General features: G+C 46.6%; 17 protein-coding genes across 17 annotated transcripts; 8 read left to right on the top strand and 9 right to left on the bottom strand.

Moving 5' to 3' along the window:
- Positions 1-25,663: 25,663 nt before the first annotated feature.
- Positions 25,664-27,569, top strand: PtA15_10A381 (uncharacterized protein; the record flags this gene model as incomplete). Its single annotated transcript, XM_053160550.1, has 7 exons — positions 25,664-25,787; positions 25,873-26,595; positions 26,674-26,719; positions 26,806-26,824; positions 26,886-27,084; positions 27,160-27,346; positions 27,542-27,569. The coding sequence occupies 7 exons, from the start codon at positions 25,664-25,666 to the stop codon at positions 27,567-27,569; spliced, it is 1,326 nt and encodes a 441-aa protein (XP_053024513.1).
- A 565-nt stretch (positions 27,570-28,134) lies between these two features.
- Positions 28,135-29,029, bottom strand: PtA15_10A380 (uncharacterized protein; the record flags this gene model as incomplete). Its single annotated transcript, XM_053160549.1, has 3 exons — positions 28,135-28,677; positions 28,764-28,802; positions 28,871-29,029. The coding sequence occupies 3 exons, from the start codon at positions 29,027-29,029 to the stop codon at positions 28,135-28,137; spliced, it is 741 nt and encodes a 246-aa protein (XP_053024512.1).
- A 5,635-nt stretch (positions 29,030-34,664) lies between these two features.
- PtA15_10A379 (uncharacterized protein) lies at positions 34,665-35,571 on the bottom strand (the record flags this gene model as incomplete). Its single annotated transcript, XM_053160547.1, has 3 exons — positions 34,665-34,752; positions 34,838-34,957; positions 35,087-35,571. 3 exons carry the CDS (start codon positions 35,569-35,571, stop codon positions 34,665-34,667), a joined length of 693 nt encoding a protein of 230 aa, XP_053024511.1.
- A 1,095-nt stretch (positions 35,572-36,666) lies between these two features.
- On the top strand, positions 36,667-40,197 carry PtA15_10A378 (uncharacterized protein; the record flags this gene model as incomplete). The annotated part of the gene is made up of 11 exons (XM_053160546.1): positions 36,667-36,954; positions 37,022-37,056; positions 37,162-37,248; positions 37,330-37,398; positions 37,671-37,817; positions 39,141-39,183; positions 39,278-39,595; positions 39,664-39,698; positions 39,805-39,891; positions 39,967-40,035; positions 40,122-40,197. 11 exons carry the CDS (start codon positions 36,667-36,669, stop codon positions 40,195-40,197), a joined length of 1,254 nt encoding a protein of 417 aa, XP_053024510.1.
- Positions 40,198-40,919: 722 nt separating this feature from the next.
- Positions 40,920-41,463, bottom strand: PtA15_10A377 (uncharacterized protein; the record flags this gene model as incomplete). Its single annotated transcript, XM_053160545.1, has 4 exons — positions 40,920-40,933; positions 41,016-41,221; positions 41,292-41,325; positions 41,421-41,463. The coding sequence occupies 4 exons, from the start codon at positions 41,461-41,463 to the stop codon at positions 40,920-40,922; spliced, it is 297 nt and encodes a 98-aa protein (XP_053024509.1).
- An 8,762-nt stretch (positions 41,464-50,225) lies between these two features.
- PtA15_10A376 (uncharacterized protein) lies at positions 50,226-53,658 on the top strand (the record flags this gene model as incomplete). The annotated part of the gene is made up of 3 exons (XM_053160544.1): positions 50,226-50,387; positions 50,465-50,745; positions 53,652-53,658. 3 exons carry the CDS (start codon positions 50,226-50,228, stop codon positions 53,656-53,658), a joined length of 450 nt encoding a protein of 149 aa, XP_053024508.1.
- Positions 53,659-63,933: 10,275 nt separating this feature from the next.
- PtA15_10A375 (uncharacterized protein) lies at positions 63,934-64,592 on the bottom strand (the record flags this gene model as incomplete). Its single annotated transcript, XM_053160543.1, has 2 exons — positions 63,934-63,999; positions 64,476-64,592. 2 exons carry the CDS (start codon positions 64,590-64,592, stop codon positions 63,934-63,936), a joined length of 183 nt encoding a protein of 60 aa, XP_053024507.1.
- Positions 64,593-64,616: 24 nt separating this feature from the next.
- On the top strand, positions 64,617-66,060 carry PtA15_10A374 (uncharacterized protein; the record flags this gene model as incomplete). Its single annotated transcript, XM_053160542.1, has 3 exons — positions 64,617-64,989; positions 65,192-65,386; positions 65,936-66,060. The coding sequence occupies 3 exons, from the start codon at positions 64,617-64,619 to the stop codon at positions 66,058-66,060; spliced, it is 693 nt and encodes a 230-aa protein (XP_053024506.1).
- A 5,772-nt stretch (positions 66,061-71,832) lies between these two features.
- Positions 71,833-74,592, top strand: PtA15_10A373 (uncharacterized protein; the record flags this gene model as incomplete). Its single annotated transcript, XM_053160541.1, has 6 exons — positions 71,833-72,533; positions 72,599-72,853; positions 72,928-73,291; positions 73,361-73,810; positions 73,888-74,378; positions 74,457-74,592. 6 exons carry the CDS (start codon positions 71,833-71,835, stop codon positions 74,590-74,592), a joined length of 2,397 nt encoding a protein of 798 aa, XP_053024505.1.
- Positions 74,593-75,531: 939 nt separating this feature from the next.
- Positions 75,532-76,343, bottom strand: PtA15_10A372 (uncharacterized protein; the record flags this gene model as incomplete). Its single annotated transcript, XM_053160540.1, has 4 exons — positions 75,532-75,612; positions 75,732-75,824; positions 75,898-76,154; positions 76,247-76,343. 4 exons carry the CDS (start codon positions 76,341-76,343, stop codon positions 75,532-75,534), a joined length of 528 nt encoding a protein of 175 aa, XP_053024504.1.
- A 3,126-nt stretch (positions 76,344-79,469) lies between these two features.
- Positions 79,470-87,019, top strand: PtA15_10A371 (uncharacterized protein; the record flags this gene model as incomplete). Its single annotated transcript, XM_053160539.1, has 9 exons — positions 79,470-79,482; positions 79,549-79,589; positions 79,678-79,723; positions 81,944-82,033; positions 82,126-82,227; positions 82,309-82,509; positions 85,869-85,997; positions 86,079-86,234; positions 86,337-87,019. 9 exons carry the CDS (start codon positions 79,470-79,472, stop codon positions 87,017-87,019), a joined length of 1,461 nt encoding a protein of 486 aa, XP_053024503.1.
- A 1,619-nt stretch (positions 87,020-88,638) lies between these two features.
- Positions 88,639-89,929, bottom strand: PtA15_10A370 (uncharacterized protein; the record flags this gene model as incomplete). The annotated part of the gene is made up of 4 exons (XM_053160538.1): positions 88,639-89,063; positions 89,133-89,409; positions 89,558-89,775; positions 89,839-89,929. 4 exons carry the CDS (start codon positions 89,927-89,929, stop codon positions 88,639-88,641), a joined length of 1,011 nt encoding a protein of 336 aa, XP_053024502.1.
- Positions 89,930-90,387: 458 nt separating this feature from the next.
- On the bottom strand, positions 90,388-90,741 carry PtA15_10A369 (uncharacterized protein; the record flags this gene model as incomplete). Its single annotated transcript, XM_053160536.1, has 1 exon — positions 90,388-90,741. One exon carries the CDS (start codon positions 90,739-90,741, stop codon positions 90,388-90,390), a length of 354 nt encoding a protein of 117 aa, XP_053024501.1.
- A 1,616-nt stretch (positions 90,742-92,357) lies between these two features.
- Positions 92,358-95,046, bottom strand: PtA15_10A368 (uncharacterized protein; the record flags this gene model as incomplete). The annotated part of the gene is made up of 14 exons (XM_053160535.1): positions 92,358-92,388; positions 92,490-92,553; positions 92,630-92,646; positions 92,795-92,817; positions 92,927-93,007; positions 93,098-93,282; positions 93,400-93,586; positions 93,658-94,071; positions 94,137-94,204; positions 94,289-94,418; positions 94,502-94,637; positions 94,705-94,802; positions 94,882-94,915; positions 94,985-95,046. The coding sequence occupies 14 exons, from the start codon at positions 95,044-95,046 to the stop codon at positions 92,358-92,360; spliced, it is 1,530 nt and encodes a 509-aa protein (XP_053024500.1).
- A 699-nt stretch (positions 95,047-95,745) lies between these two features.
- PtA15_10A367 (uncharacterized protein) lies at positions 95,746-96,306 on the bottom strand (the record flags this gene model as incomplete). The annotated part of the gene is made up of 1 exon (XM_053160534.1): positions 95,746-96,306. The coding sequence occupies one exon, from the start codon at positions 96,304-96,306 to the stop codon at positions 95,746-95,748; it is 561 nt and encodes a 186-aa protein (XP_053024499.1).
- A 279-nt stretch (positions 96,307-96,585) lies between these two features.
- Positions 96,586-97,272, top strand: PtA15_10A366 (uncharacterized protein; the record flags this gene model as incomplete). Its single annotated transcript, XM_053160533.1, has 2 exons — positions 96,586-96,622; positions 96,728-97,272. 2 exons carry the CDS (start codon positions 96,586-96,588, stop codon positions 97,270-97,272), a joined length of 582 nt encoding a protein of 193 aa, XP_053024498.1.
- A 2,541-nt stretch (positions 97,273-99,813) lies between these two features.
- Positions 99,814-100,947, top strand: PtA15_10A365 (uncharacterized protein; the record flags this gene model as incomplete). Its single annotated transcript, XM_053160532.1, has 7 exons — positions 99,814-99,941; positions 100,050-100,134; positions 100,224-100,255; positions 100,322-100,379; positions 100,467-100,630; positions 100,714-100,810; positions 100,906-100,947. The coding sequence occupies 7 exons, from the start codon at positions 99,814-99,816 to the stop codon at positions 100,945-100,947; spliced, it is 606 nt and encodes a 201-aa protein (XP_053024497.1).
- Positions 100,948-105,038: the final 4,091 nt, after the last annotated feature.

Here is a 105,038-nt window from a genome sequence, read left to right as displayed (position 1 = left end):
GGATCGTAAACCAGGAAGAGAATTGGTAGTTTCGTTGAGTGGCGCCGGAGCCTCCGGAACGCTGGTCGAGCTGCCTTCTTCCCCAAATCCTGGCAACTACGGTTTAGACTACGATCATGACAACCTCCGTGGACTGATATTCAAGTGCTACACCCATGCTGTGTTGGGAGATGGGGGAAGGTTCCAAGTCCGTAGACTTTGCGAATTAGGAGGTCCGCGGGGCGGCCAGAGCCTTGAGGTCACGTTTCCCGCGGCCGAGTGTCGAGTCTTCCGAGCTTACGAAGAAGTGGACCTGACTACCGAGGTGCTCTGGCAGTCGGCCCTTTCATCACTCGATTTGTTGCGTGGACCGGCGACTTTTTTCCAAGTGTCTGTTTCGCAAACCCGTCCAATCAAGCATCATAGCCTCAGCGTGATGGTCTGGAGTAAATGCATGAGCAGGGGTGAGCCAAGCGTGTTAAAAACATCCTTTGGCGCGTGTTAAATCAAATCAGGATCCTCGCTTGCATCAGACGCATGCTTATGAGGCGATCAAAAAGAAGCACACCTCATCCTTAAAAAAAGGGTTTTCCCGGACAAGTTCGATGAGTGTTGCTATGACGCTCGCCGAGGGCAACCAAGGGCGTGTTGCTTGGGGTTGAGACGTTAGGCTTGCGGTGGGTTGCTGGGCAAGTAGCATGGCTTATGGCGAGACTGGATCCAGAGTAGGGTGGTTGCTGTATGAGGGGCGGCGGTAGGTACGGGTCGTAATTGGATTTGGTCTGGTTTTGCGTATGGCTTGCAAGGCAAAGTCACTCGAGACTGCCTATATAAGGACTGCCTGCATGGACGTGTTTCCCTCAGGCAATCTTGTGGGCTTGGCTTCCAGCCCGGGGGATTGTCTCACCCCCGCCCGCTGTAGCACTTGCGCAGTTCGGCGGGGGACTATTCGGTGACCCCCCTGTGCTTAACCGCTGGGGGTCATCTTCCCACTGCTTTTTGACCTTGCTAGACAAGGATGGGCAGTGGGCCACGATACACCAGCTTGCTGGTGTTGGGTGGCAGGCGCCGTGGAGACTTCTCTGCTAAAATACAAGTGTTGTTTGAGTTTTTTGTAGTCTATTGCAAGGCACCCCCCCTTTTTTTTGCTTGTTTTTCAAAGGGGGAACCCTTGATTTTTTTTTTTGTGATTTTGTTTATTTACAGGCAGAACCCTTGAAGTTTCATTCTATGATTTACAGGCTTTAATATACTTGGATTATTAGCAAAACACCAACTTACACATCCAAGCATAAATTTCATTTTGAAAAAGAAATCATTGAATTATATAGTCAACAAGATGTGAAGATAAAAACTGAATACGACCAAATTTACAAAAGATTGCATAGTAAAGATCCAAATATCATTTCTATTATGCGTATCAATTATTATCCATCAATGAAACACCACTTTCCACTACATTAAAGTTTCCCATTTGATCTGTTTTTTGAAAAAAAATCTTAATAACACCTTAAGTGTAATTTTGGTTTCCTTCCCTGACTAATAAAATCCCAACAAATCCTCCTCTCAATATTTCACTTTCACTTCACCAGGGGAGAAAGTGTGGCACTCTTTAGAGAGTACCCAACTGTAATTCTATGAGTTGGGATGTCTGATGTGAGCTGTGTGTCAGCTGCAATGTAGTTCCAACCTTATGTTGAACTCACTAGTAATTGCAGTTGATAGTGTGATGCAGTTTTCCATAACTCTCCTGGCATCTTTACCAATTTTCTTGCTGTTTCCTCCTTTTCTAACTTTGTGGAATTCATGTGTTGGGTGGGATAATGTGTCCTTTGTGTGATTGCTGCCTCCCACATTTAGGCAGCGTGAGCACCAGGGGTGTCCAGGGATAATGAGCCAGACTTGGTTCAGTCAAGAGTGTACATCAGTTGGAAATGAACAGTGTATCCAAACAGTCACAACATGGAAAAAAACGGCAAGCACCTTTGCACCTTAAAACATGAAACACAGGGAGGGGAATTTGTGCACAGCTCAGATGGGGGCATGTTCATTTTCACTACTGTCAGCCGCTCCTGTGCAATTCAAAATTCTTGCAGGTGGAGCACTGCTTGCCTGCTAGTTGAAATTTGAATTTGACCCCAAGGTCACCCAGGATGCACAAACATTTCATCATGAATGAGGACTGCTTCTTGCGGAAAAGCTGAACTTTTGTGAAGGTCCTGCGCCTTCCCCTTGGAATAGGTGTGAGCCCCCCCTTGAGGTCTCCCAAGACGAGATTACATAAGCCTTTCGACGGACTCTTAGGTTCAGACTCCCCGACGCCCTCCTAGCTCAGCAGAGAGAAACCAACTTCTCTCCTGGGCTAGGTGAGCTTGATTTCACTTTCATCCTTTCAAGTTGTAACTAGAGCAGAGAGAAACTAACTTCTCTCCTGGGCTAGTATTGCAATACAAGAGTGGTGTCCTAGAATTCCCTTTTTACAGGCTCCAAGCCTGTGTGCCAGCCCAGCCTTAAGCCAACAGTGAAGAGTCCAAACGGACTCTTACACTTTTTTTTTCTTCTACCACTCCTTCAGGACCCTTTCGCGATGGGTCCCTTGGAAATCGTATTGTCTTCGAGCAATTTGGCTCAACATTTGTCTTTGGCCTTGTCCTCGCATCACATTCCCAAGACCTCTGCTTCCCTCGACCCTTCTATGAATCCCCTCAAACCAGCCCGAGTGATCATCGAACTCCAGATTTGTGGTTGTTTTTTCCGGGCGCTCATTGACACAGGCTCCGAAATTGACCTCATCTCTGACCGCGCGGTTGACGAGTTGCTCCTGGAACGTCAGCTCTTGGCAAGACCAACTTCCGTACGGTTGGCATTAGGCAATAACACAGCGGCGCCTCTCCCCATCCATCATTTTGTCGTCGCGGACCTCAGGACGATTCGTCCAGAAAGGACTTTTGGAGACGTGGCTCTTCGAGTGGGGCCGGTTTTGGGCGATTTCGACCTCATTCTGGGAACACCTTTTCTACATTGTCATGGCCTCACGGTTTTGGTTGAAATTCAGGCTGTGACGTGCTCGAGATCGGGCAGCTCAATCCCGGATTACCGTTTGCCAACCTCTGACAAGGACTCCTTAGCTGCGATTGATGCGACGTCTAGTCAGTACCCGTGCGAGGAGTCGGAAAGATTGATCCTCAAGGAATTCAGCGATTTATTCCCTGAAGACATTCCCGCTGTGACAGATGACGTCAACAATACAGGCCCTCCCAAGGGGAGTTCATTCCCTGAAAAGCTACAAGACTCAGCCTTGCACACCCAACACAAAATTATCCTGACCAATCCCAACGCTGTCATCAATGAACGCCAATTTCCGTATCCTCAAAAACACCTCACGGCCTGGAGGACCCTCCTGGACCAACATATTAAAGCAGGCCGAATCAGACGATCGACGAGCCAGTACGCATCACCGAGCCTCATCATTCCGAAAAAGGATCCTACAGCCCTCCCCAGATGGGTCTGTGACTATTGTAAACTCAACAGCCTCACAGTGCGGGACCGCTCCCCTCTGCCTAACGTTGATGAACTGGTGCGACGAGTGGCTTCCGGGAAAGTGTTCTCGATTTTGGATCAAACAAACGCGTTCTTCCAGACACGCATGCGAGAGGCTGATATTCCTCTGACGGCGGTCAAGACCCCATGGGGCCTCATGGAATGGGTTTTCATGCCCATGGGGCTGACTAATGCGCCGGCCACTCATCAAGCGCGACTCGAAGACCTCCCAACTAATTCTATTATCATCTCTTCTCTTGCGTTAGAGAAGCTTGGGAGAGGAGGCGCCTCATGGTTAACGTGTTCTGCGCCTCCCTGGCTCGGACAAAGAGGTCAAATTGTTTGTTGAACATGCTGATGAGGCTGGATAATTCCTCCTCTTCTGGAATAAGATCCATCGGGCCTGAGGACGCTTCCCATCAAGGGCTCTGAGTGTACGGAAGGAGGGCTAGATTGGGCGGCGCCGTGGGTCTCATGCCCTCTGGGTTGATAGGCTGGGAGAGCGGTTGACTCGTCGGAGGGAGGTTCACCGTAAGATCTATATGTTCCCTGTCTATAGGCCGTGGAACTGGTGTGGATCTGTTCGACGCTAGGGCTATTGACGTTTCTCTCGGCTGGTATAGCGCCGGGGGGATCCCTGTGTCTGGTGGGAGTGGTTCTTCCTCTGGGAGCTTGAGGAAATCCTCTTGCAGAGGCGGCAAGGCTGTTTCTAGCTCTTTGAAGCCGTTCTTCTGCGGCAGGGCTGAGGCGGTAGCGGTGGCGCAATTCTTCTGAGAGGTCTCTGCCATTTCTAAGGTGGGGAGGCATAGTGATTATTTGTAAGAAAGAGGATAATCACTCGGGAAAGGGGAAGGATTAAGAATTATTCAATGGTAAATACCTAAGGGTTTAGATTTAGCGGAGATTCTTTTGCTTTTCCTAGTGGTAGAAGACGATTTTTTCTTGATTTCTTTTGCGCTTGACTTCGCTGTGGAATTAGAGGTCCACTCTGTTATATTAACAGGAGCTATAGTCTTATTTTGGCGAGTTTTCGGCGCTTTTGCGGTAGCAATGGGGGTCCACGAGGTGCTACTAATCAAGTTGCTGTTACAAGGATCTGCTACTACTCTATTGTCGTAGTTTTCTTTGTCTGCGATAGTCTGCGCCGTCAAGAATTTTTTTACGGTCAACTGCGGTTGTTGTAGATAAGAATCAGGAGAATCTTTTGAGCGCACTCCGTTTTTTGCTATCTCTTCTTGATCCGAAGATATAGAGGGTTCTGGGGAGGATAAGTCCAACAAAGGGATAAATAGCGGCGTAGAGGAGTCGCAATTCTGCACTTTCACGAGTACACAAGATGTAGAAAAAAATTTCAAGGGTTCAGTTAGGAAATTTATCAATATAAAAGCAATTTTGGATAATTTTGGAAGAATTTTAGCGTTAGTAGGATATGTAGAAAATTTTTTAAAGTTATTTTTTCAAATTTTAAGAGTTTTTGTTTGATTTAGTCAGGATGATCAGTCCTTTGGCTTTATAGCAGTCTAGAATTATGAAAAGGTGAGTAATTTTCCCAATGAGGCCTCCAATTGTGAGCCTGAGTCTCTATAGTGACTACAGGACACAAGAAAGAAAGGGGGAAATAGTTGGATTTCTTTGGATAAAGAAAATACAACTATGAGAGAGATAGAGAAAGAGAAAAGAAAAACAGGACAGGATAAGGATAAGGAGATATACTAGGTTATTCTAGTGGGAATGCACGTCCACTGGCAATGCTACTCTTCAGAAGAGTGCTGCTAAGCTGTGCTAGAAAGTGCTACAGCCTCCTCTCACTAAAGAAATGTGGAGGGTCTCTGGATTAGATAAGTTTAATCCAGCCACAATTTTTTAGCTTCCTTCTGGATAGTGAAGGTTCTTAAAGGTAAACCTGAGGGACAGCCCTGTAACCTAGATTTGAGGCAAAGGCCAGCAGATAAGAAGGGACAGCCCTGTGATCAAGAATGAGACAAAGACCAACAGATATGGAGGGACAGCCCTGTTATCAAAAGAAGGCAAAGGCCAGCAGAAAAGAACAGATCAAGCAAGACACAGAGTTGTACCTCTGAGATAAACAAGGTTCAGTGAAAGAGGTTACTCACTGTCAATATCCTAGGCGCCTGTGACGGTAGGTATACTGGGAGTGTTGTAAACTCTTTGGTGGTGATCCTGGGGTTATCTGGGGTGTGGTTCTGGTGTGCTGAAGTCTGTAGATCCGCCTCAGGCAAGGGGGATCCTGACTACAAAAGTTTTCACAGTTTGCTTATGTAATTTACATATGTACATGTGGTTTGGCGCGCCTGGTAGCGCTGACACTTCACAACTACGCATGCGCGCCACAACTCAATAACTCAAGGAAGGAGTATAGTTACAAGGAGTTGATAAGTTGTAACTAGGGTTAAAATTGCATGAGGAAACAGAATATGAAGTCAAAACAAGGTTATCTCATAAGATGAAAAAGATATGAAGTAATTCATATGTAAAAAGTATATAAAGGCAGACTTTAGGTCAGCTGAGTTGACTCTAAGGCTGACACAAGTGATAATATGAATTGCATCTCCTACTTGGCGGATGTTGGTCGGATTTGTGTTAGAAAGGTGAATGTTACCAGCCACCTCAATCATTTTTGGGAGGGGTGTAGATAGCAGTGGAGCCAACTTCAGGCTTTATCTCACAAAAAGTCCAGCTTAAATGGAAGCAGGATGTGTGCTGCAATGGTTCCTCCGCAAGACAACATAGCCAGCCCCATGATGGCTATCCATGCCAGTCGTCCCTTTGATAACCCAACACAGGGACATCGCCCCTCACAAAAGGCACCTTTGCGCGCCGTTGTCTACGTAATTCAGAACCATGTTTGCCTTCATTGCATGCAGTTACATTGCTGCGGCAGTCCAGTAGTCTCCACTTCCCTTTCACTCAAGGTTTATTTACTACCCCTCAAAGCCTCACCCACACAGACTTTGCTAGCATTATTTACCTGGCTTTGTGCAATAATAAACTGCTGTGCATGCACACTGTCCCCTTCCCTTTGATGATTCAACAAACAATACATGTCTGAACCAGCGTCACAACTGGGCTCAGCGGGCATGTGTTGTTGGGCCCAAGAATTACCAATCTGGTTGGACGAGTATGTCCACCCTAATGTACGGTGTAGGACTCAAAAGTGTTCCTGAGAAACTTTTGCTGAATGGAGAAGGGGATGATGGAGGTGCAAACTCTGCCCTTCTATACTATCAGATAACAAGACCCACCAAGCTAAGCTTGGCAAGTTTTAATCAAGTGATAGGTCTGGTCTAGTTCCAGATGAAGTTTTTTGATGACAGGTATGTGAGAGTTGAGAGGGTTTATGATGATGGAAAGGGTGAAAGTTGACTTGATGTTTCTGGTGGGGGTTGAACACAGGTCCTCGAGAGGGTGATATAAGAAGTTGAGAGGAGTGTCTGGGCTGAGAAGGGTATATGTCTCAGTCGGGAGTTGAACCAAGAACCAGGTAACTTGTGACAGGTGTACTGTGATATGCAACCAGTGATATGAGAGTATGAGAATATGAGAGTGAGCTCAGTGGTTATTGCAGATAAGGGGGATGATAGGGTATGTTATAAAAGTGTAAGGGTGATGATAAAGGCTAATGGGTGATATCTGTATAACTGGTGGGTACTGAACTGAGGGAAAAACAACTGGGGGGGAGAGAGCTCCTTATATAGACAAATGTGAGGGATTTTAGCTACAAGGGGGACCCTGGATGAGGGATTTTAGCTGGTGGGCTGCGTACAAGTGGTGTCAGAAGATACTAAATACAGGCAGAAAGTGGGGTGAGAAATGAAAGATGATGTCATACTGATGCAAGGACCGCATAAACAAAGCAGGGAAATATCAAATACAGAGGTACTTCATGCAAGGGGTGCTTGAGTGGTGTCAGACTAATGCAAGGAGTGCAGAAATGGGGTCAGAAGACTGCATGCAGCTGCAAGGGGTGCATAAATGAGGCGGGGACATGTCAAATACAGAAGAAATGGGGTTGGTCCCCTGCATATGCAGTGGAGATAAGAGGGATAGAAAAGAGTATGTGTTTGGCTGGGGCTGAGTATGTGTATACCTGGGAAAGGTGACTTGAGGGGTGTGACAGGTTAATGACTGAGGCTGGCCGTGTCCATGAGGGTCCAAGAGGGTGTAACTTCCAATCCTGCGGGGTTCCAGTGACACTTCCAGTGGTGACTAGGGGTAAAATTGGCCGTAGAATCCATTTATGAGGTCTATTTGGTGGTATCTTGAGGCCTAGGGTGAGTAAATATATGTATGAGGAAAAAACTTTTGATTTTTCACTTTTCCGTCTACCACAACAGCCGTTCATTAGGGTGGACATCCCTCAATGTGCCTTGATTTGCGTCAATCTTGTGTCTGGCTTGTTATGTAACACACGTTTCACTCAAACCTCAACAGAACCTCCGAGGCAACAGTATGAGCCAAACTTCATGCGGGCCATCTGCTGTCTTTCAACTCAAGTGAGCTCATAACAGCTTGTTTGTAGACAGTTGTTTTGTGATTCACTTAGTTGTACCAAGCTGAGCATGCCCAACTTCCTTCCCGTGAGGAAAACTTGTCATGAAACAGACAATGATGTAAACTCAATGTGACCTCGCCAAAAGGGAAATCTAAACTGGAAAAAAGTCCAGGCTGACCACCTACAGCTGCTAACGGCATAGATTGACTCTGCTTTTTGGCATGTACAAATGTTTGCGACCCATATTTTTGTGAAAATTTTGTACGACCAACCGCGGGAATGGAATTTTCCTGTGTATTCAGGGTGTGGATACTCAGTTTTCCCTCCAATCCAGCTGGTTTTGGATTTTTTTCAACAACCAACATTGCCTTTATTTCTCAAGAACAAGGTGCTCGGTCAACCTATTCTAATCAGCAGAGTTAAAGCTCAGCGGAATCAAATGCTTGGATGCCAATGTTAACCAAGGCAAGCTCTTAGACCTTCAGGGTGCCACTAGGACCTTCACAGCTCAGTGTGATCTTATGAGCGTCATACAAACCAATTCTGTCTCTGATGGTGCTGTCAACAAAGTCCAAACTGCAATCAACCACAATATTGGAACTTGCTGCCCACACACAATGTGAATCCTTTGATCAGTAATGCTAACAACCACAACTTCAACAACACATTTAATCTGTATGAATATGTTGACTTCTTCCTCTCTCTGCTTACTCGTCTCCTTTCTTAATTATTGCTAGAATTAACTTGTACATAGCAACTGACAAGTTCAAGATCATCATTGATTGAATGGTTATGATCTTATGACCATTCCATAAGCCATACACAACTGCAAGTACATACTATGGCCTCCAGACACAGCTTGGCAGGGAATGTCTGTATTTTGAAGCCAAAATGAAAGAAGGGCTGCTCAGAATTTTCAGCCCTTTGAAGTATGGATTGTACTAGGTCTGAAACATCGGAAAATGTGGTCTTCTTGTAGTTCAGGCCCATAGGGCCGGGGATTATAAGGCCCAGGTGCTAAATGTATGCTTTGTGGGCAGGGCACAGTCATTCCATGCCGTTCACAACTGTAGCTGATGGTACAAGGAGAGGGAGGTTTCTTCATGCCAGATGGTGCCAGCAAATCAATGTGTTCCTTTCTCACATCCTTGCAAGAGACTACATAGTAAAAACGAGAAATTCCCCCCTTGATCCACATCCATAATTTGGACAGCAATATCAGGTGCCTGTGAGTGTCATGATGCTGCTTCCCCATAAGACTGTCAGAGTTCAGGTGCAACATCCTTTGCCCATTTTGCCTTCATCTGGGACAGTGTTTGTTGTGCCAATGGAGAAATTGGTGTCTGTCATCCATCCACGCAACCAGGAGCAAATCATGGCAGAATTCCAGCTACGATAACAGAAAAATATAAGACTCTTGCTTTTGCAAAGGCAATGCGTGTAAAATGCTCAACAAAGAGCACAAAACAAACCACAGAAGGAGATCCAAGGTGCCCTTTGGGTCAGTCATGTCAGGTGTTGGGATTTGGTAGTGCCAAGAAACAGCCAGTGTCTCTGATGTGTATGAAATTCTTCCACAGAGTGCTGTATTAAACATCTGGAGGACTGACACTCTCAATGTGGCTGAAAGTGCAGAGAGCAATTTTTCAGCTACCATGATGCAATCCAGGCCCCCAGAAGACCAACCTCCCCCCCCCCCCAGAAAAGTGGTAGAGACAAGCCAGACAAGTGGCACTGGGGTGTTCATGGTTTATTTGCAAACCCGCCTCTCAGGAGAGAATTGATATGGCAGAAATTAGGGTGTTTCACCCAACAGGAAAAAATCCATAGCGTTTCCAGGTCTGCGTGACCATCTGCTATCACACCCTTTGAAGCTAGAGCTTGAGCATGGCTTATCACCAAGCATGTGGGGTGGACTCTTCAAGGCCTAATATGATGAACTTTCACCAAGAGCATGTTGTGAGAAGAGAGTGTGTAGATGAAGACCAGGTTTGCTAAATTTCTGGTGGCACCCATGTATAGCTCAATTTCCTTGCCACTGGGAACTTCAACCTCAGCTGAAAGAAATCAATCCAGAACAATGTCACAAGTCTCATAGAATCCCCAAGTTATTATTAGGTTGGGCGACTTCTTGGATCCACATTGGTGTTTCTAACTGCCAATCAGTACTAGAGGATTGTGACACTGTACTAGTTAGTTGACATGAGGAACATGATCACAAAGATGTCCATCCCAAAGACTGAAACCCTGTGTCATTTTGACATTTGCAGCTTTCTGAGCTGCACTAGTGTGCCATGGTGATACAGCTATGTCATACTCCAGCATAAGATTGGGCAGGCAGCAAGTCAGAATTGGCTTGCAGCCAACACAGCATCAACATTGACACATCCATGATTTGGACATGCTGCCACAGCTGACATTGTACAGAGTTTCAGAAGAAAGTCACGGTTTGGCACTCTCTAGAGAGTGCCACACTTTCTCCCCTGGTGAGCTTCCTCTTCATCTTTAATTTGTCTGAATTTTTGCCTTCAACCTGTGTCTCTGATTTTATGAGCTGTTGCATGGAATTCCCCAGCTCTATACCTAGTTTGGCACGTACATTTCACAGACCATGCTGTGAGGGTTTTAATCTCTACACTGAGAAGATTGGCGGGACATAATTTCAAAGGCCAGAGGTTTATCAAAAATGAAGATGTGTCAATAAGTCTTTGTGAGAAGTTGGGACAAAGAAAGTGGAAAGGGGGAACAGGAAAAAAGGAGAACCTTGGAGTCAATTTGAAGAAAAGTGCCTAAGAAGAGCGAGAGAATTCTTTTTAAGTTGAAGTACAAGCTATATAGGGCAACTAGTTCTATTTCTAAGCATTCCTACAAATGATCTAAGTTTATTAAAACCACAGTTTCGCCAAAAAAAATTCAATGGTTTCCCCTATATACAAGCAATCACAAAAAAATCAAAAAAAAAAACAAGCTAAAAAAAAAAAAAAAAAAAAAGAAAACACAAATCATAATTGACTTTTTGTTTATTACGTACAAAAAAAAAAAAGGATTTAACAAACTCCCAGCCTGTGACATGCCACAGGTGAAAAGAGACCTGTGTTAACCCGCTCAGCCTGGTGCAAGTGCGTGGGGCAAAAGTCGGGGCTGGAAACCTCTCAGCCAATTGCAAGTGTAATCGGGGAGGGGGAGGATCACCACCAGTGCTCTGCAAATGCAAGAGGAGGGAGGATCACCTGAGGCACAAACCTTGGTGCAGGAGATGCCCCCTTATATGTTGAAGATTTTATGATTGCAGAGCACTTCATCATCACCTTCCAGCAACACTGGGAAGTTACACCATCCAGGTCGCTTGGGTGTCATTTAGTTATCCAGTCCTACGTGGTGTGAAAAACAACATAAATAGAATCTGTGGGTTTCAAAAGAAAGCTTGAATTCTGCTTAACAAGATGAGCCCTAAGTTGTTCCAAGAAACTCCTTTTTTTCATGTTGAAATATTGTTTTTGTGACTAAAAATTAGTTATCTGGGCAACTTAGGCTAGATAACTAATTTTTGATGACAAAAGTAATATTTCAAAATCAAAAACATGGATTTCTTGGAAGAAATTAGGTCCCATCATGTTGAAAAACATTCAAGCCTTCATTGTGACACCCACAGACTCTATTTATGTTGTTTTTTGCACCATGTAGGACTGGATAACTAAATGACATGCAAGCAACCTGGATAGCGTAACTTCCCATTGTTGCTTCCGGCCCAGGATGGTCCAGAAAGTCACAATTAGCCACTGTTACCGTTGCCAGGTGATGGCTGCAATGTTTCATGCAGCGCTGATTCCAATTGTTGGTACAGCCACTGTCACTGAAGCCTACCAACCCAAGCCAGCGCCACGGCAATCGTCAATCTGGCGGGGAGCAGAGCGCTTTGGGAGTCTCGCCGACTCCCTCAGCCCTCTTTGTCAATGTCTCCTTGCCAAATATGAACGGCCTTTGTGGCCTTCAATCTAAAGACGCCTGCAACCAACCCTCCTCAAAAAGTAATAGGGATGAGAGTCCTAGGCTCGCTGGAGCGGTATCTTGCTTGGTGACAATGTAGAAGGAGATCGCCGAGAAGGAAGCATCCCCCCTCCCCTGGCAAGCAGGTATCTGTTGACTGCTTGTTGGGGAAGAATAGGGAATAGTCTTCTTTGGAATCAGCCCCGGAACGCGCAAGAAGCCTGAAGCCCCCAGTAGGTGCTTACATGTAGCTGATTGCCCGGGAGGCCTTGCACCTTGTGACCTAGGTCATATGGAGGAGGTAAAAAAGCTTACCCGTTTGGTTGGCCACCTCTGCAATGTAATCCAAGCCCGCGACCCATTCCCTTCTGCCGCCAATTTCTACTCAATCCATCCCTACCTTCTCGTCAAGTCGTCAAGATCCCTTGATTTGTGCAACAGCACTCATTCCTGGTTCTTGCGCAACTTCTTTCTTAGGCTGCTTGAGACTGAGGCATTTGATTCAAATACAATTACTGCAGGCTGGCTTGATTGCGTAAGCAATTTCTTCACATTCCCTCGGGCGAGATAGCAAGAAATCAACTGACATAAATTAAGGCTATGCCCCTTACATAATTGGGCACCCTCAAAGTTGAATGGACAAAGTAAGGCAATGGCAACGTGGCTTACCAATTTTTTGCTTGTCCATCAAGGGTCTATATTCACTTATGTGATCCCCAAAATCAGCAGGAGTATTGGTGACTATGTCGGACTCAGACTCCGCTTCCACCACTTCTCCTGGCGCAGATACCGCGCCCATTGGTGGTGGGTCTTCCGCCTCAGCAGAAACGGCGGATACATTGGCAGCCTCGGAGCATAAGGGGGCACCGGGTCTACTTCTCTGCAATTTGGAGTAAGCGCAGTGTGATGCTCCAAGAGCAAGATATTTCAAGGCTTGGTCAGTGCCTCAGGCTCATCCCTACTGCTGTTTGACTGCTCAGTGCCAAATCTTGGGGAGAAGTTATGGCACTATTGGCGGGGTTGCCCTGGTAAACACCGCGCCTGCCGTTGGTTCATCTTTGTCAGCTGTGACAGGTGATGTGATGGTGATTGCGCTGGTTATCTTGGATAGCAAGAAGCTCAGTGGCTCTGCGGCTCTTTCAGGAGAGATAAGCCTTAATCTAGCACAAAGTTAAACTGTTTTCACCTGAAACCCCAGTCTTGATGAATTCTTGTGTGTTTGGTTTGCAATTATTAAACAAGACTTCTGATCTACAATCTCAGCCCCCCCCCCCCCCCCTGACAGCCTCAGAGCACATCATGGGTAAATCTTGTCCCAAGCTGAGCAGGGTGTTCTCCTTGACTTTCACCCAGCCCAAAACTTGCAAGTTTCAATTTGAACAACCCACCACCCTCTGTTGGCCCCTGCTGAAACCATTCCCAGTTCCACAAAATGTATCCACACTCAACACTTCACTGCAGTTTTCCCACATGCAATTGGACCAAGTGGAGGAAGGCTATTTGGGATCCATGTTTGAGATACTTGATGGAGGTTGTATCTCTCACCAAAGGGGTCATATTACATCGGATAGGCTTTCCAAAACTACATGCAGTACTAGCCAAGGATAATGAAACATTGCTGCCATTTATGATCTTCTCTTCTCTCCAGGTAAACAATATGATGACATGCTATGATCAAACTAACCCTTTGAGACAATCCCTTGTTTTTGTTTTAACTGTTTTGTAATTGAACTTTGAAATGTATCCAAATATTAAATGAAAAATAAACAGATGGATAAATGGCACTGGGCCCTTGAAAGTGCAGCGGCATAGCCGCCTTAAACTCTAGTTCTACTAAAATCTAGTTCACATAACAGTGGAACAAGGTGAAATGCTTACAGTCTCCCCTCCTATAAAAAAGAAGAGGGAAAGAAAAATAAATGATAACCAAAAGGTAAATGAGGAGGCTTAAATTTGTTAAAGTTGATGGGAAAGTTGGAGAAAGAGAGGAAAGAGGTCAAAGGGGGGGGGGGGGGAGTTAATGCCAATTATTCATTTCTGCTTTGTTCTTATCCAGTAGCTTCAGTTTGGTTCTATGAATTCTTCTTATTTCTTTGATTCCACCCATCTCAATCCACCATGCCTTCACATTGAAGGATTATCCAGTCAGTAAGGAGGTGTTCAGGGATCAATACCAACAATGGTGGGCCAATACACTAACGTTATTTGTTAGTGTAGTGTATTTTAGCCAAACCCAGCTAACAATAACAAAATTTTCTGTTATCTTGTTTTTTGTGTTGCTAACAATACAGGAACTTTCCCAGGAAATAGTGATGGATAACAGCAATAACTGTTATTGTATCCTGCTAGTAGCAATCCAATCCGCCACTTCTGCTTCCCTGCTGAGGGAATTTATTTGCCTTGGCGCTCTCCCAGCGCCAGGTATGTTGTTTAACTCTTTCAACAATAGAGAATCTCCCGTTGGACCCGCGGCAGGTACCCGGCACCCGTTGGCAGGTACCTCCGGCACCCGCCCCGCACCCGCGCGCGGGTGCCGGGTGCGGGTACGGGTGCCTGTTTTTTGGGTAAAACGGGTGCGGCACCCGGGTACCTGCCCAGGTACCGCCCCAGCTCCCCCGGATGCGGCGGAGTTTGGGTCGTCCAGACGAAGAGGCTACAGCATAGCCTCGTCGTCCGGGAGGAATCCCTTCCGGGAGACGAGGCTGTTGTAGCCTCGTCGTCCGGGAGGAATCCCTTCCGGGAGACGAGGCTGTTGTAGCCTCGTCGTCCGGGAGGAATCCCTTCCGGGAGACGAGGCTGTTGTAGCCGTCGTCCGGGAGGAATCCCTTGCGGGAGACGAGGCTGTTGTAGCCTCGTCGTCTGGGAGGAATACCTTCCAGGAGACGAGGCTGTTGTAGCGTCGTCGTCCGGGAGGGATCCCTTTAGTGAGACGAGGCTGTTGCAGCCTCGTCGTCCGGATCCCTTGCGGAGGACGAGGCTACAACAGCCTCGTCTCCCGGAAGGGATCCCTTGCGGACGAGGAGGCTGTATCTCGTCGTCCGCAAGGGATCACTTGCGGACGACAAGCTGTAGCCTCGTCGTCCGCAAGTGAACCCTTGCGGACGACAAGATACAGCTTCGTCGTCCGCAAGTGAACCCTTGCGGACGACAAGATACAGCCTCGTCGTCCGCAAGGGATCACTTGCGAGCGACGAGGCTGTTGTAGCCTCGTCGTCCGCGGATCCCTTGCGGACGACAAGACTACAACACTCGTCTCCCGGAAGGGATCCTTTCCGGCGGCACCCGCCGGTACACCGCCGGTACACCCGCGGCACCCGCCGGCAGGTGCCGGGTACGGGTGCGGGTGCCTATTTTCCAGGTAAAACGGGTGCGGCACCCGGGTGCCGCTGGCACCCGGGTCCAACGGCAGATTCTCTATTCAACAACTATCTGAAATAAATTCCATTAGTTGTCTAGAGTGGCCCGAGATTCCTGTTCTCTCCAAGCCACTCGAGTATGGTTTACAGGAGATCTTCTCCCTTTCCTCTGCCTGCTTCTTCCAAATTGCTTGATCTGTAGAGTGGCCATTGAGGCAAGGTGAGATGGTGGCTCTGCAGTCACATAACTTCACCCAGGTACCCTGGAGAAATCTCTCCTAAGTCTGAGCCCAACCCTTAACTCCAGGACTCTGGAGCCTTGCTCAGAGCTAGCCTATCCCACACCTATTCCTAGCAATGATTGTGCTTTGTCTTGTATCTATGTAGATCACATTGCGCAGCTTGTGTTTAACCTATAATCCATCATTAATTGCAATTCTGTTCTAGTACTTGTTTGATTAGGTCCTCCTGATCTCTGGGAACTTTAATCTGGAGTTGGTTACGTTGTTGGTGGCCTTTACTAGAGCCCCTTGAGAGCAAGTTGGCGCGGTTCTCCGTGGAGCTGACCCGTTTTGCGACCAGATTTATCTGGCGTTCTATCAGCACTTTCTGTATAACCTTCCATTCATTGTTCACAAACCTATCTTTCGACTTCCTCTTATTTATCACAGTTATGTTGGCCGTATTATCAGTCCATACAATGAACATCTTTCCTGCTTGGGCGCCAAGTTTGATCAGCATCAACAGTCCCAACCGTACAGGAGTGCGCTCGCTCCGCTGTCTCCTTTAGATTTGGGTTGGCCGGTTGTTAGGTCCCATCCAAAGCAGGTCATAGCACATCAAATCAAATCGATTTGAGTATCTGTATTCAAATTTGATTTGAGTCAAATAATGGCTGGGCAAATTTAAGCTCAAATATTTGAAAAAAATTGAATAATGGCTCAAAGGGGCGCGTAGAGGGCCAATGCAAGCTTCTCTGGGGCCCAAAGGCCCCAGATGAGTTTGCACGGGCCCTATACCAGCCCCTAAAGATGGAAATCAGGTACCCGCGGCGGGTACCTGGTACCCGCGGCGGGTACCTGGTACCCGTCAGGCGGGTACCCTCCATACCCGCCAGGCACCCGCCAGGCGGTGTCAAGTACGGGTCCGGGTGCCTGATTTTCCAGAAAAAGGTGGTCAGACCCGGGTACCCGGCTTGCGCACCCGCCTCAAGCCCCCTGGGGGCCCGGGGGCCTTGGGTGGCCCCCCGGAGTACATACATATATCCGTCCGAGCCGGGAGTCACATCTCATATCCAACATTGCACTCACCTCACGATGGCCCCAACCCGCAAGCAAAAAAAACATAACGTCTCAGTTTTATAATCTGTCCCATCCTCTCCAACTCAATCCCATCCACAAACATCCACTCAGGAAAAGACCTCCCCTGCTGACAACTGTGAAACTCCAACACAAACCCCGCGGCCTACCAGTGACATCGAGGAGCTAAGTCAGTAATTTGCTGTTATTGATTGATTGACTGGTTCCTTCCCATCTCTGAATGTTACTTCTTTTTTTTATATATTCAGGAAAGGCAATCATTGTTGCTGAAAAAGCAATTAGCTTGAGCTATAAAACGTATATGAAACCGGAGCTATCCCAGAAACTGGACAAGCATGGCCGCCGGATGATTGCTTATCCATGCAAAGCGTAAGCCTTTCTCTATGTTTGTTTGTGACTGACTAGCTGATATCCGGTGTGTTATGCTTTATGGTTGCCCATCTAAGCCCATTTCAAAATTTCCTTTTTTCTCATATGTACACTCTCAAATCAACCAATATGGTGGCACCACTGGATTCTACGGCCAAAACTACACAGGACACCATGGACAACACACCTTGCACCCCTCTGGATCAGAAGATACAACCCTTTCAAGACACCATCAGTCAGTTTCACACACACAAACACCATACTCAGGTCATGTAATCCGTTACATGAACCACACTTACCCAGGACATGTAATCCGTTACATGGACCACCCTGACAGCTTGTCTACCCTTTACATATACTTTACCTCATCAGCTGCACTCATTTCATTGTGCTTTGCACATGTCATGCAGTGTCATGCAGTGTTATGCACACTTGATGCAGGCTTATGCAGTCTTATGCAGGTGCATGCAGACTAGTGTAATAGGGGCTGCAGTCTGACAGTTGACAGATGACATCATGCAGGTGTCAAGATAGCAAAAACCCCTCATGCAGCTTGCAGATGACATCATTTGACAGGCCAGGCCAGCTAAAACATCTCACCTCCTATTTCTCACTAGCTAAATTCCCTCATATGACATCATGACCTCATGTGACCTGTCAACCACCAGCCAAAATACCTCATTGTAGTCTTCAGGGCAGCTAAAACCCCTCATTCTCTTGTTTCCCTGGAGCTAAAATGTCTCACTCTTTTCTATTTAAGGAGGCTCTCCTCCCCCCAGTTGTAATTTCTCTCAGCAAACTACTTGCACTCAGCTTACCCCATAACAGTACAACACTTGCTCACTCTACAGTATTAGCCCCACTCTATATTGTGGTTTTAAAACCCTTACATACAAATTACAACCTCATTACAACACTTACTCATCAGCTACATCACCATAACCCTTAAAGCCACCTGCTCAAAGTAGGCTATCTTTTGATACACCTCCACTATCACTACATTAAACCTTCCAATCGTAGATTGGGGGGCTTGTTTTAGTGTCTAGTGACCCAGGAAAGGCAGAGGTAACCTCATTCATCCCTTTCTGCACTCAGCAAAAGGTTCTCAGGAACACTTTTGAGCTTAACACCGGCTGATTGATCAGATGTGGAATCAGAATCAATCGCCCAAAGTCGGACTTGTCTTGTAGTAACTTGATCAAACATGCTGCCAATTGTCTTCGCAAACAAAACAAAAAAAACAAAAATCATACACTATCAAGTCTCGGATTCAAGGGAGCTGGTGTTATTGAACCCAAAGAGGTAAGTAGTTTATGTTTTAGCAACTATAAAATGAAGATAACTGACTATATTTTCTTTTTATAGGTTCCACAGCTCTGTGCTGTGTGGTGTGCCGAGGCTGCCAGACCCTTTTCAGCTCTAGTCGATGACAGCCATTGGAGGACTTCCCATCGAGTCTGTGAGCCTCCCAGATCTCAATTTACACACCCAAATTCTTAATTTTTGACAAAAAAGGAATTTTTTTCCTAGCCCTACAGTTCATTACTTTCATGTGCACTGGTTGAGTTTTTGATAGGTGTCTTAATTTAAGATTTAGAGAGGCATCTAGAGCTCTCTAAATGATGACGGGAAGTCATCCATTGAGCTATCCTCCATCCAGTTGTTGCCAAGAATTTACTGTCAAGCCGCACGGTTTTGAGGGATATTCACATGCTATACACTGCTGTTCAACAGAATTACAAGTCTATTCTTACCGTCAGTATTTCTTTTTCTTATAGTTGACACAAGAATAACCTTGCATTTTTATATCTTAGCATTATACTTGGGAGTGGACGCGTGGCAGTCACCAAATGGTTTCAACATCCTTGGTGCTGTCTTGTACCAATTGGATGATCTCAGCTCGGTTGATGTAAAGCTAGAGGCTATGCCTCTTGACTTTGTTCGGCTCTCCCATCAGCACACTGGTGAGTACTTAGCAGAGAATGTCCGCCTGGTAGTGGACAAGTTTGGTATTCAGGATAAGGTAATTGTTTTTCTGTTATGTTTTCTTCTTTTTTGTTCAATCGCAAGCTGATCAACAACCAATTTTGACCTCAGATATGCGGCATAGTCAGCAACAATGTGCCAAACAATTGAGTGATGGTGAAGGAGCTTAAAAAACAAAAGTGGCCTCGCTTTAACAGGGAACCGCAGTGGGTACGTTGTTTTGCCCATGTGCTGAACTTAATTGCCGGAGGGATACTCCGACCGTTTGGAACTCAGAAGGGAGCAAAGAAATCAAATAGCCAAGGACCATTGGCTCTGACTCGGGATGATTCAACCGACTCGGAATCAGGTACTGATGACGCAGTGGAGCAAATAAGACCGTGAGTCCAACCTGCAGTCTTATGGATATTGTTTCAAGACACTTATGTGAGCTTTTATCTCATATATCTCATACTAGTTTCACCATTGAGAGAGATGCAGTCTTCGATGAAGAAGAATCAAACTCAAGTGAGGATGAGCATCAGAGTGATTCTGACAGTGAATCACTCGATCTGGCGGATATCAAACAGGCTAGCAACAAAGAAACCTCTGACCGCTACACAACTGATTGTTGCAAAGAAAGCTTGGCAAAAGTTAGAGGCATAGCTTTTGATCACATCATTGGAGTCTAGCTGATTGTTTCAATTTTTCTAGTTTTGTGTGATTGCAAAAAAGCTTAGGTATTCCCCCAACTCAAAGGCCCTTTTCATTGAGATATGTGGCGAAAAGGACTGCGCCACCCCTCATACCATCAAAAGGGATGTTTGTACCCGATGGAATTCAACCTACACCCAACTTGCCAGCATCATCAGATGCAAAGATGCAATGTAAGTCTTTCACAATATTGATGGTCAGACTGAATTTCTCTCCGCTCCCCTCAAGTATTGAGTGGCAGTGTCATAAGCAACATGGAGTCAAGCGTAGGTACTACTTGGATCAGGGTGATTTCGACTTGGCACAAGACTTGGCCGATGTTCTGAAAATATTCTATGAGATAACACTTCAATTATTGGTCGCTGGCTCAGCTCAATTAGCAAATATTGTGGTCTTTATTGATCAAATCACCGAGCACTTGTCATCGGCAATTACTAGTTCGACTTATCCACCTGCCTTACGCAATGCCTGTAGACTTGGACTTAAAATTACAAACAAGTATTACAGCTTAACGGATGCCTCACCACTTTGTAGGATTGCTATTAGTAGGTTTTGTGCTTCCTTCAGTATGTGTCCATCCAATTGCCCTTGAACTAACCCATTCAATTCAGTCCTTCACCCATTGTTCAGGGATGAATATTTCAAGCTAGCTAACTGGGAACCGGCGTGGATAGACAAAGCGATTCGACTGACCAGGGAGATGTGGGTATCATTTTACAAGCCTTTACCGATTTCTACAACACCGTCATTGTCATTTTCAAACAACAAGGTTTGTGATTTCTTTAATCAAGTAGACAGTTTCACATTTTTCTTCTTACTAACATCCATGATTGATCTGAACTATCATCAGCCCAAGACGACTATGCTAGCTGGCCTTGGAACTGCTGCCGCTGAGGGACTCCTGTCCGTGCTAAGCGGAGGCAGTCGTGTGAGGGGAAGGTGCGGTTTAGGCTGCCCTCGTGGTGGGTGGTCCGTAGGGATGAGCGCTGAAAGGATTCGAGATAGCTGTGTGGTTGGGGGTGGTTTTGAGATGTTCGCCGGGGTTTTGGATCCTCGGCGGTGGTTGTTGTTTTGAAAGGAAAGGGAATGTGATCTTAAGGATGCGGAAGGAAGGGATCTGGGAAACTCTGATGATGATGATTTGGCGAGCGGAGCTCGAAGGTTTGGACTTTGAAGATCTGATCTATAAACTCTTGATGATGGACCGTATTCTGGGGATCAGAATGCCATGGCCACCCATCATCCAAGTTCAAGCTGAACTTGGACTCCGGGTGGCATGTCACATACATTTCATCACATCCTCCGCGCGCTACACGCGCGCACACACACAACAAACAAAAGAAGAAGGAAAAAGAGAACACAAAACAAGGAAATAAGGAGATCACAGTGAGATGAGACAGAAAGAAAGAACCAAAGAAGACAAAGAGAAAAGAGGAAAGAGAAGGCAGAAACACTCAGGACAGAACAAACAGAACAAACAGAAGTAAGAAGGCCAGAAACAACCAGGGAATAAACCCACAGCAGGCGCTGTGTTAGGACCAAGAAAGATGAAGAGTGATGGGGACTGAGAAGAAGAGGAGATGGAAAGATGAGGAGAGATGGGGAGAGGTAGGAAGAGTGTAGAATTTTGAGAGTCTCGAGGATCTTGAAGGGGGGGAATTCGAGTCTTGAGGAGTGAGGAGGAATTTGAGTCTTGATGATCATCCTACTGGCGGAGGCGGTGGAATTGTTCCTGACTAGCTGGCCACGAGAGGGGCCACCACACCACTGCCCAAGGCGGCCGCAGCTCATTGGATGCATTGGATGTCTGGCTTGCAGGGGGGCTAGTCTTGGAAGGCAACAGACCAGTAAATCCACTTAAATGGTTGATCAACCAAAAGCGATCTGGAAATACTCACGGGGGCCTGGTGCAAATGGCACTGGATGTGCTAAGCTGTCCAGGTACATTCAACATTTCAAGGTATCTATTGCTACCAGCACTGACCAATCCGAGTTTACAGCCACATCAGTTGACGTCAAGAGGGCCTTCTCCCTTGGACGCTATTATGTGTTGGCAAAGAGACACCAACTGTCAGCTCAATCATTAAGCAGGGGGATGACCGTTGCGTTCTATTCCAAGAACAGATTGATCAAGGAAGGGCTCTTGGTTGATTGGAGGAGCGGGATTCAGATGGAGAAAAAGTTAAGTTCAAAGGAGAAGGGCAAATCAAAGCCTAAAGGCCAGAAACAGGTGATTCATGTAGATGATGAATAGGTAATTTTTATTATATATATATATATTTATGCTAGCAATCAACTCTAAAGAAGCTATGAGTAAATATGGAGGGCAAGTACCTGCAGGTACACCGCCTGGAGACCGCCGGTACCCGCCAAGGCGGGTACAGGTACGGGTCCGGGTGTCTGGTTTAAGCAAAGTTGTCACCCAGTACCCGTACCCTTCACGGGTACCCAGGTCCTGATGTCAATCTTTACCAGCCCCTTTGGTGCAACACAAAAAAAATCTGCCTCTGGCACTTTGAAAAGTGTGTCTGCCCCTACAAAAGGTGTGTCTGCCACTATGCAAAGTGTGTCCACCACTTTGAAAAGTGCGTCTGCCACTATGAAAAGTGAGTCCACCACTATCAAAAGTGTGTCCAGCACTCTGAATAGTGAGTCCGCCACTATCAAAATTGTGTCTGTCACTGTGAAAAGTGCCTCTGTCACTGTGAAAAGTGCCTCTGCCACTATGAAGAGTGCGTCTGGCACTATCAAAAGTGCGTCCGGCAGTCTGAATAGTGAGTCCGCCACTATCAAAAGTGTGTCCGCCACTATCAAAAGTGTGTCCGCCACTATGAAAAGTGTGTCCACCACTATGAAGAGTGCATCCCTAGCACTATCAAAAGTGCGTCCAGCACTATCAAAAGTGTGTCCGGCACTCTGAATAGTGAGTCCGCCACTATCAAAAGTGCGTCCGCCACTATCAAAAGTGTGTCCGCCACTATCAAAAGTGTGTCCGCCACTATGAAAAGTGCGTCCGGCACTCTGAATAGTGCGTCCGCCATTATGAGATATGCCTCTGGAAATATTATAAACACCTTTGGCACCATTATATGTTTGACATATGACCCCCTCAAAATTGTATGGCCCAGAAATGGGCCAAAATAAGTCAAAAACACAAAAAATGTACTTTTTTGGTGTTTTTCTGTTGAATATCTCCAAATACTCAAATATTTGACAAATCAGTATTTGAGGGGCCCAAAAAAAGCGTCAAATACCACTGTGCTATGTCCTTATCCAAAGCGTCTACCACCTGCCGAGTACGGATTGTCCAGGAAGTTGGTTTCTTTGAATTTCTGTGCCTTCCTCACCACGTCCTCTCTATACACCAATATTTTTGCCACTGATTCTCTGCCGTCTCCTAGTTTCACCCAATGCACAAGTGCGTTCGCCCTGACTTGTATGTTGCAACACAGTCCGGTCATGTACCTGTCCCGGACAATGATGGCGTTGCAGTGGTTCTTATGGACAATCACCCATCCAGCAAACGTCTTGTGGGCTTTGGTCTTGACTTTCAAGAGTGCGGTGTAGAGCCCTTGGTGGTTGACCAACCACTTGTTATAAGTCTGGCAATACTTGTTTGGGTACGGATAACCTGAATAGTGTAGCCGATCGGAACCGTTCTCTTCTGTTTTTGGCCTCTTCTCTGCATAATTCATAATGGCTTTATCTTGCCATTCTTCGTTGAAAATGGTCAACGGGAGCAGTCCCCTTAGTTCTTCTAAATTTTTCTGAAAGAAGGGGGTGAGGCCTACATTGACCAACGTTGGGACGGCCAATTTGTTGCATATCAAAGTCCCTGTTGATGCTGTGGTTCTATCTGTTTTGGGATTGGTTGGTAGAATTGACTCTTTGACTTTGTTGGTCAGGTCAATCTTGTTGTAGAGTGGAACTGGTACCTTGAGCCCTGGAATGGGCAAGGGAGGTCGCGGCTTTTGGGGTTGGGCTGGACTTGCTGACAACTGGGATGTTCTTGGCAGTGCCCTCCCCAGGCCTGCACCTATGTCATAGAGACGGCTTGCCATGATTGAGTTGCCATCCACTTCCGCTTTCATAGCCTGCTCCACCATTGGGACCAGTGTCTGTTGGATTTTCCACGGGGGCACCACATCTGCGGCCGTTGATTCAGCTGGCCCCGCTTTGGTGTCAACTGGGTTTAATACTGGTGGGGTAAGCCAAGCCAGGTTAGCTTCCTCTGCATTTAATTCCTTAGGATTCCTTTTCTATCCAACAACGTACCTGAACCTGGTCGGCCCCTTTTCTTTTTCCCTTGATTGATTGACGGTGCAATGGTGGTTTCCTCTGGATTAGCAGCTGATAGCGGTAAGGCATATCTTTGCTCAGCTCCCTGTGCATTCCTCTCGTTCCTTTTGGCGATAATTATCGATCACTTAACTCTTTTCCCTTTTGGTCCTCCCATCGCCCCTAGTAAGCTCTCCCATCCATTGGTGTCTCCTGGTTGTCCTTTGACTTGTTGTGGTGCGTCTTCCGGGGCCTTTGAAGCTGATCTGGTAGTTATTTTCTGTGTTACCTCCTTTGCCGTTGATCCTTTATTTCCTGTCTTTGGGGGGTTCAAGTTGGGCACCTCATCATCTTCTTCCTGTAATGCTACTGGGGGATCTTCCGTGCCCGCTTCTCTCTGCGTCTTGATCCCGGCTATCCTCTTCACTATTGCTGTTGCCTGTTGGATTGAGCTTGCCATCTCTTCTATACCGTGTTTTTAGAGGAAATTACTTAGCACATCAAGAGCAAATTTTTCTTCCTTCTTTTTGTTAAGGCGGTTCGGCGGCAATGAGGGTCCAATGGGTTTTCCTCGACAAGGTTTAACTCAGACATTGGCCCCGGACTTGTAGCCGGTGCTGGTTGGTTTCCCCTTAGGTTTGCCGCCCTTGCCGCAGCTCCTTGACTGCACGCCGCGCGTTCTGCGTTGCCATGCCTCCACACTGGCGGGATTGCCCTTGGCGGGCGTCAGGCAAGTATGTCATGGGCCTGCGGCTCCTTGGACATGATCACATCCCGGTAATTGGCTATAAAAGGCCTGTTATTGTTGTTATTGTTGGTATGGATACTTGTATCTCAGATAACAAATAACATGAATTTGGGAGTCAATAAAATGGATACACTAACAGTTATTGTCCAATATTAGTGTAGTGCAGTGGCCCATTGCTGATACCAAATAACCAGTAAAATTTTCCAAGGGTCAATACCCAAGTACTATCAAATTTTCAGACTAGTCCACATGGCACTAGAATTTAATTTATGGAGCAAAGCTAGCGGACCTAGCCTCAAGATGTTTCAGGGCCCAGGATCTCCAGCTCTGACTCTGCTCTGACGGTATGTTCAAGGTTTCCAGCCCCAAATACAACTCTGCCTCCTCTTACTTGGATTTTCAGTTTCATTACACTCCTTAGCTATGTTTCTTTTACTCTTGAGTTGCCATATGATTTTGCTTTTGTTTCTTGCTCTCTCTCTTCTGTCTGCAAATTGTCTCCATATCAGGATGTCTTCTCTTGGTTTTTGTTGAAGGACTGCATCACACTGCAGTAGTGTGCTGACTTGGTAGTTAAGGGGTCAGCATGCACTGTTCATTTTTCTCTGCTCGACCACGAAAAAAAAGGTGGGGAAACTGATGCGACAGCCAGAGTAGCAAAAGCAAGCCGCTGATGGAACGAAGAAAAATTTCCGAATACGGGAATCGAACCCGTCTCTACCGCGCACTGCATGAGAGGCGGTCATACTAGCCGATATACTAATTCGGAGGGAGGCGGCCTGGGGAATCCCCCGCGGCCGCGGACTAGCGAGAGTCGGTTTCGATCCGACGACCTCTGGGTGACATTGATATATGAGCCCAGCGCGCTACCAGCTGCGCCATCTCGCTGTGAACGATGACGTCATTATTGCGACTAAGACCTCGCTGTAATGCGAGCCTGTTTTCCTCACTGCATATCTCTGGATGGTCCACAAGGAACTACACTATCGCCCATAGGAAGACCGGAAATATGCCAAGTGGTCAGTGGCGCACTTCCCTTTCCCCAATCTGATGAACATGTGTGCTGCACTGACACTCGATCGGTATCTGTCTATCCGCACACAGAATTCACCCAGAACCCGCACAAGTTGCTCGTCATTCCCGGGCCGATCGAGGTGGCCGATGAGGTACTGCTAGCCAATGCATCAGCCTCAGTCTCGCACGTCTCCGCGGGCTTCATCGGGATCTTTGGGGAGACGTTGAAGATGCTCTTACGCCTGGTGTACACGTCTGCGGAGGCGGGCAGCCAGGCGTTTGTGGTGAGTGGCTCGGGGACGTTGGGATGGGACATGGTGGCCGCGAACCTGGTGGAGCGAGGGGAGCCGGTGCTGGTGCTCAGCAACGGCTATTTCGGGGAGGCCTTCAAGGACTGTCTCGAGGCTTATGGGGCCCACGTCGAGCTGCTTTCGGCCAAGCTCGGCCACACCGTCACTCCGTCCGAGCTCGAGCAACATCTTCAGACGGCCAAACGAACCTACAAGCTGATCACCATCACCCACTGCGACACCTCCACCGGCGTCCTGGCTGATGCCAAAGGCCTTGCAGCCGTCGCCACCCGGCTCTCCCCCGACTCCCTCATCGTCCTCGACAGTGTCTGTAGCGTCGCTAGCGAGGAGATCAGACTCGACGATTGGAAGCTCGATGTCGTCCTCACCGCCTCCCAGAAAGGCCTCGGAACTCCTCCCGGTCTTTGCATCTCTGTCGCCTCTGCTCGCGCACTCAGCACGCTCGACCATCGCAAACCTCCCCCCGGCAGCTACTACGCCTCCTGGAAGAAATGGCTCCCAAGTCGGTCCCCTTCTTGTTATTTTCTTCTTCGGCCCGCCCAGCCAAGTGCTCATTCTTTTCCCTTCTCTACATATATAGTTATGAAAGCCTATCAGGCAGGCACACCGGCTTATTTTGCTACACCGTAGGTCTTCATGCGCTCTTCCTTCAGCTTTAATGATCATTGGTACTGATAATGCCTTTTGGGATCCTTCAAATTATTACCAACAGAGCCACAAACCTTATCACTGTAAGCAAGAAAGCAATTCCCTCCGGCCAAGCGACATCAATTGATTTGATTACATATAAAGGCCCTCCACAAGTCGTTGAAAATGATCCTGGAGAGCCCAGGTTTGAGTCTGGAGGAACGGTTTTTGCGACACAAGCAAGCCTCAAAGAAGGTCAAAGAGGCCGTCAAGCAACTGGGCCTCAAGCAGCTCTCGGTTGATGATCAATCGAGTGCGCACGGGATGACGGCAATCTATTTGCCCGAGTCGATCAAGCCAGGCGGTGAGTTTCCCCAGCCAAGATTCGAACCTGTTTTGTTGATAACGATGATAATGGTGGTTTTGTCGATGGATACAGATGTGATGGGCAAGATGCTGGAGAAAGATCTGGTGATCGCCGGCGGATTGCATAAAGAGTGCAAGGATCGCTATGTGCGTATCGGCCACATGGGGCTCACCGCCGTCGACGAGGGAGGGGGCGATATCGCGCGGATCATCGATGGATTCAGCGACAGCTTGAAGCAGCTGGGCCACCGTCCCGTCGGGTAAGCTCGCTACTACACATACGCAACCGACTCGCCTTCATCCATTCAACGCTCCTGCTACAAATAACAAAAAAAGCACTTGATGGACTCTTTAGTGTATCTCTGTATCGATACGTCTCTCTGTATTTTTTTTCGTGTCCTTTTGTCCGCCTGTATGTGTACACATATCGATGTCTTATTTTTACTTTTATCTAGATCTCCTCTGGTGCAGTCTAAGCTATAGAGAGAACTCTCCCGGTGGTTTTATCTTCTGCCTATATGTATAATGTATGTGTCAACCGTCTTTTGTGTGCCATTTGTTAAGATATATGTGCCTCGTAACTGGGAACATTGAGCTGTTTACTATGATGCTCACAAGTCATATCCCATGTGCATTTTAATTTCTTTTACATTATCTCCCCTTTCCTGTTCAAGCTGCATCGCTGTTTTTTTTTGTCATTTGGTGGCTTGAGACTCTAAAGCAGCATTTCTTGTGTGAACATAGCAACTTGAATATAATCTCAAAGTTCTCTTTCAGATGGACCGCTTTCACTGGTTTGATTTTGGTTAGCTGTGATGAGCAGTTTACAAAGCTCAACAAAGAAGGACAAGTAGTTTGGTAGGGCTGGGTCTCTTTGAGGGATATCAAGTTTGCAGAGAGAAGATCCGAAAAAAACGTGCAAACAACGATGGTTCGCAAGGTTGGAAATATGTTTAAAAACTCTCTTTTACAATTTTCAATGGGATGATTACCATGATAGTGCTTCTAGATAGTAAGTACAGGAGTGAAGGGAGCCGGCGGACGAGAGTTACAGTTGAAGTTTGCTGCCAACCCAAAAAATCAAGGAGAGCATGAGGGCCATCTGAGCAGCTTGCTGAGCGGGAGATGCTTTGGGTCTAGGACGAGTTGGAGAGGGGTTGTGGAGGGGGTCGGACCATGGGTCATCAGGGATAGCGGAGGCGGAGGCGGAGGGAGGTTTCCGGCGACGGGCGAGACGTTCGAAGCGGTCGAGAGAAGCGGAGAAGTCGCCGGCCTGCTGGGCCGATCTGAGCGGGTCTGATCTCCGGGCGCGGGGGTCAGCTCTTGGCCCTGCCCGGGAGGCTCGCGTGGACCAGGCGTAGTTCGCATTCGCCCGCCGCTCCGCATTCCGTGAGCCGTACTCCGCCGTCATGCCGGCATACGTCGTCCCCGGATCGCCCGCCCCCGACACGCCCGAGGCACTCAGTGTCTCGTCGTATCGCTTCCGCTGCGCCGGATCCGATAGCACGCTGTAGGCCTCGGAGATCTTCTTGAACCGCTCGGCCGAGCTGGCCCCGCTGGGATTCATATCCGGATGGTGCGTTCTCGAAAGCTGTGCCGGGAGAAGCCAGATCTGAATGTCAGTGGCCGCGGATAGTCTCGAGAGGATTGGCGGGCAAAGTGGGGGTTGGATCGTACCTCATAGAAGTTCGATTTGATCTGTCGGGCCGAGGCTTCCTGGGGTTCCATGGTTTTAAGCCCAATCAGCACCAAGCTGGGGCCAGAGGAGAGGAGAGCCAACGGACCTTTGTGAGTCCGAGGGTTCTGTAATGGTTTTCCTGACGACGACAAGCGCAGGTGGAGAAGGAGGGGTGCTGAAGACGAGCAAGGGTCCTGTGATCGATGGTCGACAGAGGATGGGCCCGGGGCCGTCGGGGAATCGGCGGCGCTCGAGTCGGCTTCATCGGCACGTTCCCTGGGCGAGGATCTGGTGGAATGTCGCTTGGAGCCTCGAGGGGAACATGGGAGTCGTTGCTGTTGCAGAAGACCGAAGATGGCCAGGAAAACTCAGGCTGGCGGGCGACTTCCACTTCGCTCGGCCGTGAAAGCTCATGTGTTGGCTGTCACATTGGATGTCATGGTGGCTGTCACCGTGGCTGTCACGGTGGCAAGAAAGAAAGAAATGTTATTTTGTCCGTTATTCTGCTCACATTCTCCATCATCTTTCATACAATCCTGTGCCCTTCCTGTCTGGCCAACTGGTCATGTCCTTTTAAGGCTGCAGGCACCCCGGGACTCGGGCCACGGGCGGCATCCAAAACCACCCGGGTGCCAATTTTTCTTTTTTGCCCTCTGATGAGGCTGCGAATTTAATCAATCCCTCTTCTGAGGGGCGGGCAGGGGCTCCTTAAGTCTATCTCCAATAAAATAAAATCATCAATTCTGAGCTGCTCTCATTGTAAAAACAATCTGTTTATGGCTGCTTGGTCCAATCTCAGACCCCCTCAAGAATTGCCCTGAAATCCTGAAAAGAAATGCTGTAATAAAATTTTACAAAGAAACATGAGGTGATTGCAGTCTATGAATTAAACAAAATATCATATCCTAAAAGCTTTATTTTATGTAATGTATCTACTTGCACAGGTTTCACCTTGTGAAATGCTAAGTTTATATGGCTTTAAAATAAGTAAACAATCAATGGTTCAATGAATCAATTGAATAACAGCAAATTTAATGGAATCCCCTGTAAGTTGGAGTCATCAAATTAAAATAACCATCTCCATTTTTGAATAAGCTTGCTACCATGTCTACTAATCAAATTTGTAATCCAATTCTGAAGAAAAGTAAATCTGTTATTCTGCTTCTGTAGATTGAGAGAATTTTAGTGATTGTAATTAGTTCTAAGCAGCTTTTTTTCAAAGATAGTGTCAATGCAAAATAGAAGCAAAGTTGATATTTTCTTAGCTCTTCTCTGTGTGTGAAAGTTTGGACCCTGGAATTCAACCTTTTCAAGTTTTATTCCAGTTCTTTTTTCCCAAAATCAAAACCAGAGAGTCTTCAGGAAGAGAGTATTAGTAGGACTTGTCAGGCCAGCATGAAAACATTTTGCAAGAATGATAAAAGAGTCCTCCTCCATCTGCTTGCCTGAGCTATTTAGATAAAACATTTTCACACCTTGCATCAAATAGAAGACAGATTGAAAGCATACAGAAACAGAAACAACACAAAATATCAACACATGAACGAGAAGAGCTAAGAAAATATCAACTTTGCTTCTATTTTGCATTGACACTATCTTTGAAAAAAAGCTGCTTAGAACTAATTACAATCACTAAAATTCTCTCAATCTACAGAAGCAGAATAACAGATTTACTTTTCTTTAGAATTGGATTACAATAGTCACTTGATGGCAAGTGACATGATGCAGCTTTGGTTTCTGCTCCAGAGCTACTCCAGCGCTGCTCCAAGTCTGCTCCACCAGCACTTGTAGAGCTTGCAGGACTGCACCAGAGCACTCAATGTGGCACAGTCAGCTGATCCTAATTTTTTCCCAGGAACAGCTGATGCTCATCATAAGCTGAGCAGTAGGCATTGACTGAGCCTGGGCCAAAGCTGAGCATTGGCTGAGCCTGGGCCACAGCTGAGCATTGGATATTCCAAGCCTGAAACAAATCCAAGTGTCAGCTGGACCAAGAATATTCCAAATCTGAGCATCAGCTTAGCCAACAATGGTCCAAAGCTGAGCATCATCTTGGAAAAGGCTTGTGCAGAGCTTAGGATCAGCTGGGACAATACTGTTCCAAAGATTAACACCAGCTGGGCCAAAAAATTTCAAAAGCTGAGCATCGGCTGAGCCAATGCTGGTACAAAGCTGAGCATTGGCTGAGCCAAGGCTGTTCCAAAGCTGAGCATCAGATTTTTTGAGACTATTCAAAAGATTAATATCACCTGAGCCAAGGCTGTTCCACAGCTGAGCATCAGCTGAGCCAAGGCTGGTCCACAGCTGAGCATTGTCTTAGCCAAGGTTGGTCCACAGCTGAGCCAAGGCTGGTCCACAGATGAGCATAAGCTGTTACAGGAGCGGTCAGACTCAGAATCTGAGCATTGGCTGGGCCAAGATTTATCCAAAGCTGAAAATCAGCTGAGCCAATACTGGTCCAAAGCTGAGCATTGGCTGGGCCAATGATAGTCCTAATCTGAGTCTAAGCTGAGCCATGACTGGAATAAAGCTGAAAATAAGCTGGGCCAGGACTGGTTTTGATCTGGGCAACAAAGCTGAGCATGAGCTGGGCACCAAAGCTGAGCATAAGCTGGGAGCTAAAGCTGAGTATCAGCTGACCAGAAATGGGGATCAGTGGTGCCCAGCAAAAACTGAGGATCTCCTGTGGAAATTCTTAAACTGGTTAGATGGTGGGTAGATGGTGGGTAGATGGTGGGTAGCCCGCTGGAGCTGGCATGATGTCACTTGTCATCAAGTGACTATTTTTTTTTCCTGGTGGAAAGACATGTTTCAAATGATGCACTTGAAATTTGGTGTTATAAATTGATTATTGTTTATAATATGTAGACAATCTATGGTTCAATTGATCAATTGAGTAAAAGCAAACTTTATGGAATCCCCTTTGAGTCATAGAGTTAAAATAACCATCTCCATTGTAGAGTAAGATATCAGACAGTTTTTTGTTACCATATCTAGTGATACAAGTTGTTATCCAATCCCAGATTAACTTAGGAAGACTGAAATATTTTTTCTCTGTATTGGGAGGTTTCAAATGGTTCTTTCCACATGGTTTTCTTCTTAAACTATAAGATTCAAACTGGCTTGCATCAACTTCATATATTATATTCATGGCTAGTTTAAGGAGTGAATTATTGTTGTTAGAAAACTCTGATTTATTTTGATGATATTTCCAGAGGATAGTACTAATGGTATCAATGTAAAATAAAAGCATAGTAAATTTGGCTTTAGCTCTCATCCGTGTTTGAAGATTTGTCCCCTTAAATTCAATGTGTTCAAGATTCATTCCAGTTTTTTCATTCCAAAATTGAAACCAGAGAGACTTCTGGGCAATCAACTTGTCAAACGTAGCATATGGCCTTGGTGATGATGAGGTAGATAGACTTGGTTTGATAAGTCCTGTATCTATATCTTCTTGTAAAGTTGGTAGAATTGTAGTAAAATGACAGAAAGTGCTGTAGAAATATACTGGTGTCAGCTCAGGTTGATTTTTTGCAGATATTGATATCACAAATGATGCTAATGGTCTCAATCTGGTTTGATGTTGTGTAGATAAGTTGTTCTTCAGATTTCCAAGGAAGACATCCTCATCAAAACGGAGTATATCAACCAGCTCTAGATTTTTCTTCTGAGGTAGTATATTGATGTTGTTAGAACCTACTTGGGGAGCCCCTTGCACATCCATATATCTGTGTCTTTCCAACAAAGCAGCATTGTGAAATTCTGAAGGAATCGGGTTACTTTTATTTAAGGTCTCTGTGAGTAAATCTCTATCAATTTTATTTCTGAGCATCTGCATCTGATTCTTGGTTTTCGTAATTGGATGTAGTCCTGTAATCTTTGATGGTTCTTTCTGGATGGATGAACCCTGTATTTTACAATAAGTTGAAGGCCAAGCAGTTTTCTTGAATGATTTGCCTTCGAGCTGATCAAGCTCTAATTTAACCTTGATGGCCATATGCGAAGCTTTATGATCTACTGCGGCTTGGTCTAAGAGGGTTCTAGGGCGCTTCAAACAATTTACGCTTGCTTCTCCTACTTTTTTGAAAGATTGTGATTCATTGTTCTCCGTTTGCAAGGGCGATATTCGTGTATGCACATCAATTGACTCCTTTTTGACGATTCCTTCATCTATCAGACCCGCACGCGGGTGACGTTGTAGTTTTCTTTTTTCCAGGCTATCTTGGAAACAAGGTAAAAAATCGGTATCCTGGGAAGTTCCTGGGGGATATTTTGAGCCCCCTATCGAAACAATTGGATGGCTTCCGCAAAGCTGTATCAGTGGCTCCCGGTCGGAAGGGTAAGAGAATGAATTGGGAAGAAGTGGGGCATTTGGAGACTGGTCAATTCTTCCAGTTTCACAGCATAATGACTGCTCTTGAGAGCTCCGATGGCTTGGTAAAATTGAAGTGCCAACGTTCATCTGAGTGAAGTCTTGCGCTTCAATAGATGTGTCGGAGAATACATTGCCGGGAGCTGGATCACTCTGGGGATAAACAAGCCGCTCGTCGAGATCAACAGACCGCGGAAAGCTGGAGTCAATGGACAAGGGCAGCTTGTGATTGAGAGACGCCGGCAGGTCGATATCGACAGAAGCCGGTAGGTTAAGGTCAAAAGGCTCACGTGATAAGTGTTCTGAAGCGTCACAAATCATCCATAGGGTCTCGAGATAGATGGGAGTCAGTATGCAGACGCCAAGGCCAAAATGAAGCATTTTTGCTAATATCTATGGGCAGCCAGACGATGTATCCGATTTTAGTGTTTCCAGGGGTCTTCCAAAATCTCCTGCTCGAGTCTAGTAAAATTTTCCGTCGGGAGAAAGCCAGAACGTCCTAAACGTGGTCATAAACTTAACATGGTAGGACCGAAAACAGAGGTGGGTGCCCTTATATATTGAAACTTGTAACTGATTTGGTACTCACATCAGGTTTGGCTTCACCGACGCCGACTTCGCGTTATGCTTATGTACATACCTATTGACCTTACCATCAGCATAGCAATCTAGGAGCTGGTGGAGACGCACCTCTGTACCCAAAAAACACGTTTTGCAACCAAGTGTCTTTCCCCAAATAGTGCTTCGATGGTGCGATGTCGTACAATTTTTGAAAAAATACCGCACTCTCTGCATGTAGGGTCTTTCAACAGTGTTGTTGTAGAAGAGTCTCTGGACTGGAGCCGGATCGTCTGACCCGGACGCGTCGGAAATCGCCCTGCGGATAGATGTCCATGTGATTCTGAAGAGAGAAAAAGACCGCTTGACAACATGCCGTGAAGGCTTTCCTCTTCATCGTCATAGTCGTTAAGTTTCGGCGCCGTTGTTTCCTGAAATGATATCAGCCTAAGCTCAGGTACGTAAGGTGACATTAGACAGAATTGGACGTGCGGCTGGTTCTGACTTGCAATAAGGATCCTTCAGGTTTTTATCAGGTAAAAAATGATGTGCGGATGAGCTCAGCTATTTTTATGAGATCTCGAATACCTCTACAAGCTCTGCATTTGTTATTCCATATCTTGCTGTTCCTTCTTTTCTTCTCTTTTTTTCCCTGGGCTTCAACACTGAAAAGGGAGAAAGTGAGTTGCCAAAGTGTCCGTGTGGTAGCAACGACCCCGACGAACCGATTTTCCTGATGTGATTAGTTGAGAATGGCGGCCGAAATTCCACGTGCGCCGCAACATGAGTCCACAAACACAAATAATGTCAATTACCAAGAAAGGCTAGTTACATGAAGAGGAAAGAAGCCCGAGATGATGTTGGGGATGATTGGGAGCTCAAATATAAAAGCGTGATGTAATCTACAGTTAGGAGTGACATTGTTCACAAAGGAATGAGTTTCAAAATGGGTATAGCGGTTTGAGGCCGCTCATGAAGATGCTTTGCCCATTTTCAAGATCGCTCCTCTCATGGCGGTGCCCCATCCGCCAAGTAAGGAGGCCCGACAAACCGGGCACCTGGGGAGAAACGAGAAAAGGAAGAGCATAAGAGAGAGGGAGATAAGATCAGGATTGATGAGGACTAGGAGATTGTTTGACTCACTTTCCATTGTTAATTTGGTTTGCAGCTGGTTGTAAAAACGGCGGAAGTCCGCCAAATGAGCTGTTGTTTTGAGAGACAATTGAGGATGCTAAACATTCACCACACGTCACATGTCCACATCTGTCGTCGTTCGGTTTGAGTCCAATCGGAATTGCATCAAAAGAGTCCCACAAAAACAGACAAACAAAGAAAGCATGAGTTTCTCTTCCTTCAATCAAACTTGAGATCTACGGTGTTGTTTGCTCTTACTTTGTGACGACTGCGGGCGAAGGCGCGCTGAGACAGATTGCGCAAGTCAAGTTTCCAAGCGATTGGGAATCTAAGTCTTCATTTTTTGTGGTTTCTGGCTCATTGGTTTTTGTGCTTTGAGATGGGCCGCTAGGTGCAGCGGTTTGTGTTTCAAATGGTTTGCGAGATTTAGGACTTTGAGTTTCAGATGGTTTACGAGGTTTAGGACTTTGAGAACTGGGGGCTTTGATCTTGAGTGGCCGATTATCCAGCTTGTCCTGCTCATCGTTTTCACGAGCACGCTTCTCAGGAGACCTTATTAGTTCTGTATCGACAGGAATTTCCTCGGTCGAGCTTGCACGTTTTGTTGGCTGAGGGGTGTCTGATGAATGTTCGACGGGTTGCTGAGAAATAGTGATCGTGTTGTCAAATGGTCCCGCTTCTCCGGTGTCTGGTACTTGCGATACATCGATCTTGGGGGAAGGTGGAGAGCTCGGATCTGCCATGGTTTTGTAGGAATCAGGGTGAGGTGGGAGACGAACAAAAGCAAACCGGAAGGAGTGCTGAGAAACCCCTGACCCGACGGTTACATTGTCCGTTCGCGTGACAAGAGCGTTATCCGGGCTCGGATCCCGCGGCATCCGTCACACAGAAACTCTCAATGATCCAGACTTCACTTTGTCGACTGCTCCATGAAATCGTACACGGAGTCATCGTTGGTCGCACCCCACTGTGAACCCCTTTTCTACCTGTTTCTGGTTGTCGTTGCTTGTTGATGCTGATAACCCTGTTCCGTTTTCAAATGTACAGAGCGGAGTGAGCAGCCCATTTGCCCCAAAAAACTAGGTCTCAGATCCTGTTCCATCTTTCGTCGCAGGCTGGAGCTCTTTGCCAAGGCCATTTTCCCGCCCGTAGTGCTATCTCACCACTCAATAAAGAGTACAATGCTGCGACATTGGAGGACATTGGGTGTTCCTTGTGACACCGCTCCTCCAGCGTTCAAGCAGGCTAGAATGAAGTCCGATCAACCCTTTTCCCCGACTATAATACCACCCGCGCCCGGATCTGACTTCAAGGTGTTTGTAGTACATAACTGATGTCATTTGCGGAGCACATATTTTTTTACATATTCTTTCGATGTGTTATACAATCCCATTTTGGTTCTGACATCATCTCTCCCTGACTCTCCAGATCCCTGCTCCGACTGTCCTCCGCAATGGGTTCTTTCTGCCTGAATGCAGAAGGTTTATAAATCAATCATTGCGCCCGTGTAGATTAGTTTAACCACCCGGTCTCAACCTCTGAAGAAAAACACCCACGTTCTCGTACCTGGGTACCAGGCTCCCATATCCCTCAAAAACCCGGCGTGCCACCCATACCCACGCACCTTGAACTTACTTTCAACCCTGCAAGAAGCAATCTAACAAAGAGAGAGAAAATCGTCACAAAAGCTTTATATCTATCTGTATACTGGAAGAATTCCCGCCGCAAGTTTTGTGAGTAAGCGCTAATATTACGAATTGTCCGAGCTTGCGTTCAACATGACTAATCATTTTTTTCCATCTGATGCAACCATTTAATTGTAATGGAAAACCAGAAATATGGATTGGATTTATTGCCAACGTTTTTTACCCTTTGTTTGCTTGCTCGCAATATCACTATCAATACAGCAGGATGAACCTCTGAAAGTCAAAATCAACACGAAAGATGATTTCTGTTTGGTCGTTCCTAAGGCCCCTTACACCAAGATTGTGGACTCTGAAAAGCCAGGGGGTCAGGCCGTCTGGTGTCAAAGTCCCAGTGCAAAAACCTCTCCTTCTGCTGGAATCTTCAATAGCCCATTTTGGTCCGATGTTGAAATTTCTCGGCCCAAGGCTGGAGTTATCCAGGTTCGATTGTCCAATTTCTTTCGAGTGTAGCATGATGTCTTACCTTGTTCTAATTATGCGTTAACAGATGACCGGATGCATCGATGTCAACAGTTCTAATCGGTTAGCCTTTGATTTCACCATACCCAAGAAATCTAACTTGGCGAGCCATCTCTAACCCGTATTACTAATGCTGATTTGATCTCATGGTTTCCTTTCCTGGTCCAGACTCAAGCCGAATGATGATGGTGGTCGATATTACTCAGACGGTCGGAGCGGTGGCCAAGGGAACCCCGCCAACAGCTTCTGCGATCCGTAAGTTGGAGTACATAAGCATCAAGGGAGGCTTTTTCTTTGGAATTGATTTCTGCCATGGAATGCAAATTATTTACACAGCTACCGTGCGTATGTGGAATTGATTGAACCCTTGGCCAAGCGGGCTTGTATTCGGTGTTGCCAAAACTCGTGAGTTGTTTTGCTTGTACATACGGAACTGTTTCCTCTAGTTCTAAAGTGCTTTCTATGATTCAATTTCCACCTCTAAAACCGCGTCAAAAATGAAGCTCCGACTGCGATCTTTCGAAGGACCCCCTTGCAGGCTGTCCTGTCGTCATTCCAGGAAAATACTTCAATTGTGGTTCATGATTAGCTCACCCTTCGCGCCAATTACAGTCTTTAATGACCGGACGTCTGGGTGATACTATATGACGGCCTGAAATTTTTACACTAATAATCAGAGCTATGTCTATTCCAACTTCTAACCCTGAGAGCTCTTCTTCTAAGGCCACCCAAAAACCACGTGGATTCCTTTTTGATGAAAGTAATTACAAAACCAAAGATTTAACAGGCTTGGACAGGCTTGGACAGGAAAACTATGACTTCGAGTAAATACTTGCTACTGCTGCTAATTCTGTTCCCCAAGATTAGTTTGAGCTTTTATCCATCTTTGAGTGCAAGTGTGTAAAAATCTGATGGGTGGAATTTCTAATTTAGATTGACTCCATTCAGAGTGATCATTCAACCTCAGGCTTATTCTATCTCATGCCCACAATTTTTTCAATTCATACTGAAGATCCTATAAAGTAAGAAAAGGATTGCTTCATTTGACATTGGCAGAAGGATGCTTTGCATTGCCATGTATAAGGCTTTGTTGCTTTTAATTGACACAAAACCGAAAACCAAACCAAGACGAAGTGACGATGTAGCACTGCAGCGCGTACTGAAATATGTTTCGATGGAAAAGAATTCATCAGACTAAAAATCTTTGTCAATGGCCTGCCTTGCAAGATTTCTCGATCTAGCCGAAACAAGTTTGTAAATATGTAAAGTACAAGTGCTTGAACACATGTTCTGTTGGCCCTTACGGCCGGTCTGGCAGTCCGCGAACGCATCCGGAGTCGGATTCAAGGCTATGTAAGCAAGCTGTGTACTCTCCGCACTGAAATAATCAGGAGTCCAAGATTTGACAGGAAGCCATCAAGCGCGTTGTTTGCCAGCAGCGCGTGCGGTGTTTTTCCATTTGGATGCTGGGACGGAGGCGGAGAACCATGTGTGGTAGGTCTGCTAGAAAATCTCAGCTCGGCGACTCCGGCTGAGCAAATTCTCCTTTGTTCCCATCATCACTCCTCCACATAGCAGCGGAATCTGAGATGGGCGATATGGATTCTGGGTGGAGAGATCCTTTATGTACCTCGACACACTGAGACGAGGGTGACCGCGTGATTGGGCACCGGCCTGTTTCAATTTGACTGCACTGCTCCGCCCGCTAGTCTACTTCAAGCGCAACGCGCCCAGATCACACTTCAGCAGTACTGTGTTTCAAGTGTGCATGATTATTTTGATATGTACGTTGTGCAGTGCCTTTCGGTTCTCAGACCATCTCGCCTTGACCAACTTCCACCAAGTCACAGCCTCGACTGTCCTGTTACTGAATGTCTTCTGCCTGAACGCGAAAGTTTCATATGGAGACCGGGAGGCAGGGAAAATTGCTAGCCTCTTTGTGGATTGTATGCCCCACCGGCCATCACGACACCCTTGCGAATCACTATGCCCATCCATCCAACGTCCAAAGCTATAAAGATCCCACACCCTGAGCTTCCATCGACAGCTGCCACATCAATCATTCTTGCTACTTGCAGACATTCCCGTTACTTTCATCCCTTATATACAAGAACAATTTAACAGAAACAATCCCCCCGCTGCAACAGCTATTATCTGAATTTCATTCTAATCAACGTCCGTGAAACTGATGTGAGTGGGATTGATCTGAATCTATGAATTTGCCAAAACTTGAGTTCAAAATAACTAATTAATCACTTGAACACTTTGTTTGCATTGTTTCAAGCACTCAATTGTCATTGAATACGTCCCAGCAAAAATGAATGTGATATGCCAACATTTCCTACTTCTTGTTTTTTTCCTCGCAACATCTCAATCAATACAGCAGGATGAAGCTTTGCAAGTCAAAATCAATTCGAGGGATGATTTCTGCTTGGTCGTTCCAAAGGAACCGTTCACCACAATTGGGGACTCCGAAAAGCCTGGCGGTGAAGCAGTCTGGTGCCAAAATCCCGATCGCAAAACCTCTCCTTCCGCCGGAGTCTTCAATGGCCCTTTTTGGACGGATGTTGAAGTTTCACGGCCAAAGGATGGAGTCATCCAGGTTGATTTGTTAAATTTCCTTTCGAGACTACAATAAACTTACGACCTGGCTTTTATGGACTAAAATAGATGACGGGATGCATCAATGTCAACAGCTGCGATCGGTAAGCCTTTCCTCTCACCACGCATATGAACTTAACTTCAAACAAAACTATTTTTCATCCCGTTACTGATAATGATTTGACTTCATGGTTTGCTTTTCTGATTCAGACTCAGGCCAGACGACGACGGTGGTCAATACGACTCAAACGGTGGGGAGGGCGGCCGGGGTAACCCTGCTAACAGCTTCTGCTCCCCGTAAGTTGGTGCCTTTTGCAAGTGACGTTTTAACGAGCATTGATTTTCCTCATGAAATACGACTTACTTACACAGATACCATGCCTATGTTCAATTGATTGAACCCTCGGCCAAGCGGGCTTGCATTCGATGTTGTCAGAACCCGTAAGTCATGTTGTCAATTCTCAGCATTGTTCAGTCTAGTTCTGAGACCATTTTTACAATTATAACTTTCTGCCTCAAAAATAAAGCTTCGACTGCGATCTTTCAAACGATGTTCGTGGCTGCCCGGTCGTTATTCCAGGGAAATACTTCACTTGTGCTTGATCATGAGTTTTTGTTTTCCGCCAATCGGCTTTCATCTATTCTTCCATTGCGCGCTCGATGAGCTTTTCCTTTCCACCTGTCTGTTCTCATCTACTTTTCAATTGCAAGGATAATACATGACATCCAGTCGATTGCCTGATTGACCAGAGCTGGGCCAACTGCAAATAACATCATCCCCGCAGAAACAATCAAAAAAATTATTGCGTAACTACTTGAATTATTTCAATTCCATGGACTTGATCACGCCACAGAGAAAAATGAAATTTAACCTACCCGTGAAGGCAGTTCAATCGACGAGATCGACTCGGGCCCTGAAGCCAATGTGGGATAAATGTTGGCATTGCTGACGACGTAGCGCACATCTCACACCGATTTTCCAGTACCTTGTTCTCATCGAGCGTGCGTAGAGATGATGCCACCATCAAGCCAGTTTGATTACCCAGTTTTCACGGATATACCAAAGAACAGGACAGCCAGCAGAAATGTGCGCGCCGTAGAAATGCACAAATACAACCACGTCGAACGTGATTTGAATGGTAAGCACAATATAATCTCTCCAGCAAAGAGGCTTTGCGCCAAACAGCAAGGACGTAAAATATAATCACTGGGAAACTTGATTGCAGGATGGAGTAAAATAGGGTGAGTAATTATGATTAATCGTTACTTAGATATAAGCAACGGTTTTAATCCGTGCAGTAAATCAAGTGGGACAGCTTCTATCTTTAAAATCGGTAGCCTAGATTTATTGGTTTAAGGTTGAATAAACAGGAGCGCGTCAGTGACATAAGAAAGAGCGATCGGAAGAGGATCTTACTAACCGTAAGGACCGTATGGGTATCCACCGTATGGGTAGCCGCCATAGGGACCGTAAGGGTAGCCGCCGTAAAAGTTCCCGTAAGGGCCACCTCCATAGGGGTAGAACTGTCCGGCGGCACCAGCGGCATGAGCTGCTTGTCCGGCTGGAGCAGCTTGGCCGGCAGGAGCGGCTTGGCCTGCTGGGGCAGCTTGGCCGGCAGCGGCGGCACTGCAACACGGAATTCAAAAACGGTATTGGTTCAGCAATTGCGCTGCACTAGAATGAGGGTGGAGCTTACCCTTTGTTTGCATCGGCTTCGGCAGCGAGGGCACCTGGAGTGGCATGCGAATGAAAGGTATCGGGAATAATTGTCTGTCAGTCAAGTTTCTCGTCATGGTTACAGAGATACGGGAAACAGGTAGCTTACCGCTTGCAAAGGCAAGGGCAGCAATGCAAATGGTGAACTTCATTTTGCGATAGGTTCGAAAGTTAAATAGAAAGGGCCGGATAAGTTACTGTTTTGACAGGTTCGAGTCGGTTTTGGTGAGGAATGGTGATTGCAGTTGCGTCGTTGAAGATTTTCGTGGGAGGTGCTTGGGTGAAGATGAAGAGGAGACCTGGCCATCACTTATATATACCAATTGTCTGCCTGCTCAATCGTGGTGATCGGGATAGCAGCGGATACAGTCGCAAAAACTTTCAACGCAACTCGGCGGGCATGTCGATACCTAACACCGCGTCGGAAAGCCGGTGGGCCAGGCTCATTCTGCGCGCGAATACGCCGCCCAGTGGGCTGGATAAGGAAGAGGTTACTGCCAAAAAAACGTCGGCAAAGCTGGCAAGTCGCGATGACCAAGCGGAGCCAAGCGGCCATCCTTGGCGAGAAGGGGGATGATGAATGACATGGCGCGTAAATCGATTGAAGCACTCTCCCTAGTTGGAGAAGTCATGTATATTGGCCGAGGCCCGCAAGGGAAGCTGGCGCCTGCCACCCCGCGGGGAAACGTGCGCGATTCACCGGCGTCTAGTAAGCAAACAGCCGAGCTGTGTCTCTATGTGGATGAAGGCTTATCATCAAATCCGCATATTGCCTTCTTGTCGTGAAGGGGACATGTCTCGCCCAAGCTTCGATCACATGCTGGACTGGCTATGATGAAGTCGCGATGAAGGAAATAGTCAAATATGTAGGGAGCCGAGAGACTTTAATTTGATGATGTCGATGTCTACACCTATAGCGATTTCTCTCCGCCAGAGAGGTCTCGCTTGTTTGACGGGCCCTTTGCTACTCCATTGCAGGTGGCTGAGTGCCAATCTTAGCCCTCCAAGTCGACCGTTTAGAGCTGAGAGAGAGATTCTATCTTTTCAATTGGGTTCTAAGCCTGACCGCGGGGGTAGGACTGTGTAGCTTGCGACGTCCTTCCCCCGGGCCAGAGGGATCAGAAAGGGAAATGCGTTGTGCCAGAACATACAATTCATCCGCTGATGAATAAAGTCTCCCGTTAAGTTTATACTCCAACTACCACAACTAGACTACCTTACACAAACGCTGAAAATTAGCTTTCCTTCAAAACTTAACTTGAAACATCTGCTTCACAAGGGCGCGGTTATCTCAGGCCCTCAAGGCGAACCGCTTGTGTGAAATTAGACCTTCAAAATGAATTCAAAAGATTGGAAGGCAAGTTGCAAGAGGTTGCAAGCACACGAGGTTCATCAAGGCCCTATTATGCAGCTTGGACTTTTCTCCCGCACGTCAGAGATCCTCTCTGAAACTAACTTGCACAGGTTATAGCAGTACGTCTCACTAGAGTATAACCATCATACGCGAAGGCGAGCTTTCTGGGTAAGAATGAAATCTTGGAAAAAATGGGCTTTTCTTGATGGAATACAGCAACAAAGAAAATGTGTTGCTAACAACAGGGAAGTCGCGCTTGCTAAAATTCACGAGCTGCGGACCCTATGTAAACAGGGACCCCAGGAAGATCAGGAAAACCTCCCATATGCGCGAATGCTTGCTGGATTGCTTTTGCCTCTCCATCTTTGATTATCTCTTGAAATTCCGTCCTGGGGTCTCGATGCAACCATCGTTTGAAGGGTGAAGATGGATCTAGTATTGAAGGATCATATTTTCCTGTGTTCCAACGGCTGGCCGACAGGATTTGGCCCTCGAGTTCGGTATCACGGGGTTTCGCGTGAGACAACGCGGTGATAAACCGTTCGGTTTGCACATCCTTTCGTAGTATGTAGCTTTCTATTTCCTGATCTGAGGTGATCACCGGATACTGGATGTGTACATGGTTCTCGAAGGGAACGATTGTGATGGATGGCCGGTCGTCGAGTTTGCGAGTACAGAGCGTATTGATCAGGTCGGCCATTTTTCGAGTTACAGTCTCGCTTATGACGAACTGTCGACGCCAATGATCCCAATGTGCTCTAGAGTAGAAGTCTCGATCCACCACCATGTGCCAACCGCGCGGTAGTTCCCGAAGTATCTTGGCAGCATCGACCTCTTGTTGATCCTCCAAGGTGCGAAGCACATCGTCCTTGTTCAATCTTGTGTGCCTTACGTTTTGACTTAGGTGGGTCGGCCTTGAAATCGAATAATAAACGTCGAGATCTGATTTGTCGTAAGGGCTGATCATCATGAATGGAAGTCGACCGGTCCGATCGATGTCACCGACATCCCCGACATCTTTGATCGGAACGAAGCTATTCATCCCCCAGACGTGGGTGATGCTGCAAACCAGAGCAACAACCGAGAATCGGAAAAACATGATCTGTCGCGCTGCCAGGTTGAAAATTCTGGCGGACGTAGAGGCGTTAACAATGGTACCAACTACATGGAGGGATCTGTCATTGTGCTGACTGGGGTCAAAATCGTGCGTCTCAGTATAAGGTGTCGGTAGGAAAACAAACACTGGATAAGAAGACCACATGTTAGTTGTGACGGAACAAGTATATCAAATGTTGGGTTATAATGTACCCAAAAGACCAATTCCTCAGGTCCAGATTGCGGGGGAGCAAAAGTAGAAGATGAGCCGGATGTGGAAGTAAAAGAGTGTGGAATGATCACAATGGTAGGAGTCCACTGGCTGCTGCCTGGAAGCAGCTTGTTTGCGTTGGTAAGTCAGAGGGGGTGGATGTGGGCGACAGGTCCTTTTATATCTTTTTGCTCCGCTTGGCCAGTGGGGTCCGGCCGGGACTATGATGACCAGGCTCCTGCACAGCGAGTCTGGACATGAGTTGGGCCAGTTTCAAGTCCCACTGGTCTGATGATCTTGAAACACGATGCTCCAACATCATCTGTCCTCCGTGACCGTGTACAATCATAGATCCTGAGCTGAAACTGCCGCTGGCAAGCCAAAACAAGTAATAACCATGTGCAGTGCTGACTTATCACAAGTCCCTCGCTTCAGAGGGCCCTGGTACAGCCTGGGCTGGCGCAAAGCGCCCTCGCGCGACCTCCGAAGGAGGGACTTGCAGGTAAAGCCAAGAATTTGGCTTGAGAGCTTTCAGTGTTTTGGTGGGAGTTTTTTCCCACTCCCCTTTCAGGGGTCTTCTCCTTGTGTATTCCTATTGCCTGTGGTGCCAGATTAAAGGCCTGATTTTTCTCTTTCTTTTGGTGTCAATCACCACTTTTTCCCCCTTCACAAATTCCTTCCATCCCCCTTTGAAGTTTGTGATTTTTTTGTGTTCGGCCAGAAGTGTGTATGCAAATTCCGAGAAGATCCATTTGGACTCAATTTAAATACAGAGCTCCATCATCCATCCACCTTGACTGCTGAGCAAGGGCAACACTCTCCTTCAAGTGTAGATATCACAAAAGTGACACTACATTGAAGCTGAGATGCTCAGCTATCCCGTGTACTTCAGCTCGCTGACTCACAATGAGTGCGCGCTGTGTAATGTAATGTAAATTTGATTCAAAAAGTTGGCCAAAAGCCACAAATTTCCTGAAGCTCTCACGCGGAAAAAAGCCAATAACTCATAAGCCTCCCATTGCGAATGGGAGATGCTTTGCATCGGGGTGCTCCGCACCCCCAGTCCCGGGAGGCTTAGTTAAGTCAGGTGCAGTACACCCGGAATTTATCCCGCTTCCCTGCGTTTCACAGCGCAGACGGGTCGATGCCGGGGATGTGTGAAGCCTGGCCTATTAAACAGTTTGCTATACTGAAACAGGACCCCGGCAAGCCCCTACACCCGGGGAGTCCATCCACGGGGAAATCACGCGGAATCCACAAGGACTCCACGTGGTAGCCGCGCGCGAGGTCGGACCAGCGGCTGGAGGTCCAGGGAATCACGGGGTCACCACCGGGAGGATCACCTGTGGATTCCACGGCAGCTTTTGGCTCCGCATGGAATCCCCGTGGATTCCCTGTGATCCCGACGTGAAGGTCGGGCCCACGGGTGGATCACGGGTCCTTCAGCCGTGGACTCCCCGTGGATTCACCGTGATACCCACGGGCGGGTTGAGCCCATGGGATGCTATCCTGAGCTGATGACTCGTGCACCATGCGCCTCAGCTTCCCGTGGGGACCACCAACAGTGGTCCTGTGCTCCGGGGAGGTGACCCAGGGGGGGGGGGGGCGGAGCGGATCAAATCCGCGGGTAAAATATTGCAGAATGTGGTACCACCAGGGTACCACATGCTGCATTGCATACAAGTGGCCATCAAAGCAAAATCATAAACATAAATATAAAAATAAAACTAATCAAAAAAACAGCAGATTCAGAAGGTGTCTGCGACAAAATTTTTGTCTTTTTCCTCGGGGGCCTCCTGGGCTCTGCTCAGCAATGTCACCTCCACCTCTTCCTCTGAGGGGAGGGATACCGCAACAGAGGCAAACGGGCGACCTGCGGGAGAGAATCCGGAGAGGGGCGGTTTTTTTGCAGTCAGGTCCTGGGTGGCGGTTAGAGGGGAGGGGGAGCGGGATGGACACTGACAGTCTGGAGCTCCACATTGGTGGGATGGATGACTTTCATCGTGCTCGGGTCCAACGGGATTGAGCCGCTAGAGTAAATGAGGCCGTTCGAGGTGACGACGGCCTGGGCTATGAGGATCAGACAAGGAGGAGCGCTTTATCAGATAATGCAAATGGGCAAGCAGCCGTCGCACAGAAAGAGCCTCACAATACCAGAAAGAGCCTCACAATACGGGCCGATAGCCTTGGAGGCGCCGGGCGTGCCGTTGATGGTAGTCAGCGTAATCGGGGCAGACATTGTGTTCCGCGAAGACAATGTGCTGGTCAGGGTGCGGAGGGGACTGCTAGCGAGGCCTGGACGGGCGGGAGAGAAGTGCTGGTGGTGTCGTTTGAGGGTGGTGATGAGCAGCTGCGCCATCATCATCAGCTATCAAATATGGGAGGTGGAGTTGCTGTTGGCTGCAGATGGGATGGTCGGAGCAGTGGGATCTCAGGGACCAAGTCCCCTGTTGCCCTGGGTCATCAGCATCAACAAGGCGGGCCGGAGATTTGAACCGCAGCGGCTGTCACCAAAATAGCCCTAATGCTCACCATTTGCATTGTCATGCCGTGGATTCCTCATTAAAGGAAGCGACGAGGAATTCCCGTCAATGTTCTTGTGGGATCCACCACAATCCCACAGGCGGCCGTGAAATCCTCGTCATTCTTGACGTGGAAATCCCAGGCGGGTGGAGACGCCCGTCGTCTCCACGCATTTTCCACGGGAGGGTGGAGACGACGGGGGGAGCAGTGAAATCCACGTGGATTTCACAGAGCTGGTGATCCCGTTGTCTCCACAAACGCGCGGGCCAGGAAGCACCCCCGCCGTGTACTAGACACCCTTATGTAAATTGTTTCAAAATGATTTTTTTGGCAAAAATGATACTTACGTAAACCTGTGAAACTTGTTTCAAATGGACAGTCCTGTGAATTTTTTCTTCTGGGACATACTGACGTACCCTCTTTCAATCTGGTCTTCCCTTCCCAGGGAAAAAATGACATACTTATGTGTTTTGTTTCAATTTGTTTTTGTGCTTAAAGGTGCAAACATATATGGTGTTCAAAGTTGGTTTGCATAATTTTATGCATGCATAAATCATCAGATGTACTTCGCGCACTGCGAAAAACTTGTCGCGCACTGCAGGGGGCGTCCACTCGATTGTCCCGGCCACAGTGCGCGAAAGCTCAAAATGCTTCGCGCACTGCAAATGAAAAGCTTGAAATTCTCATTTTTTTTTCTGCCAGCCGGCAGAGGGGATTTTTCTTTCCCCTCCTCCATTTTCTTGGGGTATTCGGACCCCCCAGCATGACATAAAAAAAGGATGATAAAAAAATACAAAAAATAAGCGGAGCGCCTCCCCGGGGCGCACCCCCCGGGGATTCTTAACCTGCTAAAAAGCCATGGATCGGGTACCCAGCCCCTCAAAAACAGAGTTCGAGGGGCAGAAGTACATACCCCATGACTTCGCCGTGCGGATGGCCGGCACAGGCTGGTCCCGGAGCGGAGTACATGCACACTCCCCCAATGACCGGCCAGCACGCACGTGGAGTGCAAATCACCGGTCATCAAGGGGATTACGTACTCCTCTCGATGACCGGAACGGTCCCGCTTATTGAGAGGAGTAAACACACCTCTCGATGACCGGAACAGTCCCGGTCATCGAGAGACTAAGCATTCCGCTCAATGACCGGAACAGTCCCGGTCATCAAGAGCAATTGATCCCCTCGATGAACGGAACGGACCGGGACATCAAGAGGAGGAACACTCTCGATGACCGGGTCTGTTCCAGTCGTCAAGGGGAGTGTTTACTCCTCTTGACGACTGGAACAGACCCGGTCACGGTCATCAAGAGGAGTAAACACTGCTCCTCTTGACGACTGGAACAGACCCGGTCACGGTCATCGAGAGGAGTAAACACTGCTCCTCTCAACGACTGAAACAGACCCGGTCATCGAGAGTGTTCCTCCTCTTGATGGCCGGGTCCGTTCCATTCATTGAGGGGATTAAGTGCTCCTCTCAATGACCGGAGCGAACCATTCATCAATCCTCTCCTTGAACAGTTCGCTCCGGTCATTGAGGGAGTGTTTCTCTACTTGGTGACCGCAGCAGACTCGGTCATCAAGATGATTATTTTCTCAATGCCCGGGTTCGTTCCGGTCATCGAGTGGTGTATTTAATCCTCTCGATAACCGGGACCGTTCCGGTCATTGAGAGATGTGTTTACTCCTCTCAATAAGCGGGACCGTTCCGGTCATTGAGAGGAGTACGTAATCCCCTCAATGACCGGTGATTTGCACTCCACGTGCGTGCTGGCCGGTCATCGGGGGAGTATGCATGTACTCCGCTCCGGGACCAGCCTGTGCCGGCCATCCGCACGGCGAAGTCATGGGGTATGTACTTCTGCCCCTTGAACTCTGTTTTCGAGGGGCTGGGTACCCAATCCATGGCTTTTTAGCAGGTTAAAAATCCCCGGGGGGTGCGACCCGGGGAGGCGCTCCGCTCATTTTTTGTATTTTTTTATCATCCTTTTTTTATGTCATGCTGGGGGGTCCAAATACCCCAAGAAAATGGAGGAGGGGCAAGAAAGATCCCCTCTGCCGGCTGGCAGAAAAAAAAATGAGAATTTCATGGTTTATTTTCTGCAGTGCGCAAAGCGTTTTGAGCTTCCGCGCACTGTGGCCGGGACGTCGAGTGGACGCCCCCTGCAGTGCGCAACGAGTTTTTCGCAGTGCGCAAAGTACATCCGTAAATCATAAAATCATAAAATATTTTTTGGAGGGGATATGACTGTCTGGTTATGTAATACAAAATTTCCTCACCAAAATATTTTTATGATTTTATGATTTATGAATATGCATGCATAAAATTATGCAAACCAACTTTGAACACCATAATAGTGTGCACACATATTAGTTCTTCCCTGTTCTCTCCTGCTCACATGTTACATTACAAGGGTTGAGGAAGGTCTGAAAGGCTTCTAACAGTGATTTTTTGTTGATTTTAATCAATAGGGGGGTTCACGATTGAATTTAGGGTGTTCAAAGTTGACTTGCATAAAATCATAACACCATAAATTCATAAAATTCTGAGCTGAAAAAAATATGTACCACCCAAACACTCAAATTACAGCAACATTTCTATAATGGTACATATGAAATCATCACTTGGAAGTTTTATGATTTTATGATTTTATGTATTGAAAATTTTATGGTTTCAACTTTGAATACCTTAATTATACTAAACTTTGGAGGCAAATTTAAGGCCTTTATGAACAAAATTTTAAAATTTTGGGAAACTACACAGTAGCAGGTGACACAGATCAATCAGTACAACTTAGGCCCCGTTTGGCACCAATATAATTATAGGTGATATAATTGCTGATTAATTCAATAAAAAATACAAAATTCAACATAAAGCCTCCAAATTTTTTTTGTAGGCAACCTAAAGTGCTGGTCTCTTCAACTTTGAAATCAGATTCAACTGATTCAGCCATCTTCAGCACCATAATACCATTATATCACTTTTGACCAATCCAAGTTTATTAAAGACACAGTTTTTCCAGAATCCTAAAAAAAATATCAAGGGTTCCCCCTGTAAATAAATACACCAAATGAGAAAGAAAAAAAAATCAAGGGTTTCCCCATTGTACAGAAAATCAATCCAAAAATCACAACTATTCCTCAAACAATACATATAACAAAAGCAAAAATCACAACCTAGCCCTCCAACATCAGCAGAAGTGCTGTGTCCACAGGCTCAACCCCCAGCCCGCGTCAAGCGCACAGGTCAAAAGGGATGGACGTGAAGGCCCCCGGCCCGCAGCAAAGGCTGCTGACCAGTGGGGGGCCCACTCTTTGCCCCTCAAACTGTGCAAGTGCAACAGCGGAGGGGGGTGAGGACAAACCGCACGCTGGAATTACAGCGGCAGAGGGTGCCTGCGGCAAACAATACTACATCAGGCTTCACCTTAAATAGCCATTTGGACCCGACATGCCTGCCCGACTGCTCCTCTCCAACTCGACGCCTCGACCCTGGTACCCCATTTCAACACCAGGCTATCACCAAGCCTCCAAGTACAAACAACAATATCAAGTGCCACGCTGGCCATTGCAGGCAACAGCACCTGATACATAAGACATAAGTATTTAGGCGCGCGCACAAACCAACCGTTGCATAATCTGACCAGATCATACACTCCTCTGACCGCCGCTAAGCAGCACCCTCGCCATCGGATGGTCTTGCTGGGCGTGTTCGTTGCTCTTGTCGGGCTGGGATGGCCAATCAACAAGTATTATGCGCCAAGGCGCTGGGGAGGACATTGCGACTGCTCATTTGCCTCCCTGCCAAAGATCGCTTCATCCATGCCGGCGTCAGCCATCCGTTTTGTTTCTTTGACAAACGTAATTGGGTGCTTTTCGGTGGCCATGATGGAAAGGTCTCACCCTCACCTTCTCTTTCCTGCATCCAAGAGATGTCACTCAGTTGCTCATGTGTTTCGTGTTTTTGGCACAGGTCTTTGCAACCAATCTGGGCCCGGTGTTGCGCCAAACCCTGTGCCCCAGCGCCGCCTGCTTCTTAAGATGCCTCTCTAACCCATATCGCCTCGCTCCCTCCACCCGAGCGACAATGGCCAACCATCCCCGAAGCCTCTCAGCCAACCCTGCCATGCTTCTCCTCAGCCACTCTGCCGCTGCCGCCGATCCTGCCGACAAGGGCAACAACAATACCCCCACACTCGCCCACATGCCCGCCCTGCCCAGCACCCTCAGCACCGACGATCAGCTCTTACCCTGGTTGACACCCCTGCCCACCAACTCATTCTCCGCCTCCTCCGACTCGCTCTCGTCACCGTCCTCCTCCTCCTCCTCCTCTCCATCCCTCTGTCGCCATCATACGCTCGACCCGCTAGAACCCGAAATCCCGGCCTGCTTCGCCTCATCCTCTCTCTGTCTATCCACCCCTCCCTCCAACCCATCGTCTACTCGTGACCCTCTCAAAACTACCCGGCCCATCTTCCTCCTCCCCGGCCCGGCCCAGCTCTCAACCATCCCCATCTCAATCTTGACTCCCCACAAGCTCTCAACCCCTTGCCAAACTTCGCCATTGTTGCCCCCAGAACTTGCCCTATGGAATCATCAGCCAGTTTTCAAACTTGCATAAATGTGAAATCAATGCTGCCCTTTTAAAATAAAAGTCAAAGGCAAAAGTATCCTGCAAACTTCAACACAGGCTTTTATCAGTACACTTTTGTATATCCCATGTTTAGTGTTTCTCCTCTAACTTGAGTGTTGGCTTGCAAGCTAGCCATGCTACTGGGGTTCAGAGCATGGATGAAATTTTTCTCACTCTCAAAAACAAATACATTGAACTTTGTATCAGGGTGAATTGTATGGGGAACTGAGCCCTTATTGTTCCTGTAAAGATTTACTTGATTTCTATTTGAATTCTTGAGAAGGAACTCCACATTTCATGCATCCTTCCACTCAAATGGTCATTTTTCAATTCAATTGAGTCATGATACTGGAGAAACAGCATCACTGCCAGCATGTTTGGCTGGGTTGAAGTCATCCCAGTTTAACTGGGATGCACTCAACCAATTTAAACTTGGTTGATCTCAACCAATTTAATATAAACCCAAGGGGGGTTCCTTGGATTTATATTTCATCAGTTCGGATCACCCAAGTTTAAATTGGTTAAGTGCATCCCAGTTTAACTGGGATAACCTTAACCCAGCCAATTGTGCTGGCAGTGCATATGACTAAAATTGTGTGAGTATATCAAATAGCACAGTGTGTAGACCTAGGCCCCGTTTGGAGCCAATATAATCCAGGCAATATATGAGTTTTTTTGCATGACATCCTATGCGACATCTGATCAGGTCCGCCAAAACTTGATCAGATGTCACAAGTTTCCAGATTATATTGTGCAATTATATCGGCTCCAAACGGGGCCCTATTTTCCACCATCATATTTTTTGAGGAATAACTTGAAGTCTGGTGAGAGCTCCTTACCTCTCCAAAAAGGTAGCAAAAACCCACTGTACATGCTGTAGATTACCAGATTTTGAAGGATCATCATTTGAAAGTTTGTTGTAAATTTTTGAAATTCTCAACTGTGATGCAGATACTACTTGGTGGATAATTGTAGACTCTGATTTTTTTTTTTTTTTTTTTTTTTTGCAAAGGTGGGTTGGGGTTCTAGATTTTAAATTGTAACAATTACAACGGCGTAGCCGCCTTGGCCTCTGGTTGCTTAAAAGGATGGGTAGACTAGAGGGGGGTCAAAAATGCAGTGAAAACCTGGTGTGTCTGATAAATCTGTATGGACTGATACTGCATAAAGTTGGGTAGTGAGATTAAACACAGAAGGTGGGTCAACTAAACCTAGATTTTGCAGCGGCAAAGCCGCCTTGGCCTCTAGTATGAAGTGATATAATGGTATTATGGTGCTGAAGATGGCCGGATAAGTTGATTCTGGGTTCACAGTTGAAGAGACCAGCACTGTAGGTTGCCTACAAAAAAAATTTGGAGGCTTTATGTTGAATCTTGTATTTTTTATTGAATTAATCAGCGATTATATCACCTATAATTATATTGGTGCCAAACAGGGCCTTACCAATTTTTTTAAACAATGTTCACAAACACCTTAAAATGTGTCCCAAAGTTTTGTAAATTTCAATTGTGAACCCCCCTAATATATCAGCAATGATAACCAGAACATCAATTTTACACTTTTCTTATCCAAAACCCCCACAAATGGCTGCAGATGTTACTTATGTAACTTGTTTCAATCCACTATGCCAAAATTTGCAAAATTGAACATACTGACGTAGTTGGTTTGAAACAGTCGGTTCTCTCCAATAAATCAAAACTACAGCCTTTTCAAAATGGCAAATTCCCGGGGTATCACGTAAGGGTGTCTAGTAGCGGCTTGCAGGGGTCCTTATGAAACTATCCAAGAGGATAGTTTGCCAGATGCTTGCTTAATAAACTTAGGATAAATAAGATTTGGAGTCTTTGGTCACAAGGATGATAGAATGGTAGATTATATTTTGATTTATGATTTTGAGAGTTTGGATTCTTGGATAACAAAATATAACGTGAGGAAAAACTTATAACAAAGAATATCCCGATGGGAAAAGAAAGAAAGAAGAATCAAGGAGAGCAACAAAGCCACCGGAGTAGCGAGAGAACCAATGAAATCATCAAAAAGGCTATCACGTCATAGGTAATGAAAATGCTAAATTGACTCAACGTTCATCGGAGAAATCCCAATGCCAATTGAGCTGCATCGCAATCTAACAAACATTGAGGTTTAATCAGCATGATTCTCACATAATCAGTCATGCTAACCAATCCGTGTTGTTACAGGATGGGCCAGAGCCACGTTGGAATGACCCATCCAACCAGCACGTCAAGCCAACACCGCCAACAGATTGTGTCAGTATGCTATGTAGTACACCAAAGCTGCAAGAAAAGTTTCTTGCACCCGGTTCAGAATGTCTCATGTTTTGAACCAGCTGCAGAGAACGTTTCAGGTTTAGAAACAGTTCCTCAGAGCGTTTCAGGTTTAGAAACGGTTCCGGAGAACGTTTCAGGTTTGGAGATGGTTCCTGGTAATGTTTCAGCTAGAAACGGTTTGAGAGAACGTTTCAAGTTTGAAATTAGTTTTTTGAAGCGTTATGGGTTGCTTTATTTAGTTCGTAAAAATGCTTTTTGTTCTTTTTAATGAAGTTTTAGGCCCCGTTTGGCACCGATATAATTATAGGTGATATAATCGCTGATTAATTCAATAAAAAATACAAAATTCAACATAAAGCCTCCAAATTTATTTTTGTAGGCAACCTACAGTGCTGGTCTCTTCAACTGTGAACCCAGAATCAACTTATCCAGCCATCTTCAGCACCATAATACCATTACATTGCTTCATATTGGTCAAAAGTGATATAATGGTATTAAGGTGCTGAATATGGCTGAATCAGTTGAATCTGGTTTCAAAGTTGAAGATACCAGCACTGTAGGTTGCCTAAAAAAAATTTGGAGGCTTTATGTTGAATTTTCTATTTTTTATTGAGGCCCCGTTTGGACACCCCAAATTCAGTTATAAATTGCGCGACTTATCACCAGGGGTGCTTGGGGTATAACCCCAAATTTATATGTGTTTGGGACGGCCAGTGATATTGTAAAATTCATTACGCTGTATGGCAGAAAATTTATATCCCCTGCCATTCCAGAAATATAGGTCCTGACCTGTATTTCTGGGTGATATGTGCCCATGGCCTGTACTACACAACCTCTTGATGACCGGTCAACCGGGCATCAAATAGAACACAACAACCTCTGGATGGCCGTTTGGACAGGCCATCCAGAGGACTTCACCTCTTGATGATCAGACAACCGTTCATTGAAGAGGACTTCACACCTCTTGATGACCCGACCAGTCATCAAAAGGGACTCTATACCCTCTCAATGACTGGTCAACCGGTCATCAAAGAGGACTTTGCACCTCTCAATGACTGGTTGACCGGTCATTGAGAGGGACTCTACACCCTCTTGATGACTGGTTGACTGGTCATCAAGAGGGACTCAACACCCTCTCAATGACAGGACCAGCCATTGAGAGGGACTCTACACACTCTTGATGACTGGTCCAGTCATGGAGAGGGACTCTACACCCTCTTGATGACCGGTCAATCATCAAGAGGGTGCAGAGTCCCTCTTGATGACTGGTCAACCAGAAATCAAAACCTACGCCCTCTCAATGGCTGGTTAAACCGGTCATCAAAGAGGAATTCACCTCTTGATGACAGGACCAGCCATTGAGAGGGACTCTACACCTCTCAATGTCCGGTCAGCTAGTCATCAAGAGGTGGGGTAACCTCTTGATGAATGGTTGACCGGAAATTGAAGAGGACTTCACCTCTTGATGACCGGACCAGTTATTGAGAGGTGTGGATTCCCTCTTGATGACCGGTCAACCAGAAATCTAGAAGGAATCTAAGGCCTCTTGATGGCTGGTTGACCGGAAATCAAGAGGGTTTAGAGTCCCTCTTGATGACCGGACCAGCCATTGAGAGGGTGTAGAGTCCCTCTTGATGACCGGTTGACCAGTCATTGAGAGGGTGTAGAGTCCCTCTTGATGACTTGTCCAGTCATTGAGAGGTGCAAAGTCCTCTTCGATGACCGGTTGTCCAATCATCAAGAGGTGAAGTCCGTTGGATGGCCTGTCCAAATGGCCATCCAGAGTTTGTTGTTTTCTCTTTGATGACCGGTTGACCGGTCATCAAGAGGGCACACATTCATGTACTCCTTTGAATGATCTGTTGAACAGGCCAACCAGAGGGTTGGTTGTGGGCATTATGAAACTGGTCTGGTTGGGTTTGCCAAACAGACCTGTGATAAGTGGACTCCAGAGGTGTTCTGGAGTGGATGTGCCAAACAGGCAAATGATAAATTTTTTGGTGGCATAATTAGTTTTATGACACACAAAATTCATTTTGGGTGTTATGTATTTCATTATGCAATTTATAATATCACACCAGGCATCCAAACGGGGCCTAAGGGAGAAAACTACAACAGTAATCTTGGATGGACTAAGTACAGGATTTCTGGAGTTTTGATTGAAGCATACAACCTGATACATATAAGCATATATGTGTCTCAACAGGTGCGCCTTTTACAGATGAGATATTTTGGCTGGTCTGCTGTGCAGAATACAGCTATTTACAGTGTGGCAGTGTAGACATGAGCAAATTTAGCTGGTGATCTAGTTACAAGTGTGGCTTACACAGCCATCTGGTTGCTATGGAGTCTTCTCAAGTGACCTGCACAGCTTTCTGTATTGCTGTGTAGTCTGCTTGAGTGACTTGCGCAGCCCCATGGTTACTATGTAGCTTTATTAATGTGGATTTTGGTTGCTAGGATACTGTAACAAGTGGGTTGTGGTTGCTACACAGCTGCATATGAGGCTGGCTGGTTGCTACGCAGCCACCTACATACACACAGACATATGTAAAGGGTGGTATGTAAACTATATACATTCAGTTGTGTACAAATGTGTATGTAAACTGGAGGGAGTGTGTGTATCAAAAGAGGGTGGAATGTAACACTACATATGTAAACTAGATTTTTTTTAATTTTTCCATCCAGAACAAAAGTGTCCACCACACCGGTCATTGAGAGCTCTCTCAATGACTGGCTGTACTGGTCATCAACAGCTCTCTCTGGATGAATGGCTGTACCGTTCATTGACAGCTCTCTCTGGATGAATCTCTGTACCGGTCATTGACAGCTCTCTCTGGATGACTGGCTGTACCGGTCATCAAGAGCTCTCTTGATGACTGGCTACACCGGTCATTGAAAGCTCTCTCATTGAATGGCTGCACCGGTCATTGAGAGCTCTCAATGACCGGCTATGTTGGTCTAAGGGAGGTTTTCAAGCTATTGACGACCGGCTACACTGGTCATCAAGATCTTTATTCATAAGCTATTGTGTTATGTATGTGAGTCATTGATGACCAGCGTCATGGAGTGCTGCAACTCCATTTGATGACTTGGTCATTTGGGGGTGCTTCTGGTGTGTACATATGTGTATTATAGCACCCACAGGTGGGTGCCAGAACCTTGCGGGTTGCTATATGCAAAAGTTGAGTTGCCATCCAAGTTTTTAGCAACCGGGTTTTACCTCCCCGGGTGGAGATGCTCTTACATTTCCATGTCACCTCACCACACTCGGGATCCTCAACTCAACAATCAACTCAGTCTTGAGAACTCAACTTCAACTCAAATCTACTCAACACCCATAATCCTCATTGACCTCAAATCCTATCCCTCAACACCTTTCTTCTTCCCCAATTCTTCTTTCTTATTCATTATTGTCTTCACTCTCTTACTGCCTTCTTATTGTTTCCTATTGCCTGGTGAGATTTACCCTCCTATTCTCCCAAGCACATAGCTAACCTCCTTTCTTCAGTATCTCCTCCTACCTCTTCCTTCCTAAGTTCTCATCAATTCTACCGCCATTCTTCATGTCTTATTGCTGTTAAATGTTGGTTCTTTCCCTTCTCATCTTTGATGTCTTTTCTGATCTCTTTCCATATTGTTAGTGTGCCGGCTCCTACTCAGTAATAAATCACAGATTCTCAATCTTTTACGGTTAAAAGCCTATGAAAGACCTGTGCATTTCAACAGGAGCTGGTGCACAGCAGTAGACTCTGTCAATCAAAACGACCAATACAACTATGGCAAACACATCAGATAATTATGCATTCCAACAAGCAATGCTGAAAACAGTGCTGGAGAAAATTCCTCAGCTGTTGGAAGAGAACTGCCACCAGGAAAAAAAATTAGTCACTTGATGGCAAGTGACATGATGCAGCTTTTTTTTCAGCTCCAACACTACTCCAATGCTGCTCCTCTCCAACAGCACAACTAGGGCTCACATGACAGGTGTCAGGATCAAAGCACTAAATGTGACAAAACCAGATGATGCTCAGCTTTGGCCCTGGCCCAGCTGATGTTCAGCTTTTACCCTGGCCCAGCTGATTCTCAGCTTTTACCCTGGCCCAGCTGATTCTCAGCTTTTACCCTGGCCCAGCTGATTCTCAGCTTTTACCCTGGCCCAGCTGATTCTCAGCTTTTACCCTGGCCCAGCTGATTCTCAGCTTTTACCCTGGCCCAGCTGATTCTCAGCTTTTACCCTGTCCTAGCTGATGCTCAGCTTTTACCCTGGCTCAGCTGATGCCCAGTTTTTGCCCTGGCCAAGCTGATGCTCAGCTTTGGCACCAGCCACCTGATGATCATCTTTGACCCTGGCACAGCTGATGCTCAGCCTTGGACATGGCTCAGCTGATGCTCAGCTTTGGCGCTAGCCTAGCTGATTTTCAGCTCTGGTCCTGTCCAAGCTGATTCACATCTTTTTCCCTGGCATGGCTCACCTGATACTCAGCAAGCTGAGCATCAGCTGGCCAGCTGGCCCAGGACTGGGTCAAAGCTGAGCATCAGCTGGGACAGGACTAGGAAAAGGCTGAGCAAGGACTTGTACAAAGCTGATCATCAGCTGTGCCAGGACTAGTACAAAGCTGAGCATCAGCTGGGCAAGTACTGGTAAAAATATTTTATTCCAATTCTGAAAGTGAGCTGCGTGAAAAAGCTGGGTATGAGCTGAGAAAAAAATCTGAGTATGAGCTTGGTACCAAAGCTGAGTATCAGCTGGACAGAACTGAGGATCATTTGGGCTCATCAAAAACTGAACAGGACCTCCTTGGTAAATTTTGGAAGTTGAGGAGACAGTTGGGAGATTGTGGTAGATAGTGGATAGATATTGGATAGATGTTGGGTAGCTGGCTGGAGCTGGTGTGATGTCACTTGTCATCAACTGACTATTTGGTTTTCCTGGTGTGCACAATTCGGAAGGACAAGATGACTACCCTGCTAGAGCTATGGGGGGTTCTTGCCGCTCTTGAATCACAGGCATCAAACAAAATAGCTCTAGCCAGAGACCTCAATGCCAAACTCAAACTTCTGTTCATATTGAAAATGGAAAGTACCACCCACAACAACATTGTGACAGCAGAAAATAGAGGATCCACAAAACTACTCTGGGCAGCAATCAAGGACCAATTCCTTCTGCTGAGTTGTCAAAAAGAGCAAGGGCATTCAATGAGTTCCTCTACATGAAATTCAAGGAGGATTCACTAGAGGTGTTTGTTACAGATATCAAAGTTTCTATCAAGAAACTAGTCAATGTCAGCATTGATTTACCTCAAGACATCCTAGCATATCTCATTCTCTTTAACCTCCCGGATTTTATCCAACTCTTGAAGGGACAAATAATGCACTCAGACACAATTCTCACATTTCAATTTTTGTGCAACTGTCTCACTCATTTCAATAAAGAAAACAGCGCAGAAGTAAAGGAAAACTCTTATTGACTACTCAAGCAGCATTGATTTCAACAAACAATCAAAAACCTAACAAAAGCAAAATTCAACCCAATCCATCCAGATCCAGTGGAAGCAAGAGATGCACAGCTGGCCATCATCATCCCAGACAGGATGCAAATAATTCAGCAGACTCTTTCTAGCATCTCCATCCAGGAAAAGCCCCAGACTGGTGGCAGGAAGCTCAAGCAAAGTGGCAGGCCAACAAAAATTTCATCTACTACTTCTGGCTAGTCAAAGTGGCAGGCCAACAAAAATTTCAGCTACTAATTCTTCCCAGTGAAACTGTGGACCAAATTCAATAACCAGCCAACCAAGATAGTTCTAGACAGAGGCACCACAGCACATATTGTCAACAAGACCGATTTTTTTGAAAAAATCAAGCTGGGTGATCACAATGTTATCAAGACCGGTATAGAAGGTGCTACTCTCCCAATTAATGGAGTATGAAGAGTAACCCTCCAGTGGGGAATGAAAACAATCCCTCTTGAGGGCTGTCTCTACGTACCGGATATTGTAATCAACTTGATCAGCGCAGGTGTTTTGAACAAGAAAGCTTGCCAAATTTCAGCAAAGAAAAACTACTTTGAAGTCACCAGAAACAATCTCAAAATGTTCAAAGGCAAAGTCAAAAACTTACTCTTCTCAGTCAACAACCCTGATGCAATTGGAGGTAAAGTACAATACTCCAATTGACTCTTGGTTTCACCCTCAGAAACACTGAAAGCAATTCATGAAAGTTTGGTCATGCCTCTATTCATTGCCTATCTCAATTCCTTCCGACCTCTATTTTAAATGCCAACAGAGACACATTTGGATGCAAGCTGTGTGTTCTTTCAAAAATTACAAAGCAATCCTTCAAAACAGAGTCTGAGCCTGAAAAGAAGGTTTTTGAGAGACTATACCTCAATATTGTTGGTCCAATCACACCTGGAACAAAGATCAAAAGCAGGTTCATGTTAACCTTGGTAGACCATTGTTTTGGTTATCTCACTGGTTTTCCGCTTGTCAAGAAGGATGATACAAAAGATGTTCTAACAACGGTGAAAGGCTGGAAAAAGTGCAAGCGCAGTGCAAAAAGCTTCTCTTTTGCTACAAAATAGTGCAGTGCAAAAAGCTTCTCTTTTGCTACAAGATAGCGCAGTGCAGCGCAAAAGCACTTTATTTGCACTATCTGTGTGCTACATGCACTTTTACGCTATAAAAGTGTAGCGGTGCAGCAGCCCCACTGCGCTACAGAGTGCTCCTAGGTGCTACAGGCAGCCCGCCTCATGTGTATGTACACATACTTGCTTGGATACTCATACTATGTAGTTGAAGATTGAAAAAAAAGTTATTGCTAAATATAAGCAGTTGAATATTCAGAAGTTGCCCAGTCCCCCATAATAAAAGAAATAAATAGTGCTTTAAATGCGCTATGAAATAGTGATGCACGCTTTTCTTAGCTGTAGCGCAGCACTTTTGCCCTACTTTATGGCTAAAAATAGTGGCTACAAGACTCAAAATAGTTGCATATTGCAAAACAAAAAATTGTATTTGAATATTCATAAGCTTTCCCCACCCCTGGTGTAAGACTCAAAAGAGGTAATGAAACCCTTTTGCTGAATTTTGAAGGGTATGATGGAGTTGCAAGCTCTGCCCTTCTGTTATCAGTCAACAAGACCCACCAAGCTCCACTTGGCAAGTTTTATTAAGTGATAGGTCTGGTCTGTTCCAGATGAAATATGTTTGACTGGCAACGTGTAAGGCCCCGTTTGGCTGCCGCGTTATACGTCATAAATGGTCGAATTTATGACGCGCGACCCCCGGGGGTTTCAACGTTTTGGTGGCAACGGGGGGCGAACTTTGGGTCGCGGCGTCATAAATTCAACCATTTATGACGTATAACGCGGCAGCCAAACGGGGCCTAAGTGTTTCAATTACTTTTTCATAAGGGTTGAATTCCTTTATTATAAGGGTTTTTATAAGGGTTTTAGGATTTGAGTGTGGATGAGTGTTGGGTGACTTGTGAGTTCTGGGTCAGGAACTGGGGAGCAGACCTCTGGGGGTGGAGAGAGCTCCTTTTATAGACAAAAGTGGAGCCCCAGAGGGGCTTGTGGGTTAGGGTTTCAGCTAAACTAGACAACAGGGTGAGGGATTTTAGCTGGTGGGAGTAGATACAAATGATGTCATGACCCCCCAAGGGCGCATGAATGGTGTCAGAATATACAACAAAACATTCTAAACATGCCAGGGGTGCATACATGATGTCAGAATATGCAACAGAACATTTGAATGCATGCATAAGGTGACATTAGACTGCATGAGCTGTCATACAGGGGTAATTAGTGTATACACAAGGTCTGAGGCTCCAGAAACAGTGTAAATGATGTCATACTATGTATATAAAGGAGTGTATTTAGCTAATATGTAATGAGTGTAGCCTGACCAGGAGATGTATGTTTGTATCCTGTGATGTGTATAAGTGTACTACTGTGAAACTTGTGTTGAGGCAGGTGACAGCCGGGCTACTGGGGCTGGCCGTGTGATAGGTGTTCATGAGGTGTAACTTCCACACCAGAGGGGGTCCAGGGGTGCTTTCAGTGGTGACTAGGGGCAAGATTGGCCGTAGAATCCCTTTATGGGGTCCATTTGGTGGTATCTTGAGGCCTAGTATGAGTACTTATGTTGTGTAAAAAAAAACTTTTTATTTTTCCACTTTTCCGTCTACCACACTGGAAAAATAGTGCATTTGTAGTGCTTAATTGAAAGTGCTATAAAATAGTGTAGCACGCTTTTTTTTAGCCATAGCGCAGTGCTTTTGCACTATTTTATGGCTGAAAATGGTGGCTAAAAAACTCAAAAGCTACACGCTTGGCCCAAACAGCGCAAATTTAGCCACAAAAAGCTACAAAGTAGCACAGCACAGCAAGGCCAAAAAGTGCTGTGCTGCGCTTTCCATATCAAAAGCCTTTCACCATTGTCAGAATTGCAGGTCCGGGAACCCAAGCTTTCTTGGAACTGCTGTAATTTAAAAAGGCACTGTGTGACTGAAAAGATTTATTTTATTATGGATATAAGGAAAATTTCAGGTATGAATAAATCACATGAGGTAAAAAAATAGGCTTTTGTTTATATATATAGGAAAAGGTGAGAGCACCTAGGTCAGGCATGGCTAAGATTTTTTGTTGTGAAAGAGTGTGTAGGATGAATTTGATATGTAATGTAGTATAATTGTAAGCTAGAAATTTATCTCAGGTACTTGAGTTTATTCAGATGAGAGAAGTATCTCTTGTAAGAGTAAAACTTCAGGTCAGAAAGGACTTGAAAGAGAAGGTTGATATGGGTTGATATGCTTGGGGATCGGAAAATTTGAGAGAGAAGTTTGAATGGGGTTGGGATTCTTATTTGGATTTCTTTGCCTCGGACTTGATACCCGTCATCAATGTTTGGCAAGAAGTGATCATCATGCGCCATCCAATCTTGCAGGGGCCGCGCATTGATTTGGGACCAGGTGAGCCCCCCTCTGTGCCCTATGTACACAGGGATCTGATCAGGAAGATCATTCACCTGCCCAACACAAGCTTTGCGGATAGCATCTGCCTCGCGAGCACCCAGCAAGCGATAGACCATAGTCGTGTCTCGATATGACCAATGCACAGGGAGCAAGAGATCTACCCTTGAAAGATCAACTTGTCCTGCGTTCAGGTGGGCGGCCGAAGTAATTTTGTTGATAGCTTCTGAACTTTTAGCGGATGTCTTTTTTCGCAAGTCTGAGAGCACCTTTCTGGTTCGCACATCTGTTCGTAGTATGTAGCTTTCTGACGGGTGATTTGAGGACATGGTCATCGGATATTTGATGTGTATAACGTTTCCGAAGGGGACGAGCATGATGGATGGTTGGGTGTCGAGTTGCTGAGTACAGACCTTGTTGATTGCGGCCGCGTTTGCTGAAGTGGAACACCGGTCGATGACATCTCTCCTATTCCAGGTCAACCAGGGCCAGGAACTTTTCCTTGGATGATCCACCACCATCGGATGAGCCGGCCAGGGGCTATTAGCGTGGTGCTTCAGTTCTGTGATAGCTTCTTGTCCATTTGATTCTTTTGCCAAAGCACTATATACGTCTTGCACGTTCAAACGTCTGTGCCTTATGTGTTTGCTGTGGGCAGTTGGTTCTGTCATCGAATAATAAACATCGAGATGTTGATGAGTGGGGTTGACCATCATGTACGGAAAATGCTCGACCGAAGCGATGTTATTGATTGGAACGATGCTATCGATTGGAACGAAGCGCTCGACCGGAACGAGTGCCGGAGCAACCTCCCAGACATGGGCGATGCTGCCAACCAGAGCAAGGAGCGAGAATCGGGTAAACATGATCTGTCGCGCCGCGCGGTTTAAAATATCTGACAGATACAGAGGTGTTAACTATTGTACCAGCGACCTAGCTTATTGGAGGGATCTCTCATTGAACTCACTGGGAGGGTAGAGAACGTGCGTCTCAGTAAGTCTCGGTAAGAAACAAACAGACTAGATAACTGGAGAACCGTTGAGACAGAACAGCTACTTGCAACGTTGAGTTGAAGGCCAATTCATCAGGTCCAGATCGGAGCAGGGCAAAAGTAGATGTCGATAAAGTTGTGGGAATCAAAGAGTGTGGGTCAACTGGCTGCTGGCTAGTGGAGCTGGTTTCTTTGCGTTGGAGTTCCCACCAGGGTGCAAATCAGACACGAAATCTGCAAGTCGGCCGAGTTTCAAGCTGCCCCGAATTCCATGGTCAACTGCACGAAGCCCAAAGATCAGTAGGAAGTCCGAAGGATGCAGCATAACCACTCTCCGACAGGTTTGAGTCGCAATCGGGATCAATAATGTTCCGTGCTCATTGCCCAGCTGGTATGAACTGCATGCCCCTCTCCGCTCGGACAGAAATCGGGATGCTTTCTGTTCTGTGTGCACTTGGACACCAAATATTAATGTATCGCTTGTTTCAGTATACCAGGTCATGGCCGTTTCAGCTGGGAATCCCCGCCGATGTATGCACTTTTCCAGCTGCCACGGATCACGAGTCATCCATGAGCTTCGCGTTGCAAGTCCCTCCTTGAAACTGGCCCAACGCATGTCCAGACTCGATGTCAGTTTGGAAGCACCCTGGTCATGGGACGCGCCCATATCAGCAGGATCACAGCTATCCCATTTGGCGAGCCAACGCAAGCAAACCAGCTCTAGCCAGCGGACTCCTACCCTCGTGACCGTTCCTTCACTCCCCCATCTTTATTTTTCTCGTTGCGATCTTGACCTGAGGAATCGGCTTTTGGGGTAAGGCCTATCTCAGCATGATGTGTTATCGCTCCACCACCACTAAGATATCGTGGTTTTCTTTTCTATGTAGTTGTTGTTCTCCTACCAATACCTACGTCCCATCTCCCACCCCAGTAAGCTCAATGACAGATTCATTTGCGTAGCTGGTACTATAACTAACATTCAGACGCCCGTAGATCCGCCAGAAAATATTTCAACAGGACGACGCGACAGACCATGTTTTTCGGATTCTCGGTTGTTGCTCTGGCTTGCAGCATCACCCATGTCTGGGCGGTCACTCACCTCGTTGCGGTCGATCACACCGCCCCCATCGAAAACATCGGCCATGTCAAGAACGTCGATCATATCGCTGATCACGTCACTCCGCTCGCTGAGATCGACCAAATCCCCAACATCCATCAAATCGAGCGATTTCCATACATGATGGTCAGATACGTCAATGGAAAACTCGCCGTCAGTTTTTCGGTCACAGAGCCAACTCGCGGAAGCAAGGATGTGAAACACATCCATTTGGACCCGGAAGAAGTACGTGGCGAGTTGAGACTCGAGAAAATAAAAAGAGCCAGGAAAGCGGCTTTCGCCCAACTTCGCGCGCTTGAGCGCCTCTCGTCCGGTCCAGATCGCTTGGTGGTGGATTCCATTCAGCCCGGGGAAAAACTACATTGGAAGCACTGGGATGAGTTCTACCGACCCAGGGAGGAAAATCCAGAAACAGCGGATGTGGTCGAAATGTCGGATGCGTTCAAGAGAGCGGAGGAGCGCAAAAGAGCGGATATGATCAACTGGAGGACTTCCCGTGCAACAAAGTCTATATTTTCGCAGGGAAATCTAGCTTCTTGGGCTCTAGATTGCTTCTGGGTGGCCCGCAGATCTCGACACTCAGCAGATTTGATCAATAAAGTCTGTACTATGCAAATCAAGGCCCAACTGCGATTTCCGTACAATGGTCAGGGTTTCCAAAGGAAAACTCAAAATTGCCTTTTCGATGCGCATGCCAGACAAGCTAGAGAAGAATGTCAAGCGAATAGAATGGGACCTGGAAAATGTATATGGTGCCTTGAAACTCGAGAAAGAATCAGGCGGGGAAGCGGCTATCGCAAAACTTCGCGAGAGTGAAGCCAAACTTCACGAGAATGAAGGCACCTTACAGGAGTATGCATTATGGTATGAGGTGGATGCGATTCGACGCAAGGGTCATTCCAGCCATTGGATGAGATGAGATGGGACAGTTTCATTGAATTCGGAGCGGCAGGTCCCGAAATAAAAACGCTCATCAACACGGTCTGTACTTGGCATATCAGAACCCTGCAACGCAACCCCGCCGAAAATCAAGATGCTATCATCACGAAAGCTCCAAGCATCCCTCCGCGAATCAAGACCGACCAAGCCCGCGACGATCAGGCCCTGGCTCAGGCCTAACGAACGAGTAGCTCGCGTGAGGGCAATCATAGCATTTCCTCAATTCCAAATAATATCAACAAACCATTCTCCTTATCTTGTCCTGCCTGAGCGCTAGCATCTTCCCTACCGTACCATCTGCTCATTTGATTGCCAATTATCTTGTCACCTTTTCTATTTTTTAAAAAAATCAAAGAGAGGCCAAGTCGACTTTGTCGTTGTACGCTGATAGTGAAGTCCCCAGTCCCCATAACAACACTACTGCCTTTATTCCCTGCATATGACTTGAAGGCTCCTCAATGTTTCTTGGAAAATTTGCTCCTCATGTTCACTCTCTTTCCCAGGCCAAATCTATCAACTTCCACAAGCAGCTGTAAAATTACTCAGTGAGACATCAAGTAATTTCCACAATTGGCAGGCAAAAGCCACCTTGGCCAAACCTCTTCCCAGCAAACCCAACAAAAAGTGAAATCAGTACTTTGTGCATAGCTTGTGGGAAACTGGGTGATCTGGAATAAGAGTTTAAAATGATGAAATATCAGACCTTTTATGAGCATGGCATTGACCAAGGAGCTAATTTGATGTTGTGACTTCTTTTGGTGGAAATTGGGGATGGTAAAAAGAAGAACTCCAACTTGATGAGTATATTACAATGTTTTCAGACAAAACAAAAAAATCTTAGAGCATCTCCACTGGTGTCAGCCTTAGAGCCAGCACAGCTGGTCAAAAGTCTGCCTTTATATCATTCATTTTCACCTCATTTCATCTATGCCTTTTCAACCTTCTATTGGCTTCAGATTATGTTTTCTCATACAATTTTGACCCTTGTCCTCACTGGCCAATTTTCAATATCTCAACTCCTTCATGGATTTTGGTGTTCTTCAAAGGCCCCCCACCCGCCAAGTAGATGAAACAGAGCACACCAACCACATGTTCAGTGCCTTGTGTTGAAACTCGAGCGCAACCGCACACTGGCAACTCGTGCGCAGAATCTGTGGTGCACTATTGCACCGTTCATTCACCCACTGCTTTGTCATCCTCCGCCATCCCGGTCACCGCTTCAACTTCTTGACACTCACCGTTTGAAGATCCCACTTGCCGCTCAGGGTCTCACCAGTCACCGCTTCAACTTCTCGACTCTCACCGCTTCAAGATCCGCTCTCATTGATCAACACAACTTGGTGAGAAATGGGACCAGTATTTCCATCCTCAACACGTCTCTCTTTCCATTCCCCTAACTTCTCCGCTGAAACATCTTATCTGTTCATTAGTTGTGATTCACGATCCTTGACTATTTGCTCTGTTCTATACTAAAGTTTTACTGCCCTTCTTCTCACGGTTTGTTTCTCCTCATCTCATTTCCTCCTTGCTTTATTCCTTATCCTCAACTAATCTCAAGACAATTCAATCTCAGCTTCTCCAAACCACTTCTAGAATTTTATCTTCCAGTTGCTGCTTCCTCAATCAATCTTCAACTACGGGGTTTGTTTTATAGCCTCATTATTCCTTCTCTTTTATTGTTTTAACCTTACATGTTTCCTTAGTCTCTGGTCTTTGCTTAACAGTAATTCAGTCTTGGTTCTTTACCTTGACAGAAAATTTCAAAGTGTGTGTTCACGGGGATTGGAATTGGTGACACCCCCCTGTGACAATCAACTGCAGGAGTGCCTCCTGTGTACCTGTTGACAGTCAATGGTCAGTAGCATTACCATCAAATCATCCTTGTTGATATTTTTGTCTCCCAATTGTTCATTCTAAGTAATTTTATTATATATCCTTTGTGATCTTGTAAGTTTAACTGATGGGTTTTTTTGGCTTTTTGTTGAATTTTTGGGATGGTTAGAACAAATTGCAGCCGCAAAGCACACCTCTCAACTGAGACAAAGGCAATGATATTTGGGATGGTGCAGGCAGGCAAGAGTCTGAACTACCTTTCAAAGGATTTCAAGACTGCAAAGTGCGCTATCTGGTATCATCAATTGTTGGAAAGAGACCGGGACTAACAAGTCAAAGAAAACCTCTGGCAGACCTCTCTTGACTGAAAAGTGTGACAAACACCAAATCAAGCGCCTGCTTGATCAAAATTGCTGCAGGGCAATAAGATTAGAAACTCAAGACTCCCATCTCCATAAGAACCAGCCTTTGAAGAGCCCACAAGCTGGGCTTCCACCATTGAATGTGTCAAGAAACCATTCATTTTAAAAGAACAACAAAGCAAGGAAACTGGAATTTGCCACCAGCCACCTTACTTGGAGAGTTGACAACTGGTGATCCATCCTCTGGACCAACTAGTTGTCATTTGAGCTTGGGATTAATTCTCAGGAAATCATTTTTTGGCAAAAACCAAACAGAAAATACAAGCCCAAATGCCTTGCACCAACATTCAAAAGCAGGTGCTTGTGACTGGAAGATTGTCTCAGGGATCAGGCGCAGAGAATAGATGATTTTCAATTCTAATCTATCACAATATTTAATTTCTTACAACTGGGGGACAAGATGTGGGATAGAAGGTGAAATGAATATTCATCTGAAGGGAATGAAGTGAGTGAAAGGCAAGGGAAGGGAAAGAAGGAGACAGAGATGTGAAAATCCAAAAGATGTTGCACAGCTCATTGAAGCTGTCTACAAAGGCAGCCTTCAGCCATTCATGGACAATATACATGAGGTGCATTGTCCCACCCTAATGGAGGACAATGTGCCTGTCTAAACCGCACAACTCAGCCGTAACTATCAGGACAGCCACAGTATCAAAAAGATTAATAACTGGCCAGCCCCCCTTATTTTTCCTGGCCTTAATTAAAAAAACGGACTTACTTTGCGCACTGCAGAAAACTATTCGCGCACTGTGGGGGTCGTCGTCTCGACGTCCAGCCCCCAGTGCGCGCTTCTGCCACGGCTCTTCGCGCACTGCATTTTCCGCCAAAAAAACGGCTTGCATTTCTTGAGATATTTTTTGATGAATCAGTAGAATGGCTTTTTATGATCCCCCTAAAAAATAATCAAGTCATTTAGGGGTCTCCTTGAGCGTAGAGAAAATTGACATGAAAAAATCATATTTTAACGCGGCAGGGACCTGTGATATCGCTTCCTGTGCCCCAGTAGCCCCAAAAATTTCACATTATCATGGCACATGTGCAAATTCATGACCTGATAATTTTCAGAGTTTTTTCCAGAGATATAAGGGGTGCGCAGCAGGCTTAGTAGGAAAATTACTGCTAACTGTATAGCTTTTTTGTTAAACACTCAAACAGTCCCAAAATTTCAGAAATGTTTTCATTGTGGATATTCTCCGCGCAATAAATTTCTTGGCAATATTGTGTCATGATAACATGAGATGTAGTGCGGCGGGCTTAGTTGGAAAATGACTGCTAACTTATCTCATGTTTTAATGACACACTATTGCTAAGAGCTTTATGGCGCGGAGAATATGCAAAATTGAAACATTCCTGAAAATTTCAGACTGTTTCAGCGTGTAAAAAAAATATATACATGTAGCAGCCATTTTCCTACTAAGCCCTCCGTGCACCCCTTATATCTCATGTTATCATGACACACTATTGCCAAGAAATTTATGGCGCGGAGAATATCCACAATGAAAACATTTCTGAAATTTTGGGACTGTTTGGGTGTGTAACAAAAAAGCTATACAGTTAGCAGTAATTTTCCTACTAAGCCTGCTGCGCACCCCTTATATCTCATTTTATAATGACACAATATTGCTAGGAATTTCATGGAATTAACTTGAAGCATATTTCTCTGTGATCTCAAACTTTTGTGCCTTTGGTGTGTGTAACAAAAAAGTTATACATATACGCAAAATAATAAACGCAAGACCTATTTGGGCTACAGGAAAGCTGGTGAAAATTCTGAAAATTATCAGGTCATGAATTTGCACATGTACCATGATAATGTGAAATTTTTGGGGCTACTGGGGCACAGGAAGCGATATTACAGGTCCCTGCCGCGTTAAAATATGATTTTTTCATGTCAATTTTCTCTAGGCTCAAGGAGACCCCTAAATGACTTGATTATTTTTTAGGGGGATCATAAAAGCTCATTCTATGGATTCATAAAAAAAAATCTCAAGAAATGCAAGCCGTTTTTTTGGGGGAATGCACAGTGCACAAAGAGCCGTGGCAAAAGCGCGCACTGGGGGCGGGACGTCGAGACGACGACCCCCACAGTGCGCAAAGAGTTTCTCGCAGTGCGCGAAGTAAGTCCGTAAAAAAATTCACATTTTGTTTGAATTTTAACTTTTTTTTTTTTTGATCTGAACTGAAGTTCTATCAACGTTGTAAACGCTGCGCTGCGCTAAAAAAAGCGGTCATTTAGCGCAGCGCAGCGGTCACATGGCTACGTCCCAGAGGCAAGTAGCGGAAGCTGTTGAAAAAACCGCTGCGCTACTCGCTACGCGCAGCGGTTGACCGCTACCCACCCAGGGCAATTAGCAATAGCGCAGCGGAAGTGGAAATCCGCTGCGCTATCCGCTAATTTAGCGGATAGCGGAATTTAACTGCATGTTAAACCTCTTTTAACATGATTTAGACCATTTTCTTTCTTCTTTTTCAAACCGCTGCGCTACTGCTGAAGCGCAGCGGTTCAGCGCTATGTGACCGCTTTTTTCAGCGCGCTAAAATTATCTTTTTTTTTCCAGGAAAACAAAAAGCGGTTAGCGCAGCGGTCTGGCCGCTGCGCGCAGCGTTTAGCGCAGCGGCACAAAAAACCGCTGCGCTAACCGCTTCGCTGCGCTAAAAGCAGCGCAGCTGTTACAACGTTGGTTCTATACTGTCCATGGTAACTCTCACAGACCCCTGTTGTTCCACCTCCTAAAAATATAGCACAACATGAATTGTATCGACCCCCAAAGATTTGTGTTTGGGGGTTTGGAAATATCTCTCAAGGCACTGTCCATATGTAATTATGTGAGCAAACTGTGAAATTTTCAAGTTGGGATCACCCATGCAGCTCACTTTGAAAAAAACTCAAGAAACTGCTGCCAGTTGACATGCAATATTACAAAGGTTCCTTTGCAATATTGCATGTCAACTGGCAGGAGTTTCTTGAGTTTTTTTCACAGTGGCTGGAATATAATTTATACAGCCAGAAACACACACTCAGACAACCCAGGATCACCAAACAGAGGCCAATATACTCCCAGAACATCTTCTGTCACAGGCACTTTTGTAACTACTCTTGGGAGGAATAGAGCTGGAGAGGGAATGGTGCCTTAATGGGCTGCCCCTCTGGGGACAAGAAAACATATACAAGAGTGTGGAATCCTAAGGAAATTTGTGGCTTTGGATATTTCTTGAGATGTGTCTAGGGGTTTACTTCCATACTAATCTGATTTTTATACACAGATAACAAGTGTTTCTGATAGGGTAATCATGGAACATTCTACTTCCATAAGATGAAACAGTTGTGCAGTCAGAGCAAAGGGCCAAGAGGTCACAAGATGGTGTAAAAGCTAGTGAGAATGATCCCATCTTCTGGGGGCTATGGTGCAATCTTCCCAGCTAGAGGAGGAGATAAGTGGGAGTGGTGGGTACCAATTGGGGTGGTACGTTTTTTTTTTTTTTTTTTCATTACCAAAATCCAACAACCAAGGTCCAAAGCCACACTATGAACCACCTGGAAGGGCAGTGGCAGGTGTGAGGGGTACCAGTTACCCCCCAATGGGTACCTGAAGGCCTTGCCTATTCTCTATATACAGGGGCTGAAAAAGGATGTTTGACTGGTGTCTTATTGCATGCAACCTTCACTACACGGTGACGGAGGTATCCAGCTTTGCCTTCCAAGTGGAAGCCTAGATCAGCAGAGCAGATGTGGCACCATTGTCCCCAACAAACCCAGTGGCCACACCCAATCTAATTGACATCTCTGACTCCAGAGGCTGACTGTCTGACCCCAAGAAGCCCCAAATGGTGAAGGAGGAAGCAAGGAAACATTGCCTGTCAATGAAGGGTAAGGGCCACAGGACAGCCAGGATTGTACCTCTTCCAACTTGTGGATGGAATGGGAGCAGTATTGAAAGGAGGAGAGATGGAGGGCAGGGAAGGGCAGAGTGTTCAAAGAAGCAAGGCTCTGATGATCAACTGGGCTTACGTAAGCTGCTAGCAGTTTACCACACAGCCCCCAGGCTCAGCCTCAGCCCAGCCCCACCACGAACGACGAACGACGACGAACGACGACGAAGCACGAAGCACGACGAAGCCGAAGACGAAGACGAAGCCGAGCGAGGATGAACCAGCCAGCCCCGTCGAGCCTGCTGAACGTCTGGGGACGAGGAAACCCGGCCGACCAGCTCACACCCAAGGCCTCCGCACAGTCAGGCACATCGACGGAGATCGACCCCTTCGACAGGAGCCAGCTGCAGGATGACCCCAACCAGCTCAAGACCCCCATGCCCCAGAGCCCGCGGAAGAACCCGACCTACTTCACTCCGAACACCACCGCCTCCACCCCCAGCCACGCCCAGGAGGAACAGCAGTCGATGGCAGCCACCGCACTCAAGGCGTTCGTCAAGCCGCCCAGCAAGAGCTCCTTCCACTTCACCACAAAGCCCATCACCCGATCAGAGAAAACCAGCCAGGAGCCCGCAGTGCCGATCAAGAACCCGCTCAGTCTGCCCCCTCAGGGCCTGCTCTCTGTCAAGATCATCGCCGCCCGCGCCCTCGCCTTCGCCTCCTCCCGCTCCCGCCCCTACGTCTTCGCCCAGTTCGACAACAACGAGTTTGCGTCCAGAGAGCCCATCGGCGAGGAGGAGGAGGAGACCCGCGGCATCGTCAAACCCACCTCCGCCCGGCCCGACCAGAAACTCAGACTCGAATCCCCCGACCCCGCCCTCCGCAACCAGTCCGGGATGATCCCCACGCCCAGCGACGGCAACGGCCTGCTCTGTCTCAGCGGCCAGAACCCGATCTGGAAACAAGAGGTAGATTTGTCAGTACCACCCACCTCTATAGGCCATATCCAATCCAATTGACGCTAATCTTGTCCCCCCTCAGTGATGTCACCCATCATCAACCGGCCTTCAGTACTCATCACTCCCTCTATCTCTCTATTTACGACCGCTCCCTAGGCGACACTCACTCCCCCACCCAGAAATCTACTCCTACTAGCACTACTACTCCTACTCCTCCTGCTAATACTACTGTCATCCCGGGTATCGAGGGCGTCGAGCTCTTCCTCGGCGAGACTGAGATCAAGCTCGACTTCCAGAGTCTCAGCAAGGCTGGGGGATGGGTCGACCAATGGTATCCGTAAGCTCAACTTGAAGAAGGAGGAGGAGCACGATCAAGCAGAACGGAAGATCTGACACTCAACATATTTCCAGATTGACGATGAAGACCGCCGAGTCGAGTGTGTCGCACGCCTCGGGGGAGATCCGGATCCAGCTCCGCTACCGGGAGCTGCGCTCGAAGAAGTCGCTGGACGTGGGCGACTTCGAGTTCCTGAAGATGATCGGAAAGGGCACGTTTGGGCGGGTGTTCCAGGTGCGCAAGAAGGACACGCGCCGGATCTATGCCATGAAGGTGCTCAGCAAAAAGGAGGTCATCGACAAGAAGGAGGTCCAGCACACTATCGGCGAGCGTAATATCCTCCAGCAATCCTCCAAATGCCCCTTCCTCTTGGGCCTCAAATTCTCTTTCCAATCTCCCGGCGAACTCTTCCTCGTCATGGACTACAAGAGCGGCGGAGTAAGTCCACACACACACACATATATATACACACTTTCTTTCTCACTCTGATGACTTGTCTGTCTGTAGGAGTTGTTTCATCATTTGCAAAAGGAGGGCCGGTTCACAGAAGAACGGGCCCGGTTCTATACGGCGGAGATCGTGCTAGCGCTCGAGCATCTGCACAAATACAACATCGTGTACCGGGACCTGAAGCCGGAGAACATCCTATTAGACGCGACGGGGCACATTGTGCTGTGTGATTTCGGGCTGTCGAAGCCGAACCTGAACCCGGACGAGCTGACGACGACGTTCTGTGGGACGACCGAGTATCTGGCACCCGAGGTCCTCTTGGACGACCACGGCTACTCCAAGCTCGTCGACTTCTGGTCCCTCGGCGTGCTCCTCTTCGAGATGTGCTGCGGCTGGTCTCCCTTCTATGCCGAGGATAATCAGCAGATGTATAAGAATATCTGCTTCGGTAAAATCAAGTTCCCCAGAGGCGTCATCGGCGACGAGGGCAAACAATTCGTCAAAGGCGTCCGTCCCCCGCCATCTCTTTCTTTGTATATCACACAAACAAAAAACCTGAGTGTTTTTTTTGTGATTTTTTACAGCTCTTGAACCGAAATCCGAAGCACAGATTAGGCTCGCAAAACGACACAGCAGACCTCAAAGTGCACGAGTTTTTCCGGAGTATAGACTGGGAGAAGCTGAGCCAGCGGCAAGTGATCCCGGTGTTCAAGCCGCACATCGAGTCGGACGAGTCGGTGTCGAACTTCGATGTCGAGTTCACCCAGCTCAACATCAGCGAGCACTTGCCGACGACGATCAAGGAGAGGCTGGCTGCGAATGGCGGTGCGGGGGAGAAGATCGTGGGCAAGTGTTTTGACGAGAGCGACCGGAGCGACGATTGGGTGAAGAAGGCCTCCTACGTCCCCGCCGCCGCGCTGCTCACCCTCGCCCCCTCCGTGGCCTCCTCGTCGAAGAAGGCCGACCCCCAGCTCCCTTCCACCCCTGCGCCCCCCCTCGTCATCCCCCCCGTCGCCCCCGTGCCCTTGCCCCTCAAGCCTGCCGAGCCCGCCCACGACCAAGACCAGTTCCTCGGGTATAATCTCCTCCCCCTCTTTCCTCCCCCCCCCCCTCGGCTGTGGATGAGTGCTGATGCCCTGTGCTCCCGGTCTAGGTTCTCGTACCACGGCGAATCCGAGCTCGCTACCCTCGCTAACAGCCATAGCCATCCGCACCCCCCGAACCATATCCACCATCCCCACCATCTCGGCGTCGATGCCTTCGACGACCCTCACCCCTCCGGCTTCTGATTCCTTCCCCCCTCCCCCCCTTAGAGCGACGTCTCCAGCCGCCTCGCCCCCCTCGATCCCTCTTCCCGCCCGCTCCATCCCTCGCGCCCCTTTTTTTTCGCGTCCGAGAGTCAAGAAAACCAGCTTGCTATACAACCGAGACCCCATAATACACTTATCTTCGTTCTTTTCTTCTCTACCACACACACACACATTGACACACCGATCATATATACTTGTATGCTTGTATATATTGTCGTCCTGGCTGCATGCACTTTGTTTGCATTGATCGTCTTTTACGTCCAGTTTATCGCGTCATCCCGAGCTTGCCCGTCTTTGTTTTTGTGTTGCGCCGGCATCTCAGCGCCTGCGCGCATGTTTCCCGTCTCTCCTCCCCCTTTTTTGGATACTTGTACATCTACTTCCGCGGCGCCCGATGGATGCTGTTTGCGTACCGACACTCCTCCCATGCCCGCCGCCCACGCCCGCTGATCAGCCATACTTATAATCATCGTTTCTTCCGTAGATGAGTGATGTGTGTGTGTGTAGTGTGTCGTGGTATCTGTGCTTATCCTTGTACTTCCTAGACATATTTATCTTTGAAAAACAAAACTTGAATGCACTGGTGCGACAGAGTATCCAGCTGGGTGTGAGTTTCACCGGTCCGGAGTACATACTCGTGGCAAGGCCGCGGGTACTCCGAGCGGGTCACCGCCCCGCCGGATACAGATTTCGTATGTACATCGATAATATTGCTTAATATCCTGAGACTAGATTGTACATCTTCCTTGCGAGTGCAGATGGATCTATATAGACTAGCAATTGACCTAGAAGCTACGAGGGCGACAATGGGGGGGTTGTCTAGGAGCACTGTGAGGGACAGGGAAAAGAGTATGTACGGCTGAACTATTGTCCACAGTCATGTCCAGTCGCCAACCAGATCGCTCCTGGCATGCTTGATCAACAATGGCAGCCGCCATAAAGTCGACAGGTGCATCGTAATTCCCGGCTCTCAAGCCCGAGCGGCCGGTCAACCACCTGCTACAGGTGATTTTTACGGGAAATCAGGGTCCACAATGTATGTTAGTTCGAGTCCAGCGTCTATGATCAGCTGAAGATTATCTGAAAGGTGGGAATTCGGACAAGACAGTCCAACTCACCCCGGGTGCGGAACTCGCCGGCGCTGGTAAACTGCATGCAAGCAACACCAGGGCCAGCATCATGATGGGTTTCGGGACTTGAAACATGACGGGCTAGGGATGGTGGGTATATTCATCCACATCAGCATCAGTCGGATCAGGACCACGACTGGTGGAAAAGGCTCACGTTAAGTTTTTGTGAGAACATGTGATGGGTCGATGAGTGTGGTGCGCTGAGTTCGTCGGCTGGGTTGGATTTGGGGGATCTTATTGGGGAGTGGGCACCCTTCGCAAAGAGTTTATATATACTGCATGGACCATCCGGGGCCACACAGAACTGTGTCACGTTCCCTCTCCCATCGGTGTGAACCGGCCCCCGACCGCATCCTCCACGAGCAGCCACACGAGTCCCAAGAGAGCCAGTCTCCAGATTGCCCATAGCCACTGCGAATTATCCATTATCCCGACGGGCGACTTGTTTGAAAGAAAATAAAAATGGGAAGACGAGCGGATGATGCGCCATGGCTTCGACTCACGCCTGGTTCCCCAAGGGCAGGAAGGACTGCCACAGCCGACTGCAAGGTCGCAGGATCTCGCCGACAGGGAGGGAACACCTCGCCGGCGGGTAGGCATTGCGCCCGGTCAACTAGACTCTACAAGACAATTGTATCCACCACACGTTTTTGGACTCTAGAATCTCCTGTAAAAAATGGTAGATAGATTACTTTTTTGTGACAGTTAGATTTATAAGAACCCAATAAAAGTAATACACTTGATAAGGAATAAATAAAATATAGTTAGAACAACTCCTTCATGAATAAGTCTTGATAATGTAAATGAAGAAATACCTTGAAAGAAAGAACTGCAGTACTGGAAACCTTGACACAAAGCGCAACAATGTCGACAAAGAAGCAGCAGGAGTTTCACAACGAAAACAGCCTAAGATGAACGAAACAGTAAGACGTTAATAAAATATGAATACGGGTTATCGAATGTATAACAATAAAGCAACTACCTGCCCGGAGACTGCTTCTAGCTCCTCCTAGATGCTTAACGTTGACAAGTGTTGAGTTTGAGTCTTCGGCTTGGTTGACCGAGTCCGAATAAGAAAGACTTCGAGCAATTGATAGGTTGATGGTTGTTTGGCAATAAGATCGAGAAGTGAATAGAAATGGGAAGAAGAAACGGGGAGGAATAAAGTTTGTCCGCGAGCGGAAGAGAGTTGCAGACTGTTGCAGATCAGACTTCAGAGAGCAGGGATTGAGTGATTGACAAGAACCACGTGACCATGTCATATGCATGGAACACATGCATAGATCAAACCGTGAAACTTAAATGTACAAGTTTAAAACCACAACATCTCCCCCCACCAACTTCAAGTCATTTCTTCCAGTGAGATGGTTCAAAATAGGCTTAAAAAGATGAATATGATAAAATAAAAATGAAAAAACAAGGTTGTGATTTTTTAAAAAAGTTTAAAAAACACAAGTTTTTCTTGCAAGCTTAATACTTTTCTTTTTCAGAGAAAGTTGAATAGGCAGAAAGCAAGATTGGAACATGAAAAGAATGATAATAAATGAAAAAAATGTGACCCAAAAAAGTTTTGGCTTGGTGGGTGGACAATCTGCAGTCAAAATGGGGAAATTATAAATTACACAACTTTGATTTTTGTGTTTATTTTTCCATATTTGTGTTTTGAAGAATATTTTGAACCATCTCACCAATACTAGTGACTTGAAGTTGGTTGGTTGAGTTTCTATGGTCCAAAAATGGTGTGGCAGATACCATTTTCTACCCACTGTACAGCCTTGCCAGCTGGGGGGTATTCCGCACTCTGCACATTTGAAATCAGTTAAAGCTGACGGCCTGTCTCAGTGTCTGCGTGCGTTCGCATTGTCCTTTGCCCGGTGGTCACCAGCACCTGGGAAGCATTGACGGCTGCCTGTTGACCTTGTGATCTGCCGAACTTGTGTAACACAAGTCCCTCCTTGGGAGGGCGTACTTGAAAGCGCTTCACGCCTCCTCAGAGAGGCTTTAGTTAAGCTTGGGTTGGTCCTCTCCTTTGGAGGGGGGTGATTTGCGCGGAAGATGCGTTTTACTTCGCAAGGAATAGAAGCAAAGAGGGAAATATTTCTGGGATGGGTTGACAAAAAGAAATCTATTTGGGTTTGTTTTTGAGAATCTGGGTTTTCCTGTTCAAGAATCAAAAGAAAAAGGAAAGAAAAAAAATGATGATGCCGACTCGCACACCCCACTTCTGGTCCACCAATAGATGTGACTCCACCAAGCCAGCTGCCCCTCTGGGACTGATCCATCTATGCAAGGCTTCATCTCACACATTTCAAAGCTTGTAAGACTGGTTCTTGCTGGAAAATTTTTTTTCTGGAAAGCTCACAAAGCAGGCAACCAACCAAGGCTAAGCTCACTTGTGCAGCTGGCTTAAAGGCACTCTCTTTAATCTTGCGATTTCTGTCAGGTCCTGCGACTCAGCCTCTGAGTCTGCTCCAGTCTTTCCCAGTGAGAATACCCACTGTCAGCTTTGGGTGTGATGGTCCAATGTGACCCAAATCATATCATAATATCACGTTCCAAAGCTTCCAACAATCAATTGAAAGGTATCCAGGCATTCTTAAATGATAACAGATACAAACTATTCAGAGTCGCGAGTGGGACTGTGACCAGTTGATGTTGTTCTGCTAAGTGGGTTGGAGGTGAGGAGCAAGGGAATGTGGTGGTGGCCGGGGAAGGACAAGAATGAGCGGATGATGGAAACAACAGGCCAAAAAGATTATGGTATTCAAAATGCAAGATGTCAGCGTGCATAAAACTTAAAGTGACATCTCCCAGCCAAAATTGCAGTTTATGATTTTCTGTAAAAAAATCTTATGCAATTTTGAATACCATATATGTGATGAGCTGCGAGTTGTTGCATTGTGTGTCTTCTCAGATGCCATTTGCGGGGAGCTTGAGCAGCGGAAAACGGAAGCTGCAAGTTGGCACAACATGGGAAATTATTGGCAGCTTTTGTTTGACAATAGACATCGAGCTGACCTGGTATCAACCTACCGTGAAGCCGGATTGCTGAGCTTCTTCTGGCCATCCAACCATTGGGTAGCCTCCCAGTCCATTGTCAGGCAAAGCACGCAGTGAGCCCTGCGGCAGTCTGATTTAAGTGAAGTCAAGTCAAACGACCTGATTTCTGCCGGTCTACATACAAATACCGGCTGGCGTGAGGTCGCACTTAGCACATTTAAAATCAGATTCAGTGAGAGTTGACACTGGAAAACCTGCACCGTCTTCCGCCCGGCGGTCACTGGCACAATCAAGCTGGAGGCAATTGTCTATCTCACAAACCAACAAACTGGCTGGCTGCAAATGTTCTCACTTTCTTCCACCCGGTGGCTCCCAGTGGTCACTGGAACAGTCACCTTGGAAGCTTTGAAAGGCTGCCTCACATGCTGTAGGGGCACACTCCTACAAATGGATGCCAGAAGGGGGGGGGGGGGGGGGTGAGTTTCCAAAGACCAGCCCCAACTCCTGAAAACCCTGGGGGTCAAGTCAGGATATATAAAGTCCTTCAGGAATTTCCCCCCAAAGCTCTCTTCTCTGATTTGATCAACCTCATCTTCCAAACAAGCAAACCAGCTCCCAGCAAAAACAATAGCAATAATAATGTCAAGTCCAGAAGAGAACAGAACATACTTTAAGAATATTGCAGCCCAGTACTACCCCGGCTGGAATTACCACAATCTTGAATCAATGCCACCTCAGTGTAAGCCTGACTGAAAAATGCATCAAACCTCTTTCTGATGTTAATGAGAAAAACCGTTTAATTCAGATATTGAAAATGATATCCCAAGAATAGAAATAGAAATGGTTGTGAGTTGCCCACTGGTCTCAACTGGCCCAAATATTGCAAGGATTTCACTGTATGATTTTTGTCTGTTCCTTGGTCATATTTTAACAGGTAAAGGCAATGGAGCAATCATTACATACCCTAGAAGAGACAAATGGTTAGCATACTACCACTTTTTACATATATGTATATTCAAAGAAACTCCAACCAGGAAATCCGCAGCTGCTATTTTTGAACTGAAACATCCTCCAATCAAGCAATCTAGCCCCTTGCCGGATACTAGCCTCTTGCCTGATCCAAAGCCCATTCTTGCGGACAGCTCCTACCTGAAAGATTTGCAGCCTCCAGACAAGCCACCATGTCCATCAGTGACGGAGTGTGCTTTGGCACACTCCTATTACGGAGTGTGCTTTGGCACACTCTTATTACAGAGTGTGCTTTGGCACACTCTTATTACAGAGTGTGCTTTGGCACAATCCTATTACGGAGTGTGCTTTGGCACACTCTTATTACAGAGTGTGCTTTGGCACACTCTTATTACAGAGTGTGCTTTGGCACACTCTTATTACAGAGTGTGCTTTGGCACACTCCTATTACGGAGTGTGCTTTGGCACGCTCTTATTACAGAGTGTGCTTTGGCACACTCTTATTACAGAGTGTGCTTTGGCACACTCTTATTACAGAGTGTGCTTTGGCACGCTCTTATTACAGAGTGTGCTTTGGCACACTCTTATTACAGAGTGTGCTTTGGTACACTCTTATTACAGAGTGTGCTTTGGTACACTCTTATTACAGAGTGTGCTTTGGTACACTCTTATTACAGAGTGTGCTTTGGTACACTCTTATTACAGAGTGTGCTTTGGCACACTCTTATTACAAAGCACACTCTTATTACAGAGTGTGCTTTGGCACACTCTTATTACAGAGTGTGCTTTGGCACACTCTTATTACAGAGTGTGCTTTGGCACACTCTTATTACAGAGTGTGCTTTGGCACACTCTTATTACAGAGTGTGCTTTGGCACACTCTTATTACAGAGTGTGCTTTGGCACACTCTTATTACAGAGTGTGCTTTGGCACACTCTTATTACAGAGTGTGCTTTGGCACACTCTTATTACAGAGTGTGCTTTGGCACACTCTTATTACAGAGTGTGCTTTGGCACACTCTTATTACAGAGTGTGCTTTGCCACACTCCTTTTACGGAGTGTGCTTTGCCACACTCCTTTTACAGAGTGTGCTTTGCCACACTCCTTTTACAGAGTGTGCTTTGCCACACTCCTTTTACAGAGTGTGCTTTGCCACACTCCTTTTACAGAGTGTGCTTTGCCACACTCCTTTTACAGAGTGTGCTTTGCCACACTCCTCTTACGGAGTGTGCTTTGCCACACTCCTCTTACGGAGTGTGCTTTGCCACACTCCTCTTACGGAGTGTGCTTTGCCACACTCCTCTTACGGAGTGTGCTTTGCCACACTCCTCTTACGGAGTGTGCTTTGCCACACTCCTCTTACGGAGTGTGCTTTGCCACACTCCTCTTACGGAGTGTGCTTTGCCACACTCCTCTTACGGAGTGTGCTTTGCCACACTCCTCTTACGGAGTGTGCTTTGCCACACTCCTCTTACGGAGTGTGCTTTGCCACACTCCTCTTACGGAGTGTGCTTTGCCACACTCCTCTTACGGAGTGTGCTTTGCCACACTCCTCTTACGGAGTGTGCTTTGCCACACTCCTCTTACGGAGTGTGCTTTGCCACACTCCTCTTACGGAGTGTGCTTTGCCACACTCCTCTTACGGAGTGTGCTTTGCCACACTCCTTTTACGGAGTGTGCTTTGCCACAATCCTATTATGGAGTGTGCACTCCCATTACAGAGTGTGCTTTGGCACACTCCTATTACGGAGTGTGCTTTGGCACATTCCTATTACGGAGTGTGCTTTGGCACACTCTTATTACGGAGTGTGCTTTGGCACACTCTTATTACGGAGTGTGCTTTGGCACACTCTTATTACGGAGTGTGCTTTGGCACACTCTTATTACGGAGTTTGCTTTGGCACACTCCTATTACGGAGTGTGCTGTAAGAGTCTCTGTTAGACTCTTCACTACAGTCCAGTAGGTTGATCCAGTAGGATCCAGTGAGTGGAGTTTGGGGCTAGACAAGACCTGTGTGTCTTGGAGAGAAATTCTAGAACCCAATAATCTTTTATTGGAAATAGCTCAGTAGAAGGTAATCAGCTTTTCTCTACTATATACAATAGATGATGAGTGGGAGGAATGGAATAAGAATGAGAAAGGGAAGGAGTGGTTTCAAGAGGAGACATCCCAATCCAGTAGAAGACCCTCACACCACACTGCTCAATTCCTTTAATATGAACACCCAGCTCCCCCCTCAGCCCTTGGTCCCACCCACCATGCAAGACCTCTCCCCCACCATCACTTTGTCGCAAAAGCTACTGCACTAGACATGATTGGTAATATATACTGACCAATTTGCATGTTCAAGACAGTAAATACATTTGTTGAGTTTTGGCTTGTTTTCCTCCCACTCCTTGACAAAACCCAGGTCATCCGGCTCAGCATCCCAGCGCGGCCAACAGTGAACAGTTGAATCTAGCAATAATCAACTATCATTGGGTGGCCCACCAACTTGGGCAGGTGGAACGCCGTAAGCAGTTGAAGGACATATAATACATGCATGCATGATTATCTACTAACCTCGTTCCTCCACAAATATTTTTGTATGTAGCGCTAACCAGACCTGTCTGGATGGCAGAGTTCAAGGCCGATCTACGGGCCATGATTACTGAATCCGAGGACCGCATCTTGGCTTGCTTTGAAGCTTACTTGAAGGATCAGCTCACTGAATCCAAGGACCGCATCTCGGCTTTGAAGGATCAGCTCACCAAAACCAAGAAGCAGCTTGGGAGTGCCATCAAGGCAGTTGACAGTTGAGTCGAGGCTGGCATCAAAGAGACAGCGGAGCGGATGAACAATGCAATCAGGGAGTCCCAGGATCAGGCAAAGGTGAGGGAAAACTTGCTCAAGACGGAGCTTGCTGTGGCTGCAGTTAGTGCAGACACCCGCCACCGCAAGATCAAGAATTCCTTGACCAGTCTAGCGAGTGATGTGGCCGCAAACACCGTCCATATTTCAGAGATCCGCAATGCCACCTGCCCCTCCAACCCATCCACTCGCTGAGCTCGCACATCAATGATCAGGCTGACCATCAATACTTTTCCTATTTCTAAGCTTAAACCCTTGGTTGTCATCATCTCCACTCCGTGACTTATGTTTGAAAAAATTGAAAACACAGAGTCAAGCAGATCCATGACTTTGACTCACATCCAGTGGTTCCCCAGGGGCAGGAGGAACTGCCACAGCCGATAAGGTCACAGGAGCTTGCCGAGCGGAGGATACACCTCATTGGCTGGTGGGCATTGCACTCGGCCAACTAGACTCTACATACAAGACTCGTCTACCGGAGGTTTTGGACAGCCTTGCCAGCTGGGCACCCCAGTAGACCAGAAAGTGGCTATACAATAGGCCCCGGGGGGGTGTTCCCGCGCCTACAGGATAGGCGCTTGGCGCAGTTCGGTACATCTCGCAAATTTTCGCAATCCATCTCCCCACTACCCCATACTTGAACTAAATTTGACCATCAACCTCTGCCTGGCAGCTGCGCAAGCTGTGCATCGCAGCATCCTGCACCACAAACCTTTACTTTTCAAATAAGGCTTTGACTTATGCGGTCGTAAAGGTATCAACTGTTCAATTGTAAGCCTTTCAACCATCATCCTGTTGCCGCATGAAATGCGAAATTGCTGACAACTCGCCCTCTCCCAACTTATCCGATCCCTTATTCCTTATCTAGCCCAATGGCCAATGCAAACCCCATCCGATCCAGGAGGAGGACCATCCGAACAAACACAGTGATTACCACTGTATCAACCGGAACATCTCGACGCAGACGCAAGGCCATTGCGAGACAAACCTCACTTCAAGAACCCTCCAACCGTGCCCGACAAGCTGATTCAAGACGGTTGGGCCAGCGCCTCAATATTATCTTAGGCCCGCAGGCCAAACGCAATTGAATTCAACCTGATGGAAATACAGAGTTTCAACCTCTCTTTGGAAGCTACGCCGAGCTCAACAACCGTGACGAGTGGGAAGATGATATACCGATTGCAGCCCACGCAGAGTACTTTTGACTTCAACGATACACAGAAAGACGAGAGGAAGTTTCTCGGAAATGGGCCGCGCTGGACAACGAAGTCGTAGCAGCTTACCTACTCAACCAGGAAAAGACAAGGAACTGGACGCATGCATCCTGTGATTTTTTGGTTCACCCTGCTCGGTGCAAATGCCCATCAACACTCATCTCCCAGCGGAAGGTTGATTTAATTGACATTACAAGTTAGTCGTATTAGTGCTTTGAATCCCTTCACTCATCCGCTTACTTGTGTCTTTTTTTGTAGTCCGTCGGGCAGGTCAACTTGTAAACTTCTGCAAGTGTACTCCTGATGTTGTCCGCCTGATTCACCATGGGTATTTTGCCTGCTCCGCCGAACAACCTTGAACAGCCTTCTCGATTTGCCTCGTACAATACCATCATCACCTCTGGCAGGCATCAGCTGTATCTAACTCAGCATTCATAAAATCCCTCTCGTCATTTCTGAATAGCCGTTCCCACTCACCTTTGCATCAGCGCGGATCCGATCACAAGCGCCGAGACCTGCGGGTACCTTTCTCCCACTGCATTGATCTGTATGTTCGGATTCTCACTAACTCCCGCAAGCTGTTAGAAGACGGATTACGATTCACCCAAGAAGACAAATGGGCCAATAAGTGTCCACGTTGCTTTGGACCTAGTCAAAATGAAGTCAAACAACATCCAAGCAAGCCAAATTTCATCATCGCAATGGACGGCAACTTCCAGCAGCGGCATTATGCTTATGCTAGCAAGGACAATCCCCGCGACGAGCAATATCCCGATCTTTTTCTTCCCCCCTCAAAGATTGCGAGTGACATAGAACGGTTGTCTGCCACTGGAATTGATGTCAGTACATTTGATCTTTCCTCTTCATGTAATGTACTCTGCTCATATTTTTTGTCTTCCGCATTGTCTTACAATCATCTCAAGCCACCGTGCTCCGATTTGCATACAGCCGCCAACGACACCCGAAACGGATCCACTTGGGATAAATGCAATGACAATGGGATCTTTGCCAGCACATGTCGCCATGATGTTCCGTTAATGCTGACCAACATCTATAAAACAGGCGAAAATTATGTTTTTTTTCATGTACGGAAAATAAGCATTCAATAGGAGATTGAAAATTGATTTGTATTGATTCAAGGCTCTACTACCCAATCTCAATTATCCGCAACCTTCTTGACAACTTCCCCAACCAAAAAGTGGGCATCCTTTATGATATTGGTTGTCACCTGGAGGCACATGTTGTAAAAGTAAGCTACATCGGATCCACCTTATCACTTGATTGCTTGATATTTTGTGCTGACAAGCTTCACACCAGCGAAATCTTTTAAGTGATCGGATAAGCGACCTCCGATTTGGAACCTCTGTCTTTCATGCGTATGTGCATGAATGGTCGTGCCAGGTTAAGTACAATCCACGGTTCAATGATTGGTGGGGTCTATCAGACGGTGAGGGGCTGGAGAGATTCTGGGCATTCCAGTCCCCTCTTGTCTCAACTCTTCGGGTATCAAATCGGTTACATCGACTAATATCCTTCCAAGATCGAGCCGAATACTACTCGTCTCAGCTCACTGAAAGTTCTGGTATTTGGTTGCTGAGGAAGCTCGAAAACTGCAATGAAATAATAAAGTGTTCTGCAGAAAGTATTCGGCAACTCCACAGCCTACCAAATCCAATTACACCTGGCTCAAACTATACCGATCTGTTCTTTGAACAGCAGTGGTTGCTTGAACAGAATTATCATCTGAACTTCAACCACACTTGGGAAAAGGCAAGGCAAGAGTTGGGGCACCTCCTTTGTTTGCAGGAGGAACTTGATGAATCTTGGTAAGTCATGTTGTTCGATTGTGAGTAATCACATCTTGGTTAAATAATTGTTGGCTCTACAGGCAGCAACCCACCCCCACCGTAGAACAGGCTATCTCACGTGCTGATTCATGCCGAGATATTGCAAACCGTATTAGGAATCAACGCAGTGCAATTGGCCCACATGCTCTGATAGACAATCTGACACGTTGAGTTCTCCATCTGCTCCATCATTGCTAAATATTCAACAGCTAATGTAACAAAAAAGGGATATATTGTATCAGGACCTCAAAGTGACCTATTGTGGAAAGTCTGGTACACAAAAATTGATGTGCGAAGGCGATTTCTGGCGTTGGCAGAGGAGAAACAGCCGCTATTACAATCGTGCCGTGCCGGAGAGCACACTACACTAGGTGAGTTTTATCTTTTAATTGCGCAATCTGCTGGCACCCCCACTCTTGATACTGAATATCATCAATCTGGTTCGCTCGTAGGCACCCGTGCAAACCAAAGACTGATAAAATCGGTCCGAGCGCGCGCCGATCAACTACGGACCTCACTTAATGCGTACAACACTCGATCTTTGGCATTCAGAACCGCTTGCCCAACACAACATGCACCTCCAACAATCGAGTATGCCGAGCTTCTTTGTCTGTTGCCAGATGACCCCTTTTGGAATGATGGTCTCTTCACCAATGGGAATGAGCCATGGGCTATTGATATAAATACCCAACGGGGTATTCGATATCTAGCTAGCCTCAAACGTGGAAACGAGGAAAAACGTCGGATTGGATGGGAGGTCCGTTGGGCCCTCCGCTGGGCAACCTTGCAGCACATAGTTATTTGGGACATCTTGCGTAGCATATCCCGAGTAAGCGATGATGCGATCGACATCCCACAAGACCTACAGGCATTCATCTCACATGATTGTCTTGGCTCTCTCAGCAATCTAAATGAGAAGATCTCTTCGGTGATAGTCCTCATGCATCAAAGGTTGATTTCAATAGGTAGACTCCAAGTTGATTGGGATAGTCACATAATTGAGGTCTTCGAAAATACTGCCCAACAAACTGGCGATAATTCTCTTCTGGAACTATGGGAGCAGCAAATCAAGAAGATTGTTCTTCTGATGAAGAAAACCCAACTCTCAGGCATCCCTGGTTATGTTTGGGACGAGACAGTTTTCACTGAAGGTACAGATGAAATTGGTGCCGAAAATAGAGCTTCAGCTACCAGAAATACCGGTTCAAGAGCCTCCAGCATCAATCATGCTGAGGAAAGACCTCAAGCCAATGATCCCTCCAACTCTCTTCCACAAAATAATGATTTTCATGCTGATGAAGATGATGAACTGGGAGAAGATGAGTACAATGATAACATTGATCATGTTGTACAATCTATGGAACAGTCCATGCTTGACAATCTTGTGGCTTGATAATCTTGTGCTTGCAGTTTTGGTGTGGTAGTGTGAAAGAATTTTGTCTTTGATTTTTATTAATCTCCATCATCTACCTCATAACATTGGGTGTCATCTAGATTTTTCCATTTTTATGGCAATAGTTTTATTTGCATGAACTGGACTACACTTAATGGGCATTTTTTTGACTAAGAGGCAACACTGAAAAGTCCACAGTGGAGGAATTTCCTTCCTTGATTCATTTATAACCATATTGTTGAGTAAAGTATCAGTGATTCAGCCAACTCCCTCAAACATAACATCACAGTGTTAATAATTGGTTGAGTATTTAATTTTATCAGCCGACTGCCCCAAATGCAGTTCTCAGGGTAAAACATTTCACCTCTGGGAAGGGTCCAGTTGAGGCAAATGTTTAACAACTCTCAAAAAAGCCACAAGCCTGACTTGATTTCCCCTCTAGAGAGTTTTGGGTTCACAGTGGTGAAATTTTTAAATACACTGAAAAAACCCACTATTATAGGTTGCCTTACTTGAATGTCTTTCACCTCTGTACCCTTTGGGTTTTTGGAGGTGAAATGTTTAGAAACTCTCACACAATTAACAAGTTTGGCTTGCCTTGCTTGACTTTCTTGCCTTGTCTTGCTTGACTTTCTTGGCTTCCTTTGCTTTACTTTCTTTCACCCCTGGGAATTTTTGGTTCCAGCAATGTGAAAACCAATGCTCAGGGGTAACTTTTATCTTCCTGTTTAATTTTTGATCTCAATATTATTGATAAATGATTTGGTGTTTTTGGAAGCAGTCTAGGAGCACCGGGCTGGCTTCATTAAGTTGCTGTTAGCGGGAACCACTGCCATATCAGTCATTATAAATTATCAACAAGAATGGTGAAAGAAAAAACACATAGAGAGATGAAAGTTCAACATTAAAAACAAATATGATTGCAAACTTTTATTTTTTTAACCTCTTTCTAGTCATTCTGATAAAAATCAAGCAATGTATGTACTCCTTCCTTGTTATACCTCAGAAACACACTTCAATTCTGATTTTGATCATTTTCTCTCCCCTTTCTGTTGTTTGTTTTGTTTCATTAAATAATTTTAACTTTTTTCAGTTTCTTCAATTTTCTGTAGTGTAGGGCAACTTTTCTGTAGCATAGCATGACCTAAGATCAGTTATCCTAATTTTGGAAAAAATTTGTTTAGCGCAACAAAAGCTACTCTGAGTGTTAGTGTAGCGGTGATTATTTACAGCAAAAATCTGTACACAACATTTACCGCTACACTCCCTGTGAGCGTAGTGGAGTTTAAGTCCTTCCTACCCCAAGCAGATTAAAGGTTTCACCAACTAGCCATTGATTCTGGACTAACCCCCTAAGGGGGATTAATCCTTACAAATGAGTGGTGATAAATGTGTTTGACCCAAATTGGACTGCTTAACAAAGAATATTTGACAAGTATTATTAGCCCAACAGGACAGAGCAATCAACACAAGATTTAGGTAGACAAATGGAAAACAGACAAAGTTATCATAGTAAGACAAGTTAAAAAAGACAGCATAACAGGGATTAAAATTGCAGAACAGGTGGTGACAAACAGCTGGGAGAAAGAAAAATAAAACAAGAGATGTCTGATTAGATTCTAGTCAGAGTCAGAACGTTCATTTGATGAATCGGAATTGTCTTTGTCGCTGGACAATTTTATTGAGTAGCAGTGTTTCTTGACAACACCTTTCCTTTGAGGGCTGGACGACTCAGAGGGAGTTCTGGACCCTGATCTTGAGGAGCAATGTGAGCTAGACTTGTCGGAGCGCACGCGTTTGGTCGCTCCGGAAGACAATTGTGAAGACGTAGCAGTTGTGATTCGGACTATGTTGATGAATTTGTCATCCAAGTCAAGATGGAGCTGCCTGATATCGCCTGGCCCCAGGTAGCGACTTGGGTTGGTGATATTCTTGATCGGTGTTCTCATCCGGGGATTCAGCTCCAGCCTAAACCTTTGTTTGGCTAGTCTCTCCTCGCAGTTCGTCCAAGGCCATGTGGTGAAAACGTTTTTGGTTTTTTTAGCTGGGAGGAAGGCAAACCAGTCAGCAGAAACAAATATAAAGTAGCAGTCAATCAGCCTAGTCCACTGACCAGCAAGTCGTGCCATACGTGTGGTCACCTTCAGTGAATGCTTGGAGTTTGGGGGGTCTGGATCAAGTGCTGAGGAAATATAATCAGATGTATGGCCTACAACCCACGCATGCAAACGATTCCCAAAAGTATTTGGCCCATCTAGATCCTCAGCAATTTGAACAAACGGGGTGGCCCCGTGGGTGGTTGTTGTCAGTTGATAAGAGTGGCGGCCAATATATTTTGATACTGTAAACAGAATCATCTCGCAATTGTATGTTTTTGAAACACGATTTGCCTGATTGCAAGTTGATCAGGCGAAACATCCGAATCACAATTTGAAACATTAAAAAACGTCCCTGAATCGCCCAGGCATCCAAGAAATCTTGAACACAACCTGATGCTTGAGCCAGCGAAACAGTGGCCCGCAATCCTGGAGGACCAACCCTAGAAGAGGCAAGGGATGCAGCGGCCACCCCACTATTGTTGTCTGCCTTGGAGTCGTCGTCAAGCGCTAGCTCAGATGGGGTGAGTACATTGGATCTATCACCAGCTTTGGATGGTCTATCCTCTTCGGCGTCTGCAGGTAGCTTTCGTCCGGCTGCCTCATAAAGCTCTGATACCCGAGCCATGCCATCTTTCTGAGCAATCCCCCCCTTGCCTCCTGAGTAGTACATGTAAGCAATCAGTGTATGGATCGTTACAATTGTAGAAAGGGAATACTTACGACCACAAAAGACATCACGAGCGGGCTGTGTCTTCCGGAAGCGAATCCAATCGGATGGCTTTTGAATGGGTAAAGATTTGCCTCTGTACATGAAAAACTTCGTCTCAGCTGTCAAGAGAAAATGTGACTGATGCAAGGCAGGTACTTACAAGAATTTGTCAATCATTTCAACAGAAACCTCGCGCTCAATTGCCTTTATAGCCAGCAGCTTACGTTGCTCCATGTGAAACTCAACAAAGAAACACCGATCCGCATCGGACATTGCACCTTTCGATCTTTCCTGAGCCTCAGCCACCAGATTGCCAATCGAGTCCTTCAGGAGTTCGGAGTAGGATCTTGGTGCTGGGAGGACTTTGCGACCATCTTCACCCTGGCTTCGATTACACTTCTTGTTCTTTCTGGGGAGTGGATCGGATACACCTTTGAGCGGCGGGGCTGATCTCAGACCTTGCTGAAGGGATGGGGCAGGATTATTGCGAGATCGCTCATCTACATGAAGGGATGGGGTAGGATTGTTGCAAGATGGATCATCAGCATTGGGGGGAAGATTTAGGGAACAAGACTCATTTGCTGCCCCCTCGAGTTCGGTAATAACACCTGATCGGATTGAGGCGGGAAGAGGATGGTGACAACCATCAGCAGCAGGAGCATTCTCCTCAAGCGTAGGTTTGGGAGCAGTTGCAGCTGTTCGAGTTGTTGAACCAGAGGTAGCTGCTTGTTTCTTGCGCTGTTTCTTAGGTTGTGGCTTGGCGGATGGCTGAGGTGGCGGGTTGCGAGGCCGATCACCCACCGGGTCAAGACTACTGCAAGTTGACTTGGGAGCGGGATAGATAACACCACGGCTTGCTTTGTGATGGTGATCTGTGATTGGGCCGGGCGCACTGTGAGGATAGCGAGTGCCATCGCCCGAGTAGCTTCCCTGGTGATAAAAATGACCTACAGCGCGTTTGTACATATATGATAAATCTGAGCATATCAAAATATTCAAAAAACACAAGAACATACTGGTCGTGTGATGGCCGAAGTGCTGAGGAGGGTTTTGTGAAAAAGCAGTGGTTCTTTCGATATCACGGTAAAAACCGGGCTGAAGACCTGAATTACTGGGCAAGAGCGAGCCAAAGGACACTGTTTGTTTTGGGTTTCCAGTGAGACGTGGGGTGTTTTCTTGATTGCTATACATGGTTTGTAAAGATAGAACTGGGTACAAACGGTGATGATTGTACATCCTCAGCTATGAACTGCAATAGCCTACATGTCGTCCCATCCACATATGCAAGATTGGGTCCGCCATGCAAACCGTGAACAGCTTTGGTACGCTGAGAAAGATTAAAAGTACTCACAAGGACAAAGAAATTGGGAACGTGTATTGATAGCTGGCAGGATAGATGTTGGTTGAGGATGAGGTTGATCAGTTCGAGTTGGCAGGCGAGGTTGGTGAGAACGGGTGGTTAGTGGCCGAGTTGTTCATTGAGGGTGAAGTCAATCCGGCGGAGTTGGGTGGGGACCGGGATGCTTGAACGTCTTGTTGGGACTTGGCCCTCGACAATGATGGAGAGCTCGCGGACATAGGTTTCACTCTGCTGCGCGCAGCAAAGGCCGCGTGGGTCCACACAACTAGACATGTACATATGTAAATCAGAGATGGATTGCGAAAATTTGCGAGATGTACCGAACTGCGCCAAGCGCCTATCCTGTAGGTGCGGGAACACTCCCCCGGGGCCTATTGTATAGCCACTTTCCGGTCTACTGGGGTGCAGCTGGGGGCTATTTGGCACTCCGCACATTTGAGATCAGTGGTGGTCACTGGCACGATCACCTTGGAAGCTTTCACGGCTGTCTCGCACGCTACTGTCTGCACATTTTCTCACCGTCTTCCGCCCGGTGGTCACCGGCACCTTGGAAGCCTTGACGGCTGCCTGCCCATTTCTGACGTTGCAATCTGCCTGCTCACACCTCAGAGGTTGACTTTTGACATCTGCACAGTCCGGTGGGCTGAGGCCGCCCGCCGTTCGACCGTGCCTCATGTCCACGAGTTGACCCATTTTTTTATGTTGCAAAAAGGATCTCATCTTGTTCCGTAGATATTCCCAAAATATATTTTCGTTCCCCGTGCCAAATTTGAAAACATTTTGCAAGCCACAAAGCCTGGCCAGTCCTCTCCCTTGGAGGGGAGCAATTCGCGCGGAAGGTATGTTTTACCTCGAAAGAAATAGAAAAAAAAAACAGGAAAAATGTTGGTAGGATGGATTGACAGAGGGAAATCTATTGGTGTATTCTTTGTGAGAATCTGGTTTTTCTTGTTCAAAAGAGAAAAAAAGCATGTAAGAGAAGATACAATCCTCTAAAAAACAGGAAAACACATCGTCTGTGAGCTTTCGTCTGTCGCGGAGAGCAAGAATCAAGGAAGATCTATGGAAGATAGTTGCACGGTGTTTCTTTCAAGTTACATGGCGAAAATGTATATATATGTAAGACTAAACCGTGTAAATATCCAAGACGAGCAGATCAGGGCAGATCGATTAGTCCAAGCGACGTTCAGTATTCTTGCGGCTGATAACACAAAAGCAAAAACATGGTGTGGGGTGAGCCACTGGTAACCAAATCTGCGATGTGGGGATAGAAGAACTCTCTTCCCGTGGTAGATTGCTTACCCGTTAACCCAGTCAGGCTCGTTCAAAGTCATTTCAGGCGCCCCGAATAGGATATTATCAACAGCTGTAAAAAATGTGAACCCGCCCGGTTCAGTCATGCAAAAATCAAGGAGGAAAATGAAACGCAGAAAGGGGCAAACCTTCGACTCCAATCATACTGCGAAAATCAGATTCGCGAAAAGTAAAACAAAAATAGTTTTTCAAATTCATCAGTTTTTTAAAAAACCCAGATACATATAATTAAAGTGTGACAGTTGAAGTTTTGGATGAGGCGGAGATAGCGCAGTGGAAAGATGGAAGCTTACCAAGAATGGTCCTGATTAGCAACCTATACCACCGTAATTTAATCCAAGACACGCCAAAGAAGCAGAGAACCGTGTGTGATGGTCAGCATTTGATGGATTCCGAATATTCATGGAAATGAATTCCGCTCATACCTCATATCGGTAAGATCCAAACCTTCCACGTGACCAAATCGAATACTTTTCTTTAAGCGCAGGCAGCACGGTTTTCAATTGCTACAACCGATCCATTGCGACCACACAAAAACAGAGGAAGCAAGAGAACGTTCAGAATATTTCACTATGTATGGGACAGGTTTGACTGACGGATTCTCGCTCAAGACTGGGCGTAGGGTAGCCGTGGTGAAATTTGCGATGGTAGATCGAGACGATCTCGGCATTCGGCTCGATCATTTGCGTGTTGATCAAGCCTTTTAGCGAGTCTTTGATGATGTTTGGCTCGTCGACGGGTCGCATCTTCGATTGACAGATCTCTAACATCAATGACCAATCTATAGAAGCAGGAAATTAAAAATCATTACTTTCACCTCCCATCCTATCATGTTTTCATGATAATCTGAGCAAGAGTGGAAATAGGTTTGCGCCGGAGACACAGAGGATGGACGCACATGGCCCTTCCTTCGCGGTTTGCAAATCTGCTTGGCCACCCATCGAAGGATCCGCGGTTTGTATGGTCTTGAGCTTGGCGTCTTTCTGAGGACAGTTGTTAGGCGAATAGTTGGAGAAGACAGTGACACGATAGAACGGGCAGTCATCTTCGGGGAAGTACAGCCAGCAACTACCTTTCATGGCTCCCTGTATGAATATAGAACGCTCCGATCAGCAAAAAAAATGTACATTCTTCCAGTAATGAGAGGATAGCTAACCGTTGGGAGGCCACGGATTCCGAATCCGACGACATGGGTGGTAGAGAACACGAGGCCGTCGGCGACGGTTTTCAGCGAGGGTGCAGGAGCCTGTTTCTCCTGGTCGATCAAGCCGCAGAAGAGGTCCAAGGGGACCGAGCTGATCATGTTCTTGTACGAGACTTGGGAGCCGTCGTCGAAGGATGCGACGCGTTTCTGGCCGTCGACGGAGACGAGTCGGCGGCCGAATCGGAAGCGGTCTTGCGGGATGCATCGGCTGACCGCTTTCCAGATCGCGCCGGTGCCCCCATGCGCCGGGAACTTGAACGTCGCATTCGGGCCCCAGTTCCCTGCTTCCTTCTTGTACAGCGTGTTCTTCACGACTAGCTTCAACGACGGCGCGGCCACTCGTTCTCCTAACCATTCGCATTGCATCTGGAAATAGAATTGTAGGCAAATTTAGATTACTGGTGATCGCTAGAGGCGCATCTTCCACTGACCATTGTCGTGGGGACTCCCCAGACCTTGAAGTTATAAGGTCGCATGAACAAATCCGCCAATCCGACCCCTTCAACAGAGAGATAACATCGATCATTGTTAGCAGTAAATCAGAAATGGCCGGGGTTTTATGTTTGTGTGTGTATATATTCACCCATCATGCGCACGATCCATTCGTCGAAGTTTTTAGGTTTTCCGACTGCTCTCGTTCGCTCTTCTGCCGCATCTATGAGACCGTCAATACAACTGACTTGATATTCGATCGGCAATTGACTGATGTTATTCTGTGGACGTTTTCATTCAAAAGAAAACAAAGGTCAGTAATCCAGCAAGTCACAGGATGACAAGTGAAAACATAGAACTGAACTTGGTAAGGATAAGCGACCCAGGAGTTTTTGCTTCGAACATACGAGATGCGTTGGTGAGTTAACCAGTCGGAATCTTGTGGTAACGCCTCATGAATCATGTCATCGAAATACTGATAATGTGAGAAAATTACATGCCTGTGGTTCGAAACACAAGTCAGTGGGAGAGACGAAGAAGAAAGAAGAGAGGTGTTGTGAAACTTACCCTCCTACATCGAATAAAAATCCTTCATCAGTCACGTCGGTCGATGCTAACCCACCCGCCTGAGACTGCTCGTCAACGACCAAGTAAGACTCGTTTTTCTGTACCCCCATCGATCAATATTCCCAGTCAGCATACATCAAATACCCCAGCGATCCAAGCTCATATGACGGCTCCCACCAATTGATGCAATCTGCGCGCGGCACCTAGTCCACTAAAATGTCCATGGCCAGTCGGTCAGTCAGCGTGTTTGATGGTATGGAAAGTTGAGCAATGGACTGACGTTGGGCCAGCACCGATGATGAGCACGTCGACTTGGGAGGGCATGGCAGGGTTCGAAGCCATGTTTGCGGAGGGATAGGATGTTCTGTTGAGAAATGGTTGATGCGAAGGTGATGATGATGGTGATTGGAGTGGTTGAGTTTGCAGGATGACGTCGGCTCCGGCACACCACTCTCCCCATGGCAGACACCCCCTGGCTGCAGCCTCCAGTCGACGCCACGACAACCACTGCCCCCTCTAGGACTGGTTCATCTGCTGGGTTTCATCTCACTCATCTCGAAGCTCGTAACCGTCCAGGGCGTGGCTTGGAAACAGTCCTTCCGCCTCCCAAAACAGGCGTCCAAGCCAGACCTTGCTATCTACATACACCTACATCGATACGCAGAGTGAGAGAAGTGCCCTTCTATATCTCTTTTTCATCATTGAAGTGAACAATTATAAACATTTTTTTGAGATATTTTTGAAAAGTTTTTGAACTTGCCCAAAAAAGAAATTGAACTTCTTTTTGAAATCTTTTTAATTCCAAAAATACTGCAGATGCACTCAAATACACCCAGGAGGTGTGTTTGAACCATTTTTGAAAAAAAAAATGTTTTCATTTTGTTTTCAAATACTTTTCAGTTCATTTTCAAAAACTTTTCGAAAATATCTCAAAAAGGTGTTTATAATTGGGGCCTCATCTCTTGTAATTGCAAAAACTGCTGGATTATGCACGAAAGACCCCATCAAATATTCACCTAACTGTATTGGGGAAGGTGACTGTCACTCTTGTCCACCCAATTTGTCCGCACCAATTCCGAAGGTCGCGGTAGAAGATAGCAAGTAACGATATAGTACACGCAATACTTGAATCTGATGCCCGATCGATTGGTACAAAGGGGTCCTTTGGTACACTACAAAGGGCGTGGTTCCTTCTCGCCAATGCCAAGTCATCTGCCGAGCGGAAAGCACAAACGGGAAGTTCGGCGAAAGCGTGTTGGCCAGGATGGCTCCCACAAACCCGCACTGATCAGCTAGATTTCCACCAACCAGAAAGGACATGATAGGGTAGTCGCCGCCGACGTTCTGTCCGCGGGTCGTCAACTCAGCCTCCTTTGTTTTGTTGCTACGCTGCTGTAAGCTGTTGAAATCTGGAGCCTGAGGCAATGCGCAACCATTGTTGTATCCAGTTTTGCCAGAGTGGACAATGGTCTGGGGACTCAGCTCCAGAATTGGAGCCGAATATTCCCCGGAGTTGTGTGTGGGTTTGGACACACCTGTGGGCTGTCGGGATGCACCTGGCTCAGGTGAAGAGGGTGAAGAGTGAGAAGCGGAAGTAAACATCGCTCAGTAGATAGCAACTGAGCACCCTTTTAAGTAGGCTCAGCCTGGGGCACCTTATCTTGCCCCCAGCCTTCACAAAGCCACTATATATCCTCCCCACCAGACATCAAGTAATCCCAGTACCATCCAACTGACTTATAGAAACCCATCCAGTTCTCCGCCAGTCAGATCGATTTACGGACTTGTCTTAAACCGACAAACCCAAGGCCCTCAACTTTTACTGGTCTCCCGAGCCGCAGAAAACCAATCTTATATCTGCTCCTTTCTCGATACCACGAGATGAATGAAACGACGCATGGCGCTCGGGGAAGTGTTCGTAAGTCAAATGCACAGACCAGTGCATGATGCTTTGCTTTCTTTGTCTTCTGACCCATCCTGATAATCATCCTCTCCACGCCAAAAATGCGTCTTTGATATTTAGAGAGGATGCTCAAACTGCGAGCCCGGCGTCCGCCCCCGCGTCGCCCTGGTCCATCTCGCCGGCCGCGAAGCGACCCGCATCGACAAAAGAAGCTGACATACCTGCATCCGCTTGCGAAAGCCCGCTCGTGGGAGCAGCTGCTCGACGTGAACACGAAGAGGGCGACCCAGGTCGACCATCCCAGGATTTGGACCATGCGCTGGCACTACCCGAGCGCCCCGGAGACCAGGCTTGGCACGCCTCCGGCCCCATACCCGGAAGCGCAAGGACGGCTGCAGACCCAGGAGGAGCGCACTCTGTTGTGGTCGGAGTCAAATCCATCACCGTATGACGAGGATGCCGACTTCGTGTTCGACGATCATGACGAATCTCTCGAGGGCCCAGCTCATGGATCTTCCGACTTCGCCGTTTCTGACAGGGTGGATGCAATCCAAGTCCTGCCGGGTGGGCAGTCTTCCAACTCTGACCGAGAAGAAGAAAATGCTGAAGCTGCCAGGATCCAATTAATAATCAATGAATTCCTTCGTGATTTCGTGCCGAACTGAACGCCGGCTTATTTTTCCTAACTCGCCTCGATATGATAGTACCTCTGCACAGCTGTCTCCATTTCCAAGCCTTCATATGGCTCTGTCCTCTTTTGTATCCAATTTGTAATTCCGGGGACCCCCCGCAAGGGCACCCCCCCATGCGATATATACTTTTCACCCGTATAGTTTTGTAGATCATCCATATCCTATATCATTTGTGATCCTTTTTTATTAAGATCCCAGTCTACTTAAGTTTACTTGTTCACATCTAACATCGCCTGAAGAGTCCAAAAATCAATGCAAGTAGGGTTTCATAAGAACCAAAAAACCTCTCGACAAAACGCTCTGGAAGCACTTTGAGCACAAATTAACACTGCCCGCAGAAATGGCTGAGTTGAGGGTATCTGGGATGAAATCATCCTTGGTGGAGTTCATACCAGTTTAGAGGTGGGATACCCTCAACCCAGCCATTCTTCTGGAAATGAATTAATGCTCTTTTGCTGAACTAATTGTGGGCATCAAATATAAAAAATTCCAAAACAAATGACAGGATTTTCTCCTAGACCAAGACAAAATTCCAGAAGATGTGTTCTGCAAAATATGCAAGACAGGAGACTCCTCTCTTTCATTGCAACTTCTTCATAAAATGTGCAGAAGACAGATTTTTCTCTCCCAAAACCTTGCTACTAAGTACATTAAAATTAACTTGAGAGTTCTCTAAATGATTCCAAGCCATGGGATGTGATAGGGATGAATATCTTTGTTAAGTTGCCTGGTTTGGGCATTTTTGACTCTATACTGGAGGACTTCCTGTTGATCTGGAAAGTCAGATCTGAGCCACCAGATATCAAATTTTGCAAGGAAATCTGGGTCCCCAAAGATCCCCAAAGTGATCCAGAGTTCCAGATTCCAGATTTCCCTGCAAAATCTGGAATTCCAGATCTGTTCAAAAGTGACAGGAAGTCCTCCACTGGCGGTAATTGATTTGTTAAGCAATCTGACATATTTCATTCCATGCAAGCAGGTGCCTTTGTTGGCGGTTTTGGTGGGCTTGTCTAGTAAAAATGTTTTCATATTACATGATCTACAGGATAGGACTGTTTCAGAAAGGGGCAGTACCTTTGTTAGTGATTTCTGGAAGGCACCAATGAAATCTTTTAACACTTTGTTGGTGTTATCCATGGCCTATCATCCGCAGACAGATGGGCAAAGTGAACGTACAAAACAGGTAGTTGAAGATTACTTGGAATTTTTCTTCCTACTATCGCTGTCAGGATAACTGGGAAAAGTATACTTTTGGAAATGGCGGGGTTCTCCATTAACAACATGGATTCCGCAAGCTGAAAGATTTCCCCCTTCTCCTTTAATTACAGTTTTCACGCAAGGTTTAGTGCCTGTACCATAGCAACAAATTCCAATTTTGGATTTCAATTTCAATTTCTTCAAAAGAAATTCACACACATTCCTTTATTATACCGGTACCCTCCTTGCCAGGGGCTCCCATGACTTTACTCCACTGGATTTTGTCAAGCATGTTATGACATAAGTTATATTTCACTACTAGCATATGAATTTAGATTATCTTTATATCATGTTATTTTCATTACTCTAAAAGACTCCTCTCCTGGGTGCCGGTGATCCCCCTTTCCTCACTCTCTTTTGCTCTTTCATCACCGGCATCCCAGGTAAGCACTGTGATGTTTTCTTCTCTTCTTTTATTGTCCTTATTTGTTGTTATCTCTGTGATGCCTGAAATCTTACTCTCTTTTGCTCTTTCATCACCGGCATCCCAGAGCGTAAGAAAGCACACTGTGACACACCCACATATTTTTCTCTCCTCTATTGCTTTTTGGTCTGTGAACGTAGATGTGAACCACTGTATTAAGCTGAATGGCGGCTTTTTTAGCGTGGCGCAGCGGATACACCGTTGCCTCAGGTCCAGTCTGCTTCAAGCTACTCTCGAAGCGCCAGCGGGAATGCATAGTGCCAAGTTCAAATTTGGACTAAATTACGGCTTATCAAGCACCCTCACGTTTCATCCCTGCGGATTACCAAAGTGCTCTCCAAAAGGGTTCTGGATTTCATACGTGGGTACATGAGTTTGGCTGGACCCTTGACAGATCATGGCGGTTATTCTTGTTTGTTGCCAACTCCTTGAACAGATTCCGTTGTCATCGCCGGCGGACTGACCGGCCGAATGCTATTGTTTACTAGAACTTCCTGATGAGTAAAGTATCCTTCATCCCTCGAGCCTTGGAAGGCAGCTATTTGGAAACGGGCGCTCGGGGTTGGTGCCACCTCCTTTGACATTCCCCGACATCGTCCCATCTAGCAACAGATGTCCAACTGGTCTGGAAGTGGATTTGTGGCTACGCGGTGGGTATATATAAGACCGCCAACTTCGTCTTCACTTATACTCAGCGTTCAAGAAACCGACTTCCGCGCCACACTGCTTCACATTCTGGCATTGACCTTATTGTGATCTCACATTCTTTGAAACCCACAAATTCACTTCAGCGCACTGCTACGGAAACTCGCCGCAAAACTCAAAAATACAAAATGCTTGCTTACTACATTCACTTCGCGTTCATCGCTTTGTTCAATCACCTAGCCGCTGAATCTACCTCAATAAAATGCAATCCTGATATTGACCCTCATAGACCTGTCCGCAAAGAGGAATGTTTGAAGTAGGTTTTTCTCTTCCCTCCTACCAGTCATCTTGACTTTTTGCCACTCAATGGTGAGTAGAGAAATTGACAAGACTGTGAAATCATCCTCATCCTTACTCAAATCAGAGCAATCTCCCAAATCGTCTACAACCCCGACAATACCCTTGATCTAGCGTCTAAGCTAGCAGATTACACCTACGGAGAATGCAATGTATGTCCACTCAACCTGATTTTCTCATGGATGTGTTGAGCATCAGCTTATACTGACAGTTACTTGGAGCAAATCACCCTAATCATCAGATATCTATCTACAATGAATTGGGTAGCCGCATGTAAGCCACAGTTTGCAGAACAAACATCTTCATACATTAACCTTTTGAAATCCTCCCTAATCATAGCACCAAGTCCGAAGTGGAAGCTCGTTTCAACGAGATCCTTGAGAAATGCCGATACGATGTCAGTTGGCTAGTTGGTTCATCGCCAAGATCACGGTGGTGACACAATGACCGACCAAATTAACAAGTTTGATTCTGATACCCTCAGGCTGGTGGTACCACCACTCATAGCAAGGACCCGATTTGGTTCTACACTGGCATCCGGGCCCTCGGCGGGTTCCAGTCGTGGGACTCCGACTTTCCGGCCCGATTGCCAACGTGTGCCATCAACGATGATAATGCAAAACCACTAACAAAGGACGACTGTATGAAGTGAGTCTTCTGATGGGCTGCCGGTCTTGCTTTCCAAGTGCTTGTTCCTGAATTTGACGGAGCCTGCTTGGTCAACCCACTAGGGCACTTGACGCCGTCGCTACTGACTCCACCGGGCGGCTCTTAACCGATGACTTTAAACTGACTGACTCGGTGGAAAAAACTTACAAAACATGCACGGTCAGTCGAATCATTAGCTAATAGGCATCGTCTGCCAGCACAAGTAGGTTTTGATGAGATAGCTGATGTCAAGATCAACTTATCCCTCTGTTTAGATCAACGTTTACACTTATGATTACTCGATACTTGAAGTGTAGGCACCCATACCTCCCATAATCACTTCCAAGCTCAGCTAGATGGTTCCTTGCGCACTAACTATTCCCTTTTTTCCCTCATCAGAACAAAGGCACAACTACAGGACGATTTTATCAAGACACTCATTTACTGCAATGTCTACGTGAGATTTTACCCATTTATATCCTGCTTCATCTGTCACTTGCCTAGTGCTCAAGGAAAGAGACTTACCCGACACGTCTTTGACAGTGCGGCCTGGTTCGCATCATGGGAGGGGCTCGCGGTCCCAATGGTAGAGTCTACCTTAGTTTCAGGGACGCACAGTCTGAACAGAGCTGTACCATCCCTCGCCCCACTCTCCGAACAAAGTGAAGACTGTGCAAATGTACAGCTGTTCCCCTACTCCTTTAATGCCATGATGTATTTCACTGAAAGAAAGATAAAATTTGATTTCACATTGCTCAAAACTCATTTGTTGTTCCCGCCACCAGATGATCATATCCTGTGTAAAGAAATCCCGATTCTGATGACTTCAATCAAGCAAGATTGCCGTAGTATCAAATACATCCTCACTTTTCTTCACCGAGCCGTGATTTTGCGAATTTTTTCACAAGAAATGAGGATATCAGGAGGATTCCTGTTCCTCTACCCCAAGAGAAAAGTGTGCCATGTTCCCTTTCTAAGATGATCCAAAGTCCCTCCCAAGGGTGGAGGGGGGACGCCGTCCCACGGGGACCCTCCCTCCTTCCGTTCGGCGCAACGGGACGAGGAGTTTAAAAGTCAGCTGCGACCAATGGTTTATTGGTAGGTGCAATGCCACCAGCGGTTTACCACTCCGCGCGAGGAGAGAATGAGTTGGGTAAACCGTAAGCCAGACCGAACTTAACGCAAGTCCCTCCTCGGGGGAGCGCAGGAGATGCTTCGCGCCTCCTCGGAGAGGCTTAGTTAAGCTCGAAGCCCTAACTTAACTAAGTCCCTCTGTAACTGAAGGGGGGACGCCTGATTAAATGTGTGCTTTTCCCCAGGATCACGTATGCGGCGGCGGTATGGGCCACAAAGTCTAATAGGGGCAAGGTTGCAAATCTGGCCAGTAAAGTGGATTGACTGGCGGGAATTTTCACGCTGGGGGTCTTCAAGTCAACGCCCAATGCGTTCATCCAGAGGAGATTGGTGAGAAGCGCCAGTGGACCGCAGTGAGCACGAGAGGAAGTCTTGGGAGAGCAAAGGGACACAAGAGAAGAGATAATCACCTATGGAGGTGAGGAGCGGAGATGACTAGATGAGTGTTCATTGCATAGCAAGAGAAAACTAGACAGGAAGCGACAAAAGAGGAAAAAGAAAAGCAAACCTGAGAAGCGCCAGTGGACCGCAGTGAGCACGAGAGGAAGTCTTGGGAGAGCAAAGGGACACAAGAGAAGAGATAATCACCTATTGAGGTGAGGAGTGGAGATGACTAGATGAGTGGGAAAAGAAAGGAAAGAGAAAAGAAAATACAGGCTCTAGCGGTGAATCTATCTACAAGATGTAAACCTAAGCTGAGTATGTAACCAATCCTCCAGGTTTCCCACGCCTCGCTCCATAACCACCTTTCCTCCTGATGTCCGGATGTCGCTGTACTGTCACAATCGGCGCTGCCGTTGTTCTCGGATGAGATCTTACGGACAAGTTTCTCTAAGGCTGCGACCCGAACTGGCACCCCGGGGTCTAGCCCCGTGGTCTGACCCCGGGGAACAGGGTTCGGGACAGAGCTCTTGAAAACCCCGAAGCCCTGGGGCATGGGAGAACTGCCGAGAGGGAGGGGAGGGGTGCAATGGCTTTTTTTTTTACTATTTTTTATGCATTCTAATGACCATGTTACTATGTACAAGGTATTTAAATTAGGAGAAGAGCTGATAGAACACCTAGAATTGACCACCAAAGGTTTGGTACCACCCCTTGAGGCACAAAAGGTGTTCAATACTGCTTGGCTTGAGGGAGGCTCGCTGCCATGATACAATTCGTTGGCCTTTGGAAAAAACTCGTTCAGAGGCGGCGCTGGTAGCCGGAATGGAAAGGTACCGGCGAGCCATTTTGGAAAGGATTGGATAGCTTTTTTGACGACCGACCCAATAGTCGAGGGGTTTGACCCCTTCCGGTTCGGTATCTTCCTTCAAGTAGCGTGTTATTTTGGCTTTGATGCCCTCGATAGGCGCGCTTGGTTGATACAGCGCAGCAGAGAAGAAGCTTGGTTTTGCAGAGCTGGAGGGATTCGGGGCCTGGCTCTCCTTGTTTGCTCCGTTTTCATCAGATTGGAACGTTTCATGAAAGGCTTTGGCAGCCGCGTGGAAGGTGTTGAGTAGGCCGTCAATAGTGAGATTGTAATGGTCGTGTATGAATCAAGCATGAGATTTCCAAAACGAGGTCTTGAACGTTGGGTCTAGAATCATTGCGCACATGTAAACAGGTTTGGAAAGTGCATCGGTGAGATAACCATTGATCTTTTCAATCATTTCTGCGGCTGGGTTGATAAGTTGAGCTTGATCGTAAAGGCCTCGCCTATTTGTGTGGAAGTGTTCCATCAACAGCATGTAGACAGGCAATGCTGTGTTTAAGGTCGGGTATTTAGATGCACATAACATCTCGGTCGCCTCACTGAGCGGTTCGAGGAGTGACATGATGTTCTTGGCCTGATTCCACTCTTTTTGGTTTAACCTAAATGTTCAAGTCTCCGTTTGAGTTAGGCAAAAATGGTCACATGATTCTTGGAGTAAGATAGCCCGGTGAAACATTGCAAACGTCGAGTTCCATTGAGTCAAGACATCAATGTCAAGACACTTGATTTTTTTTCGTAGAGGTCTGGCTGAATCAAGCTGACGACCTTTGCAAAGCGTTCACGGCGCTGAGGTGAAAACCGAACCCAAGTACACAAGCCGTGTATTCTTTTGAGAATACTTTTTGCATTGATATCAGCACCATCTGGTTTGCTTGTCACGTATCCAATACCCATCCAATTGGGCTGGGCTCGACTTTGCTCATTCTCCGAAGAGTCCATTTGATCAGTTGGCAGCGCTTTGCCTTTGTTATCATCATCTACAGTTCCAAGAGCGGATATTCCTGCTTTGGCAGTGAGGTTGATCACATGAGCAACACATCCGAGTAGTTCCATCAAGGTGTTGAAGCTAGGGATCTGAAGAGACAGCTCTTTTGCCATCTGATTGTTAGTTGCAGCGTTATCTGCGGTAATTGTGTGGATTTTTTTGATGCAATCATAGCTTTCAAGTGTCTCATAGAATGGTTCAGCAAATCGTTTGCCTGTATGTTGGCCTGGAGGAAGTTATTGGTCAGTTTTCTTCTTGGAGAAATAGCGAGTCAACAACTGAAGACGTACCCTCAATATGAGGCACTGCAAGTGTCAAGTCTTTCATCTCAAACTTTTCGTTGATGTAATGAGCTGTTACCGCCATGAAAGCGGTGACATTGGGAGCAGTCCAAGCATCGGTCGTAAAGGAGATTGAATCTTGCTTTGCAAGGAATTTTAGTTTAATTGTCTCTTGCAATTGAAGATACACTCTCATGAGGTGGTTGGAAATGCCAGTTTGGCTGACATCGTTCATTAGAGGGATGGCACCCTGGTTGAGTAGGGCTACGAGTTCACGGAACAACTTTCGTTCGACCATGGCAAACGGAAGATCACTGTCGGCTAAGAAGTAAACCAATGCGTTCTTGAGGGATTCATTGTTGAGCTCTACCTGAAATGAAAACTCAAAACCCGTCAGTTGCTCAGAATTCTCATGGCTTTTGTACACAAAGGATGGGAAGGGATTAAAAATTCTAATGCATTTGACTCACTTTTGGTTTCGAAGCACCTGACTTTGACTAGCTCTCAAGATCCATGTGCAAAGACCTCTTCGTTTTCTTCAGCAGTTTTGGATCTGCAAGGTGGTGGATGTGCATAAGGTGTCCATGGAAGCTTTTCGTACTTCCACTTTTATCCTTCTTGATCCTCGTTCCACAACACTTTCCGGTCTTTTGGACAACTTGACAGATAGCCTTGGTTCCGTCCGCCGTTGGCTTGAAGTGGTTCCAAACCCAACTGCGCTTGCTAGGTTGGGTTGGAGTAGTTTCTTCTTCACTG

The sequence above is a fragment of the Puccinia triticina genome, chromosome 10A (genome assembly GCF_026914185.1).
Source record: "Puccinia triticina chromosome 10A, complete sequence".
In the NCBI taxonomy this organism is placed as follows: domain Eukaryota; kingdom Fungi; phylum Basidiomycota; class Pucciniomycetes; order Pucciniales; family Pucciniaceae; genus Puccinia; species Puccinia triticina.
Note: the sequence above shows the minus strand (reverse complement) of the source record. Positions and strands in the feature narration are given on the sequence as shown.